This window comes from Watersipora subatra, chromosome 2 (assembly GCF_963576615.1).
Source record: "Watersipora subatra chromosome 2, tzWatSuba1.1, whole genome shotgun sequence".
NCBI classification, from domain to species: Eukaryota; Metazoa; Bryozoa; class Gymnolaemata; order Cheilostomatida; family Watersiporidae; genus Watersipora; species Watersipora subatra.
The window spans coordinates 71,850,534-71,982,068 of NC_088709.1; the positions used below are offsets into that span (position 1 = coordinate 71,850,534).

Below are 131,535 nucleotides of genomic sequence, written 5' to 3' on the forward strand. Positions count from 1 at the left end.
CCATCGTATACGTCTTGTCCACATTTACAGGAAGGTAATCCATCTATAGGATAATCCAATGGTAAATCCAATTGCAACTCCGTTTCACTATTTTGAGAGTTTGTTTCTTTCGAGTTGTTTTTTTCATCAGTTTCCTTACCATCTTTTTGATACCTGTTTAATTTTTTTTGAAAATTCATTGAAAATTGAGAAAAGATGATGTATATAAAATGAATAATTATATATTCATATAAAACTTTAGAATTTAAAATTTCAAAATGTACTTACCAATGTACACATTGTGCTAATCCATCATATACATATCCACATGTACAGGAAAGTAGTCCGTGTGTACAATATTCCCATGGTGTAGCCCAGATTTGAAGACAACTATCTGTACATTTCCATTCTGACATTTTACCCTTCTCAGAATTCTGTTAGCTTATGAAGAGTGTTATGATAATAATGATTTGTTCTCAATTGCTTTATATAGTTGAACGTCTGTAAAACGCTTGAGTGAGTTTAATGAAAATTTATAAATAGATTACAAAACATTCCTCTATGCTTACAATTTCGCGAAAATGAATTTCGCGAAATTACACATATATATATTATATAGTCAACTTTCGCGAAATTGAATTTCGCGAAAGTGAATTTCGCGAAATTGGATTTCGCGAAATTGGATTTCGCGAAATTTCACATTATATATATTATATAGTCAACTTTCGCGAAATTTCACATTATATATATTATATAGTCAACTTTCGCGAAATTGAATTTCGCGAAAGTGAATTTCGCGAAATTGGATTTCGCGAAATTTCACATCATATATATTATATAGTCAACTTTCGCGAAATTGAATTTCGCGAAAGTGAATTTCGCGAAATTGGATTTCGCGAAATTTCACATCATATATATTATATAGTCAACTTTCGCGAAATTGAATTTCGCGAAAATCTGTTTACTATTTTCACCTCATTAATTCCTTTGGACACACCCATCATTCTTCAATTCATTATATAAGCGTTGCATGAACTGATGGAATATTCTGCCTCCTTAACCATCTCTTGATGCCTACTTATATACAGACTTGAGAATTTGGGTCGATAAAGCGTTGATACCATAAGACTTGTATGCTTCAGCTAGAATTCTGTTAGCCGGCTACTCGCGATTAAGTTCGTTGAGTGTCGCTGTGTTCAGGCTGTTGTGTGGACAAGCGCCTTGGCATTTGACCTGATTGTTTTCCTAGGTTTACCTATGGAATTCTCCTGTTTGGTTTGGCCTAACCATTCCATAACAGTCTCTCGACCAGTAAATAGATGAAGATGATGAACTAGTAAAGGGGCATACATGGATTAATATGTGGATTATTTTGAGGATAGCTCCAACTCAGCGTGAGTATATCAATATATAAAACTTATATCAAAAAAGTAAATAATATTCGGTTGTATTTGCCACCAAGTTTATTTCGATATAAAGTATATATGTATATTCAATTGTAAAATATAGAAAAAATTTATGTCAGTTCTTCTCGTAATTTAACAATTTGGGAAGTTCCTTGAATATGTACATTGTCAACACCTTCATTTTCTTCGTTATTAAGACTTTTACTAATTTTTCCATTCCAATCATATCTATCTAGTATAGTTTTTCGAACTACATGATCTCGTGTATCTGTTTCAGAAATTTTTAGCATAACTGTTAGAAAATCTTCTATTGAAAATCCTCTGCTCCAAAATATTGCAAAGAGAAGACAGTAATCTCCACATGTTGTTGAAAGAAATCCTTGGAGTAGAACATCATTCCATTTAATTAACTTTATTCCAGAAAGTTTTAAGATTTGAGCGACATCTGGATATGTTGAAGGAGCTCGTCCTGTTGAATCGAAATAATTAATTTCGGATTTTGTTCGAATAACTCCTATCCAGTGTTCTCCTGGTTGATAAGAATAGTGTGTGTTAAAAATATATATTCCTTCATTCGATAAAAATTGTTCTTTAAATTCATTTCTTGCACAGACAGCAAAAAAATGATTATTAGTCATGTGATCTTGGGAAAGAACATCAAAAATATTTGCTGTATTCATCCTTAGAATATGCTTCCACCACTGAGTCGAACGCTAAAGTCAGAAGCGATTTCCATCATTCCATCTTTTTGCATATATGTATTAAGATAGACATTTTCTGGTGTTGCAGTCCGAAAACCGATATCGATTGTTAGTGAAACATGTCTCATTAAATGAAAACCTTCGGATGAGAGATCTCCTGTCAAATCGAAAGCGTATATTGTAAGTCCAGTTTCATATTCAGTCAGTCCAATTCCACTTCCTTCAGAAGAAAGATCTTTTCCCATTGCATTTAGAAGTTGTACATATGGTCGAGTATACATTCTATTTTCAAAATTTGGAGTATATCGTTTTCCAAAAGGTAGTCCATCAATTTGTAGTTCTACATGACTCACATCGTAATGACCAAATTTGAAAGGATTACGATTGTATGATCCATTTTCTCCATTGTGTGATGAAAGTGAAACAAGTATTAAATTTGGTCTAAGTGTGTTATCAGCAATTTTAATTTGAGTATGGGTTAATCCAGTATTCACATTATAAGATCTGGTGTATACCCGAGAAAGAGGATACTTTGCATTAACACCATTGAGTAGTTTTTCGTTATGTAAAAGCTGAATTGTTTGGTTGATTTTTAATTTTCGAAGATGAAGTACACATTTCGTCAACTTTACTTTTCCCCCTCCTCCAGGAGCAGCTCCTGTTGCCATCAGACAATAACTTGGTTTACTTCGGTCTAGTTCTAATTTACAATTCAATCCTGGAATGAGATATCTTTCCTGTTGAAAAATGTTAAGATGGAGTCGTCCAAAAAACTCAAATGTGTTTGATCCTCTAATAAGATTCTTTCTTGCTGTAGACGCAGTATTATCGAAATCCGCACCATCTTTTGCAAGATTATCATCTTGAAACCATCCTTCTGCTTTTAATTGGTATTGTTTTGCTTCTCTGCTATTATTGAGAAGGGTTTCTATGAACGATCTCATAGGATAATCACTTGAATGTTCAACAACGGATCCATTAATTTTGAATGTTGCTGTTTTGATTAGCGAATGAAAAAACGCATCCCCTGGTACAACATTTACGTTACCAACAGTATTGTCTAAATTGGAACCATCGTCTTTGACTACTTTTCCTTCGATTTGCAAATATGAATTACTTAAATCGATATAGTGATCTACATCTCCAGGTATTTCAATTTCAATTGGTCCATATTCACTGAGTCGTGACAAACCTAATTCACTATAATATCCGTGCTCCACCGAACTATGTGTGCCCGGAACATCAAATATACCCAAACTTTCGTTTATCGTAAAAGGAGAACCCGTTATTTTTAAACCTGTTGAACCAATCTCTCCAGAACTCATCTTTCACTATTGATGTATGTCAATGAAATGAACTAAAAATATTGAGATAATAATATATAAAACATTTCAAATTTAAGAAAATATTTGGAGTGGCTTTTCTCCGTCGTTTTGCAGGTTTGCTACGGTTATTTAATTTTCTTTTCCCAGGTTTTCTAACTCTTGGAATTACTACTTCATCTGTTTCTTCTTCTTCTTCTTTTGGTCTCTCTACCATGTTATTAAGATAATTGGATGCGGCATCTAACCCTTTTTTCCCTAATGAGATAGCCATTTTTTTTGCTAGAGGCGCAACAGCTTTTGCTAATTTTTTAAATATTCCTGATAGTCGTCCATTTCCCATCACTCTTTTTCCTTTATATGGTGTCAATCCGCCATTTCCTGTTTGATTAGACGTGTAATATTGAATGTAAAAGTTTTTTGAGTCTTCTGGAGTATATGGAATTAATATGGAATTCATTGTTTCTTTCTGAAATGAACCGTTAGTATAACCTTCCCTCCATCAAATGGTACTTTTTCTCCATCATCACTTGTTATAAGGGTCTCTATCACATCAGTAGAAATTTTATCTACTTCAACGTAATGCGCTTGACTGAATTCTGTATAAACTCGAGAGAACTTCTTTCCACTTACTGGGACAACTCGTAACAATTGTACATTTGCATCTCCAACGAGTCTGTTACTTACAATTGATGAATATACGTATAATGATGTAAATCCATAGTTGATATCCGGAGATGTGATGTTTCCGTATTTTCCCACATTATAAGTTATCTTCGGATCTAATCCTAAGATATTTGCGAAATCTTGTGAAAACGAAACCTGAACACTCGAATCTCTTACATACAACATAGATTTGTTGGATATTTTGTCGTATTCGAATTCTATAGTTGGGTGGAAATTGAAGGATTTTAGAACATCATGAGCTCGTTGAATTACTTCATCTATATCTTCGTATCTTCCATTTCCAATTTTTATGTCGAAACGACGAAATCTCCCATTAAGTTCCGCTTTTGTGATGCTTATTGTCCCTTCTACTACATTTGGCCAATTATTTCAAAACGATATATCTTTTAGAGCAACTTCCCATTGTCCTTCTGTGAAATCTACATATCTGGCTAGTCTAACTGTAAAGTTTGAATTAGTATTTTTAGGAAAGTCACTAAAACTAGCATCAGAAGGAAGAGTTACGAACTCCGACATTTTCAATTCTTTCAATGAAGTTCAATTCCTTATCATCCTCTTTTATTTAACAAAATCTCTTTCATTGACCCAGCTATTGAATGAATCAGGATATCCCATCCATTTAACGAGTATTTCCTTTGTTTTTCCTCGTTTCCGAGATTTGAGAATTTTCTCGATTCGAAAAAATGTGGGTTTTTTTACTTTCTGTAGTTCATCTTCATAAAAAGTTCCATCAACCGGTTCGTTTGCCAAATCACGTAATTTATAGATAATCGGTCTTTCAAAATCAAGTACTTCTGTAATTTGAAAAACTTCAACCGTCCAATTTATTGTGAAACCTCTTTCGAAAGCTGTTCTAGCTTTACTAATACGAACGTAATCATCAATATTGAATTTGGGAGTACTGTCAGAACTATATTCTCCATTTTCATAAATCCTATTCCAGATTCTTTCTTGATTTTCATAATTTACATCATTCGGTTTTATTCCTAATGTTGTGTGAATAGTATTGTTATATGCTTTTACCATTTGTGGTAAAACATCAATATATCTACGTTCATCCGAATATGTCATGAATCTATACATCTTCATCCGTAATGTTTTGTTGAATCGTTCTATGATGGAAGCTTTAATTGTCTCATTCTCAGATGTAAACCATTTTACTTTATTTTCTTTCAAAACTTTTTTGACATCTCGATTATTAAACTCTTTTCCTTTGTCTGTTTGAAAAACTCTATAATTAGTTCCATCCAATACTTTTTTTAAGACTTTTGCTACCAATATACCTGATTTGTTAACAAGAGGTTCTACCCATGCTTTTCTTGAAAAAACATCAATCAATGTAAGTAAAAATGTAATTCCATCATTTTCAGCTCGATGAGATCTAACATCCATTAAATCAGCCTGTAATTGTTCACCAACTCCTGCAACAATTGTAGGTCTTCTTCTAAATTTCGTTTTTATTTGTTTGTGTAACGTATAAGCATCTTCACCACTTAACCAATCTCTAACTTCTTGTTCGCTTTCTTTTCTCCGAAGTGCTTCAATCAGTTTTCGTGCTCCACCTAATGAAGATGTTAGATCCGGGGTATAATAGAATTCATTTAGTAAGTCGTCCATTTTCCTCTTGTTCCTACATAAGGTTTTCGTGAAGACGATCTATTCGAGTTGGATTTTGATTTATTTGATAAATTCGAGTTCGACTCCTTGATAATTTTTTCAAATAGGTTAAATTGTTTCTCAAATGAACTTGGAGAAAAGGGAGAAGATATAATTGATCTATCTTTAACACGAAACTTTCTTTCAAAAAGATTTCGTAAGTTCTCAGGTTTAATCTCTCCTGTAGATCCTGTTATTTTCCGGGTTAAAGAATCATAATTTTCAGACTTTTCCAATTTTTCCAGAAGTTTTTTCGCTTTAGTTTGATCTTGTTTCGAACCGAAGTCTTCAACTATTGAAGAAATGGAATAAGATCTAGAAGATTTTGACGAGGGTTCTTCTTCGTTTAACTTCGGTGGTGATAATGTGTCTTCTTTTTTTGGCGATTCTTTTAAAACTGTAGAGTCATGAGACGAATTATCTTCGGGTAATTCAGGTGTGTCTTTCTTTAGAGTTTCTTTTGAATTTTGAGGTGCTGAAGGTGTTTGTGACATCATTGAAATCGGTTTTCGAATAGTCGGAGACTGTTGAATTGGATAACTCCGAATTGATTTCATTTCATCTAAAAATTTTTGAAGTTCAGCTGCATACAAATTAACTTTGTTATAGTCTGAAATAGTGTTATCGTTATTAGTTTGACGCATCCTATCTCTGGTCTCCTTAACCTTACTTACTCTTGGATTTTCTATTGGATTAAAACGAAGTGACGAACTATAGCCATCATTGATAATTTTTGAATCCTGTTGACTTTTAAATTGGTTTCTTTTGTACTCGTCTTCGGAAACCAAAAAATTTTTTTTTGTGTACTTAGGAAAGCTCATCTTCCTGCTGAATGATTAATACAAGTTGAAGGATGGCTTTATAATCCGTTTCAATAATCCTCTTCCGTTTTGCAAAATCTTCCGTTTATAATTAAGAGGTTTGTTTTCATCGATAATATTCATCAACTCCTTTTTATGTTGACTCAGAGAATGGTATTGATTTTTCGTTAAAGGTACATTCCCATATATAATATTTTTAACAATTTCAAATAATGTTCTAATTACTTCTTCTTTCATATGAGGTAAAGCAGAACTTGCTAGTTCATCTGTAAGACTGTTCAGTATTTGCAGAATTACTCTGTTTTTTTTTCATTCTCTTAGAAAGAGGAGAATTATCCATGATAACTTAATTATCTTCTTTTTCGTGGTTTAAACAATCCTCCGAGCAATGGTTCAACTAATCCTGGGAGTATAGCACCCTCGATCGGACCTAGTAAAGCCGATAAAAACCCTCCTTTTTGCAAAAGTTGTTTCTTTTCCAAATTCGATGTTTTAGGACTAATCAGTCGAGCGATGTTCGTACTTTGTCGACTCAAAGCTTTATACTGAGCATCAGTTAGTTGTTCTTTTCTTTTAATGAGTAATTTCACACAATCAATAATTGCTAAAATTAAATCCGTTTTAGCATTTTTAATAATTGAATGTTGAGAAGAAATAGAATCACCAACTAGAGTTAATAAAGTTAGTAAATTTCGTTGAATTCTTTTTGTTTCAGCCATATCTATGTGATAATTTTAGTGATGTTATAGTAATCACTCAGAGGAAGATACAGAAGTAGTATGGTGAATATTTAAAGAGAACTTGGAATATATACTTGTTTTATTTAATTATGGAATACCAATCAAAATCGATTGCTTAATTAGGCTTATAAATAATCATAGGCGTAGAGTCAACAGGAGGGAAATTTCCCATAATTCTCATTGTATCATCGGTTTCTTGTCGGAGGTCCAGTCTCATGAAGGAATATGGTGAAGATGTTGCATCTCGGTAGGATTTCTGAAAATATTTAACTTGTCCAGGAAAAACTTGTTTTCCTAAAAATGTGATTGATGTAGAATCCCTGGGGTTTTTTCCTATAAAAAAATAGTGACTATTCAACGAAATTGTTCTAAGTTTACCAAAGAATAAGTTTTGTGTAATAGTAAAAATACTAATATTTAGATGGTGACTTTCTCGAGTATACAAATTGTTAGCCATCTTGATATTTGATGATAATTCCTCCATTAGATCATCAATGATCATCCATCTATTTTCTCCATCTTTGGGAAAAGTACTCGGATCTTTCAATCCTTCATGAAATTCCACTCCTTTCATATCCTCAAAAGCTTCCTGCCATATTCCATAGCAATATATAATTTCGATTGGAGAAGGGGTAGATATTAATTGAGATTGTTCAATCAACCGTTTAACGAGTTGAGTTTTTCCTGATCCTGTTGGTCCTGTTATCATAGATGTGAAAGGAGAATGTAACCTCACATCAATTGATTGTAGTCCGTCTTTCTCCATGTTTTGATAATTACTAACATTGAAGTTTTCATTTCAACTAATTATGATGATGAGGAGATGTTTTCAAAAATCACACTTTCATTATTCATAAGATTTTGAAAAAATACTTCTACATAGTTCACAGTAGCATTCATCTTTTCTCCTGTAATCCAAATAAAAAAATATTCAATCAAAGATGAAGCTACAGTTATTGCAAGTAATATTAAAACCGGTCCAAAAAATTGAAGCAAACTTTGTCGAAGCGGTTTTGATGTAGATTTAGTGATGTTATCAAAATGTTTATGTAATAATACAGCATCTTCAACTAATCCATCTGTATTATCTTTTTCTTCTTCACAAGATTTGTAAACTTTAGAATTATCCTTATGAATAGTTTCCATAATTTTATATATTTTTATATTCCTTCTAGTTGAACGAAATTTTTCATAATGAATAAATCATTCGACTTTCCCCTTTCTTATTACTCATCTTTAAAGAGTTTTATAACGAAGGGAGACTTAACCGATTCCACGAATAGACACGCCCGAACTCGTCCAACATCAGCGTTCATTCAACCGAAACGACATAACACCGTTCACCCCACCGGTCGCCAACCCAACCCCAACCATTCGACGATCGATCGCTCAACTCATCGACACCCGAACCCCAAACCCATCGCATCGAAACCCGAAACCATCGCCCTCTTCACGTCATCCTTCCCACAATTCCTCTCGACCAGCACCGCATCCTTCCCACAATTCCTCTCAAACTTCATAACCTTAGCTCCCAACACTCACACACCTACCCCCACAAACTTTCCATCAGACAACACCATTCTCCGAGGTTCTCGGGCTAAAATGTACCCAAAATCTCACTTTAAGTGCAAACGTGTGTAGATCTGCTCTCTACATACTACTCATGTGGCAACCTCAATCGCCTTTCTCCTTATGTGAAAGATAGAAAATGCACCAAACAATATCCGCGAGCACTAATTCATGGCACTCTGACTGCTGATAATAGATATCTACAGTATAGAATACAAAGGGCAGGGATGGGAGGACATTTTGCAAAAATTCAAAACAATGGCACAGAAATAAAAATTGACAACAGATGGATTGTCCCATACTGTCCTTTTCTGTTGAGAATTTTCAACACCCATTTGAATGTGGAATATTGTCATTCGGTTACATCCATAAAATACATTTGCAGATACATTCACAAAGGTAGGGATCAAGCAGCGTTTATAAAAGAAAATAACAGGGATGAAGTGACTATCTTTTGAACTAGTAGATGTATTTTCAGTAATGAGGCTCTTTGGAGAATTTTAGGTTTGCCAATTCATCAGAGACATCTTGTCGTAACACAGTTTAGCGTACATCTGGAAAACGGACAGCGAGTATACTTCAATAAAGACAACATTGAACAACGTGCACAGGAACCATCAAGGACTAGTTTAACAGAATTTCTTAAAGCATGCAAAAATGATGTGTTTGCCAGAACTCTACTATATTATCAAATGCTGACTTACTACACGTAGACAGCACAGAAAAAGTAGCAATCTAAAAACAAAGGAATGTGGTTGAAGACTGGCCTCACATACGTGCATCAGATTCGCTGAGAAGAGTATATACCTAAGTATATATATAAGAGTATACCGTTAATCCAACAAACGTAGAGTGTTTTCACTTGCGCATTTTACTACACCAAGTTACGGGACCTACTTCATTTCAACAGCTTCGAACTGCCGAGGGAATCATTTGCTCAACATTTAAGGAGGCATGTCTCAAATGAGGATTACTAGAAGATGACAGACACTGGCACAACACTCTTCAGGAAGCTTCAGTTTCAAATTACCTTCTCGGTTGCGTAATCTTTTTGCTGTTATACTTATTAGCTGCAACCCGTCTGATCCTAAACAATTACGGCTAGATCATAGAGAAAACATGAGTGATGATGTACGTCAACAATTGAATCAACTTCAACCACAGATCTCTTTAGATTTTACAGACGAAATTTTCTGCAAAGCTATGATTTTTAGAGGATAAATTCTCTAACATTTCTGGTCAGAGACTAGAGCAACTCAGATTCACATCGCCAGGCAGATATTTAGACCTACTTCCACAGACAGAATAGCTATGGCAAACCAACTATGACATAGCAAATTTAGATAAATTTGTTAGTAGCGCAGAACCAAACCTTACGTTTGATCAGACTTCAGTTTATGAAAATATTTTAGAAGCTGTGGATGATAAACGTGCAGCAATCTTTTTCTTGGATTCTCCTGGTAGAACTTGTAAAACTTCCTTGCTCAATCTTTTGCTTGCCAAAATCAGATCTAACCGACAAGGAAGGTGAAAGGTGGAAGAATGCCTTATTTCATGTTTAAACTACCTACCATTGGATATAGGACACTTGAAGACTCCTGTTTGCAACATCTTTAAAGGTACTGGATTGGCTCAATTACTACAGACCACGAAACTAATTGTTTGGGATGAATGGGCAATGGCACATATAGCAACATTAGAAACTCTGGATCACACACTTAAAGACTTTTATAACAGAGACAAACTCATGGGTGGTGTATGTGTACTTCTTGCTGGCGATTTTTGTCCAACCCTACCAGCCATACCAAGAGAAACTCCAGCTGATGAACTCAAAGCTTGCTTAAATGATTCTTATATATGGCACTGTGTAGAAGTTTGTAAGCTAACTGCAAATATGAGAGTGTATCTGCAACGGGATGACGTTTTGGGAGAGTTTTCTGCCCAACTTTTAAATATTGGTGATGGAAAGCTAGCAGTTAACAATGGGCTAATCTCTCTTGCTGAAAATTGTAAATTGTCGATTTATTGTAGCCACAGAAAACAATTTACTACAAAAAGTATACCCCGATATTCACAAAAACTATCTGCATCACCAATGGCAGAAAAATAGGGTAATTTTGGTACCTATAAACGACACTGTTGACCACATAATTCAACTAATTCTTGAAAAAATTCCCACAACTACAACTTAATTCCTTAGCATAGACTGTTTTATTGAAGAGAATGACTCTGTTTATTATCCTACAGAATTCTTAAACTCTTTACAGTCTGCCAGTATGGCTTCTCATATTCTTCAACTACCCGTCGGTACCCCAGTTATGCTTCTTCGAAATTTGGATTTACCTAAACTTTGTAATGGAACAAGATTGATCATCGAAAATCTATTACCAAATCTTGTTTGTGCTACAGTGCTTACCGAAGCTGCGATGGGTGAACAAATTTTTATCCCTAGAATACTACTAATTCCCACAAATGTGTCGTTTCAATTTAAATGTGTTCAATTTCCTGTTCAGCTTTCATTTGCTTTGGCTATCAACAGATCCCAAGGTTAATCACTGAAAACTGTCGGCTTTCACTTCTTAATACCTTGCTTTTCACATGGACAGTTGTATGTTGTGCTATTCAGGGTAGGCAGTAAAAATGGCCTATACATTCTCTCACCATTCGGTCAGTCAAAGAAAATTGATTACCCTCAAGCACTTCAGTGATACACTAGCGGTATGCTCGGCAAATTTTCAAGAATATCTTCCACAGCAACAATAACTTCTTATTGTTGTTATTCATTTGATTTATTCATTATTTTTTTGTTTTTAAATTATGCCACATAAATGAGAAAGGCTATTTTTTAAAACTCACTTTCTCAAGATGCTCCAGAAACTTTACCAACAAATTCAGAAGGAATGACTTTCCACACCTTTTTTCTCCTCCAACTCCCACGGTAAAGAATTTTAAACCTTTAACCTTTGATTTATCTAGCATATTTTTAAGGATCTCCGCTGAAGTCTCCACTTTGATGGCATCTGGTGATTCTTTTGTTCCTTCCGATATGAATGAAAGGATTGGCACCATGCGGTTCTGTAAAACATAGATTAAGTTTTACAGATAGTATTGAAGTGAAGACAGCAATACATACGTATTATTAATGTCACAGAACAGCATGGTGCCAATCTTCTATACTAATTAATCTGCAGATAGTACTTGATCACCTTGTAAGAAATAATTCTGAGATACAACGACACGCTTTTATCTGTAAACAAGCCAAGTCTTTAGCATCTCATCAACTCACGAAGACATGAGGATGAAGGTTTTATAAATAATCGAAACTTGAAGCTGAATATAGTAGCTGTTAAATGGGTGTAATTTAATTAAATGCTCCAAACAGATTATAACTAACAATGTAAAACTGTTATGAAAAGGCTACAAAAAATGGCAGTACTCATTTTCAGTCTTACTTTTTGATATCTATTCAGAATTAGTCTTAAAATAAAAATATATTAGAGCATTATTTACATACCACTGCTGTACGTTCTACTGGCTCTTCTGGTTCTGGAACTGGTTCTAGAACTGGTTCTGGAACTGGTTCTGGAACTGGTTCTGGAACTGGTTCTAGAACTGGTTCTTCATCTTTTAGAAAGCAAGCCATTCTGTAACCTAAATATTAAACTTTATCAGCATTAGCATAAAAACATTGCAACAACCAGAAGCATACAGAGCAAGTAGACAATATTGAAAATATTTTACAAGCTCAAAAACTTTAAAATTCATGAAACCTATTTTGAATAAGATCAAAACAAGAATAAGTTGATTGGTAATAGCATCATTGAACTTACAATATATGTAATTCTAGTAATGATATTTAAATCACTATAAATACATTTTGTTTAAACAATAGAATAAACATTATAGACTAAAAGAGCTGACTGCTGGCTTATTATTATGCTGCCATTTAAAATTGATGAGCTTTATGGCTTTAAAATAAGCTTTATGCCTAAAAGTTATGTCGAGACTTTTTGAGAAAGAAAAACTTTTTTCATATTTGCAATGCAAGCCAAGTGGTCTAAAGTCCTGTACCAGTAAATTTTTGACTTAGCTACTAAATATGAAAAGTTTTTTTTATCTCATCATATCCAGAAGTCATGTCCAGTCATATGAGTTATATGAGAATGAATTGTCAATAAAACTTTGTACAGATTCTGGCTAATTTGGTCACAACCATAGATCTGCTAATGTTTGGGGATAAGCAAGTATTGCGAGGTTCTGTAATATTGCTGAGAGAGGATTGATATGATTGGGTAGTTATGCTTGTTAATTGGCTATCTATTGGATAAAAATAGTTCTCTACTTTTACTACATATGTTATGCACTGAATCACATATATCAGAAAATTTGTCTCATTGGAAATCTTTAATCTGATGATGGATTATGCTGCATTCTCAATAATCAAAACATTATATAATAAAATCCGTTATATAATGGAGCTTGAAGTTTGACAAAAAGGCTAATCTGTGAGTTGAGATATTCAAACACATCTCAAAAAGTCAAAAACATGGCGAGAGTAACATGTATTTTAACTACCAATAACATATGTACACGCACTGCCCAGCTACTGTTTGGCAGAACAATAAACACAAGGCTAGGCCCCATAATCACAACGCAATTGATGACTGACTTGTAGAAAATAAAGCTATTTAAATGAAAACTGCGCGGCTCAAACAGTCAAAAGAACAACTTGGTTACCACATGTTTGATGTACAGAAAATGGTTTTACTGTAAAGTGCAAAAAAGAAAAAAGTCAAACTGGTTAAGTGTTTTTGAAATGATAAAATGTGTTTTTAGCACTTAAAATGTAGTGAAACTCAACAAGATCTATTGAAGAATTTTATACTAATGACAATAGTATGATAGGTGACTAACCTTCATTGATTTATTACTTAGAGCCAGTGTGGTAGACTCAGTATCTTGTCTTTTGCACTGATCTTTTGATCCGTATTTGTAACTTGCACTTGTCAGTGAAATGAATGCTCGACTATTTTCAGATCTGCAGAAAAGTAAATTGTGTCAGGGAACCAATAATCAATTACTTGAGCAAGGAAAATTCTATCGATTACTAGCATGACTCTGAGCTTGTCTCCAAGGATTGTAGCTGATCATAAGTGATGGCTAGGCTAACTTCTTTAGCAATGCTACCTTAGGCAGTTTTCTCTCTTACAGCCAATACCTTCAACCATACTAGCACGTTGTAATATTTACTTTCTGTCTTAAAGTCAATACTTATAAAATTAGTATCACTATATAATATTTACTGCTGCATGATACCAGGCTGCGTTCATATGGAGCAGAGTCTATTTAATATGAGACATCACCTCACAAGTACCCAGAATATGTTGGAGTTATCGGTAAGCCATCAATAAATAGTGGCTTTTGCTTTCATGTGTGACTATGGCCTGTATGTGTCACATGATCCAACACACAAGATACGAAACATAAACAGAGCACTATAGTATAACTGATTTTTATCAGACTCAGAAACAGAGACGGCAGGCAAATGTATATAGAAGCAGATATTTTGAGCAGCATTTGCTTTTCTGTAATTTTATTGCAAATTAGACCGATTAAAAAAAGTTACTATGAATAAAAACCACAGTCTAATAAGCTACAACAATGAATTATATCATTAGTACTCTTTCAAAAAATATTTTTCAAAATTGCACAAAATTTGTAGAGCAGAATAAAAGGGTGTATAATAGTTGAATTTTAAAACGCATATATGAAATTAACCAATGGTCTTGTAGATAGAAGTGGAAGACATTTTGTGTTGTTTCATGGATATTTACACAAATTTATACAGCTGAGCAATTTCGAAAAACGGTTCTACGAAACAACAATTGACTGAACCTCCATTGCACATTAAATAAGCCATAAATTACAAGAGGCGCTCTTGCAATCTGCTCGTGTAATTCTCCTGTCATGCGAAAAGTTTTTAACGTGGGGTATTTTTTTTAGCAAAATCTTTTGCAATAATCGGAAATTGAAAATTTAAATTTTGCCATCCCAGTTGTAAATTGCTCATTATGCTTCAATTTCCTTGTTCACATTAACATTATGAAAACCGCATAGGAGGGTATGATGTAAATAAAAAATAAGGGAAAACGCGATTAAATTGAATGTGATATAGTTGAGACGGTTTATTCTTTTTCTGAGTGGAGTTATTTGAGAGTATGAAGTTTCCTTTATACTTGAGCAGATAGTGTCTTAAGACCACACAGAATGTTACAACTGCGAGTTTATCAAATCTTAACACTGCTAAAAATAAACGTGAACATGTTTTAGAATGAATGTTGACAACAGCCTTATTATTTTAGAAGATGTCATAGCCTAATTTTTATAATATAAGTTATATATTCTAGAGAAACAATACACTTTATTCACGAAACTATGCAGCTTGTTGCACTTTCCCTACTTTTTGTACCTATCAAAAAAAGTATAAAATAGACAAACAAACACAATACAATAGCACAAGTGTGATGAAATCAAGATGGAAGATCTTTGCTCTCTATGTTTAAAAGCATGGGCAGCTGTTCACATAAAGGGTGCAACCTTAAATGGCTGTTTATAACTTTCTGTCAATAGTGTTATTGCTTTGCCAGTATGTATATTCAAGGTGTTAGACATGGAAATATAGACATATCTTCAACTGTTAGATATTTATATGAATTATAGCTCAGTTCTTGTAATAGCCTTGAACATACATGTAGGATGTACAAAGATACAAATATTTATTCAATTCCCATCAACTGTATGTTTATTTACAAATAGATTACAGTGAAACACATAGGCCTAATAATAATACTTTATTAGAATTCACTCTATGATATTGACTACAGGAAGTATATAGCTTTTAGCTAACAAGGCAGGAGGTAGCATAACATATCAGCTCCATAATTGTGTTGATACTAAGGATATCTGTATACATTTGCCTGCCGTCTCTGTTTCTGAATCTGGTAAAAATCAGTTATGTTACAGTACTCTGTTTATGTTACGTATCTTGTGTTTGGATCATGTGACACATACAGGTCACAGTCATATGTAAAAGTCAATGCCACTATTTGCTGATAGCTTACCGATGGCTCCTAAATATTCCGGGTGCTTGTGAGGTGATGCCTCATATTAAATAGACTCTGCTCCATATGAACGCAGTCTGGTATCATGCAGGAGTAAATATTGAATAGTGATACTATCTGCATCTGTATACATTTGCATGCCATCTCTGTTTCTGAGTCTGGTAAAATATCAGTTATGCTGTAGTACTCTGTTTATGTTACGTATCTTGCGTTTGGATCATGTGACACATACAGACCGCAGTTATACGTGAAAGTGTTATTTCTTAATAAATTTTGTCTCTAAATTTAGCTTGGCACTCTTACTAGTGTGTGAAGCAATACTAATCAATAAGTTCATAGAACTTGAAAACACAAAAACTAAAAGAGAAGGTCACAGGACAGAGCCCTGGGAACTCCCAATGTAACATTCAAAAAGGTAGACGTTGCCCCCTCCACCACCCCTCGGATAAAAGTTTGCTATCCATTTGACTATGTTAGTGCCGATATTCGATTCAAGTAATTTTTTATTAGCAAATTGTGAGGCACTTTGTCAAAAGCTTTAGAGAAGCCAATGACCACGGCATGTACCACAATATTATTAATAACCATTTTCATGATGTCATCAGTGGTTGTTGTTAATTGTTTAGTGCAAGAGTGACCTTTCCTAAAGCCATGCTGGTTCGAACTCAAGTCACTATCTAGATGTTGGTTAATGTTACTAAGCAGTATGCGCTTGAGTAGCTTGCAAGAGATACATGTCAGCGAGATCGGCCTATAGTTACTGGGATTTTTTCTTTCTCATTTCTTAAAATTAGGGACAACATTAGCTGTTTTCCAAATATTTGGCAATTCACCAATGTATAGCGAATACCGACAAATAAGAGCCAGTATCTGACCAGTGACTACAACATCAAGATTCAAATCCTGCCTTCTCAATTGATCTGGGGCTTTACCAGGCTTGAGGCCAATGAGCAATTTTTCAACTCCTTTACTTGTAATCTGAATTGTTTGGTTAGCACTCTCCCCACATTCCACTGGATCTGAAACATCCTTTGAAAAAACACTTTGAAAGTACGAGTTAAAAATCTCTGATAGTGTTTGAAGCATTACTAATCGATTAGTTTATATAACCTGCAAAAACAAATATGGTCAAAAATAGAATGAAAATATGAAACAAATTCAACATTGATGTATGTGTTAAAATAGACCAAATGTGTATAACGAGATTCTCTAAAATCATAGGTTACAGTTTTAATGGAGGTGCCTAGTACCTGTAGTAGTACAATTACATGTAATTACAGTCTATTCAATTTATACCTGTTGCTCTGTACGTGTGCCTGCTTGGTGAATCAGTAAAAATCATTATCTAAGTATTGTCTCACACTGTACTGCCGGAGTTGTCCTCTTGGCAATAATTCATGGACCATACGCACTGTAAACTGCTATTATCGCAGGTATGTTGAAAAACATTAAAGCTACCTTTCCCGATATTTCGCTCCACATCCCTGCCACTCTGCTGAAGGGGCACTATTTGGATGATGGTGATTGGTTGTCGCCGATTCCTTAATCTGTATTTCCTTTCATGATAGTTGCTGCGGCCTAGTCTTTCATCATTTTAGTGAACGAATTGTATCATGAGAACACCGCATCACAGACTATTTGACGATGCACACGTGAATGGGTTTGTGATAGTGTGAACGGACCAACACCGATGTAATACGGAGTTAATACTGACATAATGCGATATAGTGTGAACCAGGGAGAATTCTGACTGTTATACCCAGGACATAATATACTTTCATCTGAAACAGTAAACTATTTGTTATCATGATATTACCAGAACTTTCTTCAAACTTTGCAGTTGTGCTCTCTACTAATAAAATTACACCTACCATATGCCTCACTTCCGAATTTCATTCTGACCGATGTACTATACTACAGTGCAAGATTTCTATCAGTTCAACAAGTTTAGTTTGATCAAGTTAGCAAATGTTTCGACGCTATGCAATTTACATTCCAAGTGCACCGAGGGTATGATGTAGCTAGTAATGACCTTCACCTAAATATAATGAATGTTGGAGTTATCGGTGCATGTATGAACAGATTTATTGATAGTTGAGTCTTTTTATCTAGGATATTCTGTAAGCGTTGTTACTAAGGCATGTTCCACTCCTTATCAGGGGGTTGCAAACTCTACTTGGATGTAGTTAATAAAGGTAATAGCCACAATATTCTACTAGCATTGTTTGTCTAGTAGCCCATCTTTAGCTTACTAACATGTTAACTGCTACTAACAGAGATCCCACTTGAAAATCGACTGACTGCAAATTTTCTGTAACCTAGCATAGCAACATGAGAATCTTCAAACTGGAAACCCTGACATTTCTTTCACATTCGATTTTACTCATATGTTGCGCATTTGCTGCTTCAAATCCTCTCTTAACGCTCATTACTTTTGACTTGCTGTTGATGTGGTTTAACCAGTGTATTTATCATACAAAATTCAAAATATTTGACTATAACATTGTGAAAACTTAGACAGCAACAAAAATACGCATAATAATCACTGATACTGGTGATGGAAGATATTAGCCAACCGGAAAGAGCATAATTACTGACTAATGATTGAGAGAGACTATAGTTGCATATAGTGAAGAGAGATGAGTGACTGATCTAGAGGAGGACTGGAATGACTTGTGTGTCTCTAGACGTCTATTCTGGGTACCTCTCCACCACCATTGCGTGACCCTAAAATACAATTATCACCCTGTTTTAAAGCAGCTATCAAGCTTATATGTTTGTGGAAAGTGCAAACAGAATTCTCCGCGTGACAAATCGGAATAGGTTCTCTCACCAACAAGCCTTAGCCAACAAAATCTCTGACATGGTGCAAGCATGGTAGCCCAGTCAAATGCCTCTTAAAATATATCTACCAAGATATGAAGAAGCAAACATGTCATTATTTCATCGAGACATGCTGTCCTAAAACCAGGACTATGGTGCAAATTTGAGACTGACAGCCTTTGTCATTTTTCCACTGTCTTTTCTCTTATGGTCCTTTGAAAGCAAAAAAGGTTTCATAAACTTGAATACTCCAAAACAATATTTTAATTTAAAAAAAAATCAATTTGAAAAAACTTGGGTCCAGTTTTCATTTACATCTGCATTTCCACCCTTATGTTTAAGCTATTGTACCTTACTGAGTTAACCTGGCTGCTCATATGGTTTACAGTAATTTTCTTCATTAGCAAAACATTACAGTGTGATAATGTAATTAGAGATATTATGATATCAAAAAAATGTCCAACTCTCTGCTCAAAGTACATGTAGAGGAGTGAGTAAACGATATTATGAGAAACTACGTCTGCAATAGAATAAAGGCTCTGGAAATATCCTATGAGCTCATGGTTTGTCATTAAGAAAACTGAAATACTATGAACCAACTCTGATATATTGCACCGAGGCAACAAAGTTTAGAAGTTAATGTAAAGCAGACAAGTTGACAAAATGAAAAATAGTCAAAACTAATTTGATTGAACAGCACAGCGGTTTCCAAGAATTAATTGCAGATCAAATGTAGTTTAGTTGTGGCCGAGCATCCTAAACACTGAGTGCTCAAGATGCTGGCAGCTTATCATGTCACCGTGGCAGCATCTCTAATGTAATTGGCTAAAAGAGCAGCAATTCTGTATATTGCTATATCAGATAATTCTGTGAAAATGATTCTCAAACAATTCAAATGATAAATTTTGTTGATTAGAGTGAATACTCTGTTAGGCTGTTCCTCAGCCTACTACATTTTGTTTATAGCGCAAAGTATGAACAACAATTCCTGGTGATAAAGAATGTCAGTAGATCCTTGATGCATGAGCAGACCTGTAACAAACTCACTAGATCACAGTAGGAAAAATCTGTGGCCGAAAGAAAGTTCACCTACGTAATAGGATAAGCTGTACTGCAGCCAAGGGAAATGACTATCACAAGAGTAGATACAAATGTACAAATCTATATATATATAATTATTTCTCCAAGTATGTCGTCTGTGGATCTGTCATTCCGGCTATGGCACGCGCTGATTATTTTAATGATGCGGCCACGCTTTACGATGCCCTTGTTAAAAAATAGTTTTCGTAAGGTTCAATTACTATATCTGGGGTCAAGGTCAATTCTTCTCGCGCGGACAATTACATTGTCTCTGTATTGTAGTAGTCAAAGTTTTGATGGATAGCTTCTGGTAGAACAGTAACCTTTTTTATACACACACACTTCTATGCAAGAATTGTTATTATTAATTCTACATATTCAGGATTTCTATTTTGTTTTCTCAATTCATATTAATTGTAACATTACCGAATCATATTTTATTGTAGTCATAGCAAAACCGACTTAATTTAGCTATTACTTGCTAATTACTTCACATTAAAATATAAATCTTTTTATAATCGTTTTATTATTTTCAATTTCTTTGAACTGCACAAACTATTTTCCTCATGATATGAAGTTTAAAAGTTGTTTGACCAAGTTTGAAAACCTTTACAGTTGTTTTGATTTTCTCTCTTAATTTATTTCAACTACACAAAACACTTTTCTCATGATATGTAGTTTAAAAGTTAGAATGGCAAATGTTGTAATATGTTAAATACAAATCTATATTCGGACCAAAGACTTCTTTATTACCCGGGCAACGCCGGGTAGCACAACTAGTCAACTATAAAACCGAACCAGTAACCTCCCATAACTTAAGTTTCAGGCAAATGATTATTATGAGCTAAAAAAAGACCTGAGGCATCTGAGTCGAGCCACAGCTGTGCGTTATAACGAGAATTGATAGTGATATAGGATTGCAGCGAATAATAACTACAGCAGTCACGTTTACAGAGCTTCACGATATGGAGATTTAATTGCTTGTTGGCAACTTTTGAGGTAGACGATTTGAAAATCGCCAATACTTAAAGAGATATCGCCAATCATAAAAAACAACATAATCACACCTGACAATTTTCAGAGTGAGTGATACTGGAACTAAAACACCCGAGCCTGAATCTATGGCCTTCATTCAGACGCGCATTCATAAAATAAATGTTTCTAATTATCACGAACGCAAAAGAGTTTCTTTTAAAATCAAAATATAAAAAATTTTAACAAAAATTTATCTTCATTTACATAATAATATGGTGATATATTATTACGACTGATCTATCTGTAATATAGAATTGTCCCGTGATTTTTAAAAAGTCGCGAAGCTTTACATTTACACATAGAAATTGGCTATACGAGGTAAAGTGCTAGACTCAAGCACTCACAAGGCCTCCGGCAGCACAGGCAGCCACAACTCCAAACTGTCCATCTTCCTTTCTCAATCTTTTAGCTGCAGTCTGTACAAGCCTCACTCCAGTAGCGGCGAAGGGATGGCCAATAGAAAGGGAGCCGCCCCAGAGGTTAAACTTGGATAAGTCGGGAGCACCATACTACAAACATGCGAATCAACAATATCACTAACAAAATGACATGGAGAGACTTAGCTTTGCCAATGTTTTCAAAGAATATACTGTTAAACCACTATTCGCATGTCATGTATTTTCCAAATAGCTGATGAGAATTTTGGGAAATTTAACCCTTTCATGAGCAAAACGGATGTCGCCTATATTATTCACTCTCCTTCCGGCGGAGCGACATTAAACCTTTTAGATACAAGAAATCTGCTTACTTACCTCCAACTTGTCAAAGATTTCTTAACAAATATGTATTAGGAAGCTAAGAAATACTTCTACCAGTTGATATTTATTGCTTGCAATCGACCTGCGATGTTATAATAGCCTGTGCCCTGCTTTGCAATTTGTTGGAGCTTTCAAATTTTCATTTTATTTTAAATTTGAAGGCATATTTTTATTTTATAACTATATTTAACAATGTAGCATAAAAGCTCATTGTAATCATTGATATGTTTGCTACAGTTTGCAGCCGAAACTGGCTTTTTATGTGCAATAGATGAGGAGTTATGAGGGTCGATCCTTTGTAAACCGAGTTGGAATAACTACAAGGATGCTATCAAATAATGTTTTACAAATCTTCAAATTAATAAGTTATGTAGTAATAAGCTATTAAATGCTACAAGTATATATATATATTCAAGAACAAGTGACATAAACAAACCATACTTATAATGCATGCAGAAACAAATTTGCTTGGCCAGTTGTGTTTTGATGGCTGCTTTGGAACGATTTCTTTTTCTGGCTGTTCAATACCTTCAACGATGTCTTCTGGCCTCAACTATTCTGCACTACTCAACTAGTTAGTACTAATGTTCAAACAATTTTCTTGGCAGAGCAAAACTTTTACATTTTCCATTTCGCACAAATAATGATAAACTATTAGCCGCAAGGGCGTTAAGGACAACTGTTAGCCTAAACTAGTCATTGATATACCATCATGAATGTAAACCGTTTTTCACACACGTTGAAGTATCAAGACGGTGTTAAACAAAAAGGTACTATTAGCCTGATACAGTTATTAATTATTTATATGGTGTTGCTTTTAAAGTTTTAACGAAAAAAAACAAAAAAATCTTCGGAGTTGGAAAATGGACTTTGATATGAACAGAAACAACGAAAAAATTAATTGTTATTGATGTAACCGAGCCATTATTTTGTATGATTTTGCAGACAATTTTCTACTAATCACTTTCTATTCTGGGTTCGTTAAGATCAAATGTCAAATTTGCAGTCAAATAGAGGCGGTTTTCAGATTAAGGTGGCGTTCAATTAGAGGTTTAACAGTAAGCGCCTAGAGAGGGACAGGATCATGGAGCCTTGCTAATAACGATCCTTCCCTATAGCAGATGTAACGATACTGAGAATTGTCACAAAACTAATTCACTTAATGCGTGAAACTGAAAAAAGCTTACCCACTAAAGGGTTAAGCATATAGCTATGGAAGCATCAGAAAACTGTTGATCATTATAAATGGTTTAACATATGATAGGTTACAATAAGCAAATGCTTGCCTTATAAGAAATTGTTCAGTGTATTTAAAACTATGTTTATAGGATTTGCTCAGTTCTCAGTGATGATAGTTCTCTGACAGTAATTGTCAGTCACCATATAGAAGACAACTCCTAGTTTACGAAGATGTGTGAGATTAAGCAAATATTTATTTCGTACGCAACTTTAAGATAGATATTTTCTAATATTTGTATTTTTACCCCTCTAAGAAATTGGAAAACACCCTAAATCAAATATTACATAAAAATACAACTCACCTTTGCGGGCCTATTCATCTCATTTTGAGCAAACCAGTCTGAGTCTAGAGCCTTAAGGTTGGCTAATATCTGTCCCTAAAAAATAAATAAACACACAACAATAATAGGATACGAAAATCATCAGTTCTCGTTGTGTACCGTATGCTACAATGTGCTACAACTTGGTAAGGGGCCTCACCGCAGTCAAATGCTGAAAAGTCCAGCCTTCATCTATGTTCAAAACTAATGACAATAAAAATGCTATATACACATGCAGATGGTGTTAAGAAAAACTCTAGACTAGATAAACTCACATACTAGATAACCCATGTGGTACATCCAAGAAACAAATCATTTTCAACAATAAAAATATTTAAATCTATGTCCACTTATTGATCCTTGAGTTAAACTTGAGAGCATAAACTTGACAACAACATGAGAGACGAGGATAGACAAAGTTACTACAAAATTAAAAAAAATTAAAAAAAATTAAAATATTCCAGGTGGTGTTAAAAATAACTTACATCTACTCAAACAGTAAAATGGCATTGTAGCAATAGCTTTCTAAAGTCCTTTCTGTTCAGAATAACCTTAAAACTGCACTATCTCTCTTTCCTTAAAGCCTATTATATACACACTGTATAGTATATTCCCTATTAAATACAGACTGTATAGTATATTCCCTATTATATACACACTGTATAGTATATTCCCTATTATATACAGACTGTATAGTATATTCCCTATTATATACACACTGTATAGTATATTCCCTATTATATACACACTGTATAGTAAATTCCCTATTATATACACACTGTATAGTATATTCCCTATTATATACACACTGTATAGTATATTCCCTATTATATACACACTGTATAGTACATTCCCTATTATATACACACTGTATAGTATATTCCCTATTATATACACACTGTATATTATATTCCCTATTATATACACACTGTATAGTATATTCCCTATTATATACACACTGTATAGTACATTCCCTATTATATACACATTGTATAGTATATTCCCTATTATATACAGACTGTATAGTATATTCCCTATTATATACACACTGTATAGTATATTCCCTATTATATACACACTGTATAGTACATTCCCTATTATATACACACTGTATAGTATATTCCCTATTATATACACACTGTATAGTATATTCCCTATTATATACACACTGTATAGTACATTCCCTATTATATACACACTGTATAGTATATTCCCTATTATATACACACTGTATAGTATATTCCCTATTATATACACACTGTATAGTATATTCCCTATTATATACACACTGTATAGTACATTCCCTATTATATACACACTGTATAGTATATTCCCTATTATATACAGACTGTATAGTATATTCCCTATTATATACACACTGTATAGTATATTCCCTATTATATACACACTGTATAGTACATTCCCTATTATATACACACTGTATAGTATATTCCCTATTATATACACACTGTATAGTACATTCCCTATTATATACACACTGTATAGTATATTCCCTATTAAATACAGACTGTATAGTATATTCCCTATTAAATACAGACTGTATAGTACATTCCCTATTATATACAGACTGTATAGTATATTCCCTATTATATACACACTGTATAGTATATTCCCTATTATATACACACTGTATAGTACATTCCCTATTATATACAGACTGTATAGTATATTTCCTATTATATACAGACTGTATAGTATATTCCCTATTATATACATACTGTATAGTATATTCCCTATTATATACACACTGTATAGTATATTCCTATTATATACAGACTGTATAGTATATTCCCTATTATATACAGACTGTATAGTATATTTCCTATTATATACAGACTGTATAGTATATTCCCTATTATATACAGACTGTATAGTATAATTATTCCCTATTATATACAGACTGTATAGTATATTCCCTATTATATACAGACTGTATAGTACATTCCCTATTATATACAGACTGTATAGTACATTACCTATTATATACAGACTGTATAGTATATTCCCTATTATATACAGACTGTATAGTTCCTATTTATACAACCTTTACATGTTCAGTTTTTGTAGATATAAGAGGTTACAATATCGGTAGATAGAACTGAGTTCGATTTCAACAAATGAAAACAGGGTTCAATTTCAACAGATAGAAACAGGGTTTAAATTCAGCTGGTATAAACAGGGATCAAATTCAACAAATCGAAACAGGGTTCAAACTCAGCCGGTAGACACAGGGTTCGATTTCAACAAAAGAAAACATGGATCGATTTCAACAGATGAAAACAAGGTTCAACTTCGACAGATAGAACCAAGGTTTAAATTCAGCCGGTAGAAACAGAGTTCGATTTCAACAAATAGAAACAGGGTTTCAAAGTCAACAGGCAGAAGAGGGTTCCATTTTTGTAGGTGAATATGCAAGTAAACATTAGACCAGAAATATTGTTGTTTAATTCAATGAAGTGCAATAGCTCCACGCGCCAATCTTCAAAGACTACTTGGCTACATATGATAGGATCAAGTTTTAAAAAAGGCGGAACCGACAGAACATACTGAGAGAGGGAAACGATGGAACAAGAGAGCAGAGAAGCAGGTATATCACATGAATATATCACGTATTATATAGTCAGACAGACAGAAACGCAAACAAAATAGAAATATGGGAAAATACTTAGATGAAATAAAAGAGAAGAGTTACAACCAAAATACTAACAGAGAGCTGGTCACAAAGCACAAGTACAAACAGTAAATACTTACAGCAAAAGCTTCATGGAATTCAAACACATCTATATCTTTCAGTTCAAGGCCAGCTTGATCTAGGACCTTAGGCATTGATCTGGCTGGGCTGAAAAAATACTCATTTTAATATACAAGTATATATATAAGAATATTATTAATATCAATTCTCAACATTATAGAACATTATTAATAATTTAGATAGAAACACTTCGATAATACTAAAGTTGCGAATACTGTCAGGATTTCAACATTTATTAGGAATTAGCTTCACCTCAATCTAAAGCTAACACTCATGTAGAAACACAAAAGACTAGATTCTCCAGCAATACATGGGAGATGCCATTAAAATGCCATCAAGAGATGCCATCAAACGTTTTATGGTGTGTATTTTCATGAAATTGTTCAAAAGGTGTTGTTTCCTTATGTTTAAACTGTAAAAATATCATCCAATTTTAGAGTTATTCAAAGACACAAAAAAATGGCGAACACAACATAACAGTGACAAACCCAGCCACTGACAGACAGCTAAAATTAACTTTTGATAGTCGGAATTAACTTTCAAAAAACTTGAAAAATTTCCATTCTAATGATATGGAAATTAGCTAGCGTTACTAAATTTTTTCATTTTATAAAATTTGGAAAAAAATTTGAAAACTGCACCCAAAATGCAGGAGATTATTGGCTATACATGTAACAAAAAATAGTATTACACATGTTTTGTGACCTCTCATGTAAGCCATGTCCACCATAGTGAGCACTGAAACCGTGTCATCATAGTAACTTTATTATTTTGTACTACGTAAAACACGTTTCCATCAAGCACCACAAGGAGTTATGAGTAGGATAATAGAAATTGTGTGATTGATGTTCTTTTGTATTATTTGGAGCTTACAATGGGGAGCTTCTTTAAAAGTTTGTACAAAACAAAAGTGTTTCATTGTCAAAAGCAACAGTCAGCAAGTGTTAGTGGTTGCGATGTAAAATCAAATGAACTGCACGACGGCAGCAAGCTGCTGAGAGCGGCTTGCTGACTTTAAAGAGTTAATTATCTGTATGTACCCGCAACTGTGACATATCTAGAGAAAATGAGGCAAACTTGTTAGTAAATTTTTTTATAAAAGCACGAATATTTGAAAACCCTGTTGATGAGGCTAACCAATGACTATTAGACAAAATCATGATGAAACTCATAAGAGTCACTGACAAGCCAACTGTTGACTAGGTGCTTGTGATACACCAGCAGTGTAATAGACCAACTGTTGACTAGGTGCACTAGGTGCTTGTGATGCACCAGCAGTGTAATAGACCAACTGTTGACTAGGTGCACTAGGTGCTTGTGATGCACCAGCAGTGTAATAGACCAACTGTTGACTAGGTGCACAAGGTGCTTGTGATACACCAGCAGTGTAATAGGCCAACTGTTGACTAGGTGCTTGTGATGCACCAGCAGTGTAATAGACCAACTGTTGACTAGGTGCACTAGGTGCTTGTGATACAACAGCAGTGTAATAGGCCAACTGTTGACTAGGTGCTTGTGATGCACCAGCAGTGTAATAGACCAACTGTTGACTAGGTGCACTAGGTGCTTGTGATACAACAGCAGTGTAATAGGCCAACTGTTGACTAGGTGCTTGTGATGCACCAGCAGTGTAATAGACCAACTGTTGACTAGGTGCACTAGGTGCTTGTGATACACCAGCAGTGTAATAGGCCAACTGTTGACTAGGTGCACTAGGTGCTTGTGATGCACCAGCAGTGTAATAAACCAACTGTTGACTAGGTGCACTAGGTGCTTGTGATACACCAGCAGTGTAATAGGCCAACTGTTGACTAGGTGCTTGTGATGCACCAGCAGTGTAATAGACCAACTGTTGACTAGGTGCACTAGGTGCTTGTGATACACCAGCAGTGTAATAGACCAACTGTTGACTAGGTGCACTAGGTGCTTGTGATACACCAGCAGTGTAATAGGCCAACTGTTGACTAGGTGCACTAGGTGCTTGTGATGCACCAGCAGTGTAATAAACCAACTGTTGACTAGGTGCACTAGGTGCTTGTGATGCACCAGCAGTGCAAAGGTGATATTCCAGTTCTTTGATGTCCATCATATGTCAATTAGTTGATTCCGTGCAAAGTCAAGGGTATTTTTTCACATAGTCAAATAAAACTATTTCCTTCGGCGGGTATCTGGTGGATGGAATTTAAATGAGCTCAGCCTTTTCTGACCATTAGAAAAAGTTTTTGTTGACAAGTAGATATATAAACACTGATATAAACATTTTTTCAGCGTTGAGCTTGTGATGCCCTTGACATTACTTACAGAGTATTTGACACTCACTTGAAGCACGTTTACATGCATCCCGATTCATTTGTGAATCTTGTTAGCTAATAAAACTACGACCTATTTGTGATGCAACTGAGTATGACCAGAGAGAGTGAAAAGCAATGCTGGAAATTACCTTGACCAGATAAATTTAGCAGCTACTCACCTCGTGAATATTTATAGCGACATAATTTATAACTTTAATAAATTTTATCAAATTCTATGAGCATTTATCAAACTGTTTTGTAGGCTGTTTGAGAGGTGCTCTTAATCCTTTAGCTGGCCAAAAGCCCGCAAAAACAACCAAAAATCGTGTTATTTACTTTTGAAAACTCAACAAAATTGGCATTCTATAAACATATATAGTTCAAACTGAAATTTATTTCTATTAATAAAACCTTTTGTACATAAACATTCATTTACAAGTGTACTACTACAAAAAGGCTATGGCTATGTACAATTGTCTATGTATGAAATGCTTGGAAGCATTCCTTTCGACAGAGCCCAACGCCAGTAGCGTCATCTTCGTCCGAGTTACCATAACGATCACTTTTCTCCGTATATTCAAAGTTTTCAGAGTTTACATCACTACCATCATCTGAATTATTATCATACTGATCAGACAAAAGACCACTAATGATCGCGGGATCATATAAATTTTTATTTTTTTGTTGTGAATGTTGAGCCGTATGTTGACTGGTTTTTCCAACTTACATTTTTTCAAAGGAGTCGCGATTTCTTTAGCTTTTCACACACAGCAACGCCTCTCAGATGATCGTTTCCTATTTTAATTCATCGACTAACATCTTGCCGATAATATTTAAAATTTACTAGTGTTTTTATTCTTTTTTTATTGTTACTAGGCGACAGCTTTATAAACGTCTATCGAAAGCAACAGAAAACTTGTTTCCCACGGAACCAATAAACGACATTTTGGTCGTTTCCCCAGCCAAATGGTTAAAATTGTGCCACATATTCACATCAAAATATGTAAACTGTTGACCAATTCTGACTGAAAAAAAAATACAATCTAGAGTTCTTCACAGGAGACTGACAACCCCGATAAGCACGGCATTGTTTGCTCCAATAACATGATTTCAGGTTGAGAAACATGACTGGATCATGTTCAACCCTGAGAAGCCAATCTGGTTCTAGCAGAATATACGTGTGAATGAGCATTGAGAAGACAACTACCCGAGGAGAAGTTGATCCTTAGGGTCCATTGCAGTGTAAGTGAAGTTTCTGAGATATGCTAGAGGCTTATAGCCAAGTCTCTTTGCTTTCTCTTCTGTCATAACAAGGCAAGCAGAGGCCCCATCGGTCTACAAAGACACGAAAAGGCAAGCCATAAGCCAGTTGGTGACTATTAGACTTGGTTATTAGACTTCATTCCATGTGAAGACCATCTGCTTTACCAGGAACTTTTGACCACACCCCACATATGTATACAAAGCATGAGTAAAACTAATCAAATGTAACAACAGTGACATTATCATATGAGATATGTGTGTAGGTATTAAAAAGTAGTATAGAATGATACTAGCATACGGGGAGTTCAGAAATTATTCACTAAGTCATGCATTAAACTGCAGTAAACCTGGAGTAATATCCTTCGCTGGTAAACTCACTGATAACTTATCATTAACAACAATTGCCAATATTACTATCAGTGTAACTGCTGTTTACTAATGTGATGATAGTTGAGACATCAAGAGGAAAACCTTGATAAAAATTAAGTGCTAATATTCATGTTCTAAGTCACACAGGTTGATGGTGTACCGAGCTATTCAGGACATGATTCCTAGTTTTACTGGTAACATATGTGAGAGATATCACAACTAAATTTCTGTAATTACTTTGTGATTAAAGAAAAGGTTACTAATTTATCTATATATAAATATCAAAGTATGTCCTCCGGTGTGTCCAGCTAGAGTTATTAAAATTTGGCGATGACAGATTCACTTCATACTGGAATTGATCTCAAAACCTTCCTTCCACCAGACAATATCCTTACCGATTGAGCTACTCAAGAAGCAATGCTTCATTAGGCGATATGCGTCATTATGTGGGCTGAAATACAGATAGCCACTGGACTACGAACCGCTCTAAAGCTTGCTCTCACTGCTCTTATTAGTAAGTTAAACAAATACTAGTGTACTCAAATTAGTCATTGGTGATGTGCCAGGCTTATGGCAAGTGGCAGGCAACTACATTACCTGACACTGTTTATCAGCTGTTTTTAATACCAGTGCAAAGCCGGACATTCGGCTAGTATTATTATGATAATTATACTTATAATCACTAAAAAGGGCAATGTGTTGCTGACTTCAACACACATCAATATATACTGTATTTTCATATTTTAAAAGTGCTATCTTACCTCAAGGTTATTAAACCCAATGACTTTATAAATATTGTGCTAAATGTTTTGCTGAAACACTGATGTGACAGTCAATCATCCTGAACAGAGAATGATCAGAGATCTAGTCTAGCTACTTGTTCTGTCAAAAGAACTAACTCATCACTTTTAATAGATCTACTAGCAAACGCAGAACAGTTTTACAATAAATATTCTAAATAAATAACAATTCTCGCTAAGATATAGCGAAAACATTAATGTCTTCCAATGTAATAAATACAGAACTATGACTAGCTTCTTTCATTAAATCACTTGACTCACTGACCAGAAATGATGAGTTGGCAGCTGTAACTGTTCCATGAGGTTTGATGAAAGCTGCTTTCAAACTGGCCATCTTCTCTAGAGGAGTTGGCCTTATTCCATTATCTTTGTCAACAGTCTCATCTACTCCTGGCACCTGTGGGGGGGGTGTCAAGATAACTTTGTGAATTTACTGACATGTGCTTCAGAGGACAGCTAATAATGACCTTCAGCAAAATCTCAAGGACAGCTAAAACTTATTTAGAACGAGTGATTCAAGGAAAAAAGGCTAAATTATTAACTCAGATACACATGAAACCTTGAGAGTTCTGAAGGCTCTAGAAACTATACAAACTGTACAAACCATGAATTCTAATCTTTAGACCATAGCTATCTGTTTCTACACATAGCATCGTGTCCACCTTTGTGCTACATATACAGAGTGTTTCATGCAATAAAGAATCATGTAATTCCCACAACTGCATCAATTGCAACTAAATACAGACTATTTAGCCAAACATGAAAACCATAGTATAACTTATTAAAGCTATAATCATATATAAGATAAGTTTTGTATGGTCTCTATCCTTTTAAGCAAATACACACTTATAGACAGACTTCCAGACAGCTAATCTAGACAGCCAGAAACCAGAAATCTTAGACAGCTAAATTTACTCAATTATAGTTGATCGTCATATCGAAACTGCAAAGAGTTCAAGGGCAAATACACCACCAAGGAAATGCTAAATTTTTGTTAACTTATTCTTGTCGCTTATATCTGCCGATGTACAAGATCGAATCTTTCAAGGTTATTCAAAATTAATTTTTGTAGTAGAAATTTTTTAAGCTTAAATTTCAAATTAAACCAAAAACTTTTGTCGGGTATAATAGCAAACAGAAATCAACAGCCATGGCAGAGCTGACAGAGCGCAGAGTTTCATACAAAACAGATACCACTCACTGCAAATAACTCTTTGAAAATTGAATCTTTCATTCTAATCGCCAAAGAAAAAGCGATGTAAGAGAAGCGCCCTTAAAAGTATCGAATCTTCGTTGCCTTGCGGAATATATGTGACAAATGTTGAATAAGCAATCTTCAAGGCTTGTCAACTTAATGATGGCGGGTCGTACATTGACATGTGACAGCAACTAACGACTGATGTTTCAGTTACTGATAGCAAACAACGCCTCTAAATGTATTGGGTGTTCAAGATGTTTGCTTTACTAATTTGCCTCACTAAATCACTCACCCGCCATAAATATATAAATTATAACATTTACCACAGATATAAAATGTCGTAACAGAAATGCATCTTGGGATTAGCAGCGTTGGGTGCTTTGGGTGCCAGCGTTAAGTTGATGTCTAGTTAATACTGTGAATAAGGAACTATACTAGTGCCATGAAAATATGTTGAGTAAAAGTGTATATGCAATGGGATAAATAGCACAGCCTGAGAACTGACCTTGACCGGAATGACATCATCGAGGAGTCCTTCATCTTGGGCTTTCTTGGCTAAGGAGTGAGATCGGAAGGCAAAATCATCCTACACAACATTATATATGTGAATGATGTATATACTGATTACACTTGTGCTACACACACCTACTGTACTCATACAAACTGACTATACATGTGGTGTGGTATATACACCTATTGTACACATACAAACTGACTGTACACGTGGTGTGGTATATACACCGAACATGCATGTGGTAAAACATTTTCAAATTTCCACGTCCCCAAAAAGAAGTAGGCTTACAATGCTTATGATGTAAATACAACCTGGCAGAGAGCTGAAGGGATCATATGAGCAGCATACCCTACTTGACATATGCTGCTTCATCAAGTGCTCATTAGAAAGGTAACTTATCTACCCCAAATTTCTTAACAAAACCTGACCAACCCTCCTGTAGACTGAGATCCATCCCTTGCAATATCCCCATGAAATGGTAACCCTGGCAGATTGTACAAAAATATGAATAAAATTCAAATAAACCAGAGAGCTGGAAAAAAAAGACTTTCAGGTGTAGAGGCTTACTATGTGGCTGGCAGCCGATCAGCTTATTGACTAAAACAATCATTATATCTGCTGACACCATGGGATTGGTAACCACATAGCTATACCAAACTGGCCATCCCTAGTCTCCTAACAATTATCCAGACAGATGGCTCTTTATCTCCCTGCCTGATTGTATCAGTGCTATAACTCCTCTACATACATCCTCAAACTATTAACGCTATGAGTTGCCTGCAGTGAAGATCTGATATTAAAAGTATGTATCTTATCGTGTCCCTGTATAATCAGCATTCTCAAGAACAGAAAAATCAATAAAAATACAGCGGATAAATCCTACTTTAACCCGTTCTTGTCATGATTAATGGCTGCAAGGTAACTACTCGAAGAGTTGTATAATTTTACATACTGTCCAATCAAGAAGCGCTGATCACCGTTCTCTCACTATTTTTATGCTTGCACCCACCTGTTCTTGTCTTGAGACCTCAAATGCTGCCGCGAGTCTGTCAGCGGAGTGACCCATCACCTCATTGGTTGAGAACTCAGCAACGGCTGGCAGCTCTGGGTTCCATACAGATGGATTCAGGACCTGATAGAATATGCAAAAGATCCCCTTGAAGTCTACTATATGTGAAAAAAGATGGCAGTCAGCAGGTCCACATCAACCACCAGCTTGTGTCTGACAAACTTTGTCTCCATAGCCTTCTAGTTATAATTTCATAAATACTATGATCTTTTTGTAAAAAGGTTTTAGCTTCTGTTAGGTTGTTTGCTGACAAAGCCCTTCTAGAGGAACCATACTAGGGATGGTATTTGTGGTTTGGAAATGTGTTTTCGACTATCGTTGGAGTTGTCCCACTCCCAGCTATCGAATTACCAATGAGCAGACAGAGTTCACCGATAGTTATCGTGTGACTTAGCAGCTGGTAAAACTATCGTATTATCGTGCCTGAAAATATCAAGGATTGTGGGAATGAATAAGAAAAGCTGCAAAAAACAGCAAACACTACAAGCAAACTCGGATAACTCAAACCTCACGGGACTGAACAAAAGTGATCAAGTTATCAGGGCGTTTAAGTTATCAGAGCACTTTCACAAGTCCATGTATTTATTAGTAGATAAATGTACATATACAAACTATATATAAATCAAATGCATAGATAGCTTGTTGCAAATTAAAAGGCTTCTACTGTAAATTTTTAAAAAATCTCATCAGAAAGTATAGACTTTTCTATCACTTGAGATTGGTTTGTTGTTTTAAGTGATGTGATTGCCAGGACGTTTTCAGATCAAAATTGGCAAAATTTGATTGCTGTTGAAATGCTCAGAAGAAAAGACATCTTGTTCTTTTGAGCGTTTTAACCAAGATCAAGCTTGCCGATTTTTCTATTTTTTTATTCGAAGAATAGCTCACTTTTCCTTGCTTTCGAAGGGCCATTGCTAAGCAGAGTTATTAAAATTTGATTTTTGCAAACCTTTAGAAAAGTTGTTAACAAAACTATTTTGCCGATGATGGTAATAACTACGCCTCGGAACTACTAAAAGTTGGGGTTTATCTTTATGGCTTGGAATAAAGTGATATTCTAAAGCAATAACAACCGTCGCAGTAGCCATTGGGCAAAAAACTGTTCAAGTTAACCATGTGGTCGAGCTATCCGAGGGCGAGTTATCCGAGTTTGACTGTATCAGCAAAATGATCGGGTTATATTCTTTTTTGTTATTCGATAACAATATTTAAGTTTCGGATGTTTTGATGGGCTAAAAATAAGCAACATATCCATATCGAGAAAACAACTACCGACCATTGCAGTGGATTATTGAGCTATCGTGCAACCCTAAACCATACACAAAAATTTGGAAACTATCTCACATTAACTACTTCGATAAGCAGATTTCATTTCCAATAGATCATCATGGCTATTAGGAGACTGAAAATGCAAAGAAAAATCAAACCATACAATTTGTCAAGTGGTATATTTAAAAGTGGTATATTTAAAAATATTTACATATTTGCTGAAATAAATATTTTCCGCTTAAAGAATAGAGAAAGCATAATATTATTATGCTTTATTAGTTATCTTGAGGTGTTGACTGATGTTCTAAAGAACGAATCAAGGAGATTGACCTACTAGAAGCTGAGATATAGCCAGCAAAACACAGGTCTACCTAATAACGAATCAGAGGAAAACCCTTCGAAAATCCCGAAAACTGTGACGCATAAAATCGACTTAATGGTCATGTGCCGGAGTTGCGCACCCTTACCGCCGTTATGTATAATGATTGTTTTGGCTACGAGATGTGAAACGCTTCTCGCGATAGTAAATAATTTACATACTAGCTCTGGTTTCTCAGAAAAATCAACCAAACATTGTGTGGTAAAGGCATTTGCCCACAACCCCTCGCCATGATTTTTCAAAGCAGAAGAGCAGATTTTGACTATTGTGCTTCAAATTTTAACTCGATCTCCACGGATATGCTCCGAAGATCATCTGTTCAACGAACGGCCCGTGTATAGTCTATATGCAATATCCACGAATTGCAGTTTGTTTAGAATAAGAAATAGGAATGAGACTTTTTGTTCCTTCATCATTTTTTTACTGTGTATCTACTGCAGCATTCTTCTACTGTGTATCTACTGCAGCATTCGGTTGATTTTCATGATTATCGTCACTATTAACAGACTGGAAGTTCACTACAGCCATAATCTTAAAAAGACTAACTTGACCGTGCTGCTCTTGCTATAAGAAAAGAAAACGATAACTTTTGCTTTGATTTTTCTATTGATCTATTATCTTATCTATGATTATTTTTTATGATTTATATAATATTCATAATGCATATTATACAAAATAATAATATAACTGCGTATAGAATAAATGATGTAACTAATATAATTTGTAGAAAATTCCAAATGATAACCGAGATTGATGATTAATTTAATTGATTCCATTTATTAGCTATAGTTGAAAAAATCTGAACAACGCTAAAGATGAGTCTGAATAGGGAAGCTAAGTAGGAGAACAACAAAACTGAGCTGAACTAGCAAGATAGCGAAATGTTGCGAAATAATAGATGCGTGTAATTATTTTATGCTAAAACTAATCTACACGTCAGAGAGACTGGTTCGGAATTCTAGGAGCGATGATTGTTAGGCCCAATTTGATTGTTCTATACTTCCAAGGATTAAACCAATTAAAACGCCGTGATTGTTATAGGAGAGCGCATTAGTTGGCTTAATTGACCAATGGCACACAAGTCGATTTCATACGTCATATATTGATGATTACCAAAACACTTATGTTTTTTGGTAGACCTGTGTTTGGCTGGCTATATCTCAGCTTCTGGTTGGTCAATCTCCTTGATTCTTTTTTTAGAACATCAATCAACACCTTAAGATGAATAATAAAGCATAATAATATTATGCTTTCTCTATTCTTTAAGATTTAAATAGAAAAATAAAAAAACTAATATTTTATATATATAAAATGTAAAAACTGCACAACTTTTTGAGTAAAATGGTTAGATAAAGTTCAGTTCTCATTTACTATCTAAACCAGTGATGCTGGTTGGCCTATGACTTTCCAAGTACAGGTAGGATAAGAGTCTAGTACAGTGCATACATGTACACAGCGTTAGCTTATGGCCTTAAATGCCTTGCGTCTGTTTTATACTGACAATCACAACAAAAACTGTGTGTTTGTATGAAAAATGGGTACTAGTTTGAGGAAATAGTTTGCCTGTCAAACTATGACACACAAAAACATAAAAATATTATGGAGTCATTAGGATCACTATTGGAGTTATCACTCGCTTAATTAAGGGTACACAACTCCAAATTTTAGATCAAGCGCAGTGGACACCACTATACGACTTTAATTCATTCCTAAATATACATGTAGTAGTTATACAGTTACATGCGTAGAATGAATTAAATTTTATAGAAAATATCATATAAAACGTTAACATGCACAATAAAATTTCACTGTTATTTACTTTTTCACAAATTAGTTTCACTCACGCAATATCCAGCATTTTTACGAAACATGAGGAATGCTGAACTGAGGGAGAGAAAGCATTGTATCTCTTTTAGGCATTGTGGAAGGGATTTCGGCGAATAGCATGTCAGCCTCTCTATTATTTTGCCGTACACAGCACACCGACCGCCAAATTTGCATTTCAATAGACATTGCTGTTGATGTCGTATGGGACATCTAACCCGGGGGAGGGAACAAGAGGGGTGCAATGTAAATAGTTTGGGTATGAAACTTCTACTAACAACTATAGCAAACATAAATAACTTTTGAAACTATTACTGATAAATTCTGGTCATACTTCATTTTTGAGGAAAAACATGAGATAACATGAGATAATATTTTAGAAGTGTGGTCAAGTTAAACCAGCAATCGGAGTGGAGCTTGCCTGTGAATTCAACCAGAATAGCTCCTGTGCTGAATAAAAGAACCTTTGGGACCAAAGAAAAAACTCCTTGACCATATAGAAAAGCAGTACACAGTGTGATAGCCTATGTGCAATGACTCTTTAGTATAGTTAGTGCCATAGAATAAACAATTTAGGAAGTACAGTGCAACCTCAGGATACGATATCCCTGATATACGATTTTTTCACCTTACGAAGTGGAACATGATGATTTTTTCACCTCACCATATGAATTATATTTCACCATCATACGAATTCAACAAAACCTTCGCCCATTTTTTAATTTGGCAGCCAGTGTGCTTATTACGCACCTCAAAATAAGAAAGACGCTGATATGCTGCTCGCCAAAAATATTTTCACAACGCCTGAAAGCGACACGATGACCATGGTCTCTCAGTTCAGCAATTCTCGTGTGTAAAACATAATGTTTTCCCTTTAAAACCAGTAGCAAAGTTGGAGTTGCGATCCATTAAACAGAATGTGAATGGTCATACAACTTTCCTTAACCTGATAACAAAAATTCACTTAATTACGAAAACAGCATCGCTCGGGATTTCTAAGCGAATTAGGTTGAAAAAGGTTCTGAACAAGTTGCTGAAAGTTATAGTAAAAGCAAAGACAGAAACTGATAAGTAATAAAATTTTAGTGATAAAAAGTTGAAATTCAGTAAAATAGTTAATAATACATACTAAAACTTGGCTTCAAGTGTATTTATTTAGTAAGCTGAACTTATTTGAGGTGAATTCAAAGTTTATATTATACGTATGTCTGTTTTGAAGGTAACAACTCCCTACGGTACTTTCTGTACATACTACATTATAATGTTACATTTTATTGCAGATCACAACCACTAAATACAATAAAGTTACTGTTGGTAACTATAGTTACTAAGGTTAACATACTATTTTGTTACTAATTTTTAATATGTAAAGCACGTAGATAAAATTTTGACGATTTTTACCAGAGGATGTTTTCATTATATAATTACTATAGTTTCTGTACCCCTACATACGATTTTCTCACCATACGATGCCAACCCTGGAACGGACCAAAATCGTATCCTTGAGGGTGCACTGTATACGGTAGCCTGTATGGGCTTGAACATTATTACCTAAGGCGCCATTGCATATATAAAGGTTTTTCTACAGTTTCTATGTCTAATACAGTCGTACCTCGACATACGAGCTTGATGCGTATGTCAAGGTATGACATATGTACCAAGAAGGAATAATACCAACTGTGTTATTTATAATATTGGAGTAATCTATCGTAACACGCTTCCTGATGCAGATACTGATTTGAAGCTGTATTTATGAAAGTAGGAAAAGTAGGAAATTTAAATGAAACATCCTGGAATCACAGACCAGCAGCAAGCCTCTATCAGAGTGTCTCTCAGGTTAGGTATCAACAACTGAGGCTATTTCAACATAGACACTCTTCAGCACTTAAACCTACCTTACTGAACAGAGCCAATTTTTGACCTGTTGTCTTAGCCTTAGTTGACTGGAGCATGATAGCCCTCATCTTCCTGCTGTGGCGGATGGGGACGTCAGACATAAATTCAGTGCCACCCGCGATGAAGTTGTCCACCATACCAGAATTTATATAACCAATGCCTAAGAAAATAAGAATGAAAAATAATGACAGATTCTCAAAAGATTTCTTTCTGAGCTTCAAGTTTGAAAAATAACTGACCAGTTGACTCAATGGAGTTGTTGTCTCTCGCAGTATCTAGAAACGAAATATGACAAGTGAGAGATGTTTAGATGTTTAATGCACAGATAATGTTCAACAGCAAGCAACCATAGACATCTGATTTCTATGCGTACTCTCAGCCAGCTCCGACAAAAAAGTTAATATAAAAACTCATAGACATAGAACTGTTCTACAACAAATTCAGTATTTTTGATGTACAAGGTTGATCCCAGATAGAACTCATAAAAACAATGCCATGTGCGCGCAGAGAGAGGCAATTGCTTTATCATAGTAGTGTTTCAAGTTTCCAGCTGATAAACATATCAGAACTTTAAAGTTAACAAAAATCTTAATTCAAGTTGAAGTTTTGGCCAAAAGTTTGTCGATTAAGTTTCATAAAACTCTCCAAAGTACAAACAATACAATTACAGCTTTCAAACTCAAACTAATTAATAGACAAAGCATTACCTAGCAAAGCATTACCTAGCAAAACATTTTCCTGTAAGAAATAAGTTACAATTTAGCTAATGCTTGACACTAAAGCATACACATGGCAAGTTACAGATATGACATAGAGAGCTTCGCCATAGGATGTGAATATAAAAAACAACAATCAAATGATACAACAAATCAATTTGGGATTAACTCTAATAAAACTGGCAAAAAGATGTAGTTTTCAAACATTTTTCAAAAGACGACGAATGGAAAGCAATTGCGGCATGTTACCCGTATCTTTCAGCCATCCACATTTTTATTATGACAATAAGCCATGGTTTAATGCACAGATATGAGATTAGTTTTTTCTCTACCGGAGCAAAGATACAAGTATGGAATTTACCTGCGCATTATGCTATTGTATGTTACCAAAAAGCTCGAGCGAGCATTGAAACTTGAAAGTTCACCGAAAGATGCAAAAGCGTATACCGGTGCGCTTTGTGCAAAACCTGAACGTCTAGTGGTTAGGTTGCGAGGATCTACTCAGGTTTCCTCTGCTTCACGAGGCTTGAAAACTAATTAATAGAAAATATTTCACTATATAACTGTTTTAATATCTAGCGACTGAACGAGCAACTCAGGAGTGTAGGTCCATGATATAAAGGATTTCTTTAGGTCTTACCAGCTACTCTCTTATAAAACAGTAAAGCTTGTTTTCAAAAACTAAACTTTCATTCATCAGCTAAATCAAAGCATGCAGTGTGCCAAAACACAGGAGAAAAAGTGCGCTTGAAAGTTAGACTACGAACATTGCATCTTTTTTCTTTTTATTATGGATGTTAACATCAATTTACGGAGTAAAAGAGCTGGAAATATAAACATTGTAAATATCAGTCACTCACCAGTGGTTATAGCTTGATTTGATGAGATGCACGCCATTGTAACAGTATGGGCCGGGACACTGTCGGGTATACCTGCCCCCATAGCTGCTTCTCGGGCTATATTGCTTGTCTTTACTTCTTGTATGACAATGCCACCTATCACATAGCCAGCATCAGCAGGATCGAGGCCAGTTCTCTTTAGCAATGCCCTACAAAATATCAGCAATTTACAGAGTTTGATACAAACAGTAAAAAGCTAGCATCCATTTCAAAATTCACCGATATAATTCCGCAAATAGGTAATCTTCAAAGCAATCATACTTATATGCTTCTCTCTGCAAGTCATGGGGCATTAGATTCTTGTACTGTGTGCCTGATTGAAGGAATGGCGTTCGGACAGCCTCTACCAGCACGATGTCCTTCTGACCAGCCTTCTTCAAAGTCTTCGTTGACTTGGAGTAGTGTGCGCATAACAGTCGCTCAGATCGGAAAGCTTTGCCTAAATATTAAATTCATTCACTTGCATTATTTATTTAAAACGGAGAAATACCAAACAAAACTTGAAAATCCGTAACAACAACACAGATGCATCGCTGTGGTTGAACCTGCAATATTTTAAATTTGCAAATTACATCTAGTATAAAAATGCCACCCATGCCAAGAAAGTGTTTCTCTGGCAAAAGTCGCCGGGAGCCTATTATTATCAACAATTACAACAAAAATGTGAAACAATAAAATGCAATGTTTATATTCAGTTCTCATTTTATACATACCTAATAAAGTCTGGAGAGAGGCCGAGTTTTTGAGGCTCGCGAGCGTTGCCATTTTTATACCATTCAATTGAAGAAAAAACAATCAACCTGTTTGCAAGTGATAGTGTAAGAAACGAGAAAGAAAAACAGAGCGGATGCGACAGCAATTGGAATTTGTTTTTGGTGAACAATCACAAGCTAAATCAAAACCGGTACAAAGGTCAACTCTAGTAGCCAGAACAATACGATAGAAATCTCGAATTATATATAGCTAGAACACGAACATGTTATCGAACTAACACCAACCATCGATGGGCGTAGTAACATAACTCTCAGACTAGCGAATGATTAGTTGAGAATAGGCAATGCGTAGGACGGTAGGAGTGAGGCAGCAGTAGACAACTCGAAGCTTCTCTAACTATGCACCCTTTACTACGTTTGTAGGTTGCCACTTGAAGTCTTAAGGGAAAATTACCTTAAGGAAACTTAAGGGAAAATTACCTTCGAGTATATGGACACAGTGATGTAGTGCTACCCTAACACTCCCTAACTAAGTTATGGTTAGAAAATTTATAGTATAAGTATAATTATAGTTAGGATTAAAAAGTTTTAAACTGCCAATTCTCAAGGTATATTATAGCGCTTTTGCAAAGAAACATATCACTGTGAGTTTGAGATATTCTAAAATAAATTTACAATCCTCTCAAAGAAACAAATCCAGAGTAAATGTTGAGGCTGTAGGTGAATACGACGCTGTTAGGAGAGATGCCAATCAAAGAAGGATAAGAATATTTGCCAATTCTCAAGGTATATTATAGCTCTATTTCATTGATTCAAGTACACTATTATCATTATAGTCGACATTCAATGGCCATTCAATATAAAAACAGCATACAGTACAATACAGTGATGTTCATGTAACATGACAAGATTGTGATCCTAATTGATGAGAATTTCCCAATAATTAGAAGTTCCTAATAATAAGAAGTTATGGAACCTTTTTTAGCCTGTTTGTGTAGCCGGAGAGCATTTTCTGCTCATTTCTTTATTTGTAAAAAGAACCTTTAGTTTGTTCTGTGACTTTGAAAGATTTGTAACAAACCTTTTGGCTGGAGTTAATCTACTAATAGTTAATATACTCATATGTATAGATATTCATAGTAGAGTTATACTAAAGGTATTTTTAAAATATTTTGTTTGTATGTTCTTTTTCACTAGTAAGTCCTTAAATTATTCTTTCAAAAAACCAATTGTTGGCGTTTGATTGTGTTTTACAATAAATACTTTGAACCATAAATTCAATAGTTTCTCGTCTTTCTCAGGGCTCTTGGCAACACTATATTCCCAAATTTATATTATTTGCTTAACTTATTTATTATTATAGATGTTCTCATATCATATATATGATTTTAAAGCTCTGTAGGCTTTGGCAGCCCACTGGGGGCTTACAGCGCCCGCCGACCTCCAGCTGTTCCAACCGCCACTACGTGGTGGTTGTACGTGGTTCTACGTGGTGGCGGGCGCTGTAAGCCCCCAGTGGGCTGCCAAAGCCTACAGAGCTTTAAAATCATATATATGATATGAGAACATCTATAATAATAAATAAGTTAAGCAAATAATATAAATTTGGGAATATAGTGTTGCCAAGAGCCCTGAGAAAGACGAGAAACTATTGAATTTATGGTTCAAAGTATTTATTGTAAAACACAATCAAACGCCAACATTGGGGACTCCAATGTTCACCAAGTCTCCGGCTGTTTACCAAGAGTTGCAAGAGTCCACCAAGAGTCCATTACCAAGAGTCACAACGCGACTCTTGGTAATGGACTCTAGCGCAAGAGTCGCAATGCGACCAAGAGTCGCAACGTGACTCTTGGTCGCCTACATCCACTTACCTCAACTTTACCGCTATGGTTAAAAAAAGGTTAGCAGTACGTCACTGTATGGACATGACAAATGATAACTACTACATGTTCTTTATTTGGTTGCAGATATATACAATGAGACTGATAGCAAGAACAAGTTACTCCACTTCCCATATAGTTACCGTGTTGAGCCAATTTATTTACTTATTTAGCACAAGAATATGAAACTGTACAAGAATATAAAACTGTATTGACACACAAAGAATCATTTTATAGCGTTTTTGCAAATAAACATATCAATGTGAGTTTGAGATATTCTAAAACAAATTTACAATCCTCTCAAAGAAACAAATCCAGAGTAAATGATGAGGCTGTAGGTAGATGCGACGCTGTTAGGAGAGACGCCAATCAAAGAAGGATAATAATAATGATGACTCAGACTTCAGTCTTATCGTAGAAACAGGATAAGATACTTGAGGAAAGCCTTTGATTGCATGGATCAATCTACAAAGTGTAATATTACGTAAGTGATATTTAGATGAAACAACAGATGAATTTGCCTTAATAGACACAAACAGACTGCATTGTAATGAATACTTGAAATAACAAAGTCATTTATAGTGTAGGCCTACAACTAAATTGAAATCATCAAAAATACATGTATAGTGCATTTAAATTAAACAAAACATTGATTTAAAAAACTGGTTAAAAAGATAAATTTTGTTTAATGCCAATAACAAAAATAACAGCTTGAATCGAGGCCTTTCAAGTTTCAAATGCAGTTTAACTAGTACAAATATTCAGATTTATCCTTCACTAACAATTAATTAATCTGTATTGTAACTAATAGGTCCCTGTAGCAATAATCAATGTTGCATGGCTACCACCCAAAACCACAACATTATCATAGTAAAGTAATGTAGAATCATAGGAAGTATGCTCAATTGATGTACATGTAGATAATAAAACAGTATATATTCAGTATACCAGATCACCATAGCAACTACAACTACATCCTGTTTATGCAGTCGTAGAATGAGTAACCTGACTATAACTATATCTAGGCCTTCATTATGGCTAAGTTTTATTGGGAATGAACTGATTTACAGGAACAACTACTCAATATATTAGTGAATAAATCATGTGATTACACACATGATTGAACGGTCAACAGGAAATGTTCATAAAAGCAATGCTTACAACCATGTTGAGCGAGACAAGATTCTTAGAGGCTTTACCAGATGCAGCACTGTATGTTGTGTATATTTCATAATTGAAGATTCTCAAGTTAAGTGAATGTAGAAGAGGTAAGTATTCTTATAATAGTTAGAAAAATGCACTGACATGAATTTCGTTATTAAAAATAGTAGTTGTGAGTTGGTTTTAAAGTTTTAGGTTAAAATCAACACAAAATTTTCATCTTTCAGTGCAACTGATAAGGCAGCACAAAATAATAGGCCTATTGAAAGGAACTCTAAAGGAAATTACAGATTTAACTGTAGAATTTAGATTTGTTTTACATGTCGCAGCAGTCAGTAAAACCCTGAGATTATTATTCAATTCAACCATTAAAAAACAAATGACAAACAGAATGAATAAGCTATACAATAGAATAAACACAGAAGTACCCATGAAACAAATCTAACGGCAAGAACTTGGGGTTTTCACTTATTTATTAGCTAAAACAATATATAAAGCATGTACACTGTATATGGGTTGTAGGAAATGCACAGGATGGCACGCTGGAAGAAAACTTTTTATAAACTTAGATTGTAGTATTTTGAGGGATGGCGCCCTAAAGCAGGAAATAGCAAAGATTGGTTGTTACAAAGTGTGGGCATTTCAGTTTTATAAACTATGAATATAAATATGAACAATTGTCATTGGATATATAGATAGTGTTTCAATAGCTTTTTCCATGAGAGAGGGAGGAAAACAAGCAGAAAAACAAAAGAACTTCAGCATAGGATTTATATAACATTTTATTATATTATTTTATTATATTCATTATATATAACATTTTTAGGCACAGGTGAAAAGATATAACTGAGTAATGAAAACAGTTGAGACAAAATCACATTGCTGGCTCAATAAAAACTGTCATCAGTTTGCAAGCCTCTGCAGTAGACATTATTTTTGCATTTTTTAGTCTGACAATGGAAGGTTTATTGTCTAGTCAAAATAACCCCGGAAACTATATGTGGCAAAATAGGCAGCTAAATTTTTCAGAAAAATTGAACAGTACATATTAAAATTATATTGCTAAATTAAAAATTTTCAAAAAAACTGTTTTGAAGGCTTTCCCAATCCGAAGGAAGTTCAAATGCTTTAAAAAAATCTGGATCCCATCTTCAGCAACAATGAATTTAGACGTGAAAGCAAAGATTTTCAATAGGGTGTGGCAAAATGAGCATAATTTTGTTTTATATGACAATCATGAAATGGAAGCTAGAGACTTTGTGAAAACATTCTTGCACAATTTTCAACTGTTTTTGATTAGTCATCATGAAACTGTAAACATGAAATAAAACTCAAAAAAGGTGGAGAATCCTTTCTGCTGGTTTCTTAAAAAACCTTGCATTAGCCTCGAACAATATGAAAAAAAAGTTAAAAGAAACCATTTGGCCAAATTATGAATGCACCGAACAATTCAGCAGTGAACTCTACAATCACTGATTACCAGATTAATTTGCCAGAGTTTTTGACCTACAGTCTCTAACTGATGATATTCTGGTGTAGGTATTGCTTTGGTGTAACTGAACTGTGTGACTTCAATGAAATGGTTTGAAAAAGATAATCAGAGAGAACTGAGAGCAGACGGAGATACCAACAATGTGCTTGAAGGGCAAAGCCTGAAGTTGAGAGCTCATCTTCAAGTAGAATTTTAATAAAAACTGGAGCCGAAACTGTTTTAGCTGAAAGTGAAAACTTTACAAGATGAACATTTAGGTCACAGTGTTCTTGAGCTTCATCATGGAAAAGCTAGCAGATGTTAGGGTTTAACACCCAATAGCAACTACTACTACTTGGTATTCAAGGTGACCATACCTTGGGTGATTGACAATATTACGACACTGTGTAATACTCAAAATGGTGAGAGTTGAAAATATCTGAGAGTTGATAAATTATTGACTGTTGTGAAGATGTGGTTGTTTGAACTAGATGTGTCTTTGAGTTTGTGGTTTGTTATGGTTATGTCTCAGAGTAACGATTCAAGTTGTTAAAGACAGAGATGCCTACATGAGATTTTATAATGCTTAAACTCTGATTTAAACAAAAAAGAGAAAAACAGTTTGATGAAGATTTCAAACTTGGGTGTCTTTGTTCGCTACAGAATACTATGAAATGAGTATCTAGCAATTGAGCTGACGCCTTGCTTTAGGTAAGGCGGCAGATGAATGACATGAGTTTAATGTCAATAATGAAATAGTCAGAAGGATACAAGGAAAAGAAATACTGGGAGACTTGAAGGTACAAAGTAGCAGAAGGTAAGCAATAGAGTTAGGAGCTTCTTTAAATATGGCTACTATGGCACCTATTTAATTGATTTTTATGACAAATATCAAAGCCCCAAATTAGTGATAGCAATTCTTATGATATTGTATACAAAATAGTTCAACCAAAAAATCTTTGGCTGATGTGACAGCCAGAAAAAAGACTAATGAATAAAAAGTTTTAAAAAATGAACACGAGATAATGGCATAATGGAGCGATAATGGCAGTTGATTTTCCTTGTTTGCAAACAAATCCTAATTAACCGGTTGTCTGTCAAGTGATTGGGTAGCCTAAACTTTACAAGAAACCTATAAATACCATCCTTTGGGAGTCCCAAGAAACTAGCGGTCCCTTTGTCACGATGAAAAATTTGTAGAGCAGATGCAGTGGAAGCAAAAGTACTTACGTAAGGTAAAAAACCCTACAGCGCATAGAGAGGTCAAAGTATTTCTAGACCATACATTTCCTTAATTTTTATCCATTAAGTGTTTCTACTGGCTGTCACAACAGCCAGACCTTTTTTAATTGAACGATTTTGTAGTAATCCGTATAATTCTTAAAAACATTTTTATTAGTGAATTTGTGATATGCCACATTTTACAAGCCTGCGATCTCCTTGATTGGTTTTTAATTTTTATATAGATAAGTTGTTAAAAATGCAATAAAGCTCTTGCAAACTGGAATTCAAACAGAATGAATGCCCGCTAGGACAATCATTGCGGGCACTCAGAGTCAATTATTCTTGCAAGTCATGCGAGTTGCTTCATTATTAAACTAACACGCAGAACCTACTAGTTATAAAATCATAGAGTGAACATCAACATCACACAACTAGAATAAGACCAAGAGCACATAAAATTCTACATTCAATGCCTCTATGAAAACGGAAAGACTTGTTGCTTATTATCTGTGTAATGTTAACCCTTACATATACATTCTGTAGTTGAATCTAAATTTTTATATTAGGATTAATTGCATAATGCAAGAAAATAATGTGAAAAAGGCAAAGATTGTTCAGAAGGAGAATAATTGGGCTATTTGTAACTAATAAAAAGTGGTAATATTAGGAAAACATTCAACAGTCATACCGAATAAGCGAGTGTTGGTTTGTTCCTATTTAATAGTTGGAATGAATTTTCCGTACAATATTGTTGACAACAGTGAACAACAATATTACAGAGAAGAAATACTGATCACTGCCGTATTTAAATCTTGAAAAGCATTTGCCTACACCCCGTTAAATCAGCACTAGCATTTATCAATGTAAAACTCTGATTGAAAATCCAGTTAATTTTACAATCGATTCAAGGTCTATAAAAACACTCTTTGTAGTCAGTTGTTTCATTAGGCTTAATATACTGTAGATGCTCACACATTATGTACAACAAACCAACGCTTTGTAAAGGTTCCACTTATATATTTACGCAAAATATTACCGCTTATCCATCAATTACGGGGCTTTTGTGATTTTAATAAGGCCACAGGCTCCAACTATTTCCAATAGAATTACCTGTCTATTTCATTTTTATATTTGTTCTACCATGAACGCTGAGATTAACATAGGCCCTACAGCGTTTTCTGCACAGCGGGTACCTTTGCTGGTAAGGTCATGGCACTTTCAATATGCACAATGAAGCTTGTTGACATGTATACCGTGTGTGCTATTAACTATCATCACACTAAAATGTGAAAAAACAATCCACACATGTCTTCAAAAACTTATGATACTAGACTATATTATTCGAAAGTTACTTGTTCATATAAGCATGAACTATTTCGCTGATATCTTCCAAATATTGTTGTAGCAAGCACCTGCAAGAACGGTTACTGTGTGTCTAGATCTGTGCAATTATTAAAATTATGGTTATTTTATTAAAGTTAACCATAAAGCTTTAGATTTGAACAAAAACTGAACACTCTCACAGTGAAAGATTGTTTGTGAAAAAAGCCTATTTAAAATAAGATGAAAAAAAGCTAAAAACACACTATAACTCAAATAAAAACACACACAAATGACTCACTATAATACAACTCCAAATTCATCCCATCGTGAATTTCGTAGTCTCCCAATGTAACATGGTCTTTAAAAATGTTGTACCACTTTTTTAATACTATTTTATCGGCTCGTGTTCCAGTTTGAGCTGCTATTAGCTTTTTCAAATCTCCGATCGTATCATCTTCATTACATTTCACTCTAATCTTTTTGCCCAAGCGATCATTGCAGGTTATCTCAATCATCTTTTTAGAGTTAGGAGCTGATATTGCCAATACGAAATCTTTTTGTGATCTTGACACACAATAAAGACATCTATAATTTGTGTAATATGTAAGTGTGGGGCGTATGCCAACCGTCCCTTTAATAGCAACATGCTATGGCTAATACGCAATCAGTGTACTTTGACTTCATAACAGCTCGGTATTCTTAATTATTTGAAGTCGACTGACTAAAAATGATCAACTCACGACAAAAAAAAACGTGAAAACAAGGGCAGATTCTGTATCGTATATTGTTGTTGACTACTCGTATGAACTAGATTCGGCTAGTTTTGAGTCGCTCAAGACAGAGTTGTTGCAGCTCAGTTTACTCAGTCGAGGGAGAGCATGAGGCGGAGCTTGCCTTAGGGTTCCATAAATATATACATGTACTATCTTATCTATATAACATAATATTAGCGTGTAAGGTCTGGTTTTGTGGGATTGCAAGATATATAATGTAAGTCAATGACCATTTTGGTATTTTAGCACACTCGTCAAAGTTCTGTGTTTAAAGGTAGAGAATTGCTCGTTATCCATGGCTACTTCTCGAGTCGACATCAAGTTATAATTAGGGGTTTTAAGTTTGGTTATGATAAACGTTGATGTCATACTTTAACTTTTGCTGTAACGTGTTGCTAATGTTAATTGCTTATTGCCATCTTTTGAGCCTGTCTCCAAGGAATATGATAAAAGTGGTGTGTTTGGTTGTTGTAATTGGTTGGCTGTTTATTTAATTGTCTTTTTTGTATCTGGTATTTTATTTGTTCATTATATTTGTATTCATCGATTAAACTTTTGTTGATTCTGATGCTACTTGCTAGCTGCTCTGACCACCAAGCTTCCTAATGTGGGAAACTCCTTTTATCATAGTGTTGTCTAGCACGGATAGACAAAACTATTGTTCAAAGGAGTATTTATTCTTTGAGACAATCAACTAATACTTTACGGTTACATATTTTGTGTGGTTGGCCTTTTCTTTATGTAGTCGAGCATATATCAAACTCCGATAATTCACCGACGGACACTTGTTTTAGTTGAACAGAATTGTGTGAAAATGTATTAATAAAGTGCTCACAGCTTCAGGTTTTGCTAATTAAGCTCAACATATTTGTCAGTAAATGCCTAAGCATGTGTTACTGATTTTATTTTCATGCTCTGTACTACAGTTTCAAACTGTGTAACATTTTGTATGTGTTTACAGTTTTCTTCGCTTGTGCTATATGTCAAGCTTCTTGATATGTGAATTTCTTTCCTCTCAAAATTGTAAAATTTGGTACAGATTTATGCAAATCTATTTTTCACTGGCTAGCTTTTCAGTTATTCGCTCATCGGTGGAATTTGAACCTCATATGCCAATCAGACAGATGATCCTTTCCAGTCCTCTGTTATCATAATCAAAATACCCTTTAAACTTATTGACTGTTTTCACCTACTTATCTCGGGTGTGTGTGCATTTGTAGCTTCACATTTACCAAAACTAGCTTGATGACTCATCATGTGGTTTAGTAATTGTGCAAATGCCTTCACATGAAGCCCATCCTAATTTCGTAATCACTGTCCCTATTTATTTGTTCTAACAATGGACTCCACTAATTTGAAAGCTTCATACAGTCCTGGATTATCCTCTAGATATCTAATGCTAAACTTTTCTCCACTCACTGAACTTTGCACTGAGACAAGCCATAAACTGAAAGGGCAATAGTTTCAACTTTGATGAAGCTAATTTTGTCAAAGGTTAATTAGCAGAATTTTAAAATTACATCTAATTGTACCAACAATCATTACATTTGATTTTTCATTACTGATTTCTACATTAAAACAACAAAAAGTCAGTTTTGGGGACAAAAGCACTCAAAGCACTCTCACAAAAGGTCATGTTTTCGGCAAAACAAACGTTTAATATACGATGTCAATGCCGATGATTAGCTAATGATTATGCCCGCAAGACGAAATGATTTATGTTGGTCAATTCTAATACATTTTGGTTACCTAACATGTCAGACAATTGCGAAAAAAAAATCCAAGTATATTCCTCAAGTACCAAAAGGTCTGTGCCATATTTCTATCTCCCTCATTAGCTTTTGAGCACTGGTTATTGAATTACATTAATTGCATTGCGCGTAAATCTTGTGGAGATAGTGGTATTTTGTGTACATCCTATAGAAATTCCCCTTTCACACAAATTAGCAATTTAAGTAATTCTTTAAGAATGAGCTATTCTCAGAAGTCATCTATTTAACTCCGTTAACGGTTTAGTTAATGCATGCTCTACTTCCATGTATTAGAATTTTGAACTGACAGTTTTTAAATTATATTCTGTCAAAAAACAATCGATTTCAAAATAAGTGTATAGTGTCGCAGCTGTTGGCGGTTGATATTTTGCAAAGATCGTAAATCCTTTTGTCCATATTCATGCACTTGAAAATGTTGATAAACCTGGTATTTGGCCGAAATTGCTGCTGATAATGGAATACCAGCATCTGATAATTTTAACAACCATATACCGTAAATCCTCTAGTTGAATCCCACGCCGCTTAATTTTTTAAGCCTTCCGTTATAGCTGCGCATTATTAGAGGGAATGTTCAAATAGAGGGTGGCGTTGTATTTTTCAAACACCGTGTCAGAATGTTGAGAAGATAAATTTAGCCCTCTCACGAGTGAATCGAATGGCACTTAGGTTTTGCACTCTCTTTCGGGTGGAGTGACATTAACCCATTAGAATGCAAGAGTTTTTAAATTAACCCGAACTTGTTGTAGATCTGTAAATAAATATGCACAGGAAGCATATACATGTCTCTAACAGTTGATATCTATCACTTGCAATTAACCTGTGCTGATTTTATAGCCTGTGTTAAATTCAAAGGCATGTTTTCATTTTACAACTATATTTAAGAAGGATGCATAAAAGTTTGTTGCACTCATTGATAAGTTTGCTACAATTTGCAATCAAAACTGGCTTTTCACGTGCAATAGAACAGGAGTTACGAGCATTGATCTATTGTAAGCTGAGTTCAGAAAGCCGCAATAATGCTATCAAATAATATGCTATAATTCTGTAAATTTATAAGTTACATAATAATAATTTATCAAATGCTACCAAAATATATTCAAGAGCAAATGACATAAACTTGTAGGCTTAATACATGGGGAAAATTTTAACATTTTTGAAACAAAACTATAGCTCGGCCAATGGTTTTCTGATTGTTGCTTTCATTCTGAACCATTTCATATTATTTTGGCTGTTCAATACCATCCACAGTGTCTTCTGACCTCAACTACTCTTTTGCACAGCTCAGCTAGTCGATATTAACATCCAAACAACTTTTAGCAAAACAAAACTTTCACGCAATGCCATTCAGAATAGACACTCCTCACTCAAATAAAGAGAAATCGCGTGTAACCAAAATAGCCTCAAATTTTTAGCCTCAAAATACGTAGTAGTAAGATTCCATCATAAATGCTAAAACCTTTGTCACATACATCAAGGTATCCAGACCACATTAAACAAGGAACTACTATTAGCCTGATACAGGTATTAATTATGTCCATGGTGTTACATTCAGTGTTTTAACAAAATAACAGTAAAGGATTGGAGTTAGAAAACAGACTGCGATATGAACAGAAACCATGAAGAAATAAATTTTTATTGCTTTAATCGAATCGTTATTAGAACGGTTTTGGACACACTTTTCTATTGATCATTTTCTATTGTGTGTTCGTTAAGATCAAGAATGTCAGTGGCGGTCAAACAGAAGTGGCGTTCAATTAAAGAGTGACGCTCTTTTTTCAACCTTTCTGTCGTAGTGGTGTTCAAATTGAGGTGGCGTTTAATTAGAGGTGACGTTCAAATAGAGGCGCCGTTCAAATAGAGGTGGCCTTCAAATAGAGGTGGCCTTCAAATAGAGGTGGCGTTTAAATACAGGTTTTATGGTGTGTCAGTTTGACCTGCTGGTTATCTCCTTATTACCATAACAAGGAAAATGGTCTCTGTTCCACTGTTGCTCTGACTGATGGAAATGAGACCAATGCCCACTAGTGTGTAATATCAAATTAAATTTATCAGCGTAGTAAGGCATTACAAATCATAATAAAACAAAGTTTTGTCTACCAGATACATTGGACTGTTAAACAGAGCAAATCGGTGACCTTTGCTCATGCTTATTCCGCAATCAATTGGTGAGTGGCAGAGGTAAAAGTTTAATATGCTGGCAGTGTCTCTAGCTGCTAAATGACTATCAATGCAGACCCGCAATCATTTTAGCTTTAGTTTTTTATTAAACTCTGGCTTGTAGTGGTCTTATGCAATGCGTAGTTTACGGAACAGATGTAACAATCTTTTTTTTATCTGCAGATCTCACCACATTCTACTAACGCCCATCGTCTGGTGGTGTCACTGCTATAAGTTATATTAATAAAGATGTATAGCTCCAGTCTTGCTATGAATTCGCCTAAAAATGGAACTGGACGACTGCTACAATCTCCATCTCACACAGCTCGACCTTCAACTCCAAGTGAGCAGTACACACCATATCATAGTTGTAACAAAGACTGTTCCTATTTTTGTGTTAATAGTAGAATTCTGAGATGACTAACTAGATGAATATCCTTAGCTGATGCAACTGTTCAAGGATAAAACATTTAGGTTGCTAAGCAAATAGAAATGCAGGATTTTCACATATATTCTCTCTGAATAGTTTTTATAGCTTGACTGAATCGTTGCCTAGCAACTATCTTATCAAGCTCTGTGTTGCTCCTAGGTTATTTTTTGTTAATGTAAGTTTTCCATTTTCCACTTGTGTCTAAAGAGGTTGTAAGAGTCCTCAAATCTCACCAACCTGATCAGTTTCAGCAACTTTATTTACTTCTTTGATGCATCTGAACACTTTTAGGTCATTTGTAGCAAGTGCGGAATATTACTATTATTGCTGTCCGGTCCGCCGCTAATGAAGTTAGCTTAGACACTTGATGTAGGGTTGATCTATTATTCCCTTTTCATTCTTAATATATTTGGAAGGGCTTTATAGAATATTTTTTATGATATCTCAATTACTACTATACCTGAATCTTTAATAAAAAGCTGAATCTAAAGGCACGTTTATGCAATAGCTCGAGTCAAACACTACGGCTGCTGGTACAGTTGCACTGGGTTGCTATCGCCCCTAGTTTTTATGCTTTGCTAAGGAAAATAAGCTTTCTGTTGCATGTTTATTTTGGTTGGGCACTGCTTTTGTGAATATTTTTATTATATTCCTATCGGATTACTTTACAGATGCAAAGTGTGTCATTACTTTGTCTACTTTTTATTAAACTTATATTATGGTAGCGAAACTTTTAGAAATAAAACCAAGTTTGCTATATATAGAAGTCAGTCACACCAAGGCATAGTTATATTCTAACACAACATTGGCAAACCAAGGGAGGTAAGTCTAATTTTTGTTTTGACTAAAGCTTTTGACAAGAAGGTTATGGCAACTTAATTTCTTTACTCTCTCTTCTATATGGTTCAGCTAGTTATCAAATGACTAGCCGTCGTCTATCAGCTATATATTAATTGACCTTGACACTTCATAGTAGAGCTGGTGATCGCTAGAAAGTACTCATCTCCTAAATTATTGAATACCTTAACAATGTGCACACAGAGACTGGTATGCTATGCAGGTGAATTCTTATCATCACTTAATGCTGACTCACATGTTGAGTGGAGAGATGCTTATCAGGTTGCTATAGTGTTTGCTATGCTTTCTCTAGCAGTAAGCAGGATATGATGATTCCTTGTTAAGTTCCTTACTAGGCAGGTCCAAGACTAGATATTATGTTCGACAGTTACCTTATAAATATATGCATATATTATACATATTATACACATATATTATATATCTTATACACATATATACTATACATATTATACACATATATACTATACATATTATACACATATATACTATACATATTATACACATATATACTATACATATTATACACATATATATTATACATATATATATTATACATATTATACACATATATATATATATATTATACATATTATACACATATATATATATATATATATATATATTATACATATTATACACATATAATATATGTTAATAGTAGTAACAATTTTGTAGTAGCCTACGTCTACCTATGTACAGCTTCTAGCTAATATAAATATTTAGCTAGAAGCTACTACAAAATTGTTTTCGGCTAAGTTGCACTTTCTCAGGTCACAATTGGTGAATCACCTAAAGAGCCAGCAGCGTAAAACACTCTTATAGTAATTTATAGCTAATTGTTTATATGTACCCAAATTATTACTATTCTACTCCATGTAAGTTATATTGTCAGTTTAGCCATTTAGTAATACTGACTATGTATATATACATAATGTCTCAAGGTATTCGCTATTGGAGTTTATATTGTTTGCGTAGATTCGGCCTAGACCAATGCTCTCCACAAGCAACCCATACTTCGAATATTTGTCATCTGTTCATCTAGTAAATTAGAGAGATTTGGGAGTGTCTGTGAATTTCTAAAATGCTTAATTTTATGACACGCATTAGTATTGGCTCATTAAGCGGGTTGTCCAGGCATGCCAGGATTTGGTCAGCAAAGCATCTCGGCATTCCTTTACCTTTATGTACCACCTGGTTCATTTATATTCTATTTAAACTAATACCCTGGCAGTCCCCTGCAGTCGTGGAAGATCATCCTGTGTAAACAGTGTGTGCATAATTATTCCAACGAGACACAAGGTGGTCCAGTAGTGCAGATAGTAGTGTGTTTGTCCGCAATGCAGGACATCCGAGTTCAGCACCTGTGCAATGCATTCCTTTTTATAACGCTCGAATTGTGGCTTCAGGCAGACAGACACAGCTCTTATTATAGGAAAGATTGTTCGTTAGTTAAGATTTACCAAAAAGATGTAGACTCACTTTGTGACGTAGACCCTATACATTATATATACATTATATATACATTATATATACATTATATATACATATAATAATATAATATATACATTATGTATATATTATATATATAATATATATACATAATAATATATATATAATGTATATACAGAATAATAATAATATATATATATAATGTATATATATATCTCAAAGTTGGCCATATGTCTGTAGGTGCATCTAGCTATAGCTATTAAAATATATATACAGTATATTTATACACTATATATACAGTACAGTGCACCCTTGAGATACGATGTTAATCCGTTCCAAGACTGGCATCATATAGTGAAAAAGTCGTATGTCGGGGTATAGAAACCATTGTAATTATACAATGGAAAAATGCAAGGTAAAAATCGTCCAAAATTTTATAAAAATGCAGTACATATTGAAAATTAGTAACAAAATAGTTTGTTAATTTATGTTTTGGTATGTATTTTGAATTATTTACTGAATTTCAACTTATTATCACGAAATTTTATCCTTCATAAGTTTCTGTTTTCACTTTCGTTATAAAATTTAGCGTGTCTGGTTGAAACCTTTTTCAACCAGAATTCAATAAAAAAGGCCGAGCGATGCAGTTATCGAAAGCGGCCTCTCACACACCTGACCATTTAATGGCTACCGAAAAGAAAAATGAAAATTTTATTTACTATTATACAGGACGTACATACCTTTGGAGTAACGTGACTTTAGCTGGTACATGTAGCGAATAAAGCAGAGAGGAGGTAAAAACGTATCAATGTTAATTATGTTGCTGTACACTTGAAGGTTATTTTAATACGTAATGAAATGGAATCTATAGCAGGTGAAAGAAAGTTGTCTAGTCCTGTCCTATTTTTCTTCTAATTTAAAAGGAAAAATGCTGGTGCAATGCAGAAAAATGCTAGCTAGCTAACGCTTGTAGAAAGATCCAGAGAAGCTACAGTAGTTTTTCTTGTATGACATGTGCACAAGAATCAATGTAACCATACGTACTAAGTTGGTACGTATTTATACACTAGAGGACAAGGCTTTAACAAGTTTCAGAAAGTAATGTGAATGCATCAACTATCTTGAGTAGCTAGTTATATGAGTTACATACATACGATGAATTGTATTCACATAGGAGATAACAAGCCCACCTGCAAAGACATGGTTAAACAAGAAAATAAAACAAAATCAAAAGGAAACAATAAAATGAATAAAATATGAAAAACGTGCCACACAAGAGATAAATAATATATATTATACATGTATTGTTTTAATGTACCATTCCACATCAGTAAATTAAACACTTGAAACATTTCTGCCAATGTGGGGGTTTTCTGTATCTTTTACCTCCTCGCCCTTATTAATTGGTTGCTCCTTTTGAATGCTGATCGCGTGCATGGCCTTCTAACTCCTTCAGATATTCAGTTGTAAGCTTCTTCTTGTGCTTGCTTTAACTCATTCGCACCCGACGAATTTCTAGGCGATCAGCCCCAGATACCGCTAATTTTTCAGAAAGTTGTGGTAATTCAAATTACTACTACAGGAGACAGACTTGAGATAATTTATTCAATCAAACTTCAAAAGAACCAACCAAGTTTCCTCTTTCAAAATATATTACATTCATATAGACACCTTGTATCCCTTTTATGTAGATCCGTGCCTCAAAGAAGGTAGTTTCAGGAAATTTCGAATTTTGAAAAAATTGTCATTTGCTGAAACAAAGTTAGATTTGCACCATAAAAATTACAAAATATACAAAGTTTGACTGAAATTACTCATTTATTACAGACAATACATATTTATGATTATTATTTATACATATGCAGTTAGAGATGAACATGAAAATCATGAAACTCTAACTTCGAACTTTTCCTCACGAGCATCATCCTTCAAACAAAATCATAGCAAATCTATATGCCAATATAACTCAAATTATAAAAATATGTTCAATAACTCTGTTTTTGACTTTTCAGACTTCATAGACAGCTCTAAGAATCAATATGATCCTATCGAAACTGAAAGATAACGTTAGTCCGACTACGGCTGGCAGCGTGAAGAGTGCATTTTTATTCGAGCATAACGATACAAATTGGCAAAATTAAAAGTTAATAAAAACTTTGAAACACTAAAAATAATGTTTTTATTTGATTTATGCAGTCTTTGAATGTCTTACCACTTCTGAATCTGCATATTTACTTCTGGAGTTGAAAAAAATTATCACGAACGATAAAATTTCAAGTCGGCATGACAATTTCCGGTTTTGATAGAAACTGAGATGGGTGTACTAATTTGGTTATAACTTTCGCCGGAGACTTCATAGAGGCATATTTTAAAGTTTGTTTGATTGGCCAGAAATTTTTCTTTCTAACTAATCAAAAATATTCTTTTATAATTTAAAAATAATGATGCAAGGAGTTGGTAAATTTCAGACGCGAGTTAACTCGCGTTGGGTGCATAGCTACGTTATAAATATGCGAGTTAACTCGCGTTGGGTGCGAATGAGTTAATGGAGTTCTTGTTTTAATAATAATTGCAAATGCTGATTGGTTGCAATCATATTCCTTGACAATGTTAATAATATGGGAGCCTTCTTCTTATTTACGACATCCAACTTTGTTGACATAGAAATCATTTTTCCTTCGTTTTGTATCAGTCTCAGATTCCATAGCTAACGAATTAAATGTAGATACTCGTAGTTATATACGTACGCTGACTAAAAGTTTATAGTAAAATATATTATAACGCTACAAATGAATATTTCCTCTGCCTTCAGTATTTTACACGAAATTTTCCACGCGGAATTCTGACATGGGAGAAGTCGATCATCGTGTCTCTTCTAAACATTCTGAAAATGTTTTCGGCACACTATGTTTCGGTGTCTTTTTTTATTTCGACGTGCGTTATGAGCACACCGACCGCCAAATTTTAACTCGGGCGAAACTTTTCTCACAATCGTATGGTGAAATAAAATTTGTATAGCGAGGTGAAGATCTCACAATGTTTGACTTCGTAAGGTGAAAAAATCGTATATCAGGGTAATCGTATCTCGAGGGTACACTGTATATATATACAGTATATGTATATACCGTATATATACATTACAGTATATATACAGTATATATGTATATACAGTATATATATACATTACATATATTGTATATATATACTGTATATATATACTGTATATGTACTGTATATATATACATGTATATACATTATATACAGTGAAACTCGGATAACTCAAACTTCAAGGGACCGAGCAAAAGTGTTCGAATTATCAGAGCGTTCAAGTTATCAGAGCACTGTCACAAGTCCATGTATTTACTTATTTATTAGTAGATACATGTACATATACAATCTATAATATAAATCAAAAGCACAAATGGCTTGTTTCAAATTAAATGCTTCTAATGTAAAGTTTAAAACGTTTTTATCAAAAAGTATAAAGATTTTTCTATCACTTGAGATTGGTTCGTTGTTTGAGGTGATGTTATTGCCAGGACGTTTTTTAGATTGACATTGGCAAAACTTGATCGTTGTTGAAATGCTCAAAAGAAAAGACATCTTTTTCTTTTGAGCGTTTTCCCCACGATCAATTTTGCCGATTTTTCTTGAAGTTTATGCAAAGATTACCTCACTTCCGAAGGGCGATCGCTACGCGGATGTTTGGTATAAATCAAATTTCACCAAACCTTTAGAAAAGTCGTTGACAAAAATATTTTGCCAATGGTGGTAATAACGACGCTTATGAGTTACGAAAAGTTGAGGTTTACCTCTATGGCTTGGAATAAAGTGATTTTCTAAAGCGATAGCAACCGTTTCGGTAGCCGTTGGGCAAAAAACAGTTCGAATTAACAGTGTTGTGTTCGAGTTATATAGAGCCATTTATCATTGCGTGGGAACGGACCAAGCAAATCCATTCGAGTTAACCATGTGTTCGCTATATCCGAGGGCGAGTTATCCATGTTTCACTGTATATATATATATATACTGTACATATATATACTGTACATATACCGTGAGCCCCTGAGTTACGATGACCCTGCTTTAAGAATTTTTCCTCTTACAATGTAGAACACAATGTTTTTTTGCCCTCTCCATACATAATATTTTTTACCATACAATATCAGCAAAAATTTCTTTCGAAATTCAAATAACAAATATGCCGATATGCTCTTTGCCAAAATCTCTCCCACAACGCATAAAAGAGATATGATGCTTGATATCTCTCAGTGCACCGTTATTTGTTGTAGTGAAACTGAAACTGGAAACATGATAAGATTTTAGCTGATGAAAAGGAAAATGCTGAAGTTCAGTAAAATAGTTCAAAATACTTAGTAATACTTAGCTTTAAGTATGTGTTTAGTAAGCTAAATTCATTTAAGTTAAATTCAGAATCTATGCTATACATCTACCTGCCTACATGTTGCATATGATTGCAGATAACCGAGGAATAGATTAAAGCTACTGTAGGTAACTATAGTTACTAAGGTTAACATATTGCTTTTTTACTAATTTGTACAGTACATATATAAAATTTAGATGATTTTTACCAGGGGTGTCTGCATTAGATAAGTACTATGAGTTTCTATATCCTCTCTATACAACATTTTCGCAATACGATGCCAACACTGGAACGAATTGAAATCGTATAGCGAGGGTCCACTGTATATATATATACACAGTGTTATATCTGTATATATACAGATATATGTGGTGTTAAGATTGTTAGCTAAAAATCTTGTAAGACAGAATTGTTTGCTGCTGCCACCATAAATCTCGATGGCGCTATCATTATCAGTCAGATATTATCTTTTTTAGGAAAAACTACATCAGAGGAGGCTGACTTTATGATAGGAGACCGAGTGTTGGTCGGCGGCAAGCCAGGCATCATCGCATACCTAGGAGATGTCAAGTTTGCTGCTGGTGATTTCGCAGGAGTGGTATTAGGTAGGCTCTTATGTCATGCAAGGTTGTTTGCCCGCTTCAAGCGATTACATCTAATAGGATTATGCTAACTCAGCAAGAGTAGCTGTTAGCACCCTATCAGATGTGAATTGGTTAGGGCTGAGCTGTTAGCGCTGCCGCCTTTAGGTGTACTTGAAAGTGAGGTTAATCGGCTTTGAAATTTAACACCTTTGAATAATAGCTGTTTGTGTTTCATCGATTGACGCAATGCCGACTGGCTAGGCTTGAAAACAAAGAATATTTGGTGAGCAACCAGGCGGAGGAAATGTGTCTGATTTGGCTGAGCAGGTTCATGTAGATGTCAGGAAGTTGCTGTTGCTAAGACAGCCCGCATTGCTCATGCAACCTGAACTTGCCATTGTGATTCACTCAGTTACACGGCTATACTGAGTTTTAAGCAGGAAAATACAAGACCGTTTTGAAGATGTTAGTGAATATGTATGGCAGGCAGCTAGCAGGTGGTGTATTGTCACAGGCCTCCAACAGATAATGTTGCTAAAGGGAGCCTCTGCGGACGCCCCAGTTTGAGGCTCAGTACTGTGGGCTTGCCGAACTATAAAAGAGCTATAAAAAGCAAATAGCGACTAACTGAACTCATTTGAGAAAGCAATGTAGGGTCTATAAAGCAGATTTGTTGGCTCTCGTTCACCATTGGTCATTGCTTTTGAATAAAAGGGTTTCTAGTTGCCTAAATAATTGTAAGAATAAAAAACCATTTTATGACAATGGAAAGTAATACCCAACATTTATAGTATTTTTATGTCATAGTGTGACACAATGTTTTAGTGTCGTCATAGTGTCTACATGTCATTTAGGTGACTCACTCAGTAGTGAGAGAGGCTTGTGAATTGTGGTCCAGTCAGCGATCTGCTGATAGGGTGTCAGGGTGGCCTAGTGGTAGAGCCTTTGACTATCAACCATTGGGTTGGTGGTTCGAGTCCAGCTTAAAGCCGATCTGACAAAAAGCTCTCAAGCTTCCAACCTTAGGTCTTTCGGATCTAGACCATAACTTTGAGGCTCCGTGTACCACACTGACAACATGGGCACACTAAAGATCCACATCTGTCCTTCGCATATTGGGCAAGTGAAGTGGCTACGTGGCTCTGTCAGACTGGGCGTGTTGCAAAGGCATCCCTTCAGGTTATTCTGACAGTTCCAGAAGTGGTTGATACTGAGAACAGGGTCACCTCCTTTCTACTATTATGCTTGACCCAAGCATGCATCGCTAAGATGCAAGAAATTGTCGATTTCCGACAGACAGCAAGCAGTGATCTGCCACTAGTTGTCCCTGTGTTCCATGTACCGTGAGTCCTTATGCTCAAGCCGCGCGGCTTGTCGTTGGGCGCGGCTTCTGGTTCAAGGTCATAGAGCGCGGCTAAAGCCAAGTTTTTAAAACTCACTTGGTGCTCAGAGCGGCTTCTCGATAAATGCGGTCTCTGCTCCGTTCCGCGCTATAACCATAGAATCGCAGTCATGTTACACTTTTATGTACAGCGTTTTGGCTACCTACTCGTTTATTTTCAAGGTCATGTTTATGGAATACTTTAAACTTAAAAAGTATGTATCGCTCTAATCCGATATGAATTCGTGACACACGAGTGAGAGACAAGCGGTTGGGAGCGTGTTAATACCTGCTGACATCGAAGCAGAAACTACGGACCAAATTTATTAGGGTTTTTTTTATCTTTTTTAAATAAACTTAAATTCCAAACGAAGCTTCTATCTATGAAAATGATGAGGTATGTTTAACTCACCACAGTCATAGGTTATTAACGCCTTTTCATTCTCGACCATCTTTCCATAAACGTGAAGCCATCTAACAGCGCAATAAAAATCTAGCTGAGACACGGCACGTAAGTTCTTGATGCAAAGGTTCAGGAGTTTTAATTTGAACTTGGAAGTAAAAGAAGTTTCTTTTCACATGTACTGATGTAGCCTGTTTTCTTATTCAAGAGGACGGGGGTATAGCGAAATCCGTCTCAACACTGTCGCTCCCGAAGGGGTCAAGGATGACAAAACTTCAGTCGTTAGCCGCGGTCTGTGGGCGTATGGGGCTTGTTGGTAAGGGCGGCTAGATACCATAGGCGGCTTGTTGGAAGATTATTTTTTCTTTCATGAGTCATCTGTTTTTGTGCACAAGCCGCGCGGCTTGAGCATGAGGACTTACTGTAAAACATTAGGAGTTGCTTTCTATTTGGAAGCGCTTCCTACAGCTACATATAAGCCTGGCGTGCCTTGGGACTGCTGCATATTATATACTTTTTTGTAGGCTTCAATTGTCATGGAGTTCAATTCCATGCGTGTTATTAAAAGGCAGGAGTTTGGATTCAGAGTGACACAAAATCATTAATATTTCTAAATCGATAGCTTCACATGCTTGGTTGAGGGATATATTGTTTGTTCCCTCTAGTTGGCTTGGCTGGATGTACTCTTTTGTCACTAAGAAGTAGTTGGATAGCAGGCCGGGTTTAGCTTTTGTCTAGTTTTAATAAATTATGTAAAAAGTAAATAATTAATGATAAAATGTGAAATAGGAGTAGAGTAGTTAAGCTTAAAGGTACAATTAAATAGTCAATGCTGACTTCGGAATATTCTGCCCTTTGACAATGGTTTTAACCTAGTGTTGTCATTTAAGACTGTTTAGAGTACTTTACATTACACTAGGTAAATGTCCGTGCAATGCGGCATTGCACGGGTAATAAAATAATTGCTCAATGAATTTGAGTAACTTAAGCTAGTAAAGCTTGTAACTTACCTTTATATAAGCCGTGTCCTTGGTCTTAAGCCAGCTTGCATTACCATAAGCTGTGTGCAATTATCTCTCACGAAATCATAAACTAATGCGATGCATTAGTGTGCGCACCATTATTCCATAGAATATGGAATGGGCAGCATAGTTGAGGAGGTAGCTCACCGGTCTGCAGACTGGAGGTTTCGAGTTCAAATACAGCGCGGCGTTAGTTTTTCTTTCCTAAAACTTTATTACTATTATTTGACACACAGATGACCGACAGACACATACTGAAATTTATTATGTCATGTTTTATGGGATAATGTTCGTATGAATGGGCACGTTGTCACCTATACTTGAAAGCAATCACAAAAATTATCCCGATATTACCAAATATTTTGTTAATAGTAAAAGTACAAAAGGCTCATTTTTACTGCCCCTGATGGGAATTGAAATAGGTCAACTCATACATGCGATTGGAACTAGAAAATTGGCGCGATCTATTGCTTTGGGGTCAAGGATGAATGTGAAGCTATGTATTCAAATATTCTATCATTGAAACATCTCATGAAGTCAGGGCTAATTCTAGCCTACACACTTTCACAGTATACATAAGAACTGATGCAAACAATTGACTGCATTAGATTAAATTCATTATAACAATGCTGTCTTTAATATAATTGGCTAGCATAGTCATGAGGAATACTCACTTTTAGTTAATATATGGCTAACTAGTGACAAGGCTGATAATATTAGCATGGAGAGTTGTTAATGAGCTTACACACACACCTGCCATGCCCTGTCAGATGCATTTTCGTAGTAAGCTGTCTATACGTGACACTCTGATACTACATGTTTAGGCATGACTTATTCTTTGAAAAAAATTACATGTTGAAGGAAATCGCAATCTCTGATTAAACTTTCTTGCTCTATGGTATTTAGAGTTGCATTTTTTAGGCCATTGAACTTGGCTACCCATGTTGGACTGTATTTTGTAAAGATGTTGTGTATTCGTCTTTGAGACAATTGCGTGATATTTTGAGTGCTTTTAGGTTACATACCTCAAAATAGACTAAAGAAATATCACAGACATCGGTTCATTACCGTGTTTAATTAAAAAATAGTCTACTCATTCACAAATATAGTGATAGTCTAGAAAAGGCGACGTAAGTGATTGTCTTGGTGAGTCATTGCTTGAATAATATCAGCTGACAGGAAGTATCGGATCAGCATAGATTTATTACTGCTGCCATAGCTACTAGCATTGCAGTTTCATCTACTACAAAAATATAAATGAAATGTCATCAGTTTTCACATTTCTTGTGTCAGGTATGTTCTATATTGTCAAACTCGTCGTAGCAGTTTCAGTTTACCTGCAATAGTTTGTTTAGAATATTAGAGTTTCCCGTGAGATGAAATGATAGCGATATAGACTAGAATATTAGAGTTTCCCGTGAGATGAAATGATAGCGATATAGACTTGAATAACTACAGATATAGACTCGAATAACTAGTTTTAATTATCAATTACTTGTACATTAGATCTTTAACATCGTAATCATGTTAAGCTTGGAAAATCCATTAGCTCAAAAACAATTTCTACACAATGAGTGATTGGATAGCTGGAGCACCTACAAGATAGATATGTTATACCATGAGCAGGAGTCAACGCATTTCCTTCCATGACAAAACCAGGGCTACGCGAACCAGGGCTACACAAACCAGGGGTACACAAACCAGGGCTACACAAACCAGGGCTACACAAATAGAATCTGAAAGCGCCCTTGGATATCTCAGAATAAATCAATACAGTGACATGACTTGTCAATTATTTATGAAAGCTTGCAGATTGGATGCTCAGGTGTCAATGCTCCTGAGAGAGGGCAGTCACTAGGTTTGTGAATAGGGCTAGTGTTAAGCTAATTGGAGTAAATATATTGGAAAGGCTAAAAAGGCTGTCATTACAATATTTCGAATCCTTAGAGTGACGTGAAGAAACTTCAAACTTCGCATGTTGGTCCTTGGCAATCAGTTCAACAAGTGTTCAATTTTACGTGTAAAGTTTACCATGTTAACAACCTGTTTATAGGTGTCAAAGAGTTCGATGAAGTAGTGCTTTGTTGGCACTTGACTAATCGCAGCTGGTGTGCTAGGTGATCCTGCCACTCAGTTTGATTTCTACAAAAGTTTTAGGTTACCATACATTCTGACATGTCAAGTCGAATGTATGGTATATAATTTCAATATATATAATTATGCTTTTCACAGCAGTGGTTTTTTCCATGATAGGAATGCTGGTAAACCCAGATTCGAGGGGCCATTGCAAAGGAGAATTATATGGCCTGACATCTAGGTATTTATATATAAAATAATACGATACTGTCAACCTTCCTCAACATAGATCATCTAAAGACATTGTCTTGTTAGGAGGATTTATATAATATATAATTTATAGATATTGATCAAATTCGCAATGAGTAACAATGTTGTAAATGATAATTTTAGTTTTCCAGCCAAGGTGTCCAGTTTATTTTTCACACTGCTGTATATTAGCCTTTATTAAATGAAAGTCTTTGTTACACTGAAGGAAAATGGTTGCTTCCATAGTGATTATATTCTAGGTTAGTAACTGGGTAGTGAATCTATCTGTAGTACACAGGATATGGCCTTGCTTATCATTGATTGTGTAACTCATTTATTGTTTCCCTCACTCATTCATGATGCAGCATCATTTTATCAGATCTGCCTTAAGGTGACCGGAATCCTTAGAGAATGTACATTTTTAATTGTATACCCGGGAATAAATAAGATATAATACTGTGGTGCTGAGTAGAACAGCTTGAACATACTGTTGCTAACAACGATCTATTCTCACAATTGGCTCAATCTCTCAAAACCGCTTGTAAAGACGGGCCGATGATACGTATGTGTTAAAAGCATGGACTGTCAAAAGTTCTTTGACGCTACAGCAGCTGCTGGCATGTTTTGGTAATTATTAAAATTTGTGTTATTTTTATTGACATCAAATTAAAATAAATAATTTTCAGTAAAATTTCAAATTTCTGTACTATTTTAGACGAAGCTGTGGGCAAGAATGATGGAGCAATGAAAGGCACCCGCTACTTTCAGTGTGACCCTATGAGGGGCGTGTTTGTCAGGGCATCAAAACTCGTGAGAAATTCAGCCGCCGTCATGTCTCCAACGAGAGCCTCACCAAAGTCTAACAACTCCCACACTCTGTCCACATCGAGTCGTCCAAGTCCAGTACGAAGGTGAGTCAGAGAAACTTCAGCAAGTCTGATATTCGCTAAGAAACTGGTTAAGCTCATTTTTCACTTGAATTCTTTCGCTGATTTTGACGTCATCCTGTATCTGCCGATCATTGTACATCACGCATGACTTCTTTTCTCTCCCTTACTGGCTCATATGTTCAGAGTTATTCATTAGGTTTCCAGGATGCGGTTAATACGCAAACTGTCATCCACAAAATGGCGATAGCAAAAATCAGCAAGCTATGTCAGTTTTGTTACTCTCAAATTTTTATCAAATGTTTTGCACTTGCGACCAATGGCAACAGCACTCGCAAATCATGCGCAATAAAATGCAGCGTAAGCTATTTCATTTTAAAATTTTTTCACACTTTGGTCATTCCTACTTTGAAAGTGTGCTGTCAAGCGATGCGAGAGTGCACCTCTATGACCTTTGGGTAGAATTCCTATATTTTTTAACAAAGCTTGCAACAACATGCGAATGGCCGTTGAAATGCTTATCTCACGGTAACTCAGTGTTTGCAGAATTCTAAATTCATACCATCTGCAACATGAAAACTTGGTCATAGCCCACAAAGCATAATGATAGCTAATGTGTGTTTATTTGGGTAATACTCGAAACTTATGTAATATGCGTCCGTCTTTTAATTCTTTATGTGTCTTGCATTTGTATTAAACGTTAAACTCTTGAAAAAATCTACCTTGCTTTTACCTATTTAAACTTTACAAGGTCACATGGTGCTTCACTGTCTCCAATAGCTGTTGAGTGGGGTAAACAGCTGACTTAAGCTTTTTACATATAAAATCTTGCTGACAAGGAAATACGTTGCAATTTTTTAAGAAGTAACAATATTTCCTTCTAATTCAGTCTTACTATAAATTCGGATTTGCTTTTCCTTGCGTGTCAATTGTGTAATAGTAGGTTTTATTTTTAAAACACTGATGACAGATATTTTATATTTTCAGTTGAATGAAGAATTAAAAAACACAAATTGTTTTGTTTCTTCTGCAACTGCAATTAATATACTTTATTGATAGTAAATATGAAAAATCTGATTAAAACATTGTAAAACAGTTAAATTTTTTGCGGACCGTTATAAACTGTTATATCGTTGGTAAAAAATATTTACAATGAAAAGGCAGGTGTAATGAACCCAAGCCTATCACTTCAAAATCAAGGAGATTCAGCTCATAAATATAACACTGTTAAAGGCTGGTTCTCACCGCCATATTTTGGCGTTGATGCCACAATACTTTGATGGTCGTCAATGATAACGATATTCAGTGACATTGTCGATGCCATCGGTTTATGGTTCACATAATCGACGATGAACACCGAAAGGAAAATGCGACATATTGCGATATAGCGTGAACCAGCCTCTAAGGCTGATATGTTTGGTTACCCTAGAGCAGTAGTTGTTAAACTGGTTGGCCGTACTGCACCCCACCAGTTTCATTTGCGCTTTCATTTAACCCTTCTTAATTAAAAAATAAAATATGATTATTTATCATATCGAAGACAGGTAGGCCTATATGCTTTACTGGTGCACAAAATTAACTGTATTAAGATTACTATTTTCGAAGAACAAAACTGATACAGTGCATAAACTCTCAAATTAGCATTAGATAATTAGATATCTTTTCATCAAAAAATGACCTTGCATAACAGTGTGACTTCTGCTGCTGTTGCCTTTGATAGACCTCTGCCGTACCTTCGAGACTGACTCACCTAACCCAGGTTAAGGAACCGCTGCTCTAGGGCTAAACTAGTTGAGAGACGACTCAAAGACCTGATATCGTTACTTGTTTACTTTGAAACACCAGTTTGGATCAGCATCCTTGTCGAGCACTCTCCAGGTGCCACAGTCATTTGATGATCCCAGGCAATAGGCTTTGGAATGAAGTACTCCCAATGCACTTAAATGACATGTCATTTTGCAAATAGGATATTTTGACACTTGATCAGGGCTGTTTGCAATCATATCACATGCTGCATTGTTACATTATGTAACTGAACCCTGACACCTGCTCTGTCTTTCACGCATTCTCACAGACTCACCTGCAGCAACCTGCCAACTCAGGCCTCAACACAAAAGTAGGGACAACTTTGGACAACTCTATTCCTGCTCCGCTAATATTTGGCTTGCTATTTTTGCTGCCTCCAAATCTATGAAGCCATTTAATGCAGCAAAATCTCTTTTGTAAGGCTTGTTTTATCCTGAATTATTCCTTTCAACATCCTCCGATGAATTTGGGGTGTCCTTCAGTTTATGTTCCTAATTTGGACCTTTCTACACAGCTTGTTTTATTTATCCTTCTAGCCTTCAATCACTGTGTGGTCCGAAACCTCTAGCTACAGTGGTGCGCAAATAAACTGGACCCCTTTGTTGGAAAACTAAAACTCTCATTTATAACAATATTACCCATAGGGAGTTTAGTCAATAGCCATTGCATGGTATGCACCAAATAGTATTATTATTATTATCAGCTTCAAATAGATAAAAACTAAAGATTAGACTCTGGCCTGCTTTTTCTTAGTGATAAACTTATAGTGGAAAATATTATCTCTCTGTCTGTATCTACTCAAGATTTTTGTTCTCTTGCTAGTTCAGACTCTACATTGTTGCATTAAGCAATACACAACGTCTAGCATAGTGTATAACACAGCCTGAGATTAGAGAAGCTTTGATTGATTCAAAAGTCGGTGTGCGTCTAGGATATGTTCATCCAAAATTTCAACTGCAAAATGCCTTAGCATCATCGACAGAAGGCTTGAGCACCTCCGTAAACAGGGATAAGGAAAAAAGGTATTGTAAAATTGAAAGAAGCTTTATCTGTTAGGGACACTGTGCAGTAGCACAGGAATATCAAAATATTGAGGCAAGTCAGGAAGACTGTGGGTGAGCGTACCGCAAAATAAACAGGCGGTAATAGTTGTCAAGAGTGAGACTTGCTATGAAGTAAAAGCTATAAGTTAAACCATAACTGCCACGAACAACTTTTATCGTATTTACTAGGTAAATCAGACATGCTGATTCCGATTTTGTAATCAAAATAAAGATTAGGCCACTAACTTTCAGAGTAATAAAGGATTTTTTATAGCGTTTTAATATCGGTCTCGAAAACAACACGATCGGCATAACAAGCTCCGCCCATAAATACTTGACGTAACCTAGCTTTTTAGGAACAGAAGTTACGTAGAGATGTTTAGACCGATTTAGAATAATAGAGATGGCTGTTTTAAAATCTATTAATATCTAAATCCAGCTTTAAAAATAATATCAGTCTTTTCTGAAAGGTAGATAAGCTATTTAGCATTGCATATTTAAAAAGCGCGATAACAACGCTAGCTCGTGATAAAACCGCGCTTTTTGAGCTCATTTTTCTCGGCGTCCAGCCCATTTAAACGTCATGTAACAAGCTGCAAGCAATTTTAAATAGTTTATATCCCTTTCATAAAAAACTGAAATTATTTTACAGGCTGGATTTAGATAATAATGGGTTTTAAGACACCCATCTCTATTATTCTAAATCGGACTAAACTTTCCTAACTTCCGTTTCTGAAAAAGCTAGGTTTCGTCACATATTTATGGGCGGAGCTTGTAATGCCGATCGTGTTGTTTTCGAAACGGATATTGAAACGCTTTAAAAAAGCCTAAATGACTTTGAAGGTTAGTGGACTAATCTTTATTTTGAGTACAAAATCAGAATCAGCGTGTCTGATTTACCTAGTAAATACAATAAAAGTTGTTCGTGACAGTTATGGTTTAACCAGTACATCTGACATCTTGAGGGCAGCAAAACAAATTTCACAGAAGTACGATTTGATTTGCTAGTACCCAGAGAATACAGCTATCGGAATTAAAGCTATTATAATATATATAATATTATATGTATTCAGCCGCTCAGCGAAAAATCTAACTTTAACCTCCAAAATGCTGCTGGAATGTCTACAGATCTGATATGGAGGCCCTGTGGTGGCAACAGTTGAAAGTGATCAACTGCAGTAGCTAGGTGTCGAAAACACAACCATAGATTTAACTTAGTCATCTGTAAGTGTCTCTGTACATTAGTGTCTAGTTTGTCTTAAACATTGAAAAAAATTTAATATTTTTTTGCACACAGGTTAAGAGCCGGGATATGAGAACAGTAACTGCATAGTCTTTAGCAACTCTTACAGGTGTTAACAATACAATGAACCACGGCCATGCGATTTTAATTCGTTCCAGTGTTGGCATCGTAAGGGGAAAATTTTGTATAGAGGGTTATAAAACCCATAGTAATTATGTAATGCAAACATCCCCTAGTAAAATTGTTAAAATCGTATATATGTACTGTACATATTAAAAGTTAGTGACAAAATAATACGTTAGCTTTAGAAACTATAGTTACCTACAGTAACTTCATTGTATTTGGTGGTTATGATCTGCAATACAATGTAACATTACATTGTACTGTGTGCAATATGTACCATAGCGAGCTCTTACCTTCGAAGCAAAAGTATAATATAAGCGTTGAATTCAACTAAAACGAATTTATTTTACTAAACACAAATATAAAGCTAAGTTTTAGTATGCACTTTTAACTATTTTACTGAACCTCAACTTTTTAATCAACGATTTTTAATCATCGTTGATTTCATCAACGATCTGTTTTCGGTTTTGTTTTCACAATAACTAATAACAAATAACGGTTAAACTGGTTAAACTGGTTAAACGAAGACTGGTTAAACCATAACTGTCACGAACAACTTTTATTGTATTTACTAGGTAAATCAGACACGCTGATTCTGATTTTGTACTCAAAATAAAGATTAGTCCACTAACTTGCAGGCCAAACCGAGCGAGATCGAGCATCATATCTCTTTCATTTTTTGTTAAATTGATTTTGGCGAACAGCATATCGGAATATTTGTTATTCCGACGTAATCAGCACACCCATTGCCAAATTTGAATTTCGAAAGAAATTTTTGTTGATTTCGTATAGCGAAAAATATTTCATATGGAGAGGGCAAAAAAATCATATAACAGGGTTGTCATAACCCGAGAGCACACTGTAGTTTTTCTACAACTGACTATTATTGCTAGGATTCGTTCTCTCTCGACTACTAGTGAGTTATCGTTAACAAGGATCCATTCAAGTGTAGGAAATGATGCAGTAAAATGGTCAAGGTAAAAAGTTTTTTTCAGCTAGAATAATACCTAGATTGTTGACTCCATAGCAGTTATGTCCGAGTGTCTATCCAAAGCAATGTATGCAAGTAGGGAAAAATGATCGCTCTGTAGGGGTTTTGAACTCGCAACCTTTGTTTTGGCAACCCTAAGTTTTTATACCTGGGCTTATAGTTGGCCTTCCTGCTTTCAAGAGTAACTGCTCTCTGTACCTTATCGGCCCCTGATCTCTCATTGCATACTGTCAGGTTACTAGTAATAACAATAATAATAGACAACTGGTTAAGATTCACTCCCATGAGGAAACTGCTTAAATTAAAAGTTAAAATAAATGTCATGTCTAGTGACTCATTTCGTGCTGACTTTGTTTATGTCACACCATAACCATCAAGTATTTGATACACTGGATGATGTCACTTTGTATTATTACAGCAAGTCATCCAGTTCATCTTCAAGTGCTCCACCTTCTGCAACAGAAGATAAATCATTTAGTCCAGTGTTAGACGCTGCATGCAGCTCAATAGAATGCCAGAAAAAGGTTAGTTTATGCACTTCATTACCTGCAGCATTTTCTTCAGTCCGTGCATATTCAGTTGCTAGTTTGACTCACCCATCCGTTATGTGGTAAGTTTAGGAGTTGTGCCCACATCTATGCGCTTCATTTTCTTTTCTCCCTTTAGATAAAAATATCATCACAAAATAACAAATACAATCATAGCTTGACATACGAGCTTGTATGTCGGTATTCTTGTATCTCAATGCAATATTTCTGATATGAAATAACTAAATAAAAATTAATCTATTCTCATTGTATGAAAAAAACACTTAAAAACAGGATATTACAATAGAAAAATGTGTTTTTCATTGTAATTCAGGGGATACGCTCACAAAGCAAAACAATTGCCTATTTAGTGGTTATGATCTGCAATAAAATGTAACAATACTACGTACAGTACTGTATGGAGTCCTTAGCTTCGAGACATGTAGTGGCTAAATGCGGTGTGAGAGAGCCTTGACAGCAACGCGTTCGGTACACTAGACTTTGTGACGCTACGTAACATAACATAAACTTTAAATTCAACTTATTAAACACACACTTGAAGCCAAGCTTTAACATGTTACGAGTAAATTGTAATTTTGTCATCGTCCTAATTTTTTATTATGTTTCCGAGTTGGCGCTTTTTGCTTTGCTTTCACTATAACCTTTAGCCGACCTTATGAATACTCTTTTCAAACTGATTCAACGAGAAATACCAAGCAATGCTGTTCTCGAAAGCGTCTTCGCATACTTGGTCATTAAATTTTGTAAAATTAAAATCGTATTTCAGAGGTTTTTTATGTTTCAAGGCAGTAACTTGCTCAAAATATTGCTTGAATTCTGATTTTCTTGTATGCTGTGGCACTCGTATGTTGAGGTACGACTGCAGTATTACTATAAGAATATTATTTATTTATCATGACATACTAGAATACCATGCTTCACATCAACCGCAATTGCTTAATTTAAGAAGTTTGATTTGATTAAAATATAATTTTTGATGACATCAAATATCAAACGTTAATATCAATAGTACACTTAGGCAATGGCTTCATTTTAACATCGGCAATGCAAAAGAATGGTAATAGGTAGCAGGTGGTATTTTTAAATTTCATACAAATGAAGTCTTCGCATGATTACGATTTAGACTCATGCGTGTTGATATATTCCAGTAATGTCAGTAATGTCTTTCTCTTCTAGACTGGGAAACAAATAGAGAAGATCCAAAAGGAGTACGAGGGTCTCATAACAGGCACTCGCGACAAGTTGGAAGAGTTTCAAACGCATATAGCTAAGCTGGAGAAGGACAATGATGAGCTGCATAAGACGATAGACGAGCAGAAGGCGTAAGTGTTGAGCAGAAATTTCTCTTGCTGCTTAACAGTCTAGCAGTTTTTGATTTTGTAGAATAAAATACGATTAGCTTATCTAAAAATGAACTTCATACATGTTTGAGATAGTTTCATCTATCTTAGAAGGAAAACATCCCATCTTGCTGGGGAAATGTCTGCTTGTCAAGATGGCATTTGACTGAGTATTTGTAGGTGGATTCGAATAGTTTGAAGATTATTAACTGTGAAGACAAGTTCAAACCTTTTTAAAGTTTGATATATTACTGAAAACTTCATTTGTGTCTGTAGGTTGTGACTTTATGGTCTTACTGGGTGTTATGGTCTAAGCCTTCAAGATATTAAAGGGAGAAAACTCTCAATTTTTGTTCCATTGTGCCTTCTTTCTATTTAACTCCTACTAGAGGTTTATTACTTTCATTTATTACTTAATTACTTACACTTTCATTACTTACATTTTTATAGAAAAATAGAAGATCTTCAATTCCAGCTAGAGGAAGAAGTTCTTTCCAAAGAGGACATTATGGTTAGTAGATAGCCTTTGTTCTCAACATTTGATAGTAGGATAGTTGGGTTTAAGTAGAAACGGATCGAATGAAATCATGATATGGTTCTAAAGCTGGCTGTTTGAGTTATGATATCTTTTGCTCAGCTCTGCATGTGCTAACGGAGTACTTACTTCTGCAGGCACATCAACAGTTATGCCTATATAAGATTACTAGCTTTATATAGAAGGTGAAACTTACTTGGATGGTGTAATTTTAATGGATGCCATTAATTTATGTCACGTCTTCTTTGCCATAAGTAGGATTGTGAAGCTTTTTGATGGCCCATACTTTTGTAGAGCAAACTGATTGCATTTGAGCTATTGATGCGTTTAAACAAACATGATGCTTGTATTTATGTTTGGATAAAGTGTGAGCATGCTAAACTCCTCTGGCTAATATAGACAATTGTTTTAATCTTTGTTAAGCGAAGACTATCAAAATGATTTACTGAAGGCAGCACAATTGGCTCTACTCATGCCAGCAGTTTCATAATCCGTTACACTACATAGGACATAGACATAGAACTCGAAGATCATCAGTTCTATGTCTATGTTGTATTGGAAGAACTGGAAGACATTCTTCGAAATGACTTTCAGGGAAATAAAACTAGAATAGAATATGTTTGTTCCTATTAATGACTGTGTGAAGTATAAAATCTAAATACAAGACAACTTGACACATTTTGCTATGACAATGAGCAATGCTATGAAAACCTACAGTTATCCAATAGTTATTTTCTGGAATATACGTGTAAATGTATATTATTATATTTTTATTTACTAGTTACACTACTTTACTATTTTTACTCACTTATATTTTCATATACAACTTAAGCTTTGCCCTTATAGAACCGTAACCAGTTAATTGCATCTACAGGTATCAATATGGCACCGAGATCTATTTTGCAGCTGGCCATGATGTGGGAGTCGTTTGGCCTTGTTGAGGGCTATTATGAAGGCTCAAGGCCTGATTCCGTCCTACTGGACTCATTTTTTAAAACTAATTGCTTTGTTTATAGTAACCTCAACAGTTCTTCCATATAAATTATTCATGGTACATCTAAACACAATTAGAGTAATGTTAACAAGTTTAAAGTTGTGGTATAATGGTAGGAGCTGGTAAGTGTGTTCAACTACCAAATAACCCAAAATTTTAACTTTCGTTAAAGAGTATAGCATTTTTTCACATTGTAGTTTTGACAGCTGGTCAAACTAACTGACTTCTACAATATTCCTTGTGTCTTCCTTTTCTAAGTTATGCCCATTTCTTTATATTCTCTACCCTTTCAGCAAGAACTGGTAGATTCTAAGAATAACAACGATGAAAAGACATCGACCATCGGTGGCAACAATGATGTCAAGGTCGTTGAATTGCAGCAGCAACTAGATGAAAGCGTTGCTGCCAACTCTAGTCTGAGAGAGGAACTCGATCAACTCAAGTCTCAGCTATCAGGTAGGGCAGAGGGGATGAGGTTGGCACTCACTCTATAGTGCTCAGTTCTTTAATAACTAGATTGGATACTCACGTCTCTAATATGTTAATTCAAAGTTTTACTTTGAGTTATTATTGAGCGGAGCAGTTGTCCGAGCTTTGCTTTTTTTGCATATGCAGTTTTGTTGTTTTTCATCATATGTCGAAGGGCTGTGATATCATCTATAGAATTCACCATTGTAGACAGGAAATATTAGAGAAAATTGTAGAAAGTTAGTCCTACAGCGTCATATCTTGAAATGGCTCCAGTTATCATTTTACTATAAGACATATTGCTTCTGTTGTCTTTCATTTCTTATGGCTGCACTGTAAATATTCTCTTTGTCACCAGCAATACGGAAGGTAGGCGCGGGTTGGTTATATTTGTATGGCTACTAGAGTAACCTAGATATATACAGTATCTTCCTATATGTAACTAGTAACATCGCTTTCTCGTAGACATCCTAACCTTGAATGCCAAGTATAATGCTTTTTATCATAGATCTCTAAACCCAAAATGTTTCTAACATCAGCCCAACTTTCTACATAGAGGTGTATTTGAGAGTTCTTTCTCTTATTTTTCCGCTTCTTATTTTTAAAGTTGTCTACTCTGTCATGTCTAAAGTGAGGCCAAAATATGATTTTTGAAAATGGATGAAGTCAAAGTGAATGTGGTATCTTGTTCACCATGTTTGCAATTATAAATGATATTGCTTGTGTTTTAAGTTCAAAGGCTAGCAAAAAGATTGACATAATTTAACTTGGTGTTAAGTTTGGGTCTCCGAACTTGTACTTCCAGATGAAGGCTTGTGTCTGATGATGTCTGGGTGTTCAACAGAGCTTTCAACATCATACGCATGTTCTATTAATCATAGCCCAACAAGCTGCGAGCGGCAAAGCCCATAAGATTTACAAAAATAGTGCGAACCAATAGTAAATTATGCAATCGTAGCTTTTAGCAAATACTCATTACTTATAGACAACTGTCATTCGAACAGATCAAAAGCTTGGTTTAAATTTAGGAGGTTTTGAAGAATTGAAAAACGTAGCCTTAGCCGAAGGATTTACAGGAGGCGATCCTTCAGCTGTAAGGTTGTTGGCAGTGGTAATTTTGTTTAAACAATTGTTAAAATAACGGTATCATTGTGCTGGTTTTTTGCTGTTCGGTCGCTCATCGCCACTTTCTCACCCATCTTGGACATCGGCTTTGACAAAAGGTGTCGTATGCCAGATGATTTGTGCTCGTAACCTGTACCGATCATTTGGGCTGGGAGCCTTTGAAGTTACCATTGATTCGAAGGGCAGCGCTAAGGTACCAACCAATTACCCCATGCTTTAACAATAAACACCGATGCATGGAATTAACTGCATAAGGCTTGGCCTGCATGACACCTACGAGCTAGTGGGTCTGGTAAACTGAGTGTGGTAATTTGTGCCGCCCCTCCTCTCATTGGTTTCTCTAGTAAAACTTTTTTTTAACTTTGCATACGTCTGCTTGAAGCTATTTTTATTAGGTATTCTGTGTGCACACCTTTCAGATGAGTTTTTAAAATGGGCGTACAGAATAGGAGAATAGATATAAACTTGCATCAACCTTGACACTATTTCCTTTGTTCTCCCACCAACGTCTTCGTGGCAGCTGTTTTCGCCACTACCTTAGCCACCTTAGAACAACATTAGAGATCATTAGGGTTAGCACAAACATAGTTCTAGAACCAAGCTTAATGTATTATTGATGTTATGTGTAAAACTCTGGAGCCATATAATTTAGCTTCATGCTTTTCTACAAAGACTCCACCAAAAATTGCGATCCAAGCTTTCGAATTTTCATAAGCATATAACAACACGGGTTTTGTGTGTTGTAATGTGGGATTTGCTACTGGCAGCTTGTGTGAAGATGTTCAAACCTCTTGATTACCCAGTTCCCTTTAGGCACATGCCTTTTCGTTCTAATAATCCATATGCAATACTGTCGATGGTATTCCTTATGCTTTCACCTAGTCTACTCCTATAGTCCAGCGAAATGAGTGTGTTGCAATTTCCCACTTTTCTATTTTCCTTCTTGCTGTCTATTTTTTCTGGCTTTTCCTGCAGATATCGAATTCCAACTAGCTGAGAATGAATCAGAAAAAGATAACGAAATAAAAGAAAAAAGGAAAATGGTAAGATCAATGTCAAATTTGCTCCCTTATCAGATGAATTTATCATTCGCTAAACATGACCCTTGACCCTTGTTGCTATTGTACACTGCTGCTTGGGCTTGGATTCGTCTCAGTTCATACATTATATATATTTACACCTTTAAATATTCTCTCAAGTTATTGGTGATTTATTGGGATCAGTTCACTTGATTGCTGGTCATCGTTATCGCTGCTCACTTTTTGCTGGCCTAATGATGATGTCACTTTATTAACTCAGTATCAGTCTTTGTAAAGTTATAACCAACGAGTTACTTTTAACTAATTGGTGTGACAGGTGGTAAAAGTTTCTCTTCAAATTCGTTCTTTCTAGATCTCATTCTAGACGAGTGCTTTTATGCTTCAGCGCTTGTGTCCCCCTGCCTATTGCCGCCTATATTTCCTTCGTGTCTTCTGCTATTTCTTATAGAATCTATCTCCACACGTGTCTCACTCATCTGTCTCTCTATTAAATTTATTTTATGATTTTTTTTCTAACATTCTATCTGCTTACAAATATATACGTATTTGCGCCATTCAGGTCTATAGATGTTGCACAGGTAGCAGTAAGGAGACAATTTCAGTACCATTTGAATGTAGGATTGAGTGAAAGGCCAAACAATGGTGACAATGTAGAGTTGGAATCATCCTAAATAAGAAAATAATAAATTGGCCCCTCGCTCCAAACTGAAAACTCTTTTCATTCTTGATATAGTCCTGCCTCTACTTTACTCGGGTTCCCACCTCACCGCTGCTATTCCTCTACATCTGACTGCTCTCACTCATATTTTATTCATTCAAATCTCGACACACAGTTATTCCATTTTGATTTAATTTGTTTCATATAAATAACCAAGTCATTAAATTTGAAACTCAATGTTTTTTATAAAATTTCTTTGTATTCTGTGCGATTCATTCCACATCCCGAAAAGGTAATGATCAATACTTCCATTATTTATTGTGCTAAGTCAAATACATTATATGAAACTATGCAAAACAACTAAAAAGAGAAATCCAAATTATATGTAATAAAAATTAGTAATACTTTTGTTGTTACTTGAAGACTCACGAACTGAAGTTTAGATTTAATGTGTATGTATGGTGGGTGGTATAACGGTGGTGGGTGGGTGGTATAACGGTGGTGGGTGGGTGGTATAACGGTGGTGGGTGGGTAGTATAACGGTGGTGGGTGGGTGGTATAACGGTGGTGGGTGGGTGGTATAACGGTGGTGGGTGGGTGGTATAACGGTGGTGGGTGGGTAGTATAACGGTGGTGGGTGGGTGGTATAACGGTGGTGGGTGGGTGGTATAACGGCTGAGGGGAATATCCTGTGTCACTCAAAGATATCCTAGATATAGTTTTTAATTTTTTTTATTATTTTAATGTTTATTTGTAATTTAGACATTGTTTTTCATTTATTTACTAAATTGCGATACTTTGATAAATTGTTATGGTAGTTGAATGTTGAGTATTTCTACATTTTACTGTCAAATATTCGGTAAAACTTATTGTGTGTGCCGAAGAACTTTTTATATAGATATAGAAGATTCTTTTTATATAGATATAGAAGATTCTTTTTATATAGATATAGAAGATATACAGCCAGGGTTCGGTTCTATAACAGTATAAATGATGTTTGTATTAGAGTGCAAATAGCTCATCTTTTTACACTATGCTTATTATCTGATTTATTCAGAAGTAATTGCGATATTTGTATTGTTTGCAGCAAGTGCAAACATTGGACTGGTGATATTTATATAGCTATATAGCTATTAACTGTTGTGTGTTCATCTGTTTGCTTTTTCTGTCACCATCTTTATTCTCTAATTGGGACAATTATTATTCTGAGGCATCAGAAGGTGGCTGAGTTGCTCGAGTGGTTAGAGCACTGGTACAAAGAGCTGAATTTCATGGGTTCAAACTCCATATTGACCAATATTTTAGTTATTTGATCAATTGCGGGTGCAGAATTTTGTGATTGTGGGAAAGTTGGTACATTTCAAACAATTGCTATTGGAACAGAAACAGGCTTTGACATTCATACCACACTTTATCATTTCTGATAATTTAGCATTCAAAAGTCAAAATGATTAAAAATACAGGTTATATTACCGATTCTGTGAGTCCTCTTAAAAAAAGCTCAAATGAAGCTGATTTCAGATAGAAGGAATTACAATAAAAATACAAAATACTATTATGGAGGCTCATATTACAACACCGTGGTGCTGTTTGTATATTATAGTCAAGATTTTTGCCAACTTCGGGTGTTTCCCACGATTTCTTTAGAAAGTTTTTTATTAAAGCGTAGAATTAGTTATTACTCAGGTTTCTAACAACCATATTTTCATATGCTTTAGCTTATTCGCTTCTGCTAACACCGCCAACCTCTGCTAACACCACTGACCTCTACTAACGCTGCCGACCCCTACTAATGATGTCGACCTCCGCTAGCATTTTCGGCCTCTGCCAGCATTATCGGCATCTGCCTTTTAGTTCAACTTGTCTTGCGCCTCTCACCATACAGGAGCGCCTGATAGAAAAGCTCAAGAGCCAATCAGCTTCTGAAGCAGCGCCACCTAACCAATCAGATAATGATCATTCATCACACACACTTTCACTGCTTCACCAGCAGCTAGCCGACAAGAGCAGGTATTGCGGGCTTTCACTCACCACCCCTAACTATTGCTTGCTTCCATTTCATTCAAATTTGTTACATATACTTGCTATAACATTGGTGGAGCTACATGTATTTTACACCCAGAATTACCTAGACTTTACCCTTTTCACCACAGCTGTCACATGTTTTTTTCTATTGTGAGGGTAAACTGACAATGTTAAATGCTATTGCGCTAATAGTAGCGAATAACATTACAGATTAGGGTTTGAATAATTTTTTTGTGTGATTTAGACTCAAAGGTTCGTGGTCGTTGCAAAATATCAACCGGAAACAGCTGCAACACTATATAATTACATTAAAAGGGCACGCTTTTTGCTCTGTGTTATTGTTCATTCAAATCCTTACTAATGTAAGCATACAATGCAGATGATTTCAGAATTTTGATGAAACAAGCCATTTCTGAAAATAGCTAATTTTTGCAAACCATTTAAATTGATTTAATATTCAATTTGTTTCCGAGTTGCTGCCAGAACGATGTACATGTGCATTTTTATTTTTGTAAAAACTGATTCTTCAAATAACCTGACAAAGGTGATTCACTGTTAAAGTCTCTTACCTACAAAATGATGTTAACAGGTTGTTTCGCCTGACACTCGCTCAACAGGACCATTACAAAAATGCGATTGACCGAAGACTTGACATTGAACTTTGTGTTTTGATCACATTCGGTAGAGGAACGCAATAAACACAGGACGTTGTTCAGTGTGAACTTGAGTGTCATTCAGGATTTACTTTATTCGTTTGATGCCATGAATTTTATAACATTTCAAAGGCCTAGACTTTCATGCAGTTGACATGAACTGCCTACTACTAGTAGTTGACATGAACTGCCTACTACTAGTAGTTGACATGAACTGCCAACTACTAGTTGCTTGAAAATGTATGCATTCATCTTGTTTTAATTAAAGAACTTGCATAGATTTTTGCATAGACTTTCTTTCCTTATAGAAAAACATCCAGTTTGGGAGTTTTCTTTCCTTGTATAAAAACATCCAGTTTGGGAGTTTTCTTTCCTTGTATTAAAATATCTTGTTTTGGGGTTTTTCCAACGCTATCAGTTTCAAGAGATCCCTCAATTCTTGTGTTAGTAATCATTGTCCTTAGAATGTTTAGGAGGGCTGTGTGAAAGTCCAGAAATCATTTTACTTGCAACTTGAATTTTCTTTTATCTATTTATCAAGGTGAACCTCTGAACACGTTGTTATGCTTTGTAAAGCTATTTATGTGTAGATATTGGTAATCATATTAATTTACAGTTCATTGGTTGTTGTCTTCCACTTAGTCTGTAGGATTTTGTGGTATAGCATAATCTCATGTCAATGGATTATTCTACTTGCAGTCAACTAAAAGCATCGCAAAGAAATTATTCAAAATTGGAGCAAAAGGTGACGCTGCTTCAAGAAAAGATTAGCTCATTAGAATCTCAGCATAGTAAAGATAAACTTGTATATATCCAGACAACAAACAATACCTTAGAGCAACATAAAATAGACATAGATATTCTTAAAGAGGATCATAGTAAAGAGTTACATAGACTTAGAGAGGAGCATAGAGAGAATATTAATAACATGCGCAAGGAATATGACGCCTCCGTTCATCAGCTAGAGGTACAGAGTAGTGATCAGTTGACTTCTCTTCAACATCAACTGGTAAGTGTACCAGATAGAGATCAGAGTCTACCTGGGATCATAACCTTTTTTAATGATTTAATGCATTTTTCTCAAAAATTGGACACTTGGTTATTTTGTGAAAAATTATCAAATAATATCAAAACATACTCAATATACGTTAATTTACTGCATAAAACTAAAATATTATGGAGATGAAATTGCTAGAAACTGGAATATTTTTTGAATTTTTAGCTTTCAAATTGTCTTTCTCAATGTTTGCTGTGATTTGTTTGGCGCATTTGATCTAAAGCAGCCATATTTACATAAAGATATTAAAACAAGAAGGCGTGGCTAAAATGGCAGTATGCAAGTTGTACTGTGGTATATAGAAACCTATGTATGTGTATAAGTATATATTATAGAAAGTTTATAATGGTCATACCAAAGGACTTGGACAGAAATGATGCAGATTTTGAAAAAATCGATAGATGCAATGTAAAAATTAGATCTCACAACAAGATAATGCTTTGGTAATATTATTAGTTGCGCTAACGGACATCTTGTTTTACTCAATTCTACTTGCTACATCATTGTAATGGAAAGAAAGTTACCATTACAATTTAGTTACCATAGTTATCGTGTCATTATTTTGTATATCTAGATAGTTAGACATACATGTGTAACTAGTAACAGAAGCTCTGGAAGTACAGTGAGTCATGAGTTATACCGGTGAAATACAGTGCAAATATCTACTGTTAGAAACCGTGTTGTCCATGGCGTGGCAGCTGTGTTACTATAAAGAGTTTGCCAGGGTGATGTGTAAGTAACTTACCTATACTTTTCTTTGCAGCAAAAGCTTCAGAAGGACTACACTAGTCTTTCCAAAGCAAAGGCAGCATGCATCAAGTGTACGTCGCTCACTGATCAGTTGGAAAACATTCGAAAGCATTCAAAAGAGGTCAGTGTAAACTGAATACAGTAATTCCTCCTACTTTGCAGAGGTTCCGCTCCAAACCCTGCAAAATGGGATTTCTCTGAAATATAAACTAAATTCTTCTAAAATCGAAGCCGTAATTTTAACACTTTCGAACACTAAACAGTTTTCTAAACGTTTACGATTACCACACATGTAAGTAAATGTACATGTCACCCTTGTACAGTACATTGTACATACAATGCTGAACTTCATGAGACATTAACGACTAATGTATGGTAAAGCATGACTTGGAGGAGAATCAAGGCTAAAATCAAGGCTAAATACTCTTGAGTCAATCAGGGTCTGGATAGTAAAATGATGAAAGCACTTATTGACAATTCTCTGAAAAAGGAGGAGGAGAGATGGTAAACATCCGTTCAATAGTTAAAAAGTGGTCTCAGACTATAATTGTAAGGACTTTATTTTTATTGCTGACATCATCAACCAGCTAGTTACTAGGGAACTTTTATACCAATAGATTCATTCCTTAGAGGCAAGACTGACAGTGTGTACATATATAAATAAAACCCCGCGATACAGCTGAACCATGATAGCTATAGTCACAATGTAGGAGAGATGCTGTATAACATTTGCTATGAATGACAAGCTCTAAATCTATGCTTTCTACATATGAATAATATGTCAGGTCTTGGTTGACTGTCAGACTGTTCAAGGTTATGTAATATATCAGGTGTCAACATATTCACTAGGTGTCACTTAATGCGCTTGATTCTACTGTATCTCCAGCATAACATTGGACAACACTTGCAGACACTTGGTATCCTTCTCTTCTGTCATGTTCACTACAGAGAACATTGTTACAGGTAGAGACTTGCAAAGATAAGCAGATACAGAAACTTTCTAAGCAGGTAAAGAACCTTTCAGCAGAGAAGGAGAAGCTTAGCAGCGTTATAGACAGCAAATGTCAACTATCTGAGAGGTTGAAGCAACAGGTTGGTATACCTGCTGTTCTTACTTGTACTCCTAAATATTGTTGCACTCTATTATATACATGTAAATATTATATGGTTGTTTCAATTATAGTTTCATGTGGGTCTGAACTAAATCATAAATATTTACACACAAAATTCATATTTTGTTGGTTTCCTCAATAAATAATCACAATTAATCACTGATGGACTATGGTAACTTTCCACTGAGCCAAACGTATGGAGGTAACGCACAAGTTAGTCTAGTTTTTGAAGTTGAGTCATTTCAATATGGTGCATATTTGTTCCTTTAGCGTTTTTCATTTTCACCAACTAAATGTATACATCCTGAAATAGCAAACTTGTTTAGGTCTTTTAGTAAGCATTTAACGAAGAAAACAACAGCATTGTTCCTGCGATCACCTTTTCTCTCTTGAGCAGATTTATGCTCTATTAGCATGCTGTGGAGATGTGTAACTTTTTTATTGATATGAGCAGATGTTTGTAACTATCATAATTCAGCGTCGTTGCACACTGTTACAGCAGTTGAAATAGAACCCAGCTTGCCTGTTATGACTCCAGAATAGATGTTTTACTATGGATATCCTTTTTTCATGCTATACACCGATTGTATTCCTTTTATATTCATCCTATCATTCTCAGTTTGTCCGTAACCAAATGAATGCTAGGTAAAATAACCTTTTTTACCAATTTTCAATCAGATCTCAAAAGACATAGCACTCAGTCTATTAAGCCTCCAGTCACATATCTGTATATACTTTGGTTTACTGGCAGGTATCAGACACCCAGCATCGACTGAAAACATGGCAGCAAGATGTTCAGAGTCAAGTGGAGGCAAGTAAGCTTCAGTCTGAAAAAGACCTGAGTGAGCTTAAGACGGAGCTGTAAGTGGCTTTCCTTTGATTGCTTCTGAATTCAGATTTATAGATCATTGGCAATGGTTTGTGTGATGTCCCGTGTCTCATGTGTCTGTGGTGTATCAGGTAGTTTATATGGTGTATCATGTGGCATATCAGGTAGTTTATATGGTGTCTCATGTGGCATATCAGGTAGTTTATATGGTGTCTCATGTGGCATATCAGGTAGTTTATATGGTGTCTCATGTGGCATATCAGGTAGTTTATATGGTGTCTCATGTGGCATATCAGGTAATTTATATGGTGTCTTATGTGGCATATCAGGTAGTTTATATGGTGTCTTATGTGGCATATCAGGTAGTTTATATGGTGTCTTATGTGGCATATCAGGTAATTTATATGGTGTATCATGTGGCATATCAGGTAATGTATATGGTGTCTCATGTGGCATATCAGGTAATTTATATGGTGTCTCATGTGGCATATCAGGTAGTTTATGTGGTGTCTCATGTGGCCTATCAGGTAATTTATATGGTGTATCATGTGGCATATCAGGTAGTTTATATGGTGTCTTATGTGGCATATCAGGTAGTTTATATGGTGTCTTATGTGGCATATCAGGTAATTTATATGGTGTCTCATGTGGCATATCAGGTAGTTTATATGGTGTCTCATGTGGCATATCAGGTAGTTTATATGGTGTCTCATGTGGCATATCAGGTAGTTTATATGGTGTCTCATGTGGCATATCAGGTAGTTTATATGGTGTCTCATGTGGCATATCAGGTAGTTTATATGGTGTCTCATGTGGCATATCAGGTAGTTTATATGGTGCCTCATGTGGCATATCAGGTAATTTATATGGTGTATCGTGTGGCATATCAGGTAGGTTATCATGTATCATGTGGTGTCTCTTGTGGTATTATAGTTAAACCTCTTCTGTTTATATAATGCTGTTTCCTACAGATATCTCTTTCCTTCACCATACTCTCATACCTCGACATATGAGTTTAATGCATTCCAAGATCGAGCTCGTATGTCGATTCTCTCGTATATCAGTTCTCAAAGCAGTTTTTTTCATATCAAGAAACTAAATAGTAATAAATCTATTTCCCGTCCTCTGCAGAAACCAACTAAACTGGAAATTACAATGGAAAACCGTGTTTTTAATGCGACTGCTTTCCATCTACTATGTAAGGACTATGACATGTGCAGTTGTTCTTTCTTCTGCCTTCATACAGTCTACTCAGGTTTTCACAGGAATTAAATTAAATTATCAAACTCTATTCCATACGTGTGGTTATAGCCCAGCAGATAGTTCAGATTTTCTCTCAAGAATATATCATAGTAGGTAAATTATTTGAGCTAATTTTCATTAGCGCAACAATAACATAGTATTTACAGATATGGTCCTCTAGTTCAGTTCTTACTCCCTGTCTATAATCATTATCATTGATATGTTAATATAAAACTGGTTTTTATATGGCTGAGTAGTTAGGAGCTAGTATATGAGTACTAGTGGTACTAAATGAGTACTATGAGTAGCTAGTTGTATGAGCACCCCTAGTTATGATTTGATAGAAGTTATGAATTAATACCAGTTATGAGTTGACACTAATTATGAATTATGACCTGTTGTGAATTAACACTAATTATGAGTTAAAACCCAATTAACAGTGGTTATGAGCAAACACTGATTATGGTGGTTGATACGTACAATACCAATTCCAACTCTTTTATCTCCACTGAGTCAGTTCTGCTTCAGTTAATATCAGTATTTACTGAAAATAACATTCTATAGACGAGGCTAACAGATAATTCCCCTAAAATGATGACTTGAATGTTTGGATTTATCTGTATTGCACTTCTACCAGCCAACAATGCAATATATCACATTCTTCTTATATTATCCAGTGAGTCTTCGCAAACTCTCTTGGGGCAGCTGAAGAGAAAGTTGAGTCTGTCTGAAACAGAGAATAGCAAACTCACTTCCTCCGTCAGTTTCCTTTCTGGTGAACTGCACCAGGCCAAGGAGGCAATGCTGGTTGCTAGCCCAAGAGGCCTAGGGAATGATGGGACATACCGAGACACCTCTGATTTTCTCTTTAATGAACTCAAGCACCAAGGTTGGTCGCGTCTCATTGCCTGTCTTAGTTTTATATATAATGCTTTGCAGAAGGGTCTCCTTTTCAGCATTAGCTTGAATGTCAATATCGCGATATCTCTCAATGATTGATATAATATGGTATTTTATATATTAGTTTTTAATATATTAACAATATATATTGTTGTATAATGTTATATATTGCTGCGATATACAGTCAAACATGGATAACTCGAACTTCACGGGACCGAGCGAAAGTGTTCGAATTATCAGAGCGTTCAAGTTATCAGAGCACTGTCACAAGTCCATGTATTTACTTATTTATTAGTGGATACATGTACATACACAAACTATAATATAAATCAAAAGCACAAATGGCTTGTTTCAAATTAAATGCTTCTAATGTAAAGTTTAAAACGTTTTTGTCAAAAAGTATAGAGATTTTTCTATCACTTGAGATTGGTTTGTTGTTTGAGGTGATGTTATTGCCAGGACGTTTTTTAGATTGACATTGGCAAAACTTGATCGTTGTTGAAATGCTCAAAAGAAAAGACATCAGTACATATACAAACTATAATATAAATCAAAAGCACAAATGGCTTGTTTCAAATTAAATGCTTCTAATGTAAAGTTTAAAACGTTTTTATCAAAAAGTATAGAGATTTTTTTATCACTTGAGATTGGTTTGTTGTTTGAGGTGATGTTGTTGCCAGGACGTTTTTTAGATTGACATTGGCAAAACTTGATCGTTGTTGAAATGCTCAAAAGAAAAGACATCTTTTTCTTTTGAGCGTTTTACTCACGATCAATTTTGCCGATTTTTCTTGAAGTTTATGCAAAGATTACCTCACTTTACCTTGCTTCCGAAGGGCAATCGCTAAGCGAATGTTTGGTATAAATCAAATTTCACCAAACCTTTAGAAAAGTCATTGACAAAAATATTTTGTTGATGGTGGTAATAACGACGCTTATGAATTACGAAAAGTTGAGGTTTACCTCTATGGCTTGGAATAAAGTGATTTTCTAAAGCGATAACAACCGTTTCGGTAGCCGTTGGAGAAAAAACAGTTCGAGTTAACAGTGTTGAGTTCGAGTTATCTATAGCAATTTATCATTACATGGGAACGAACCAAAGAAACCGTTCGAATTAACCATGTGTTCGAGCTATCCGTGGGCGAGTTATCCATGTTTCACTGTATTAATCTAAACTCTCTCTTTAATAGCCCAATTGTAATAATTGATTGGCCTAACAAGTTGTGGATGGGACTACAGTCATACTTTGACTTACGAGCTTAATGCGTTCCAAGACTGAGCTCGTATGTCAATTTACTCGTATGTTGGTGCAATTTATTTATATATAGAACAATTAAATATATATTGATTGGTTTCCATACTCTAGAAAATGCAAATAAAACACTCAAAACAAGATATTGTAACAGAAAGAACATGTTGGTTCTTGTCCTAACTTACCACATGCTTTCAAAAAGAAACAAATAAAAAATAATGCAAGGAAATGTGATAAATTAAAATGTAAAATTAAATACATACAATAGCAGCCAACGCTAGCATTTGCCAGAGAGGGAGATATAAGTTATCCTTCATTACAACAGTTGACTTTGATAAATTTGGATTTTATCAAAGTCTTAAAAGACAAACTTAGAAGCAAATCTAAAAGCAAACTTTTATTTTTAACTTAACGTAATTAAAATTTCTTCGCCGCTCATAGTTTGAAGTTTCCTGCTGGTTAGCTAATTTTTCCTTTGTTTCGCTTTCACGACTAGCCGGCCGTTTTAAGATGAACCTATCCAAGGACGTTTTCCTTTGTCGCCCTTTCAACATGTTGCTATTAGGACGAACACATGTGTCGTCACAAAGGTTTAATGCACGACCACTAGCCATCTTGTTCGAATGTCTATTTTTATAGTTTTGATAGATAGCACCGGCCTTTTCAAAAAGCGTCGTTTCAGTTACGCTGTCACCGGCCAATTGTTTATCTTTTATCTAATGCCTGAGCGGTCTCTCCTTCAGCGGTCGTGAAGATCGCTGCGCCATTTAGAAACTATGGTTAGTCCTTTTGCAAGCTAAACGCCCCGAATATAATCCTTCTGTTTGATAATTGTGGATGTATTTCTGTCATATTGCTGAGCTAGCTCAATCACACATACACATTTCGCATATTTTTTAATAATTTTCCATTTAATATCAATTGTTATCATTTGCTTTTTCTTTGCATTATTTTTCATTTTACTGGCAAACTTTCAGTCTACGCGCAGTAATTTTAATTCACATAATTCTGCACTGAAAAGTGCGCACAAAAACATGGTACAAAAGTATAACCTGAGCAGTTGAAAAATACAGGTTGATGCTGTTGTCATAAAACACCTCCGGCATACTTGGCAACTGACTCACATGCTCGTATCTCAAACATGGCTCGTATGTTAGTGCTAAAACTTGCTTACAAGCTGGCTCGTATCTCAAGTTTCTCGTACGTTGGAGCACTCGTAAGTTGAAGTATTACTGTATAGGAAAACCTAGAATTTTATAATATCAGTAATAATCAGCAATATACTTAAGTTAATATATTTGGGTTTCACGGCAATAAGATAATACATCTATCAAAATCATTCTGTTTAAAGTCTAGTTGTCATTTTTAGTATTTGTAGAGACTTAGTTTTCTGTTTTATCTCACTGATGAAATTGCATATATATTTTAACATGAGAGTACACAATTATTTGATGTGTCACGCAATGTGTCGTGCGATACGCCGAGTGATGCATCACGCTAGAAGTCGTGCTGTGAGTCGTGCAATGCAACAGTTTGCTTAATCAAACTCCTAGTTCTATACTAGTCGCTCTTCCAATATTGGTATGATGGAGTAAGATAACTCCTAACCAGAATTCCTTGGCAGAATACACGGAGCATATGTGTGAGAAGTTTGGACTAAATTAGCCAAAATACTGTGGAAACGCATGTTTATGCAAAATGCAGACACATACAATGAACGAGTGGGCTTTATTAATATATACGTATGTGTAATAGTTACTCAATAGTTAGTCGTGTTACTTCAGAGATTCTAGCCGAAGGTCTTTGTAACAAGATATTTAGAAAGATGATTAGGTCATTGCTTTTGTTAGCTTATTTGTAACTGCTAGTCTTAATTCGATGACACACTCTTTTATCTAGGTATTGTTCAAACCCTCTAAAAGCTTTACATGTTTAATACTAAAGAGGTTTATTTATATAGGTAGCATTAATTAACTTAATTAACTGAATCATACATTTAAACTTTTCCATGCCGAATATTTCACCAAGTTCATATTGCTGATAAGTATCTTTAGATGTAATACAATTAACATTTCAATAATTATTGCGATTTGTATTTCACAAATAACCTTTGTGAGCCTGATCGATTGTCTTTGTTGGTATTTTTATTATAATCCAACTGGTTTGCTTACCTTATCTTTATGTTACCACCTGTCACCACCTGTCACCACCTGTCTCAATCTCATATTTATGGCTATCTTACCATTATCTTTTAGTTGAAGTCATGGAAGTGAACATGCAGAAGGTACACGAAGAGGAGCACAAGCTAAGAGATGAGAATGACAAGTTAAGGCAAGAGTTGTCACAAGTTCGCCATGAGCTTTGTAGCTGGCGAGATAGTCGTAGGTAGGTAGTGGGAGCAGGTCAAACTGTATATTTGTACTGTATATTAAATCAACTTGCATAATTTTTAATTGTTAGTCATTGGTCGCATTTGCATGTTATCTGCTTGGTAATTTGCAGAAGCTCTCTTCCACGGACGTTCTGCGACACTTGCGGAACATTTGATCAGCATGCCACAAGTCAGTGTTTGCGACGCCGCTCGTCGTCCTTGACTCCCCAGTCTAACCCTATCTATAGCCTGAGTAGGCAGTCACGATGCAGCATCTGCAGTGGTAGGTATCCTAGAGCTGCCAGGACAATTTTGATGCGCTTCTTTTTACTATAATAAGAAAAATGTGAGCAGGCACTTCTGCTAATAACTGTGTTAAGCAGAGAAGGATAATTAGGCATATCAACTGTATATTACCTTAGTAGACAAAAACTGATAATCAACTTGGATGAGTTTAGTTTAGACCGAGGAGTGTAGAATCTAGGGAGGATGTCTGAGACATCAGGGCAGTATTGACCATGAGATTATCTTATTGTCTCACGCTGACCTTACTGTTGTAGCAGATCTCATCTTGTACTACTAGAGAGCTGCCTTATTCCATGGTGTCATGTTTACTACTAGCTTAATATTTAATGTACCATAAAATCTGTAATTGAACATCATGGCGCTCTATTTTTCAATCTTTTTGCTCTAGTGGCGGTCAATTGGAGGGGGTGCTCAAATAGAGGCTGGCGTTGTATTTTTCAAATAGCTCGTCAGAAGTTTGGGAAGATAAATTTAGCCTTTGTCGGGGGAAGCGAATGTCACCTTTAGTTTGCCCTCTTTTTTTGGTAGAGCGATATTAAACCTTTTGAATGCAGTAAATCTGCTAGCTTACCTCCAACTTGTCAAAGATATCTTAATAAAATAAGCATTGGGAAGCCGAAAGATTTCTCCACCAGTTGATACCTGTTGCTTGCAATTAATCTGCAATGATATTATAGCTTGTGCCTTGCTTTGCAGTTTGTTAGAGTTTTTAATTTTTATTTCATTTTAAATTTGAAGGCATATTTTTATTTTACATCTATATTTAACGATGCTGAATAAAAGCTCATTGCATGCATTAATATGTTTGCTACAGTTTGCAGCCAAAACTACAATTTTATGTGCAATAGAAGTGGAGTTATGAGCATCAATCCATTGTAAGTCATGTTAAAAGAGCTGCAAGGATGCTATTAAATAGCATCCTTGCGGCTCTCTTAACATGACATTAAAATTTATAGCATGCTATTAAATAGCATGCTATAAATTTGCAAATTTGTAAGTTATACCAGGGGTGATCATAAAGTTCTCGGAATCATTTTCCTAGTCAAATATAAGACCATGTGCAGTTGTTTTGGTTGTTCCATGTTGCTAAGCAGCACGGGATTTTCCCATAGCCAAAGTTTTACACTTGTCAGAGCACCCGCAATGAAGTTATAGTAGGCAATGTCAAGGTCATTTTTTATCATTCGTCGGATTTTTCGAAAATGAATGAAGTAGAAGAGCAACGCGTTTGTGTAAAATTTTGTGTAAAACTTGGAAAGTCCGGTGCTGAGACGCTCCAAATGTTACGGACAGCTTATGGAGACTCTGCCCTTAAGCAAACAGCCTGTTATGTATGGCACAAAAGATTTAGAGAGGGAAGAACAAGTACTAAAGATGATGACCGCATGGGCAGACCGGCAACTTCAAGGACCACAACTGCCATAGACCTTGTGAGGCAGCAGGTGATGGGAGATAGGTGATTGACTATATGGGAAATATCAGCAGAAATTGGGCTTTTTATGGTACATGTCATCTTATTCTCACTGAAGATTTAGGCATGAGAAGGATCTCTGCAAAGATGGTACCCAAACTGCTCACTGACGACCAAAAAGAAAAAAGAGTTAGCTGTTGTATCGAACTAAAAGATGCTTTAACACAAGATCCTGACTTTATTTCAAAAGTTGTGACTGGGGATGAAAGTTGGGTCTATGGATATGACCCAGAGACCAAATCACAAAGTTCTCAATGGAAATCCCCTGGCTCTCCTAGGCCTAAAAAAGCTAGAATGTCTCGCTCAAATGTAAAAACGCTGCTGATAACATTTTTCGACATTAGAGGTGTGGTACACTCTGAATTTCTACCACATGGTCAAACTGTGAATCAGCATGTGTACAAATACATTCTGATAAGACTTAGAGACAGTATCAGAAGGAAACGTCGAGATTTGTGGCTCTCAGGTGACTGGTACCTACACCATGACAATGCTCCGGCTCACACCTCATTGATAGTACGTCAGTATTTGGCAAAAAATAAGGTGTCTGTGCTTAACCATCCCCCTTATTCACCTGATTTAGCACCATGTGACTTCTACCTATTCCCCAAAATCAAATTGACAATGAAAGATTTGATGACATACCAACTATTCAAAAAAATGTGACGAGACAACTCCGAAGCCTCACGGATCACGAATTACGATTAACGGTTTTTGTGTACTGAGACAATTCCTGGAACTTTACGATCGCCCTTTGTATAATGATAATCTATCAATTGCTAAAAATATATATTCATAAGCAAGTGACATAAACGAATCATACTTTTATTACATGAAGAAACAAAAATTTACTTTTTTAAAACAAAAATATTTGCATTGTTTGCTCAGATAGCTGCGTTCTGATTGTTGCTTTCGATGGAATGGGTTTTTTCTGGTTGTCCAGTACCTTCCGCAAGTTCTTCTGACCTCAATTGTTTTTCTGCACTGCCAGATGAGTCGATATTAGCATCCAAACAATTTTTTGGCAGAGCAATACTTTTACACGTTGCATTTAGTATAAATGCAATGCGTAAAAGTTTTGCTTGCTAAACGCACCCTTCACCCTAAAACTAATCGTTCACCTACCATCGCAAATGTAATCTGTTTTGTATATACAAGTACTTTGAAGTATCAAGACCGCGCTAAACAAGGAACTACTATTAGCTTGAGGCAGTTATCGATTATTTCTATGTTCTTGCTTTCAAAGTTTCAATGGAAAAAACAAAAAGCTTTGAAAATATTTTAAGGAAAAAAAAAACAAAAAGCTTTGGAAATGGTCAACGAAGGAATAAATTGTTATTTATGTAAATGATTCATTATTAATACGATTTTATGGACGCTTTTTTACTGATCAATTGATATTATGGGCTCGTAAAGATCAAATAATGTCAGTGGCGGTCAAATGAAGGTGGTGTTCAATTAGCCAGTGGCGGTCTATTTTTAATCCTTCTCTCAGAGTGGCGGTCAATTGGAGGTGGTGTTCAAATAGAGGTGGCGTTCAATTGGAGGTGGTGTTCAAATAGAGGTGGCGTTCAATCGGCGATTTTACAGTAGCTTAATATAGCTTAGTGTTTAATACGTGTTTAATACTATAATATAATAATATTATTCCTTGTCTTCATACCTTTTATAGATTCTCAAAGGAATTTGCTATATTAATATTAGCTCATTTTTGTTATTATTATAAGATTACTATTTACTAGATAGAGTCTTAATGAGGTTTAGTGTAGTCTTGTAATCCAGCAGCTAGTAGATAAGAGCAATAAGCTCACTGTCACTTGATCATACAATATAGTAAATCAGTTATAAACTTTGTATATTGATTGTTCGATCTTTCTCATTTTCATTGAAGATGCTTCCTTGTACAATTACTAAAATTTAAAATCCTTGTTATTGACAGCGGAAATATCATCATTTAATAAGCTACTATTTGTTTCAGTTCTTGGCCACTGGACAGCTGACTGCACTGTGGATGAGTAGTCTGGTCTACAGTTAGCACCTCAAAGGATTGTTACAGTCGACACCTGTAGTCTAGCGCTGAAAAGTCTCTACTACAATCTACTGCCACTACAGTTGATGCCATTTAATGCCTCCTGTTATGTTGTTTCGAGTTGTTTTCACTTTTCACTAGTGGCCTTGACCTCTCAAGTGTTTGTAGTAGAATGTAATGTATGTTTGGACTGAATCCCAATGTCAACCTCTGAATGCTTCATAGATTTCTTCCTTATTTCTCTCTCCTACCAATTCTACCTCGATGCTTGTTCAAAAGCTCTCAAATTTCTTTGCTCGTAGCTTATTGGCTTATTGTCAAGCATAATTCCATCCTTCCTTGTGATTCTTTTCTGTGATCTGAAGTTCTTATAACAGTATGTTATATATTATATATTTTATATAGTTGCACTGTATTTTATTATGCACAATTAGTATTCATTATATAGCATTATTTGTGATGAGCTACATTCCCACTAAAACTTCGAATTTCTTGTGATTTTGTGATTGGTTAATTTCAAACACTGATCTCTCAAATAGCCATGTGAATTATATAAAGATTTTAGTGTAGTGTAAAACTGGTTCTATTTGAGATAATTTATGAGATATTTTGGAGCGCTTGCAATATTCATTAGATATATTTTGATATTTGTTTAGATTTTACAAAAATTTGATTATTTTGTTTTTCCTTCTGTTCTTTTCTTGCATATTTATACATTTATGTAAGCATATTATAGATATGCCTTTCAATACATTCTATGGAATCTGCAATTGTGAATTATAGCTGACAAAATTTCATTGGAAAAGAAATTATGTCAGAATTTTATTGGTATTTTTATACATTAAACAATTATGATTGGAGGATTGTTTGATTTTAGATATTGGAAACTTTAATAAAAAAAATTCTGTACAATGAACACTAAATTGTTTTGACTTTAATTTTCATTAACTCGTGCATCTAACCAGCTACATCTCACTTCTCGTCAAAATATTCCTTCACCTAGCAATGTTACCTCATAATCTCAACCTTGCACTGAGTTCTGTATGAATTTATACTTTCAAAATATTTTGTGCGTAAAATGATATCACATTTGACAGGAAGTATAGGGAACTATTCAGCAGCCATGAACATGGATGTCAATATAATGGTGATCTCAGACATAGACTTCAACTAACCAGTGCCTGGCTCACAACTCACTTTACAAAAAGAAAATCTCCAAATGATCTCCATCAGAATTCAGCACTTCACTCTATCCTTTTTAAGCATATGTCTTGTTTAGCTGTTTATAGCGTGTAATGCTACGAACTGTGTCTCATTTACTTGGCTGGCCAATCAGTGAAAATGGGGATGTTACTGATAGCAAGTAGAATAATCACACTCTGTGGTGGAGTAATACTTATAACCTGCACCAGGTTGAGAAGCAAGGACTTTCACTTTACCGTCCTATAAACATGATGTCAGAGCAATATAACAGTAATGTATGCATACCAATTTATTACAAATACAACAAAACTTAGTTATTGCTTTCTTAACAATATATTTTAAGAACATTTACCAAGCTAATATAAATTATCTCATGTGCTAATTGCCAAAGATATATTATGCTAATAATAAGTTTTGATATAAACCAGCGATGGGAGATATTAGATAACTAGAAAACATTCAGAGGAAAGCAAAAAATAAATTACATTTGGTTAGATTCAGCATGACTCTAGCCATTTTAACAAAACAAACAATGGTGTTAATTAATATATTATGGTTTGTCAAAATCCATTCTTTTAAGTGTTAACTCCTTTCCAAGTGTTTTATAAGCATTAACTACAACAATTGTTAAATTTACACGCATAATAGTCGATATAGTTTTTTCAGACAAATATATTAGACTATTGAATGAGGTCTAGTACAGATTATATTTATGGAGTTAATGTCATGTTGAACTGTGAGGCTTTAGCAGATCATGAGCTATTCAAAGAGTAACAAGTAGTAACAGGTGCTACAGATGTTCACCTAGTGTTCGCCAGTCATATGGTTGTCTATCTGCCAGAAAATTATGGAAAATAGCTAAGCATAAAAAGTAACTATGCTTATGCATGTTTTCGCAAACAATAAAAATTTCAGTGTCTGCTTTCGTTTTTCCCAACCATAAGGTAATATTGGCTCAATGCGGTGGTTTGTAGCTCTGGGTAGCCAGCAAACAATACTGCAGTATAAGCACTTGGGCTAAGGTGTTTATACATCACAAATAGTCTGGTTTCTGCATATTTTACCGAGTTTAAGATAATTTGCTTGTATACTGCACTTCGTTCATATTCCCACATCCATTGGCTTGCTTGTGGCGTACAGTGAAGGTGCTTGCAAGATGATACCAAAGGTTCCTACGACGCAGGCTGAGGTGAACAACCACAAGAAAAACCTGTCAATGACTAAAGCAATGAACTTCCAGTTCTCCTGAACCTGCAAACATAAAGTTTTTACAGAGTGAGCTGAGGATTGGTGTATTTTGTAGTGAAGACAATGATGCAATGAAAACTACAATGAGTAACTCTGTGTGTAACATAAAGTGAACTACCAAATCAGGCTAATTCTCAATAAAAAAGTTAAAACGTGTAAAAAACGTTGAATTACATAGATATACAGATGGATGTATGTGGCTCAATATCGGTATGGGTAGTTCTATGAGGTGTTTATTTTAGGTCTCCTCAGAAGATCTTGCCAAATACATATTAAATCATTTTAATGATGAGGTTACAGGCGTCAATCATCAGAAATAACCAATGTTTTCTAAGTGCCAGGGTATGTTTCAATAATCAAATTTATCTTGTTTGCCTTAATATGAATCTGTAGCATGAGAAAGGTTATAAAAACTCTAATTGGTTTAATCGAAATATCATGGTATGTTCTATAGTAATGTAGCTTTTATCAGATTCATTTCAATACATCATGTATTGCATATCATGAGTATCATGTATACGGATGCCTGTACAGATCATACCAGATACGTATGAGCTGCGCAAGCTCTCATTGAAAGATGTCCTTCAATATAAATAAATCGCCAGGAGATTATTATTGCATTTACGTTTTTCATGCAAATAACTTGCTAACAAAAGTATGTTCTGAACACCGGTCCTGTGAACAAGCTCTTAGTGCTTTTGGTTGAAAGCTTCATGAAAATATATCTAAATGAAACAATTTGCAATAGGGACTGATGATAAGAAAGTCTCAAAGACATTTTACTGGTGTTTGTACTTTTATACCAACTAGTAGCCTGGCATGCTGGTGCGCTGCGAGAGAGCATCAGGTGTAGTAAGTAACTGCACAATTATTCCTGAATGGGGCAAAACTGTAGATTGGCACAGGTGGTCGAGTGTCGGTGTACAAAGCGTAAAGTTCCGAGAAAACATTTTTTCTAATTTCTATGCTTATCTTCGGACAGATTGAAAAACGTAAATTTTATTATAGAAAAAACTAGTATTTCGCTGTCCGGTGAGATATCATCAGGTGTGCTAATAAAATGCAATGAATAGGTATGTTTGTAATAGATCTAACACATGAAAGGGAATGATTGACGCATGTGGTAGAGAGAACCCCAAAGTTGCGGGCTCAAATCCCATATGGTACAAATCTTTTTCCTAACTTCCAACAGGGCTTCGAATAGATGAGCAGAAAGACATGGCTTCTACTACAGTAAAGGGGACAGTAAATATTGTGCGTCAACGCTCAATGGACACAGTTTAGAGAAGTCAGTAAATTTATATACCGAGGAGTGATATCTCTCAAGACTAGATGTACCATCAGACGTTAGTGTCTATAAACCTCTTAAAATACACTTTTTCAGAAACCAACATTTTGAACCAACATTTTACCTGCTCTTCCTCATCCTCCTCCCTAAGCTGATCAGCAATAAAATTAATATCCTCTAAAGCTCTCTCTATCTCTGGAGGATACCGGAGCTTTCTAGGCTTCTTCGTGCTAGCAGCAGGTTCACCACTTGCTTGTTGTCGGCCGTTCGGAGAGTTTGGATGCGTTCCATTCGACCTTTTAATAGAGATTATAACCATTACCTGATTGGACAGCTGCCGTCGGTACTTTTCGCATTTATTCAATGACTCTAACAAGAACAAACTCATATAAACTATTTGAAGGTAAGGTGAAGAGCTTTTTTACAAGTTGATGTTGACAGTATCCTTAAGAGTAGAGAAACAACAATCAACCAGCTTCCAGGTGCTAGCAGGTGATTTTTAATATTTTGTTACTAACAGGTAAAAGTGCATTAGAAGAATTACCTCTGCATGGCAAGCTTGACCTCTTTAGCTATTTTATCTTTGACACCCATCGCCAGAGGTTTCGGCCGCTCCATGAATAGCAGTTTTGGAAGAATATGGAGACCTAGGTTTTTTAGCCACGGAGGCATAGAGTGAGTGGCTTTTGTTCTGCCGTCGATATTCAAAACAACTACAGTGATCACCACAGAAAGGGTGACTAATATCATGGTAAACAAGAGGTACTTTCCAATGAGAGGCACCACAAGGGAAGTGGGCGGAATTAGATCAGCTAACAGTAGAAAGAAAACAGTCAACGAAAGAAGGATTGATATGCAGAGAGTTATCTTCTCGCCGGAGTCCGATGGTAAGTAGAACACAAATACTGTAAGGAAGGAGATAGCCACTGAAGGAATTATCAAATTAACTGTGTAGAAAAGGGTCTTTCTTCGAATTGTTAGTTGAAATGTGACGTCAAAATATGGATGAGGACAGCAATCGAGATAAACTTTGTGTCTTGTTGCAGGCACGGATAGCACGTCCCATATGAATGACTGGTAGTAGCCTGATAGATCCATGGCCATTGAAATGTTGTATTCACCAGTCATGTTGGGATTATCTTTGTGCTGGAGGTCCACCTAGCAATATTATCAGATATCAATACTGGTAGTTTTAAACGGTATATTATAATACAATATAACACCACAATGGTTTTGTTTTGAGCTAAATTTGTCAAACCTTATGATCACAGGCTAGCACTTCTTATTTTGTGTCTGAGGTAATACTAACAATGATATTCTTTGTCATCTTCTTGCAAGTGCTCAATTATAGCCTGCAGCTTCTATGCACTATGTATAGAATCACATGTGAACATCTCTGCTAGGGAAGTAGTACTGCTTCCGCGATGATTTGGTAAAGAAATTTGTACCACTCAGCACACCGATTGGGCAATTTTAAAGTACAATCATCTAGAAAACTGTTGATGAACTTACTCATAAAAACCAGCGAATCTTCAATCTATTAGAGAGAAACGCAAAATAAGTATAGCTGAGACTCTCTGAAAACTGGTGATAAAAATCACAGTTAATAATAAGAATAAGTAGCCCCAATGTTTATATATGAAATTAGGTTTTATGATGTCACTGCGTCCTGTTTTTTAGCTCCAAGTCTCTTCCCAAGATGTTCTGCATTTGCATATTAAAAGCATCTCATTTAGTTTGTGGATAGCTGAATAAAAACTTTACTAACCACGAGTAGACGCCATTGGATTAATAAAAATACAACAGTCCACATATTAGCCAATGAGAATTGAGACAAATAATCTGCATTCATTTCAAAATTTGAGACTTGTGTGAAAATAAGTTAGAGAGAGCTTTTTATCACCAAAACTGCAAGACCATCCATTTTCAAAATTTTAAGGAGTGTTTAGTTATTTATGAAAGTTGTGTGTGATGAGATCGGATGTACGTTAATAAATCCATTTTTGTCATTGCATACCTCTCTTATTTCTCTGTTAGTTTGCATAAACATTATGTGTTGTGACATGTTTTGTCCCATTTTGTCTCAAGTTTATACACATTTGTTTGGTGCTTTCCGGCAAGCTACCAAAAATCGTTGGTTTTCACACTGCATCTGGTTCCTGACAACCAACCTATTAAATACTTGCAATCAGGCTGTCTGATTAACTATAAAACAAATCTCGAACATTGCCAGGCTCACTTCTAGCCTAACATAAACACGACTCAAATGAATATAAAGCCAGTCTCACCTGTTTGCCATCATAAGTCCATGAGCCAAATTTCATATCACACGTCTGCTCATCAAATGGAAAGAACTCTACATCAATAGTACAGGTGCTCTTATATATAACGGGTGGCTCCCAAACTACCCTTCCCGTATGATATACTGTAGCCTTTGTGACCAAAGTTGCCTCATAGTTTCCATCAGCGCTAAAAATACAGGTTATTCATTATATCAGTAATACTATAATAGGTGGTCGCTATATGGGACAATATAGTTTTAGTTGTATATCTCTTGACCATCATTAGGAGCGTGTGTCCTCCCCTCCCCTTCTCCCCATGAGATTTATTCACTTATAGGTGTTAGCTCGTAATGAGTAACAGTTTGTTAAGAAATTACTACTCATTCAAGATTATGGAAGTTTTTTAGAAAACCAACAACTTGTTGCTGTCTCAGCTACGCTTGTCTAAACTTAAGAAAAGGTTCATGTTGACTTCTTCGAGCATTGCAATGACTCAATGTACTGCGTAACATTACATAGTATGCTATAGTGTTGGAGTAGACTATTTGAGACAGCAATATGGTGATAAAAATTGTATTTTTGTCTTTAAACTATTGTGTCTAGCAATTAAAAACATCAGAACCATTAAAAAAACAAATAAATATTCATAAATGTTCTTTTACTAAAATTCTTAGCGCCTGCTATTAAAATATTCTTGCCAGAACCAAGTCCTAGCGTTTTTTGAAAGGAGTTTTCCTACTACACTAAACACATATTTGACAGCCGGCTAACATTCAAAGATAACTGCTTAGTGTAAAAGCGGGTCAAATGTTTCTGTAAAAACCAGCAAGCTATAAGGTAGTAATCTTACTTGTTGAACAGAACAATTCCAGGTTTCCATAGATGCTCTGCTGGAACATATAAATGATCTATTTCTCCATATTTATTTGGATCCCAGGCTAAATTAAAATCATCCCATTCCTGCATAAGGAAAGATTCAATGAGCAATAGCATGTGAGCTACACTTACTACATTTGGCATTGTTAGCTCCTGAATTCTGTACAGCAATATTTTCATTCGTAAATCTTATTAATTTTCACAACTGAACTTGAGATATTAAAACGTTTTATACTTCAATCATATGATGATTTGTCACACATTCCTCTGGCATTTCTGGCCCTTGTGGGAAACTCTGGGAATACTTTGTTGCACCTCTCAATGCAACCACTCATGAGCAAATGTATAATAATATGCTTAATTTTTGTTATCTACGGTTAGATGCAGAGCAAATTTGATGATGAGCATGTCCAATATACAATGTACAATATAACTACATGTATAACTGCAACACGTCAACCATTTTTAATCGTTTGTTTAACTTTTGCCAAGAGCTAAGGCTAGGTAATGTTCTTTTTCAGATCGACATGATTTTATTATAAAAAATACTCAAATGCTACTTCTTTGGTAGTTGTTGAAGCTGATTGGCTAAAACAAGATGGCTGCCACTCCTGCTTTCCCTATGCTTTTGTTCTAACAAACTATGTAAAGAAAATACAACATAAATTTTCGCACAAAGGTTTAGCTTCGGTGAAGTTGAAAAATTGATTAATCTGCAGTATTGATCTATGCTCATTTGTGGGAACCGGGTCAGTTGCCACCTCATGATGAGTCAACAAGTCAATGAAACACTATACTCGGTTCAGATCAAGGTCATGCAAAATGCTGTGTCTTTCTATGCAAGCTCATGCAGGTATGCGGTTGAAGTGAACCGCGATAGCTATAAAATCAAAGGGTGACACAACCAAAACCTGCGCACACTCTACAAGAGCATTGTCCTGCCAAGGTGCAGCACTCCGCACGCCATACATACAGCACTGATTTGAAACAGGCATTAGCTGAATCACTCCATGTTCGTACCATGAATAGTTAAGTTTGAGTATATCCAACTAATTATGTACGCTATTATGTTCTGTATGCTAGAGTACCAGAGATAGTTCAATTGGCTCACCAGACATATTGATTCAACATTATCAGCTTGACTAGTTTAGTAAACTTACCTGGTTCAACCAGACATTAGTTGTCATTATTTGATTCTTTTCATCCTAAAAACAATCAAATGTATTTAGTATCATCCAAAGGTAAGAACTACAGACAGATCGACAGATATAATATGACAGTTTTTAATGAAATTCGTATCAAAGCAAGCAGCCTAAAATTATAAAATACTAGTACTCAGGCAGTCCCGTGCGCTGTCAGATATCATAGTGTGTAATACTTATGCGCACATTTAAGGTACTGCCACATGTGCCAATTTTTTCATTTGTTATGACCAAAATCACGAAATGAACAAAAAACATGTCTCTATTCGGCCGAACTCACAAAATTGTCAGAGCTGGGCATTCACACTGAAAACGTTGCCAAAACGCTTTTAATTGGTTGAACAAATTATTAGCGAGCTATTTTAGCAGCTATCAAGATTGGTATAGTCCAATACACGTATTACAACACAATAAAAGTATGAGCGTAATTCAACATAGTACATACGATGCAACTGCCTAGATTGCGCTATTGTTGGTTCTTTATAGTTCGGACACCATGCCTACGAGTCATTTCTTTTTCAATAATAACAATTTCTTTTTTAGCTGCAAAAGTTCTGTTGTAGAAAGAGTGGCCAACTTTAGCGCAATCAAGTCAGTTGCATCGTATTTACTACGATGAATTGCCTTAGTATTTTTCTTGTGTGTCATAATACGTGTCTTGGACTATATAAATTTCTAAAGCTACTAGAACCGTGCGCTAAGAATTTGTTGAACCAATTAAAAGCGTTTCCTCAACGATTTCGATGAGCATGTATGTACAGCTCTGACAATTCTGTAAATTTAGGTCGCAAAATTCTTGTTTTTTGTTCATTTCATGATTTCGGTCGAAACTAATGAAAAATCGGAACATGTGGCCGTACCTTAACTCTTTGATGAGGAATTCCTCATCAAAGAGTTAAGGTACGGCCACACGTGCCGATGGAGTAGTGCAGATGGTACGTGTGGTGATGGCAGTTCAGATGGTAATGCACTTGGCTGGGAATGTGAGTATCAGGGTTGACTACTGTGCGATGCAGTATTTTTTGTAAACCTTTTAGTGCTGCTTTGAACAGATGGATGGACAGACACAACCTTTATTGCAGTACAGATTTAAATATATTGCGGGAAACAATTGTAAAATGAACGCTTGCTGCAATTTGGTAGTCAACCCTTTTTCCTGTGAATGTTGCTACCAATAAAAGTCAGCAGCAAGAGCACCGGCTGCCACAAATCAGTAACATGTAACCTGACTAAGTTATACAATGTGAAAGTTTGTAAGTAGCTGTAATCGTTGAAGGAACAGTGCTGGCAAACCTAATGCAAGAGACGACGTAATTTTCCAACTCAACAGCCAATCAAATAGATGGTCTATAATATGTCTCTAGTTTGGTTATGAAGACCAACAAATTTTTACTATAATTAGAGCTGTGCCTGTCTGACTGAATCCGTGGTGAGAGGTTGGAAAAATATCTACAATATATAGGATTTGAACTCACAATATTTCACTTTGGAGACCAAGACTTTAACACATGCACCAATTGACCACCTTACAGTATTACTGAATAATTGTGCAGTTAGTTAATCTCTGCACTTTAACAGCACACCTGATGATCTCTCACAACACACTAAACAATCAGGATACTGGTACAATATAACAAAGACCTGACTGAATGGATTGTTCGGCAAAACATAGATGTACTGTATGTTTCACTTACTATTCCTATTAGCTGCGTGAGACGGAGGCCTAACTTGACAGTGAGTGTATCAGAGTTGTTGGCGACTGGTCTAATGAGCTTATTGTATCGACTGTTGACCAGCAAATCATTGTACAGTCTTTTGGCATGAGAAGTCGCATCTTCATAGGCTTGCACAGTTACAACGATCCAAAAACCTGTCAATGACCAAATGTGCTTTTGTTGCAATTGGGTTGATTAAAATACAACGTATGCTGGGCCATGAGGGCTGACAACTCTGAATTAAAAAATTTGGGAAAACACTTTTTTCAATTCATTAAAGATGAACTTACACAAAACTTAAATAGATTTTATCAGAAAGTATCGGCATTTGTCTATCATTTGTGATTGTTTTTGATGTTTGAGGTAGTCTGAGTGTCAGAATATTTCAAGATTAAAATCGATAAAACAATTGCGGTTAAAAAGTTCAGATCAAGCAAGTGAAAGTCCAACTTGGACATCTATAGCTGCAGAGAAACCACAAGATTAGAGCGCGTAATGCTGCAAATTGATTGCAATAGCTGATATCAACTGTCACAGCGATAACAACTAGTGATCTCATTTTGCCCATATTTTTTCTGTAAGTATTTCAATCGCAATGAAATCTTGTTGATTCTTAACATCTTGACAGTCAGATCACCTCAAACATCAAAAACAATTCTAAATGATAAAAAAACGCTAAAAGTTTTTGATAAATTTACTAAAATGTTGTATATGTTCATCTTTTAGTCAGTATCGATCAAAATTCGCAGCATAAGTGCATTATACTTCACACTTACCATCATTTTTATCTAAGAAATTCCTGTTTTTAGTGATTAGTGTAGAATTACTAGGTGGAAAGATGAATGAATCAAGCTGAAAGCAAAACAGCAATGAGTAGAGTGATTGGAAATCAATTTTTAATATCCTACTTTATTGTCAATAACTTCATTTAAGTAGAAATGTTTTCCAAATTATGCCATGCAGCCATAATAAAACAATGAAAAAGAAAAAAGAGTAACGGTTAGGCAATAAAATCAAATAAATTATTTTACACATAGCGTTTAAAACACTTTTTTCTGCTAAGAGAATGGATATTAGATGAAAGATTGTCAAAGTAGCAGCGATGACATTTTCAAAATAATTTTTAGATGCTTCGGGCAATTAATTCATATCACGTAAGTTGAAATGCGTTGAAAACCTGTAACAGTTCTGTGAAATGCGAGAACAAAAACCATGAAAGATCTTGAAACCTTTAATAAAATAAACTAGTGGTCTATGAATAACATCGCGGACCTGAGTTGTTTAGCCATTATTCTACTCTAACCAAACACAAGCGGTGTGACTTTCTAAAATTATCGCACAAGGTGGTACAATTCCTCCTCTTTTACATAAACACAAGCCACACCTCTGAGTGACTCACTTGCCAAGCATTTTGGTCACATATCTTTCATTCTCAAACAAATGTCACCAGCCTTTATTATCACTTGCGTGGTTTGTGTATAACAAGTGAGGCCACATGTCGAAGGCTTTTTCTACAGCCGTTCTCCATTTTTATTGTATTTTCAAGTAAACTCATTTAAAAAATGCGTGTCACTGACAGCGCTAGTCAGTCAGACACATATTATGCATGCCACTAACAGGACTAACCAATGAGGTTTCACTATTATGCACGTAGCTAACAGTGTTAGCCAACCAGGTTTCAGTAGCACGCGTGCTGCTACTGAGACAAGAAAATGAATGCATGCATTATACATGCTGCTATTAGCGCTAGACAATGAGACACATGTATTATGCATGTCAACATTAGCGCTAGCAAAGAAAATAAAAGCAATACAATCACTCTCTCATTCATCATCAACTTTTGCGCTTCGAACAGCCACTACTTAGCGCTGAAAGTTGGCAGCGCTGCCTTCATTAGCAGCACCTCCTGGGCTGTTTAGCCAAATCTGGAGAATCGTGCTATGAAATTGTTTTATGGCTTTGGAAATTAGAAGCTAAACATGTAAGAATTGCCTCGCACCACTATTTCTCAAAAGTGTAAAGAAACTTTTCCAAACGTAAACTAAACAACACATATGTTATGTTTCAGCCCCAGAAGATTGGTCAATTGACGGTTGGCCTAATTCTGATTGGTCAATTGATGGTTGGCCTAATTCTGATTGGTCCAAAGATAGTTTGTCGATCAACTAGTTTAATGGTCTGACAGGTTGAAATACATGATTTATCTGAACCCCAACTTGTCCATATGATTGATCTAATTATTGTTAGGAATAGTTTGTGTCATAATGGAGTCTTCTGTATGTACAAATATGGTATCCAAATATAAAAAGGAAGCCTACTACAGATTTGTGTACAAAAAGGTTTCAAAAGAAAAGTTCGAAGAAAACTTTTTTGGAGATGCAAAAAAATGAATATGTAGGGGTCTGCCATAACTCACTCAATGTTTCTGTGAAGGTATTCATTAGTGTTAATGTGCTAATACTGCATGATCACAATAATGCTAGCGGACTTGAAATCAATCAAAGAATGAAAGCTGCCTAGTAGCGCTTGTGACTCTTTGACTTCGATGTTTAGTTCTCTGTAATGAACAGTGTATGCTGCCCATAATTGATACTTTCTTGATGCCAGACTCAAAAGCCTAGCGAAAAAGTTATTCTCTTACAATATACATGTAAGTAGTAAAAATTCTAGTTCACCGTCAAAGGTTCGAGTGTCTCCCCTTATGCACTATTCACTAAGGCTTTTACACAAATGTAATTAATGCAGCATAAAAGCTGTTTTGTAACAAATACTGAGCTAATGGTCGCAGTTACCTCTACCGCTGTTCTTGCGGCTGATTGCTAAAGGATAGAGTTTTGTGTATTTAAAGACCTCTTAAGCTAATTTCACTCACCTTGTATCAGCAGGAATGCATGCATTGCTGTCCAATTCAATAGTCTATTAGTCATCATGTGCGCCTTGAATACATTTTCTCATTTGCCCTGGTAAATATCCAATATGTACATATAATCAATAAAACAGGGCAAGCTACAAACTTAATTGTACGAATTACTGCAATACGTAGCCCAGTTAGTTCATAGCTGATCTAGCAATGTAACATTAAATTTCAAATTTGAAAAAAGTTGACAAACTTATAATGTCATTTAAAAGTTTAATGCAGCAATGCAGAACAAACATGCAATCGCTCTTAGAAAGCAAAATCTATACATGCATCTATATGAGCCCTTATGTGACCTTTTCTTATTCTTCATTTGTTCCTGATTCCTTAAACAACTCAACTAAGAATTCAGTGTTACATAATTTTCGAATTCAACTGTAGCAAAAATCACCTTTACAACTATTATACATTGTTGGCCCAAAATCTTCATTGCTGGGATAGACGTTACCTCTTCAACTGTTTCGATTCAGCTGCATTGAAAGTATGTAGTAATTATTGTCAAAGTTTAAGACAATTAAAAGAACATCAACTATTATTTAGTTATTCTGTAAGTTATTATTCCTCCAGGCAGCATGGCCAAATAATCACAAAGTTTTTTCTGCATTTCATCAAAAAACTAATTTGTGTTAGGTTTTCTGGTTGTTGGGTCATCAAGAAAAATGGAGCATAGTTGACATTTGCCACAGTTAAATACTATTAATAAATAACAAAGCTTCACAAATCACTTGCACCACTTTCTCCCCTCCCCTACAAAAAAGGTCATATCTGTAGTACAACTAAGAATGCGGACAGCTATCACCTTATTTTCACAGAGAAAGTGCTCGTGAAAATACACTAATTTAACAATGCACGCAGAGTCAATAGTGGATTGCACAAAACCTATTGATAGAGAGGATTAACAGACCATGAAGCAATAAAAGTTAGCAATACCAGAATAACTTGAGAATGTAGCATACATTTAGTCAATTGGCAAAGTTTAATAAATTAATTTGTCAATTCTAGTTTTTATGGTATTCCTTTTTAGCTACCAAATTTACTCAGAGTAAAAAACTAAAAAGCAGCAAAAAGCGCTTTCTCAAAAACCGAAGTCTCATAACTGAGTGTTTTGACAAGACCTCAAAAAATGAGTACGATATCTGGTTTGCTAGCTGCAAACAGAAGCTGTGCATGTTTTTAAAAACACTGCTGCACAAAAATCAACTCTGTGATTTTAGCTGGACTTGAAAAGTTTGAACCCAGTGGCAAGGTAACCTCAAATACCAAATACATACCCAGTTGTGGAGAGCATATTAAGGCTAGCAGCCCTTTTCATGACTAGCAGCTATTTGAAAGAATTGAAACCTTACCTGTGGTTCACCAAACTATGACTCCAATTCTAGAATGACAATTCTCTAATGGCGCAAAGAGTTAACAGGATTACTCACTGTAGATAACTAACTACTAATCTTTGACTGTCAAACGGTAATCACAAGCATCTAACCGCTAACCACTAACCATTAATCACCAACTGCTGCCAACTTATGATCGACCCTCAGCCACTAAGCATAATAAATCCTAATTACTGACCACTAACCTTTGTCAATCAACCATAAACCACTAACCCCTATCAGCCATAAACCACTAACCTTTGTCTATCAACCATAAACCACTAACCTCTGTCTAACAGCCATCAACCACTAACCTCTGTCTATCAACCATAAACCACTAACCACTATCAGCCATAAACCACTAACTCCTGTCTATCAGCCATAAACCACTAACCTCTGTCTAACAGCCATCAACCACTAACCTCTGTCTATCAACCATAAACCACTAACCACTATCAGCCATAAACCACTAACTCCTGTCTATCAGCCATAAACCACTAACCTCTGTCTAACAGCCATCAACCACTAACCTCTGTCTATCAACCATAAACCACTAACCACTATCAGCCATAAACCACTAACTCCTGTCTATCAGCCATAAACTACTAACCACTAACTATTGAGCACCCAAACATTCTCAGTGACTGTGAATATGAGACCTCCAAACAAGTAAAACTTATAAGCAATAAATTTATAACGCATTGATAACTAAAAACTGCTAACAAAGTCATTTATTTTTTAAGTAGCATTCTGCACTAACCTGCCATGCATCTATAATAACTCTCTATCTATCCTGAAGAGTACAGCAAACTGAATAAGTGCTCAGAGCTAGCAAACGTGTTTCTTACGGAGATGAAAAGTGTTTACCCGGAGAGAAGCGTGTGGAAGTTGAGCTTATTCTGTTACCTCTTAAAACTTAGCTAATATTTAATCAGCCTTTCAAGACGTTTGTGAGCAAATACAATAGAAGGTGGCACACACTAGGATATAAGGCTAACTGAGAAGTATGAAAAGAAATTTCATGACGAGATCAATGAAGCAGCGTTAAAGATTAGAGTCTGAATACTGCTTCTAGAAGTCATCATGCTTCTGCGAAGGTAAGCTCTGCTGTATGTTATTTGAGATTATTCAGAAAAATGTATTGTTACCATTTGGAATAATTGTGATTTATTTTCATATAAGTTGCCGATCTAGAACATTTTAGAGAAAGTTAGGTAAATGTTTTCCTTACAAAGTATTCAAGTAGTAAAATAGATATACGTGTACTCATTTTGGTGGAATAAATCATACAGAAGGTGCCAATTCGAGAGTAAATCTGTACAAGGAAACTTGACTCTGTTTTTATACAAAGTAATATATAGATGTAAGTGCTGAATGAAAAGCATCAGAGCAAGTATTAGTCATAAAAGATAAGTAAAAATATATTATAATAGAATGTAATATGTATAACATTTGCTTATGTACGTTATTAAAAAAGCTTCATATTGTCATCTAAAAAGAAACATTTAATCCATCGTTCTAAAACTGACTTCTGTCATTGATTTTTGCAACTCAAAGTGAACCAAAATGATATTTATAAATGGAATGACTAGTCTGGAAGTAAAAAGCCATGGAGTTATGATGCAAATAAATTAATGATATATCTTGCCTATAGGCAACTCTGACATAAAATAAAAGCATAGATTTGCAAACTGTTTTAGCTGACGACTGACCAAAATGTCAGGAGGCTCTGCTTATCCAAAATTTAGTGTTATATATGTTATCATCACACTACTAGTAACAGTAGTATAACTGCTATATATGTTGTTTTTATTTTAAGCAGTTTAAAGCATTATTAATTATTTCATCTCTGATGAGCGTCGAAAAGTTCAGTGATAAGCAAAATTCACAGATTAAGCTGTAAACTAGACGGTTTGATTTGCCCTAAAAACTAGCCCTATAAAGAATTTGGCCTCTAATTCAAGTCACATACATGTACAGGCTAATTTGATCTTTGGCCTTTACTGTGATACCAGATGCAGAGGACTGTATATCTAAATTTTATTTAGTTTTAGCAGTGTTTGAAATTAAATTTTTTTTGTCAAGTATTAAGTACATATAACTGCATCCTTCTTATGTCTATACATATTTCAATGATTTTCCTTTCTTCAAGTTCAGATGAAGTTTGCTTATCTTAGGTATACCACAGTATAAATACATATATACATTTGTAAAGATACTACATGGTCAATATAATACACAATATATGCTAACTATATTTACAGATAAAATGTAATAGGTAGATAATTATAGTGAAATAGTGGAGCCTATAGCGTGAGAATGCATATACTTGCTACCCTCTCATTATTTTCTGAATAATAACTATGACTAGAATGCCCTTTTTCATTATCGAGTGTGTTACTAGCCAATGTTAAAAAAATATCTCAGTAAGAAAAGTTTGCCTCATGGCAAATGAATCTCTTTTTCAAATTCTGGCAGCAGCCAAGGATCTAGTTGAGAAGGTTCTACGAGCTACAATACTTGTTATACATGCAAATTGGGCAGAGGGGTTAGCATATATGCTAACCACCAACTTAAGATCACATAGTTAAAATCTGTTATTATATGGTAACGCTGCGGGTGACACACATTCATTGTCGTCTGCTGTTGTTCTTAGCCATGTTTACATATAATATGGATTCCTGAGCACTCAGCTCCTGTTCAACGACTTCTTAGACATACAAATAACTTTCTAATGACTACTCAAAGACAAACAGAGGCTCAGCTAATGACACTATTATGCCAAGCAATTCTATTATTGTATATTGAAGATCAGGTTGGAATGAGCAAAAGGATATTATGGATAATCAAACAGGAGTGAATGTATAGAGAAGCTGATAAGAATGAAGTTTGATCCAAAGCTCAGTGAGTGCATTAGAAATCAATAATGACAGCTTTTGACAGCTTGCGCTGGTATTTGGTTCACCTCTTGGTTTAACTCTAAGTAGATATGCAGTCTGTAGTAAATTTAAGTTCTTTGAAGCCTGACCATGTATATTCAAGCATGTCCTCTAATCCCAGACTGTATTAACAACTTCCAATCGACTGTAAAAGTACTTAAGATAGCACAACTCCTTGTCAACTAATTACCATATTGAAGGTCAAAACATGTAGAATTCAATAAAAAACAAAAATCAAATATTACTAATAGTCTTTTTACACTCAAAGATGTGCTATTTTAAAGGTAACTGAAAGAACGTAACGGTTGCTGTACACTGAACCTGATGGAGTGTGTATATTTTTATGAGTAGAATAACATTTAGTTTTAATGAGAACCTTTAACTTTTTTCTGAAGAGAAGCTTTTTTAGTTTTATTTAGTTGTCAAGTTTATTACTAAGAATTTCAACAATTTCAAAAACTTATGTACTGACGGCAGCCATTTATCATTTCTTGATCGGATAGAAATGCCTTTCATATTTTGGTAATATCTCCAGAACTAATATTCTAATCAACTGGAAACTTTTCAATTATGCTGAAAACATTTAGCTTACAAAGCAATCCAAATTTAGTAAACTTGTGTAAACAAAAGGGACAAAAAGAACTTATGTTCTGTCGGCAGCTATTTTATATTTCTACGCTCAGCTAGAAATGCCTTTCGTATTTCGGAAATACATTAAAAAGTAATAATCCAAACAATTTAAAACTTTGAAGTTATGGCGTAGGACTAAGTAGAAAAACATATTTTTAAGTTATCTCAGGCTTAGGCTTCAGAATGTTAAAAGTTTAATAGTTATCTCATCTGCAGAGGTCAGAAATAGAGATTAACTTTTTCTTTGAAGAGATTTCAACAGTTCAATTTGCAAAACTCTGTTTATTCATCTAATTATGATTAGTATTGCTTTGTTTTACAAAATTACATGATTATAATTAACACAGAAAAAAACTTAACAAAATATAGTTTTGCATTTTAAAATTTGTATGTTTATATAAGTGACTAAAGATAAAATATAAAGAAGGTTTTATAGTATGCCAACAGCGTATGCTGTTTTGGTAAACAGAAAGGGAGTGTGGGAAATAAAGGGGGATGTGAAGGGGCGATGTAAGGGGGGGGGATGTAAAGGGGAAATAAACTAACTTTTCATGGTGGACATGTAATGAAAAATGTTTTTATCAAGCATTACTGAGTACTCTAGTAAGTTTGACTGTGATATAAAAAAGAAAATGTTTGTTTACTGATGTCTGGTTTTGATTCTAAACAGTTTTTTTGGTAGTTTTGGTACAATTTTGCAGCTGTGTATTTATTGGCAGTATAGCAAAACAACTGATGCAAATATTTTTTAACTTGTATGAGACTAAATCTCTATAAAAAATAAAAACCAGTTTTTAGCGGCCAGTCCCAAACTCTACTTTAATCTAAAATAGCCAGTTTGATGCCTCAGCTTCAGAAAGCCTTAGCACTATCTCTCTTTTACTACCAAACCAGCCAAACTCTCTGTAACACTAACAAAGTTGTTGAAGTTGTACACATTTTACACTTGAAAATTTATTTTTCACATCTATCATGAACTTATCATAAACAGTAAAATGCAACTTAGAATTGATTTTATTTGAAGGCCTTGTGTTGCTGTTTCTTCTACTACTGCTGAAGGTCAAGGCCAATCCACATGCCAAAAGACTCTATGAAGATCTGCTAGTCAACAGTTCTTACAGTAAACTTATCAGACCCGTGGCTAACAATAATGACACCCTCACCGTCAAGTTGGGCCTAAGGCTTTCTCAGCTCATTGGAATCGTAAGTGAACTGATCATTTTACAGCAGACTGCAAAATAAAAGAGTTTTCCTAACAGGGTATACAGTTCATCTAAAAATTAAGCAAATGTTCTATTTGAGCTCTCATCCATATCAACTTTACACAAAAAACTATAAAAGCAAAAATTGTGATGATGCTATCACATCTTATTGGCAAAATTTGTCATTTTCTGGTTTAATTTTGTGGAACTTGTTTTGAGAGTTCTATAGCATAGCCTAAATAGTTGTCATTCCTAATATCACCTTATTAGAATCTTGTTGGCTCTTAATTTGAGCACTATTTTGTCCAGTTTAGTTGCTTTAACACTGTCAATAATATTGTATCAATTCTAAAAGGTAGTCACCAAGGTTAATGCAAGGTCAGCTACGTATAAATTAGTGACTACCCAGCTTCATTTATCTCAATTAAATTAAATAATTGCATAAAAGTATATCATTTAATAAGGGGACAACTTCAAAGTGAACAGTCATTTTCATTTAATGATTTTGTATCTTTTCAAAAACTCGTAAAATCATAGAATTAACAATAAGATAATGTGTGCTGTTGAATTTTTACAAATAACGAAGCAGAGTAAAAAGCCTAGCAGAACTACAAATAGCCTATTGCCAACCTATCTAGTCTCTGTGATAGCAACATAAGCAGAGATAACTGTCATACAGTTTCAACACTGCCAACGCTGAACATAAATATATTTTAGGATGAGAAGAACCAGATCATGACAACTAATGTCTGGTTGAGTCAGGTAAGATTCCACAGTGTGTTTTTTCTAATACTTAAGAGTGTAGTTTAACCTTGAGACCCAGTAAGTAGGTTAGGAGCCTTAAATGAATTACCACAAATTTTATGGATATTTTACCCTTTTCGGTAAGAATCAATAAAAGACAGACAAAGCCATTGTATAGATTAGCCTTCAGCAACCATGTGCGATGCTTAATTAGAGTATCCAAATTTGACGCTTGTACAAAGTTTCTTTGCGTGTTTAGGTGTGAGTTATAAATAAAGTGGATAAAGCTAAAATAAACTATTTCTGTAGTATAATTTTTGCTGTAAATCTTTTGTTGTTTAAAATAAATCTCCTCTCTTAGCTGGTAATCAAATCGATTTATTAGAACTGTATTTGAAACCTTGAAGGAGTGGCTTGATCTAGGATTAGCTTGGGATGAGGATAAATATGGAGGGGTGGATGTGCAATACGTCCCCTCAGAAGATATTTGGTTACCAGATATTGTTCTATATAACAAGTGAGTGATGAGCTGGCTTGATTAAGTTGTGGGTGATGCACTTGTACTGCTAGACCACCGGCGTGTATCTGTTCACCTTAGCCATTGTAAGAGAGATGACTCCTGTTGGTTTTTCTTAAACAAGATGGTGCTTGAAAAAAGATAGGTAAAAAATGGCTAAAACCTAATTAGTTTAAAAAATATTTAAACTGTTTATTTAAAAGCACAACAAATATCTATACAGTATTTCTAAAACTATTCTTTTTTTATAAGTTTATTGAACACTTCGAAGCACAACCTTGTATATACAAGGAGGCCCTCGGATACCAGATCGTATCAACAGCTTTCAATAAACCATGAAAGCACTTAAAATAGCACAATTATTTTGAAAAAAACTGCATAAAAAATGAATTTTCCAAGCTTGTAGAACTCAATGCAAAAACAGAAATCATAAAGAGTAAATAGTATTCTACTACACTCTTTCAAAAAATTGATGTTTTAAAGATAACTGGAGAAATATAATGGTTGCCATACTCCGAGACTGATAGAGTGTGCTTATTTGTTATGAATAGAAAACAACTGGTTTTAGTGTAAAGCTTTTTGTTAGATGAAGCTTTCTAGCTTTGTCTATTTTGGTCCTTCATCAACAAAAAGATTGTCATTGACAATTTTTCATGGAGCCACTTTTCATTTCTTGGTTGGTTAGAAGTACATGTATTTCGGTTAGAAATGCCTTGGGTATTCCGGCGATATCTTAAGAATTAATAGGCCAATTAACTTGAAGCTTCAAAATTAGACTGCAAATGTATTACAGAAAAACAGCAAAAACTTTTGTAATTTCACATCCATCAAAAGTTTTAAAAACAACAGAGCGAAGTTACGCAGACGAGGTTACTCGGACACGTGATCAGGTGGGGAGACAACTCCCCAAATTACCTCATGCCCAGCATCCTGAGTGTTCAGGTTATGAACGTGTTAAGATATGTAAGATGCTCAAACACAGCTGTCTTCTGCAATGCTTGATGCTCTAATCACCACCAATACAGCTGCTGAAATGTTTTCACTATGAATATAAGTTAACATGATTTGACTGTTACTATCTATTAGTTGTTGCGTGTAACGCTGTGATTTATGATTTCACACGACAGGTGTGGACTGATTTCACATTGCAATGGAACCCTGAAGAGTACGGAAGTGTTGACCATCTTTATGTGCCAGCTGAGGAGTTGTGGAAACCTGACATAGTTCTTTATAATAAGTATGACCGCAGGCTATCGTTGCCCACTTACAGAATATGTTTACTCTCGCCATATACGAGTATACCATGTAAAAAGCTTTTAATTGTTGAAAAATCTATCATATTCACAGGAAACTATATACAATGCACATCAATAGATGTATAGCACATGCAAGGGTAACCGTAGTTATAACACCGCTTAAAATCAACAAGCAATTTGCTATTAATTTATGGTTTGTTAGGTATTTATTATATGAACTATGGCAATATGTACATTAACAGAAAGGTCAGGATGGTCAACAAGTAAATATTATTTATAAATAATATTTATTTGTGGAACAAATAAATATTATTTATAAATAATATATTTATATATATTTTTTATAAATAATATATATAAATATATTATTTATAAATATATAAAATATATATAAATATATATATTATTTATAAATATATAAAATGTATATAAATATATATTTTATATATATATTATTTATATATATAAAATATATGTAAATAATATATGTATTTTATATAAATATTATTTTTAAATAAGATTAACTAATATTTACCATATTAGCCTGGTTTTGATGTAACATAACAGTATATGCACATACTGATGAAAAATTCAATAAAAATTAAGCTTATATGTATTTGTTGACACAATTGAAAGCATATATGAAAGTGAACTGGTAGCCTTTTGAGTCTTAACAGCGTCTCAATATTTAATTGGTCAGCCCTTATTGTTAATCACTGGGGAGGATAAAATTATTGTCAATTGAAGAGATTATATTTCTTGAAAACACTTTTGGGGGTAGACAGGGTGTCTACAAAATGTCCCTCTCAAATATATACAATATGTACAGTCTGAGATGATAATGAAAGTGGGTTTATGCAATAGACAAAGAACATGAAAAAATTACTAGGTGGTCCCATAATCACGATCACCACTCTAGCTTTAAAACTAGTCTAACAAGTTTGGTTAGTTTATTATAGTAGTTCACAATATTTCATAAAAATTGCCGACTTGCAGAGAGACGGAGCAAACAACGGTAACTTATTCAAAGTTGACCCATTTGGCTATTTTTAAGCAGATTCGATCTAACAAATGCTTTGTTTCTCTAGTATCATTATTTTAGTCTACTAGTTAAGTAAAAAATACCAATTTAAATTTATTTTTAAATTTAAAATAAAAATTAAACAATATAGAAAAAAAATTTTAATAGTTAAACCTTTTATTGAAAATAGTTTGAATTTATTGTTCTATTCAATATTACTAGCCTATGTTCTATAAACGCATCATTAAATGATAATGTACATATTCAGCGCTGATGGAAACTATCAAGTGACTCTCATGACTAAGGCTACAGTCTATTCATCTGGGAAGGTTGTATGGGAACCCCCAGCCATCTATAAAAGCTCATGCAACATAGATGTGGAGTTCTTTCCTTTTGATGAACAGACATGTGAGATGAAGTTCAGTTCCTGGACCTATGATGGGGCTTTGGTAACTGTTTTCGAATGTTTTGTTTTGGCATAGCCTGAATTATCCAAGTAAAAAAGTGCTTTTGTAAGCACATCAATAATTTGGATGTCATGAAAGACAAAGCCGAATGTATGTTGAGATGCAGTGCTAAGCAAGAAAATACATAAAGACACTTTAATGCTTTGCTTCTGCTCTGATATATTTTGAGTTATACATTCATGCATGCGATAATTTTATTTCTTGTATCACATAACTCTTTGCGAGATATATGTATTGTGCATTTTCTTCAAATTTCAGTCCCTCCAATTTAATGATAGTCATAGCAAAGGTACATTTTAGAAACAACTAATGCAATTGCTATTTTCCAATTGCTATTACAGTTGCCTTTAAGAAGGCTATTTGGAAAGTTACAAGATTCTTATTACTGTATTATTGTTATTGCGCTTTTGCAAAAAAAGCATTCAATCTACATGTATTTTATGAGTGTCTTAACATGACAATCGTAACCTTTTTGTTTCAGCTAACCACAGCTGATGTGTATAACTTGCATTGTTATGACAAATGATCAGCTCGTAGTTAGCTTGCTATTTACGTTAATACTGTATTCACCATTTTAGCCAGTATTTCTTGCTAGAAATATTTGAGATAACAGAAAGTGCAAATAACAGCTTAGAAGGCATAAACACCAGGTTAGCTATCCTTGATCCAAGGCTATTCTATTAGACAGATGTTTCCTTATATTCAGGTTGACCTGAAGCATCAGGACCAAGCAGATGTGCAAGGAGAAGTTGATATCGCAATGGCCATAGACCTATCTGGCTATTACCGATCCTTCATATGGGACGTGATGAAAGTTCCTGCTCGTAGAAATGAAGTGTATTACCCTTGCTGCCCAGAGTTTTACCCAGATGTAACCTTTAAAATACAGATAAAACGAAAAACACTGTTCTACACGGTTAATTTAATCATCCCGTGTGTCGCTATCTCCTTTCTTACCGTCATGGTTTTCTACTTACCATCTGATTCGGGAGAGAAGATAACTCTCTGTATATCGATTCTTCTCTCACTGACAGTGTTTTTTCTTCTATTAGCTGACTTGATCCCACCAACATCTCTTGTGGTGCCTCTAATCGGCAAGTACTTGATGTTCACCATGATTCTCGTGACTCTATCAATCATTATTACTGTCGTTGTTCTTAATATCCATAACCGGACACCCGCGACTCATACCATGGCACCTTGGGTCAGGTGGTTGTTTCTCCACATTCTGCCTCGAATGCTCTTTATGAAACGGCCAATGATATCTTCACAAAATGTGCTAAATCGCAAAAAAACCTTAAAAGTGAATCAAAGGCTCAATGGGTTGCGACAAACAATAGGGTGAGTTAAAGGTTATTATGAAAGAGTAATTCACAAAGCGTTTACTTTCAGTAGTTTGTTGGACGCACGCAGTAGGAAAGAGATGACAACTTCATAATACAGGCAACTGGTATTAACTTAAACTGATGCAGCTTGGATGAGGATTTTGGGTTAAAACGACGAAAAAGAAAGACCCAACTAAGCAGCTTCTCTGTATCATATATAACTATCATATTTTTTATTAACACTTTTGAATTTTATTAATTTTGTGTTATTAGTAAGCCTTGGCAATTTTTTTAAAACTCAAAAAACAGACTAGTGTAAAGAGTTCCTGAAAGTGAAGTTTTAAAATGTGCCCGTTATTCACATTTAAAAATTTCCTACAACTGATTGGTATACAATAACCACGAGCTTTATTTCCGTTTTAATTTGCAAGTTATGGCAATAATTGATCTTATTAGATGATGCTACAGTAAATACGTCAATCGAAACAAAAGTTAGTGAGAAATGTTTGTCAATTTTTAGAATGAACACAACAGTGCAACTTGTTTCTCACCTTACTTCCCAGTTAGATTAGAACTGAGAAGTAAGGCTAGAAATACATTCACTGTGTTGTCAATAAATGGCTGGTGATCAAAGATCAATTGTTAGTACATGTAGCTATAGTCAGTTGTTATTATTGTAAAGTAGGTACTGATATGGTTGCGACTTATGAAGCTTTAAACAAAGTAGAAGAAAGTGACAAGATTTATTGGAAACACAGGGCAAGTGGCAAAGGGATGATTTTTATTACAATAGTATACCGAATTGAAAAGTTTTTGTTAGAACTTTACTCTAAATAATCATAAAGCTGTTTTCTTCTTTTCACTAACTTTAAAATAGCATAAATTTAGCAATTGTAACGCCTGTCAATTGGTTGTAGTATCTTTTTTGTTTGTTATCTCCTCATATCAGCAGTAATTTGCCCATGTTACAGCCTTAATCTGACAAAAAGTTCACTTTAACCTTTAGACAACCTAAGGAGGCAGAGGCATTGCTTAAAAGTGCTACATGCAAACAAAATGGTGGCATAAAAACGGATGGAGAGCAGACCACCCAACTTCGTACAATGGAAGCAGAGAGAAGACAATTACCATTTTCTCCAGAGCTCGTTAGAGCCATGGAAGGAGTCAAGTTTATAGCAGAACATCTAAAAGAAGAAGATCAAGATGATCAGGTTAGCGAGAGGCTTTAGTGTCTTAAGGTAGAGAAAGACGGGAGCAGTTGAAATGACTTCTTGGTTTAGAGAACTACTTTAGACATAATGATAAGATCGCTCTGATCAGGAGTTGCACACTCTTAAAACTATTGAACCTTTTTGAGTGCTCACTGCCAGAGCTGGCTGGCGCTTTCATTGCACCTAGTGGAGCTTTTCACAATATTATTTTGAGCCAATAATTTGACTGTCACATAGTGTCACAAAGAACGCTTTCATATTTTCAGCTATTATGTTTTTATTGCAGATTTTAGAGGATTGGAAGTACGTGGCTATGGTGGTGGACAGGCTATTTCTTTGGCTATTCACGACTGCCTGCGTAGTTGGAACTTTTGGTATCATCTTACAGGCTCCTTCCTTGTATGACAAGACAAAACCTATGGATGTTGGCATAGAGTAATTTTTGACAGACCATTTTCAGACAACGGGATGGTTCATTTGTCCGCTTGTCACATCGCTGACAGCATGCAGCCAGTACTATATATGATGGCTACCGTTATGGGAAACATAGGTGCATTCATAGTCTATGTAGTTTTATTCAGTTAACATTTATTCATGTTAACATCTATGCATTAAATTTGAACACAACGTAGATAGTCTTTAAATGTTTTTCACTCGAAACCATTTTTATACTTGAGATAATTTCAATTTGATTGAGAAGTTTTGAGTATTTGAAACAGATTTTAAATACCTTATAGTGGTTATACTTTTGTTTATGTATAATAAACAAAACTTACATGTTATTGTTGTTTTTTTATGATGCATTATAAGGTTATGTTTTTAATTGCAATACAGGAATATGCAGGATTACAAGGCTTAGTCTAAAAATAATATATTATATTACTTGTAAAATTTAAATTAAACTTTGCAATCAGCTGAACCTTGCTAATTAGCAGCAGTAAAAATATTTTGCCGACAAAATTATAAAAAGAGAAGGTTGATACTGAATGAGTCAAGGACACACCGTCTTCAGAGCTCATTTTTCTGCTCACCTTTTTGAGGATGTGACCGAGGGCATTTCCTACTTTTACAGCATAGCCCGATCGACAGGCCATGCTGAGAATCAAGACACCTCCACTCTGCAGCTTTTATCAACAATATTGCAAGCGGTAACCTCAGCATTCCATGCATACCTATAATAAGATGCATTTTCGAGACCATATGATGGTACGGATGATATCCATACTTGAAAAGAGAAACAAGCCATGCCAGGCCACCTACTTTATCAATTAGCCGAAGCTCATGCTCTGAATTTGACCGAGTTTTTAAAAACAAGATATCTTTAAAACTTAAAGATGCAATACTTGCCTGTTGACCATTGTCTCATTTTTTGTGTTAACGAGTTTTCAATATAGTACTCTAGAGGCTGTGCTAACCTTGTGTCCAGTGAGTTAGTTGTTAGTAGCATTTAGTACACGGGACTAACTCCAAGATGAGTTAGTCCCGTGTATTAAAATATTATCAACCAAAATCTTTGATATGCTCTGTAATGGTTACATTTGCACAATCATGTTGATCATTCAGAAGCAACTATTTTGCATCCGCAATATTTTCTTAATACAATCGATCTTTCCAATTGCATCTATCTAACTTTGATAAATATTTGCTAGCGTGGTGTAGATCCATGACTATAGTTTTGTCAATTTTCAAATGTGTCATCTTTTGCCAATAAAATAAGTATCATGGACAGCAACACATACGATGTATATTCAAGGTTGACTTGCAACAAAATTCACATTACAGTTATTTGGTATCAAAAGATTTACCGTGTCTTACTCTGCTGTGTGGTAGGTGTAAAATATGTGGAAATGGAATTGCAAGCCTTCAAAAGCTCAAAAACGAACAGTTAATTGCCGCCATCACAAAAACGCCTTAGATTGGAATCTCTTTATTTTGATGACGTTCTCAAACATTGTGGTTAATGTTTTGAAACGTGAAATTATCACGTGAATTGAAAGGCCAATAAAAGGCTCAATATAAAACGTCTCGTAGCACTAGTTTATGACAAACACTTCGGGTTTTACCGAAAAGCCGGCATCAAATATAAATGCTCGCTACTTTACAGTTTCGTTTCGTCCCGGTCTAATCATCTAGTTGTAACCTGATCATGTGACTCATACTTCCTGCCAAACAGCCCAAATAATTTATGCAGCATTTTTTGACTATCACAGACTGACCAACAGGCTCGTCATGTTTATCAGAAGATGATATGCACTCCTTAAAGTTGAAGTTGAAAAATTAAATGAATTTTTACTGTAGGTTTTAATATATCAGTGCTAAAAATGACAGCATATCGATGATGATGAAATAGACGCGTAAGAACAATAGACACGGTTTTATTGAATGCGTAAAGTATATTTGTGAAAATATTTTGGCGAATAAGGTTGTGTGAAAGTGTAAACAGAAACCATCTACCACGGCTACGTCACATTTGAGCCGTTTTGGAAAGAGAATCCAAACTACGACGGTCTCATGTGGCTGCAATATTCTGTTCGTTTTTGAGCTTTTAAGAGCTTGTAATCACATTTTCACATATTCTGCACCCACAGCACGTCAGAGTAAGACATGGTGAATCTTTTGATATCAAATAACTGTAATGTGAATTTTGTTGCAGTAATGGTAACCACCATTTATGCATATATATGTTTAACTCTCAGTGTCTGTTATCTATGGGCTGTTTGTCTAGTTTAGTCTAACTCAGAACTTTCAGGTCTATAGAATAGCGCACTACTCACTACCCTAATCTGTCCTGGCTATTCTACTGAGTAATTAAGCACGCACTTATGTAGCGCTTGCGGAAATCATATTGGTTAGTATTTTAATACTAAAATGCTTACTATGTTAAGCCTATAAGCAAAAGCTGATTTCAGGCAGCTTCTGACACGGCTCTTATTATAGTAAAGGTTTAGACTAGCTTAAGTTACTCAAATTCATTGGGCAAAGAAACTTAGCCAAAGGCAACTACATTACCTGCTGCTGTTTATAAACTGTCCTAAATCTTGAGCGAGTGGGTAGCATATACCTGTACAATGCCGGCCATTTACACAGTTCTATTATATACTTGCAATATGCTCAGATGGCAGTAAAAATAAAGCAACAATTTATTAATTGATTAATATTTTAATACTTTAAAACAATATTTTGAACAGCTATATATATTAATATATATCGTAAAATCTCTATTTTATATGACATATATATATATATATATATATATATATATATATATATATATGATATATATATATATATATGATATATATATATATATCGTAAAATCTCTATTTTAACGTCACCTCCGATTAGACGCCATTTTTAAATTCTTTGATTGTTATGAACCCATAATATCAAGTGATTAGTAGAAAAGTGTCCACAAAATCGTATTAATAATCAATTGTTTACATCAGGGTAGGGAAAAGTTTTTTCTCAAAGAGCCAAATTTCAAAGTTGCAAGATTTTTGGGAGCCACATAATTTGTGTATTACAATGAAACATTTCATACTGATTATACAAGTTTGGTAGTTTGTATTGTAATTAAATTTATTTATTAGAATATTTAAACAACAACATTGAATAATTTTGAAGTAAGCCTGAAGAGCTTTGCATAACTTAAAGTTTAGTGAGATACATGGAGTTGTTTATGGCAACTCATTATCTCTTGGTAATCTGGCTCTCTACTGCAGCATGCTAGTCGGTTCACACTATATCGCCGTTTGTCAACGTTTCCCCTTTCGCCGTTCATTGTCGATAATGTGAACCATATATTGATGGCATCGACGAAGCATCGCGGACACGTCGGAAAAGTTGTAAGCTGTTAAACTTTCCCGATATTTCACCGAACATCGACGAATGCCTTTCAAATGTGAACTATTTTGGAGATGGTAACTTGCTGTCGCGGGTAGAGTGATTTATTTATATCTGTTTATGATAGTTGCTGTGGGACTAGTTTTTAATTCCAGCACGTGAAAACAAAGAAGTTTCTTTGCGAAAATTAAAAAAATAAATGAAAGCACTGTCACGGAGTATTTTCTGATGCAAAGGCGGATGGGAATGTGATAGTGTGAACATGGTTATCATCGACGATCACCGAAGTGTTGTGGCATCAACACCGAAATACGGCGATATAGTGTAAACCAGTATTTAGGAACTGACACAGATGACCTTGAGTGAAAGTGTATCTCAACTTGCTGTTGATATTATTCATGTACGAAAATGCTGATTCACATATATATGTGGCAGCAAACACAGTGTGCAACCATCTTCTTAGTTGAGCAAGCTGTGGATATTCAGCCTTTGTTAAAGCTTTCAAGTAGAAGCCCTCCTCAATTTCATCTATATGTGTACCTTTGAGGTTACACAACTCTAGTTGCAGAGGTGAGATATTAACCCTCTTCAATAGCAACTGAGTAACCCACTCTCCATTAGGCTTTGCCTTTTGAGGTCCTTTTATGATTTGTATGATATGTTTCAAAGATTGAAACTGACTAAATCATTATGTTAAACTCTTGTTGCAGCTTTTCTATGAAACGAGTGTAATCAGCTGTACAAGAGGCCATTTCTTCATTCTCATCTAAAAACGTTTTTGGAGTAGGAAAGTGAAGCATATCATTTTGCACATCCATCAGAAACAACTCCAACTTATGGGAGAAGGCTTGAACAGCTGGTAGTGTATCAATGATAGTTTTGTTCAATCTTGAAGCTTGAGGTTCAGATCGTTCAAATGGCCACAGATGTCAACAAAGAAGGCAAAGTCACTCATATCTGTAGAACAGCTCATTATCTTTTGAAACTGTCTTTGCATTCGGGCATATGCATGTATTTAAAAATGAAGCTAGCTACTGATGAATACTTCACAACCTCGACAGAGCATTTCCCTTACTTGGCCATCTAATGTTATTGTATGTTAGTAAATCTTCACAAGTGGCATCGCTTTCTTTGAGAAACTTCCTTAAGTTTCCGTGTCTGGTAGCTGATTGACTATTGAGGAAGTTGATCATTTCCATAGCCTTCCCACATTAGTTGTTGAAAGTGATCATTTAGTTTTCGCATAAAACAGTTTGGTGGTTGTTGCAATGGAATGCTAGCATTGATTGGCATATCCTTCTTTGATCTAGCTATGACACTTTGCTCTCTTCCTATTATGGCTGGTGCGCCATGTTGTTACAGATATTGTGGAGAAGTATCTTCATATCATCAAGTCCTTTAACGAGGGCATCATAGATAGCTTAGTTGGTGGTTTTTCCTTCTAATCCAACCAAAGTAAGAAGCTCTTTCATTTCTTCACTATCAAAGAATCACCGACGCAGCATCGTATAGAACTAAAGCATAATACTCTGATTTATAAAAGAGCGTGCTGATGCTTTATAAAGAAGCATGTAGTATAAATGTGTCACTTTGAAACAAATATCATAAAATAGGTGCAACAGTTTCTACTTGAAGTTGTGTTCTCTCTTTACTGTCTGTATGACTTCAGCTTGCAACTGCTTGGTAAAAAGAGCATTACCAGTTGTTATGTACACACATTAGCCTACATACCCTACAAAGACTGCTAGTTGAGCAACATCCATTATATCAGTAGATTCATCAATAGCGATTGAAAAGTAATCTGCCTGTTCTATATGGGTTAGCAAAGTCATACTGAGATAATCATTAATGCTTTCAATTCTACCAGTAGCAGTTTTCCTATAAAGTAGTATTGCCTTGACTTTACCAATCACATAACGCTTATCTGGAAAAAGTGTTTGCATAGCCTCAACCATGCATTATTTTGCAATCTCGGCATGAGAATCGCGAAGCATTCCTTTTGCTAGAATCTTTGACACTCGATCATTGATAAGCTTCTTTAGCACGTTTATCAGCAGCTGTGAAGAAGCTAGCATATTTTCTGAAAAGGTTAGTGATCTTTAAAGTTTGTCTAGCTACAGATCCCCGTGAAAATTTAGTAATAAACTCTCTGTGCTTCATCTCATGATGCCATTTGATGTTCGTCTTCTGTTCGTGGCACAATAGACATTGCGGTTTGCTATGCCTAAAGATGAGTGCATATTTCAGGGTCCACTTATCTTGGAATTCTTTTGTAGATTTGTTTCTATTTCGTTTACTTTGTGGGGCTCTCATTCTAACTCTAGAAATGGTTTGTTTTGTTTGAGATGCCAATGCTACCCCTACTGCATTAATTGGCTTAATTGCAAATGACATGTTCAACTAAGACACAGCATTTTATATAAGGCAGCATTATGAGATTACGATGAAATGACTTCCTGATGAAGAAAATTTCTGGAGCATTTTAATTTTGACATCATTAGGTCAGGAATTATTACACCGGAAAAGCTACATGTACATGTACATTTGCATGATGCCATGAATTATGACTCATGATGCATGTGTAGGCTATATATAATACAGTAATAGTGCACTTTTAATTAAGCCTAATATGTCACAATGCATGTAGTTTTGTACAGTATATTATAGGGATATGTTTATATACATGTATGTCAAAATAATTTGAGTTTTTACGAAGTTGAAAGAGCCGCAACAAAATTTACAAAGAGCCACACGCGGCTCTAGAGCCGCACTTTGCCCAGCTCTGGTTTACATCAATAAAGATCAATTCTCTCGTTGTCAGGCTCCAAAGCTTTTAGATTGTTTGTCGGCAAAACTTTGAAAGCAGCATCATAGACATAATTGATAACTGTCTCAAGCTAATAGGAGTTGCTTGTTTAATGCGGTCTCGATACTTTGAAGTACATGTATATAAAAACGTTTTACATTTGTGATGGTACAAAGGTAACTTTTAGCAAGCAAAACCTTTACGCTTTGGATGATAATATCGACTAATTATGCTGTGCAGAAGAAAAGTTGAAGTCAGAAGACATTGTAGTAGGTATCGGATAACCAAAAGATGTTTGTTCCATCAAATGCAACAATCAGACCGCAGCTATCCAAGCAATGATGCAAATATTTTTGTTTTAAAAACGTTAATTTTTTTCCTGCATGTAATTTAAGTATGGTTCGTTTATGTCACATGTTCATGAATCTTGAAACTCTTTGTAGCATTTAGTAGATTATAATTATATAGCTTATAAATTTACTGATTTATAGCATATTATTTGATAGCATCATTATCGTAATCTGATGTTACAATTGATCAACGTTCGCAACTCCTCTACTATTGCACATAAAGGGCTAGCTTTGGCTGCAAACTGTAGCAAACATAGGCTATCAATGAGTGCAATGACTTTTTATGCAAAATTGTTAAATATAAATACAAAGTAAAAATATATCTTCAAAATTATTCTGAAATAAAAAATTGAAAGCTCAAACAACTTGCAAAGCAGGACACAGAGTATAATATCATCATAGGTTAATTGTAAGCAATAGATATCAAGTAGTAGAAATATTTTTGGTTTCGCACTGCATATTTATTAAAAGATCTTTGAAAAGTTAGAGGTAAGTTAGCAGATTTATTGCATCAAAAATTTTTAATAAGGCTTTACTGGAAAACGAGGGCAAACTATAGGCAACATTAGCTTTGCCGTAAAAGGGCAAAATTTATCTTCCTAAAACTCTGACGAGCCGTTTGAAAAATACAACACTAGCCTCTAATTGAGCGCCACCTCTAATTGACCGCCACTATAGAAGAAGGGTTGAAAAACAGAGCGCCATGGGGTTCAATTAGAGGTTTTACGGTATATATATATCCATATATAATTATATATATATATAGTATATGTAGTTTACACTGTAAAGTGCTCAATAATTGAGTCATTCAGAGCTGTGTATGAAGTTTATTAAAACTACAGGTTAAAATCATTGCTACTAATAGTTTCAAGCAATCCCGTTGCAATCTTCAGGTAGAATTACTAAAATGTATAATGTACTAGCTATAAAATTATAAAATTACTTTATAAAGCTAAGGGCTTAATACTATTGTCTGGTATAATTATAGTATACAGCCAATATGTTGTCAAATTATGTTATTGAGCTAATTAGGTGTATTCTAGTGTGTTCCGCATGCGGGTATCAGCTCAATTCTAGTATTAAGGCTGGCTACAAGGTTTGAATACTAAATGTATTTCAATTCCATCAAGAAAAGCTTGCATAAAACAGCTTATACAGCAAACTGAAACCACAGAAAACTTATTCAGCAAACTTTCCACTTACACCCATCTGCAACTGCAGCTCAAACAGAAAACTTTGGATTTAACTCAACAAAGTCACCACCAACAGTGAAGGAAATGGCGAGATTTGATGACACACTCACAAATATGATTAGAAATACATGTATCAAGATTAGAGAAATTCGATGCAACTTTCAGCACATGAAACCTCTTCATGGTGCTTCCCACCGACAAACATCTAAGGTTGGCGATCTCCACCATACTTGTATGTGGCTGAACAAAAAAACCTAACGGCCTATACAGAGTCGCTACTCATAACAGCCCAGGATCAAGTGCTCCAAACGAGGCAACTTCAAACCAAAATCTATCACACTAGACATATCCTAGATGCAGACTGTGCAAATATTCACCTGAGACCATTCAACACATCATCCGTGGATTCAAGCAGCTAGCAGGAAACGCATACACTGAGCAGCATAATCATGTTGCAGGTGTTGGGTATAGAAGTCTATGTGATGAGTATGGTCTTAATAAACCACAACACTGGTGGCGGTAAGCTCCTGGTAAGGTCAATGAAAATGACCGCGCTAAGATCCTCTAGGACTTCTACATCCGGACTGACAAGCATGTCCTAGCAAACCAACCAGATATAGTGGTGGTGGACAAGGAGAACAAGAGGGCTACTATATAATAGATATATCAGTACCCAATGACTACAATATAGCCAGCAAAGAAAAAGAAAAGGTAGAGAAATATCTCCCTCTTGGAGAAGAGATTGAAAAATGCTGGAATGTAAAAACAACTGTAATTCCAGTAGTCATTGGGGCACTGGGTGCAATAACACCGGCGCATAAAGTGCAGCTTGCCCAGATACCGACAGCAATCAACTCAGGTGAGTTGCAGAAAAGTGCGCTATTGGGAACAGCTAAGATCTTGAGGCGAGTGCTCAAACTCCCAAGTCTCTGGTAGGAGACCCGAGTTAGAGCAGAAATTACCACCCATAAGGGTTAACCAGGGTAAGGAAATATTATATATATATATAATGTATATATATATAATGTATATATATATATAAATGTAGGAAAAGCCTCTACTCCAAGATCATACATAATTAGTGACCAAGTTACAGGCCGAAGTTTTAGGCGAATTAGAAGACAATTCCTTTCAACCCCAGCTGAACTGCCAAATGACAAAACTGATAAACTTATATACCCTACTGATATTACAAATATTGGAATTCCTGGCAAAACCTGAGCTTACAATCCCCTGCAATCCCCAGATAGTGGAGGCTCAGGCAGCAGTCGCTCAACCCGTGTATCGAAGTTACTAGCGAAATATACCGATTAATAGATGCAATTCTGCTTGAACACACATGCATGCACATATACAAATATATACTTTGCTTTTATGCATAGGTCAACCTAAATATATATTAAGCATTATTATGTCACTGTTTCGTACCTATATTTTGGGTGGTGCATATATATAATTAGTTCTGTGTTTTACAGATAGCTTGTTGCTTTGCCAGTTCTAGTTTTATATTGTCTTTTACATGTGCCGTGAATTACCTTTTGTTTTCTTTATGTAAAGATGGTATCGTTTTGCATACTTCATATGATTTTCCATATTCTTGATATCATATAATTTTGAATTTCAAAAGGGCAACATTCTGTGAGTTGCTTTCTTGTGTGATATGTTTTGTGAGTTATCTTCTCTTATCATATAAAGAATTTCACTTACAAAGCTGATTAGGTCTTATGTATCTATTTGTGATATTATTTTCTTATCTGCTGACTGCTTGCTTGACTGGTTATATTAATGAACTAGACTATATGAACTTTTGCTGTCGAGTTTGAGAAAGTCACAATTTAATTATGCATGATGCTGACTTACCTCTAGAATAGATTTTCAACTTAAGGAGTTTCGAATCATCATGAATCAGTCAATTTTTTGTTTTTGTCAATTTTTCAGTCAGTTTTTGTTTTGTACTACGTAAAAATTCTATATACATGAACAAGTAATGCAATGTCAAGTTGGGCAAGTTCTCAAACTCGATTTGATAACAAAACGACGTGTGTATAGCGTTATATCTAATACACGCACACGCACGCGCGCACGCACACACGCACATATATATATTAAAATGTATAATACTTAGAACTAAAATCAGAGTGCTCAACATAAGGTGGAGCAGTATAAATTGGAAAATTAGATAGTTCACTTATCTTTTTTTCAGCTACTGACAGTTTCCTGCTTAGTGCATTCTTCAGGCTGTAGACTTCAACTCTACAGTCTTGATAGTTTGAAGTCTACAGCCTGAAGAATGCACTAAGCAGGAAACTGTCAGTAGCTGAAAAAAAGATAAGTGAACTATTTAATTTTCCAATATATATATATATACACAATTTGCGCACCATTCTTGTTAGTTGTGATTAATCGTAGGATATGTCGACAAAGCAGAAAATAGGGTAGCTGCGCAGTGCTTCATGGATATAAAAACAAGTGATTGGTGCAGGTGCTGCAACGTTGGTCGACCAATCTGAATTTCACGAGTTGGGATATCGTCGAAATTTCTTTTTTATTTTAACCATGACCCCTGAATACAAGTGGATGACAAACAGATAGTTTTAGTTTAAATTTTCTAGGTTTGTTTTTAGATTTTTTAGTAAGAATATTTTATCGTTTTGCGTAATTGTAGACACATAAAATATTTGTTATTAATATAACTTTACAGAATAGACTTGGTTGCTCATGAAAAATCAGCAAATCGTTGGAATGAACGTCAAAAATTTGCGCTATTCACCAACATATTGTAAAATTAACGCACTCATGGTCTATAAAACCAGTGAGATTGATCAGAAAAAGGAAAAAAGTTGTCGATGTAAACCATTAATACAGCATTTACGGTAAAGCCTACAAATAAAAAAGTTACGACAAGTTATTTCTTTTTGCATGGACAAAAGAATGAGTTTGGAAAGATCTTGAAAAGATTAAACAATTTATATGTATTCTACTGTTCTTATAATGTAAAATCCTTATAAAATAAATGTTCCTAAAACGGACTATTTATGTTGTAGGAGCGCCTACAGTACTTTAATTTAGCATTATTATTTTTGCCATTAAGGTCATATGAAGCTTGATAGAGGCAGCTAGAAATGTCCTAGCGATGATTAAAAACTGACGGAGATAAACACAGGTTTTTAGTGGTCAAACTCAAATGATAATAACAATGCTATTACAAAATAAATACAAAAAAGCTTTTGAACAGGCTTATACTGTGCTTCTCACCATATAAGCCCATAAAAAAAGTTTTTCGAAAAGATACATACATACATACA

At 35.1% G+C, this 131,535-nt stretch overlaps 4 protein-coding genes across 5 annotated transcripts; 2 read left to right on the top strand and 2 right to left on the bottom strand.

The window, feature by feature from the left end:
• Positions 1-18,447: 18,447 nt before the first annotated feature.
• Positions 18,448-41,413, bottom strand: LOC137388942 (trifunctional enzyme subunit beta, mitochondrial-like). The gene is made up of 12 exons (XM_068075446.1): positions 41,231-41,413; positions 40,779-40,956; positions 40,479-40,666; positions 38,902-39,062; positions 33,475-33,597; positions 32,457-32,537; positions 31,019-31,150; positions 29,529-29,656; positions 26,030-26,117; positions 23,240-23,314; positions 21,285-21,449; positions 18,448-18,729 (listed from the first exon to the last, which is right to left on the bottom strand). Exons 1-12 carry the CDS (start codon positions 41,280-41,282, stop codon positions 18,694-18,696), a joined length of 1,407 nt encoding a protein of 468 aa, XP_067931547.1. The 5' UTR covers positions 41,283-41,413; the 3' UTR covers positions 18,448-18,693.
• Positions 41,414-49,165: 7,752 nt separating this feature from the next.
• Positions 49,166-95,526, top strand: LOC137388941 (CAP-Gly domain-containing linker protein 1-like). Of its 2 annotated transcripts, none has more exons than XM_068075445.1 (18): positions 49,166-49,192; positions 53,178-53,337; positions 60,592-60,720; positions 66,546-66,741; positions 72,342-72,447; positions 73,648-73,793; positions 74,262-74,322; positions 75,634-75,796; positions 77,909-77,976; positions 80,517-80,641; positions 82,009-82,318; positions 83,130-83,237; positions 84,080-84,208; positions 84,980-85,089; positions 86,977-87,188; positions 90,707-90,836; positions 90,954-91,105; positions 94,578-95,526. In XM_068075445.1, exons 2-18 carry the CDS (start codon positions 53,244-53,246, stop codon positions 94,616-94,618), a joined length of 2,280 nt encoding a protein of 759 aa, XP_067931546.1. In that variant the 5' UTR covers positions 49,166-49,192; positions 53,178-53,243; the 3' UTR covers positions 94,619-95,526. The 2 variants fall into 2 exon arrangements, with proteins under 2 accessions (XP_067931546.1, XP_067931545.1); XM_068075444.1 differs by having other exon boundaries at positions 49,172-49,282.
• Positions 95,527-96,792: 1,266 nt separating this feature from the next.
• On the bottom strand, positions 96,793-107,339 carry LOC137388520 (acetylcholine receptor subunit alpha-like 1). Its single transcript, XM_068075006.1, has 8 exons — positions 107,315-107,339; positions 104,422-104,597; positions 102,686-102,730; positions 101,500-101,609; positions 100,656-100,836; positions 98,912-99,525; positions 98,492-98,663; positions 96,793-97,082 (listed from the first exon to the last, which is right to left on the bottom strand). Exons 1-8 carry the CDS (start codon positions 107,337-107,339, stop codon positions 96,933-96,935), a joined length of 1,473 nt encoding a protein of 490 aa, XP_067931107.1. The 3' UTR covers positions 96,793-96,932.
• A 6,027-nt stretch (positions 107,340-113,366) lies between these two features.
• Positions 113,367-120,814, top strand: LOC137388943 (acetylcholine receptor subunit beta-like 2). The gene is made up of 7 exons (XM_068075447.1): positions 113,367-113,498; positions 114,215-114,259; positions 114,649-114,758; positions 117,304-117,484; positions 118,209-118,843; positions 119,834-120,038; positions 120,325-120,814. The coding sequence occupies exons 2-7, from the start codon at positions 114,233-114,235 to the stop codon at positions 120,475-120,477; spliced, it is 1,311 nt and encodes a 436-aa protein (XP_067931548.1). The 5' UTR covers positions 113,367-113,498; positions 114,215-114,232; the 3' UTR covers positions 120,478-120,814.
• Positions 120,815-131,535: the final 10,721 nt, after the last annotated feature.

Coding starts and splice junctions, on each gene's coding strand:
- LOC137388942 (XM_068075446.1), bottom strand. CDS start 41,282: ATGGCAACGCTCGCGAGCCTCAAAAACTCGGCCTCTCTCCAGACTTTA. Junction 40,667..40,778: donor TTGCAGAGAGAAGCATATAA/GTATGATTGCTT, acceptor GATATTTTGTAG/GGCATTGCTAAAGAGAACTG. Junction 33,598..38,901: donor AATTGGCTCTGTTCAGTAAG/GTAGGTTTAAGT, acceptor ATATTCTATCAG/GTCCTGAATCCATCTGTATG.
- LOC137388941 (XM_068075445.1), top strand. CDS start 53,244: ATGTATAGCTCCAGTCTTGCTATGAATTCGCCTAAAAATGGAACTGGA. Junction 77,977..80,516: donor TAAAAGAAAAAAGGAAAATG/GTAAGATCAATG, acceptor CTCACCATACAG/GAGCGCCTGATAGAAAAGCT. Junction 87,189..90,706: donor TAATGAACTCAAGCACCAAG/GTTGGTCGCGTC, acceptor ATTATCTTTTAG/TTGAAGTCATGGAAGTGAAC.
- LOC137388520 (XM_068075006.1), bottom strand. CDS start 107,339: ATGCATGCATTCCTGCTGATACAAG. Junction 101,610..102,685: donor CTAATGTCTGGTTGAACCAG/GTAAGTTTACTA, acceptor TTCCTTATGCAG/GAATGGGATGATTTTAATTT. Junction 97,083..98,491: donor AGGAGGATGAGGAAGAGCAG/GTAAAATGTTGG, acceptor TTATGTTTGCAG/GTTCAGGAGAACTGGAAGTT.
- LOC137388943 (XM_068075447.1), top strand. CDS start 114,233: ATGACAACTAATGTCTGGTTGAGTCAG. Junction 114,759..117,303: donor GATATTGTTCTATATAACAA/GTGAGTGATGAG, acceptor GTACATATTCAG/CGCTGATGGAAACTATCAAG. Junction 120,039..120,324: donor AAGAAGATCAAGATGATCAG/GTTAGCGAGAGG, acceptor TTTTTATTGCAG/ATTTTAGAGGATTGGAAGTA.